The sequence below is a fragment of the Neomonachus schauinslandi genome, chromosome 4 (assembly GCF_002201575.2).
Source record: "Neomonachus schauinslandi chromosome 4, ASM220157v2, whole genome shotgun sequence".
Classification (NCBI taxonomy): Eukaryota; Metazoa; Chordata; class Mammalia; order Carnivora; family Phocidae; genus Neomonachus; species Neomonachus schauinslandi.
The window spans coordinates 155,157,924-155,302,102 of record NC_058406.1 but is presented as its reverse complement, the minus strand read 5'-3'; the positions used below and the strand labels follow the sequence as shown (position 1 = coordinate 155,302,102).

At 37.8% G+C, this 144,179-nt stretch overlaps 1 protein-coding gene across 2 annotated transcripts; it reads left to right on the top strand.

Annotated features, from left to right (window-relative positions):
- The first annotated feature begins 55,651 nt into the window (after nucleotides 1-55,651).
- Nucleotides 55,652-129,340, top strand: LRP12 (LDL receptor related protein 12). 2 transcript variants are annotated; one of them, XM_021688337.2, is made up of 7 exons: nucleotides 55,652-55,730; nucleotides 87,833-87,889; nucleotides 107,440-107,575; nucleotides 116,563-116,765; nucleotides 118,568-119,672; nucleotides 121,437-121,569; nucleotides 126,564-129,340. In XM_021688337.2, exons 1-7 carry the CDS (start codon nucleotides 55,652-55,654, stop codon nucleotides 127,428-127,430), a joined length of 2,580 nt encoding a protein of 859 aa, XP_021544012.1. In that variant the 3' UTR covers nucleotides 127,431-129,340. The 2 variants fall into 2 exon arrangements, with proteins under 2 accessions (XP_021544012.1, XP_044770213.1); XM_044914278.1 differs by lacking the exon at nucleotides 87,833-87,889 and having other exon boundaries at nucleotides 126,564-128,081.
- The last annotated feature ends 14,839 nt before the right edge of the window (nucleotides 129,341-144,179 follow it).

Here is a 144,179-nt window from a genome sequence, read left to right as displayed (position 1 = left end):
ATAAAGTAAAGCATCTTTTGTCCCTTGTCCTATGTCCCAGGCACTGAATTAGCTACTCTCCTTATAGGAATTTGATGAGATAGGTATTAGAACCCATATTAAATCTTCAGAGGATAAAAAATGACTGAAGTTTACACAGGTTTTAAATGACTGTTGGGCTTTGAACCCAAATTGGTCTGTCTCCAAAGTACGTATATAATTCAAAGTTATAATCAGTTAAGATCAGCTCTTTTCAAAAACTGATTTGTGTAAGACTTATAATTTTCAGGACTTGAATATGATGATTCAAAACTTGACTTTTTTCTGAGCTTCTAAACCAAGTTCCGGCAATGTCCCTTAGGTGCATCTCAGGCTGTGAGTATTCTTTCATAGCAGATAAACCTGATTTCCCAACAGGTTATAGGCCACATCAGAATGGGATGTCAGCTCTTTGACAATTAGACAGTGAGTATCAACTTTGGGAAGAGTCAGCCTGGTTTGTATGTCTTCCCCACAAGCTGTGGGACCTAGCCAAGTCACATACTCCAAGCGTCAGTTTCCTCAGCTGAAAAATGAGGATAATAGTAGCATCTGCTTCTAGTTGTATTGGAAGATGAAATTAAATGGTATTAAAATAATTAGCAGGGTGCCTGGTGAATGGTAGATTTTTTTTTCTGGATCAGTATGTACAGTCATTTGCAGGGATCCAGAAGTTAGGTCATTTTCGAAGCAATCTGCAAATATCCTACACTGAAACAGAAATCCCCAGGATTAGCTCAGGTTGATTTAATCCCAGGAGTTATGAGTAACTACTGCCATATATCTTCTATCTATCTGTGACTGGAGCTGCCAGCATCTTGCCCTTGCCAATCCCTCACTATGTAAGGATCAGCATCATGCCATTTACCTTAGTCTGCATCCTGAAGAATATGCAGTAATTCATCTGGGCACTGTTCTAGGGAGTGGGGATGCAGAGATGAATAAGACAAACAAGGACGGTTCTCCTAAGCAATTCCTATTCCAGCCAGGGGTACAAATGAACATAAAATGTGATTAGGGAATATAGTCAATAATACTATATTAACTTTCTAGGGTGACAGATGGTAACTACACTTATCATGGTGAGCATTTTGTAATGTATATAAATGTCGAGTCACTATGTTGTACTCCTGAAATGAATAAAATATTGTATGTCAAGTATACTTCTAAATATTTTTTTAAAATATGATCTTGCTTGTTTTTTTAAATATTTTATTTATTTGAGAGAGAGAGAGAGCACAAGCAGGGGGAGGGGTAGAGAGAGAGGGAGAAGCAGACTCCAGCTGAGCAGAGAGCCCAACCTGGGGCTCAATCCCATGACCCTGGATCATGACCTGAGCCAAAGGCAGACGCTTAACGGACTGAGCCACCCAGGCGCCCCCAAAATGTGATTTTGAATAGCAGTAAGAATTATGAAGGAAATGAAAGAGGACATTGGGATAGAGAGTGATGGGAGGGTCTAGAGTCATCTCAGAAGGCAGATCTGAGGGATAACAACTGAGCTGAGACCCAAATGCTTTAGAAAGTGAGTGGTGAGGGGCGCCTGGGTGGCTCAGTTGGTTAAGCAACTGCCTTCGGCTCAGGTCGTGATCCTGGAGTCCCGGGATCGAGTCCCGCATCAGGCTCCCTGCTCGGCAGGGAGTCTGCTTCTCCCTCTGACCCTCCTCCCTCTCATGCTCTCTGTCTCTCATTCTCTCTCTCTCTCAAATAAATAAATAAAATCTTAAAAAAAAAGAAAGAAAGAAAGTGAGTGGTGGGGGCTCCTGGGTGGCTCAGTCGCTAAGCGTCTGCCTTCGGCTCAAGTCATGATCCCAGGGTCCTGGGATCGAGCCCCACATCGGGCTCCCCGCTCACCGGGGAGCCTGCTTCTCCCTCTCCCACTCCCCTTGCTTGTGTTCCCTCTCTCGCTGTGTCTCTCTCTGCCAAATAAATAAATAAAATCTTTAAAAAAAAAAAAAAAGAAAGTGAGTGGTGACATAGGAAGAAAGGGGAGGTAAGCATTAAAAGATCAAATTACACAGAAACCACTACATAAGACCCTGGAGTAACTCAGAGACAGATAGTTATAGGATTATAAAATAAGTGTATTTAAATATATTCGTAACGAATCATATCACAGATGGAAAGTTAACCATAATGATGCGTCCAGTTGCAAAGTATTTTGTCCAGACATAGCACTCTGTCTGTCTTGTATTTCCTTCCATTTCTGTTAAAGACCAAAACTCTTGTCCTTGAGTGAAAAGGAATTTTACATCTGTAAACCTCTGTATTCTTACCTGCGGAATGGCAGTAACAGTGCCTTGAGGTGTTCTGTGGGCTTGTGGTAAGGTAAGGATTAAAAGAGAAAATGTTTACAAAATACCTAGCCCACAGGAAGTCGGTCAGCAACAGTAGCCATCCCCAGAGCCTATGCTCCCAAGCCACCTGAAAACAATGACAGATTTGTGTGGCTTTGAATAGCCATAAGAGAAACGCAGAGTGATGGTTTTTTAATGTTTCCATGCGGGACTTTTTTCCTAGGAAGCTTAAATGCCTAAGATCTTCATATTAACAAAAATACAAGAAACATAGGACCAAATAAGAAAAAAAGAAATCAGATGAGCATCAGAGGGTCAGGAAAGAAAGGGAGAAAATTAAAAAAACAATAATAATAATAGGGCGCCTGGGTGGCTCAGTTGGTTAAGCGACTGCCTTCGGCTCAGGTCATGATCCTGGAGTCCCGGGATCGAGTCCCGCATTGGGCTCCCTGCTCGGCAGGGAGTCTGCTCCTCCCTCTGACCCTCCTCCCTCTCATGCTGTCTCTCATTCTCTCTGTCTCAAATAAATAAATAAAATCTTTAAAAAATAATAATAATAATAATAATAATAAATAAATAAAACACTACAGTGACATCAAGCCTCCAGAAAAAAGAATGAACCTTCCAGAAGGACCTTGATGCTGTCTCGCATCCAGGAAAAGCACCATGTTCCTGAATCACAGAGTCTCACAGGACTTGTTCCTGAAAGATACATCAGAGGGCCTCACTAGAAAAACTAACAGGCCTGGATTCGTGTTTTCCCATATACAACATTACTTTCCATCTCCTTCGGATTCCATCGATTTGGATGTTTTGTGAGCAGAAACATTATGACAGAGAATTGCGGTGGTTATTTCTCATTCATTCCACAACCATCCATTGAGCCCCTCTTCTGTGTTAAGTATCATGCAGGGCTCTGAAGTCTGGAGGGAAATGCTTCAGGATGCGAATTCCCGGCAGAATGAAATCAGCTTACACAGTTCTTGTGCAGAAGTTCCTGAGTGAATTGCAAATTAGGAGAAGTGGAATGTTACACCATTGCTGCAAAGTTAATAGTGAATTAGCATATTCCCTTTGGAGTGTGAAAAAGGGAGTAAAAAGCCTGGTTAATTCTCAGCCTCCCAGAGGAGCTTGGAGAAAACTAGTCAGTTATTTAACAACTTAACATTTTTCAATGCTGTTTAACATTCAACAGCTGTAAATGAGAGCCAGCCCGGGCTACTACTTAATGAAACTAACAGAGCACTATTGACAAAGATTTACGGTTTTAGCATCATCAAAACATGCGTTTACAACAAAAATAAAAATCATATGAAAAGAAAAAATGCTATTTGGAGCCTAGCAAATATTTTGGTATCATCTATAATTCACATTACAAAAGCTTTAAAAACATTGAGCATATCAAAGAGCAAAACACCCACTCAATAGTTAAATCGATATAGCATATACCATTTCAACCATTATGCATTACAAATGCTTTAGCTTTCTTTCCACCGGTCTTAGTGTCTGCATTTTAAATGGTTGTATTCTCAACCTGAGTCAGAGTTATGCATTTTTTCGCAATTAGTCTTTGGTAAACAGCAATTTCCCACTGTTACCATTTATTTCACTCAGATAAATCTAAACTCTAGTCACTACTAAAATTGTACCTATTTGGGGAGAAAGGGAGTCTTATGCGCAAGAGATGTAACAAAAAGATTCATTCCGGGTTTGAATGAGGGAGTCATTTACACAAAAACATAACAGGTAATTTCTGAATCTTTATTTATAACTAAGTCACTTTCATAGACCTTTAAAACAAAAACTGTAATTTTATGCATCAAGTACATGAGATTTAGTATATGGTATTTCACTTGGTCTTTAATAGTGGAATAAGTATTGCTGTCCCCATTTTACAAATGACAAAACTTAAATGTTGAGTGGTTAAGAAAAATTCTCTAGATCATTTAGCCAGAACTCAAATCCATGTCTGTTTGGCTCCAAAATCTATGTATAGTGTACAATGTCACACTACTCATAATGTCTATGGCTCCCTTTCAATCCTCCCCACGTGATGACACTATGGCCACCATTGTCTACCCCATTGTCTACACAGTTTGTGTAGAATAAAGAACTGGAAGGGACTCTATAAATAATCTGGTTAACCATCTGATCTCAGAGGAATTTACGGCATTTATCTTCAATGCTCAAAGGTACTAGTAATACACTGAAGATTGCAATCTTCTTTTTGCTACACAGTGTATCATTTTAAAAGTTGAAAGGAATATTTTGATGTTTTTAGGTCAGAATTCTTTTCGTCTCAATTGTGGACAGGAACTACGTTCATTCCTCATATTTGTTAATTAGCTTTTTAGCAATTTAGAAGAGTCTACAGTTCAACAGCATTGAGTTTAGTTTTGGACTTCAAAAACTTCAGGAACCCATCAAAATTAGTCAGAAATCTTGTGATTGCAAGTGACAGAAATACAACAGAAATTGGCTTAAGCAAAACAATACATTTAATGGCTCATGTAACTACAATAGTCCAGAGGCAATGTGACTTCAGGCACAGCGTGGCTAAATAGGTTCTCCCCATATCTTGGCAAGATGACCACCAGCACCTCCAGGCTTATGTTCTACCAGTTTAAATAACCATAGCAGAAGGATATTGTCTCTTTCCTCATAGTTCCAGTGAAAGTCTCAGGATTGAATGTCACTGGATCAGTTCACTATTGAACTAAGTGCAGTGACTAACAACTGAAATATGCTAGACTTGGGTCACCTGCTCATCCAGTGGACTTAGGGTGAGAGTAAGAGGGGGGGTGGTCCAAAAGGAAATTGAGATAGTTTTTTAGAGAAGAAAATGGATTTTTAGCAGATAAAAATAACAAGTATGTGCACTGCCTGGTTCTTACTTTTATTGTTGTCATGCCATTGATTTTTGTTTGTTTGTTTGCTGTTAAAAAGCAATAGAAATTCATAAAATACTTCCCTGAGAAGTACCTTCTTGTTCTTAGGGCATTAGGGTCAATTCAGTCTAACCAGTTCCCGAAGTACTTAGTATAACTTTCAGGCAATGAATGCCCAGTTATAAACATTGATAATGCCAAGCTCTGAATGGTTCCCAATGTCTGTGGTCCTCTAAGTGATAGACTCAACCACTTCCTACCTGAGGACCAAACAAAATCATTAGGCAAAAGAGTTTCCAGGGGTATGGGTTTGACACTCTGAGATTCAATATCAGAGTCTGGTTTTGGCTCTGGCCTCCTTCTTGTCCTGGGTCATAACTCAGGTATGCTTGATTGAGGAGCATTTTGAGACTTTATGAAAATAGGTCAATAGACCAGAACTAAGTACTAGTAGGAAAGGGCGGCTTGAAATAGATATCCAAGAAGGGGTAATCCAGGAAGTTAGCCCCACATCAGGGCATTCTAGGCACTGGTGTTACTTGAAGTCAGGCAAATGGCAGCCTCAAGGTTTCCTATAGTTCTGCTAACCAACCACCCAAGAGAACACTTGGCAGGAGGCTCCAGGAAATGGGGACTAAGATTTGATATACTTCCAGTTCCAGTGGGGCAGCTGGACGGCTACTCAGGAAGACAAGGTATTCATGGCATCCTGAAGACTGGATTTACAACTGTCGATTCATTTCACACACCACCTGCTGATGTATCCTTTGTCACAGGAAAAATTTAGCAGTCTTCGAAATGCCAACAAACATTGTATGTGCATATTGCATGCGTTGCACACTAAACCAAGGACTTGACTTGCAGTACAAGTGAAGAAACTGAGACCTTTATAAATGAACCTTTACCAAGTTCCAAGGTGCTCACTGTAATTCTCTGTTGGTTTAATGGATATGTTTGTCAACAGAAAAAAAAAATAGGTCTTGAGGTTTTCTTTACAGTAAAAAGCTTCAACTTTAGGCTTTTGATCTGCAAATGTGAAATGTGAATGCCGGGGTAAAAAGATAAGATTGTGACCTATGTAATTTAAAAGTATATTCCGTTATTGAGAAAACATCCAAGGGGAGAGAATTGCTGCAGCTACTCTGGAGAGTAGCCTAGCAATAGAAAGAAATTTGATAGACACAAGGCCTTTAACCCTTCCGCCCTGCTTCTGGGACTCTATAGAGACAAAAGCTGCAGAGCCTAGGGGTATAAACAAGGATGTTTGTTACAGCACTGAGGAAGTTGGCAAACACTTACAACAGCCAACATAGGGGAAGAGTTGAATAAATCACAGCACAGTCAGGCTAAGAATGCAGCCCTTTAAAAGAAGGAGCTACATTAATAATTATTACGCTGCCGGAACATCTCGTCCCTTAGACCAGCCCGACCCTGCAACCATCACACACACCCACTGACAAGTACACAGAGGCCATGGCCATCTCTAAATGTTCTCCACCTCATCTCACCCTGACTGAACTCTACCCAGCTCTAAATTCCTGGCTCATCCCCTTCTTTGATCCTATCCTTGGCCCTTTGGCCTCTGGTGCTTGGTCGTCCTAACACTTAACTCTCAGTGCTGTCCAAGAGACTCTAAAGTCAGCCCTTCAAAAGAATGAGTTATATCTATAAACACTGAGCTACAGCAAAGTCTAGGGTATTGTAGAGAAGTTATATTATAGGTTCTCATTTTGGAAAAAATAAACAATGGCCACAGATATAGGTATAGTTATAGATATAAATACTCACATTTAGATATTTGTATGAGTTTGTAAAAAGTTGTTGGAAAATAATTTTTTTTTTGCATCAGGTGGTTTTCACTGATAACCTCAGATGGTGGGGATAGGAATGATATGTGACAAAGGTATATCACTATATTTTCTAAATTTAGAAACCTTTATTTCAAAAGTTAAGTAATCACATATGTTTAATATGATGATTTTGGGAGAGGACTTTAATAACAAATTTTTAAAAGAAATATATATTTTTTTCTCTTAAAAGAAATGCTGCTATAAACATCGGGGTGCACGTACCCCTTCGGAGACATTGGGGACGGTATGTGCTATGGTGAGCGCTGTGAATTGTGTAAGACTGTTGAATCACAGACCTGTACCTCTGAAACAAATAATACATTAAATGTTAAAAAAAAAAAACCCTAATGATGTAATGTATGGTGATTAACATAACATAATAAAAAAACACAGCTGTTTTGCTGATAAAAAAAGAAATTATATATATATACCTATGAGGGAAAGGAACCATAATGAAAAACATGTTCTAGTACAACTTCAGGGACACACTTCCGGGAGGACAAGTCAAGAACACAACACAAATGGTGCTTTCTGGAATTAGACAATACAACAGCCCAGGACTCATCATTCTAGGTAAAGGAAGGGCAAGGGAAAGCCTGGAGAGGTGAATCTACAGCGTGTGATCAGTCTGGCACACCCAAAGAGGGGAGAGAAGGTGAGGCTGTACAGGAAAGTATAAATATCAAGCTTGGATTTTGCTAGCAGATTTCAACATGTTTTTCTCCAGGAGAGACATAGCAGATAACATTTTCATTCACAACACACACATATAGACACACCACAGTTTGATGAAGCCCAGCACTAGAATAATTCATAATCATGTTTTGCTAATAACTATCAGCACATTAGGAAATGTAGTAGCTCACAAAGGATTTTAGCATACCCAAGATAGACCTCAGGTTATACGTAATTTTTCAAGACCTACTTGAAACACTGTACCTTTCATTTCCAGCCAAGAAAACACCCTCAAATGCAAGAGAAACTAACAAAATAGAATTGGAGAGTCAATCTGCTCTAATTCATATTGAAAAAAATGCTGCATAAACTCCAGCACTTTACATGAGACACATCTAAATGTGAGTGCACACACCTTGTTGATTGCAACACGCCAAAATGTTGTAACTCCACATTGAAGAGCATTACAGCAAATAGTGGGGTTTAAGCAGAAACCTAAGCATGTTTTAGAAAATCCCCTTTAACAATAGTGAAGAGAACAACATATATCCTGTCCCAGTCCCAGACTGACACTCCAACCACCATACATATACCTATTGACCAAAGACATGGCCCATGGACCATCCTCGTATGTTCCTCACCTGATCTCACCCTGACCTAGCTCTACCCAACTCCAAATTCTTCACTCATCCCCCAGCTTTGAACCTATCTTTGGCCCTTTGGCTTTGGTATATGGATGCTAATATTTATTTATCTCCCCATATTCCCCAGTGGACTCAGATGTCAACATGCCTACTTATTTCCTCCACTTCTAAACCACCTTTGGTAGGCGAGTCTGTTGGTCTTGCCTTCTCATACTCTGTTCCCACCACTGGCCCCTTGATGAAAATCTCAACTGGCCCAGGCCCAGGCCCTCCCTAAGGAAGTAGCTGGAAATGGTAAGTTAGGGGAAGTGGAAACTCTAGGAAACAAAACAAAACAAAACAAAACATTAAAAAACCACAAAAAACAAAGAAAACCGATAAGAGCAAAATCACAAGAATTCCAACCATAGATAATGGGGAATGAACTAAACTTGGAAATGTAACACTATACAAAAAAGAGCTAAGTTGGCAATGACTGATTCTGTGCTAAGAAATGAACTGTGAAAAGTTTAGTAAAGTGCTAACTCAGGCAATATACACCCTCCCCCCCCCACACACACACACACAGGATAACAAAAACTTTTAGTATTAACGCCAATCCTTCCACACTTGGCACCTACTGGGGGGGAAAATCCTTTAGCCACTCATCCTTTTAAAATATAATTCTGATATATTCTTCTTTTATCTTGCCTCCATTAGAAGGAACAATTTCTGGTTTCTGGGCTTTTACAGCCATTGAAGAACATTCTCTCCCTGCATGCAATTGCTCAAGTTGAAACTCAGCACTGTATCTTAGGGGCCACAAATCAACCTCAGTGTGTTTTATAGGGCCATCTTTTTCTTTCAGCCTCAAATTGTATCTTAAAAACATCCTAACTTGATGGGTATTATGCTTGGTGGCAATAAAGACACCAATATCTTAACTTGCAGCTTGCTTCACACTTTTATAGGACCCTCCCAGTCTCTGTTTACATTTATGGTATTTGCTTGGCTCCTGTGTACATTTCAGTTTACTATCTCTTATATTTTCATAGCTCTACCTATATATCTTTCTATCTGCTACTACTTCTTCTAGACAATATGGGATTTAAGGTGGCTTCACTTCACTCCAGTATTCATGCTCCAAAGCTGTCTACTGCTGCTGGGGCATGTTATCTAGAAAGTTTTTCCCCTCGCCTCGTCTTTCCTCCCTCTGTTTGCATTTCTCCCTCCTTCATTCCTTCCCACACCATACCCACAGATTGTGAAGAATTCAGACCAAGTACTACCTGAAAAGTACCCTCACAGTACCAAAGCCATGGCACCACCTCACTTGCTGGCTTAAACTCTTAGGTACCAGCCTGGGTCCTGGGCAGTCAATTCGTGGAGGGACACTGTTTAGTAGTTTCACGGCCTCCCATTTACAAAGCCTGAAGGAAACTCTTTTTCAGAGAGGCCAATTCACTACAGCGTTTGAAAAGTCACCCAGCTCAGTCTGATTGTAAATCACGTGACTGTGCAGGATGAGATACATTTCTAATCAAGCATCTAATCTCATTGTATCACAAACAAGCCATCAGCATCACAAATTGCTTTTATATCCCTTGTCTTCAGACATGACCTGGTTTTTTTTTTTTTAATTCCCAATGTTTTACATCTTTCTACTTAAGCAAAAGAAAATGTATCAGCACTAATATTTTTAGTTTGGGTGAGGGTGGGATGGATACAGTTCACTCTGACAATGACCTGACTCTCCCAGTAACAAATGTAATAGTCGTAAAAATCAAAATTAATAAACTGTGGTTGCAAACCTAATGACTAACAACAAACTAGCCGTGTTATTTGCTGGTGACGCTGAATGAAATGGGCTGCATTAAGATGACCATCTGCTCTGTTTGATTTGATAAATGGAATTAAGACAAGAAGCAGCCAGTTTATAGTCAGTACGACTTAAACTTATGTGACAGAAGGTAAATGATCTTTCATTTGAGGGACTGAACAGAATGTTCTCCAAGGATATAACTTAAATTAACGCTTGTTCCCTTAACAATTTAAAGCGGATTTTTCATTTGGATAGCTTCGTCTCCAGTGGACATAATGAAAGCTGAATATTCACACTTTTGTGAACTGTACATTCAATTGTTGCATTTTATCACCCTTTCATGCTTCATCTATGAGAAGAAGCAACAAACGTTATATAAGACGAATTTCAAGGCCAATTAGATTATTCAGTAATTATTTTTACCTTCTGTTCTGTGTAGACTCTTGATGGTATCTTGTTTATAGCGCTTCCGTTGATTATGGTATTAGAGAATTCTTTGATTCTTTCATGGCAGGAGTGAAGCTATCCCCAATTTTTAACATGGATGGCCATCCTCCTACAAGCTCTTTAAATAGATTGTCGGTAGTCATTCTGGCAGAAGTGGAACTTAAAAGCACTAGGAACTAACTGGAAATAGCCGCTTTGCTGAACCAAACAATATGGAGCTCTCAGAATCAAAACAACATTGGACAAGATGTGCTGTTGTTCATAATGCATTGTTCCAGGAGATCTGACGAATCCTTGATGCTGTAGGTATGCGTACACAGATTTTCACTATTCATATGGTTTTATTTCTTAACTAGTTATAATTTTTCTAAAGCCTTAAAAATTATGTCTTTTTCCACTTTATGGGTAATTCCCTATTATTGCCTGCAAGAGTAATCAAATTATTTTTATCACTTCTTCCAGGTCATTAAAAAGGACATCCAATGTAAGTGGCCTCATAATAATAATCCCACTAGCATTCTCCTAGACCACCCCTTGCTCTCTCAATGCACAACGGGACCATCTTTCATTATGTTTTATGTTCCCTGTCCCCCACACCAATCCATTTTCCACACAGCCATTCAGAGCAGTCTTTTAAAATGTGTCACTCCTCAGCTTAAAACCCTTTATGGGCCTCCCATTATTTTTAGGAGAAAGTTCAAAATCTTTAACTTTCTGAAAGGGCCTCCATGAGCTTGTCCTTCCCTAACTCCCCAGCCTCCCATTGTGCCAGTTTCTGTCTCATGTACTAGTCTAGACACTTCGGCCTCCTTTTAGTTTTTAACACATGCCAAAGTCCACTTCACCTGAGGGTCTTTCCATATCCATGGGGAATGGAGACTATATCCTGAGGCTTAAGTTTTATTAGCAGCACATTTACTTTCTCCTTTGCCCTCTGAATTTCTCCATAACAGGTAATAAAGTTTAGGTAATTTTTTGCTGTCTCCCCAGTTTGACTCTGAGCTCCATGAGGGCTGGTCTGTGTCATATTTACCAGGATAACCTCTTGTACATGTCACAGCATTCGATGAATATTTGCAGAAGGAGTATTTTAATAATAAGCTTACATATGAATCATTTAGCATTTCCCTGTAGATTTTTTTAAAAGATTTTATTTGTTTTGGAGAGAGAGAGTGGAGAAGGGGGAGGGGCACAGGGAGAGGGGGAGGGAGAGAATCTCCAGCAGACTCTGCACTGAGCGCAGAGCCCGATGCAGGGCTCAATCTCAGGACCCTGAGATCATGACCTGAGCCAAAACTAAGAGTTGGATACTTAACCGACTGAACCACCTAGGCACACCTCCCCCGCACAGGCTTTTTTTAAAAGACAAAGAAAACATTGTTTTGGTGACCATAGTGACAAAAGTTCCAGTTCAGAAAAACATAGCTATTTCTCCTTTTCAGTCATCTCAGTAGAAAGTGCCCCCCCCAATTGATAACATAGAGAGAATATGTGTGTGACACAAAACCAGGGTGATATTTCTATTATACTTGAAAGTTTCGAGTTTTGGCCATATCCTAAGGAAACCGTCTTGTTCTTTCAGGCACCTGCCTACATATGTGACAGATTCCATTAGGTCATCTTTCATTTCTAATGAAGTTATGAAGGACATAATAGTTTGTACAGTCTTTGAGCATAAAAATACTACTGAGTAAAACAGAACTGCATCCACTGATGAACTAGTAAATGTTTAACAAGCAGCTGGATGTAGGGGGAGGAGAGGTGTGATCTGTAGCACTTGTGTGATGTAAATACCCCCACCCTGGCCAATTTGAAACTGTGTCTAATAACTGACTTGCAAAACTCCTGAAAAATTAACAGTTGGCTCTTATGAGCCCAGACGAGCATCTCTAGCACACCACTGGCTACATCATTTCACAAAATTACCCCCACACAAGTGTATGGGATACAGACTAAATTAGTTAAATTCACATTCAAAAGATATGCTCTGTGCAACATAACATGGAAGAAGAGAAAAGAAAAATAACTTCTCGCTTTGAGGTATATACATATGTATGGCAAGTAGTTGTCACTGTAGACTATGGGTTAAATAATTCTCAGAATAATTCTTTTGTCACCTCACAAAGGTGATAACTAATGCCTCCGGCTACCATGTGTATAGTTATCTGGGACCCAGAGTGGACAAAACTAAGTAGCTTCCCTAATGGAATTTTCTCTTAACAAGATCTGTTTCTGTCCAGGTGTGATATACATTACACGTCTACCGTATAAGATGAGGACTATTTGAATTCACAGAGGTGTAATTTACATTATCTAAACACCCAACAGTTGTTTGGGTTTGTTTTTTTTTTTTAATTCTCAATAGAAGAGCAAAAAAGTGAACACACTAGTTATAAATGCTAAGAAAAAGCTGAAAGGAGCTGTTACTTCTACTTGGTTTTGACAGGACTATCGGGAGATAAGAAAACACTTCTTAACCTTTTGCAGGTTGCCCAGTTTCTCAGTCTGTTCTTCAAATAAGGTGATCTGGGTTCAAAGAATAGAAACAGAAACTATTCCCTAAATTCAGCAATACTTGGTAACCCTATATTTATTGATCTGGTAGTGATCATTTTGACAAATGGTTCTCAAAATTTAAAGCTCATAAGAATCACCTATGGTGGTTTATTAAAAATTTTCCATTGTATCATCACAGAAATTCTGATTCAGTAGTAAGTTTGAGATGAGAATGGAATTTTACACAAGTACCTGTTGCGTGCCAATTCCAGGTGCCAATTCTGTGTGCTCGTCTAGACACAAGGGATAGAACCATGGATGAATAAAAATCTTTACCCTTACAGAGCTGACATTCTAGACAGGGAGACAGAAAATAAACAAATAAATATATGATATAATGTCAGGCAATGAAGTGATACTAAAGAAAAATAAACTTTCTAAGTAGGTATGGAGTACTGAGTGATATTTATTTTAAATGGAAGTGTCTTTATTGTTTATTATAAATGTAACACATGTAAAGAAAAAACAGTAAAACACCATATGTGTAAAACAGGAAGTGAAAGTCCGTTGAGAGATAAAAATGACTAAATTGTGCCCTTTTTTTTTGTGCTGCTTTTTAAGAAGAAAATGACAGGAAATATTTGAACACAATCATACAGAGATCCTAAGATTCATTTGTTCATTTAACAAATATTTATTGAACATCTATTAAATGCCAGGCACAGTTCTAAGAGCAAGGGACAAAGCAGTGAGGGAGACAAAGAGGCTGCTGTCTCACGGTTTAGTCTTTTTAGTGGTATAGAAATGCAAGTATGAAATAAATAATATAATTTCAGATTGCAATAAATGCTATCAGGAAAGATTAAGCAAGTTTTAGTCTAAGGGGTGGTGAGGTATCAGTGGAACCAAGAGTGAAAAGATTTTCAAAAGGAAGACTTACCTACCTTATAAGATGAGGAATATTTGAAATTCTTGCAGCTTTGCAAGAAGATTGGATAATGGAACTTACAAACCTAAACACCCAACAGTGTCAGCCGCCCTTGGTTTTCTCACTTCAGTAGAAGGTCTTGTCCTTGGGAGTTGATGAAAAACGGTAAAGACACCTGGGGGACCTGGGTTGAAAGGAAAGTTTTGAAGGGCTACAGTGGAAAAGTTGACTGAGAATCAAGATAGGAATAAAGAGATCGCTGAAAAGCACAAAAGTTCTGGAAAACATCTCCAACCCAGACTTTGGTCCAAGCTCCGCCCCCTCCCTCTGAATTATTCCTATCTGATCTCACAGCCACTCCATCCCATCCTCCACCCGACAGCTGGATGATGTGTCTTAGTGTGGGTCTTTTTTCACCCATCTGGCTGATATCTCCCTGGGCTCCTCCAATTTGGAAACCCATGGCCATCAGCTCTAGGGAAATTTTTTAAAATAATTCTCTGACAGTTGCCTCCCTTCGATTTAATAACCTATTTTTACTATGAAATATAATATCAATTAAAAACGATAATTTTATGACATAACATATATTTTATAAGTAACTATCTCTGTGTCCACTACTTAGGTGAAGAACTAGAACACCAGCAACATGTTAGAAGCCTGGGAAGACTAATCAGATAGGTCAGTCAGGGAAGGCTTCTCTGAGAGATGACATTGGATGAGAGATCTGATTTAAACTTGAAGATCTGGGAGGGATGGCATTCCAGACAAAAAGAATAGTATGGGTAAGGTCTCTTAAATAGGAAAAAATCTTGACATGTTCCAAGAACCACAAGAAAGCGCGTAAGACTAGAGCAGAGTGAATGAGAAGTGTGGTTGAAGATAAAGTCAGACATAGGCACAGGTAGATCATGGGGCATCATGAACCATGACAGGGAATTTAGATTTTACTTTAAAAATAATGGAAACTATTAGAAGATTCTGAGTAGGAGATTATCTGATCTGATATACCTTTTAAAATTATCATTCAAGTCATTATGTGGGAAATTGACAGAAGATACAATGGGGGAGCAAGGAGACCAGTCAGGAAGCTATTTCAATAATCTAGACTACTGGTGGCTAGGAGTGAGTGTTATGGATGAAAAGTGATTAGATCCTAGATATCTTATAAGATAAACCAGTAGGATTTGCTGGTGGTTTGGCTATGGGTTTGTGAAAAAAAGAGAAAGGTCAAGATGACTCTAAGATTTTGAACCGGTGTAATTAAATGCTTAGTGGTGCCATTGACTCCAATCGGGGCACCCTGGGGAAGGAGCATATTTAAGAGAAGACATAGATAGAAAAGTTAAGGTTGAAGTGTGTATTAGATATTCAACTGGAGATGTTGAAGAGGCAATCAAATGTTAAAGATTGGCATTCAGGGGAAAGATCAAAGGGACTCAATAGTGAAAACATTCACCTAGGAAGTGAGAATAGATTGAGACAGCAGGGAAACAAGCCCTTTGGTTCTCCACAGTTTATAAATAAGGAAAAGAGAGGGAAATAAAGAAAAATAAACCAGGGCAGTAGGAGAAAAACCAAGTCAGCACATTGTCTCTGAAAACAGTGAGGGAAGATTTGCAAGACTAAGAAAGTGATCAACCAGGGTGAAAGGCTGCTGGGAGGATAAGAATTGACCACTGGCTTTGACGAGACTGAGGTTGTTAGTAACGTTAGTAATCCTAAAAAGATCAGTTTCTTGGAGTAGTGACTGATTAAAGTTGTCTAGGGAAAGAGTGAGAAGAGAAAGCATACAGAGTTTTTCAAGGGGTTCCACTAAAAAGGGGAGCAGAGAGGGATACAGATCAGTAGCTACTTGGGAATAAGGGGTCTAGAGATTATTGTAAGTCTTGAGATAAAACAACATGTTTGTATACTGAAAGGCATGGTCCCATAGATAGAGTTTATTGATGCAGGAGATTCCAGGGATAATTGTGAGGCACAATCCTGTGGGGGGGGGTGGGGATTGGTTAGAAGGGACAAGACCCAGTATACAAGTGGAAGAACTGCCTTACATGGAAACAAGGATAGTTCATCCATTGGTAGCAGGAGGAAAGGCCCAGGGATATAGATTTTTCATGACCCTATGTAATTCTGATGTGCGTGGGCCCCAACCACATTTGGAAAAATACTAATTTAGATAAGCACTTCTCATACAAGGAAGGAAAGAAAATAGATTCATTCATGTATCAACATGAGATGAGGAGGGGGAAGGAAATGTGAAGAGAGCAAAAGGACTCCACAAAGGACTGCTCCACTTTAGGGCAACCTGGACTCTTGGCATCACCCCTAAAATGGAGACGTAACTCAGAAGCAGGAAGGGGTACAATGAAGTTTTACTCTCACCACTCAAATTCAGTAGCACACTCCAGTCCTCTACCCGTCATCACCTGCTCCTAGAACAGTGCCAAATCCCTTCCCATTTGCTCCAGACCAGCAATGCTTAACATTTTTGTGGTCACTGGCTGAACTGAAGATCTAATAAAAGTTTTGAACCTTCTCCCCAGAAAAAAGTTACACAGTCACTAGAGCTTTTTGTTTGCAAGCCACAGACCATTTTGATTAAGCAAAATAATTTATGAAAGCATAGGAGGGAGTTACAGATACAAAGGAGAAGCTGATAAATTGACCTAAAAAATAGGAATCAGGCAATTCTAAAGGGTCCCCGTTATAAGAATTGCTTGGGACACCTCTGCTAGAATAGATAAACTCAAGATGATTTCAGTCTTGTATTACCTGCTTCATGATTTAAATTCCAAAAGTGACTATTTAATTAGCTTAACATGGATCATATGCCTAAACCTGGGCTGGAGATGTATGGGCACCTTTATTAATAGCCTACCAGAGTATATCCAATGAGGAAGAATTTATATTCCAAAAACCAATCAAGGTGATGCTATTATTAAAAATATGTGGAATGCAGCATACTAGAGTACAAAAAAAAATCTAATGTTTCAACCACACACAAATACAAAATTTTACATATAATTTTAAAAGATTCACAGACCATCTCAAATCCATATATGTATCTTCTGGGATTCTTGCATCCACCAAGTAAAGAACCCTTAGTATATTGGGGCACCTGGGTGGCTCAGTCGTTAAGGGTCTGCCTTCAGCTCAGGTCATGGTCCCAGGGTCCTGGGATCGAGCCCTGCATGGGGCTCCCTGCTCAGCAGGGAGTCTGCTTCTCCCTCTCCCTCTCTCCCTGCTTGTGTTTCTGCTCTTGCTAACTCTCTCTCTCTGTAAAATAAATAAATAAAATCTTAAAAAAAAAAAAAGAACCCTTGGTATAAACATAGCTACTGTATATTTTTTGTTATCACCTCACGGAATGCTTAGGTTATTCTGGAAGAAGGAAAGAAAGTAGTGACTTCCCTTTCCCATCTCCTCCCACTCCTCCCAGTTTTAAGAGGTTGCATTGTTTATACCGTCTTGAAGGAGAAAGATCACATTTAACCAGTGGCAAAATGTTATCATAGCCCCATGTGATACAGGAAAAGAGCTCAAGCTCACAAACAAGAGGATCTGGGTTTGAATCTTCTTTGTACGAAGCACAGACCAAGAGAAACTCAACTTGAAACCCTCTTTGAGCTTTAGGTCTTTGTCCTTAAATTTCCCCACTTGCCTCAAAAGGTTTTGTGAGGCTCATTAAATACAGAATACATTTGGTAATCTATAAAGTTATGAACAAGTTTTAGATATAATCTACATATATACATATATATATCAATAGATAGATGATAGATAGATAGATAGGTAGATAGATAGATAGAGTACTTCATTGGTGGTCAAGCCTGATCAATGATAGAAATATCTGGAAATATTTTTTTAATCCAAATTCTCAATTTCCTTCATAGGCCTATAAAATGAACATCTCCAGGGGTGGGGATACATATCCATGCATATATGAAAAGCTTTTCATTTATTCCGAAGTTAGTTAGATTTGGGATCCCACCACATTTCAGATCAGAATTATTCATAGTGCTCTCCTGCATGCTGATGATTCTGAAAAAAGTCAATATTACTTACTATTTGTGAGACCATCTAGACTTTGGATAAAGAAAGATACTATTAACTTCTTTCACACCATAACATATAGCCAATCATACATAGAGAATCCAACAACCTCGCTGAAGAAGTGCCAGGGTAGCAATAACTTACTTAGAACAAATTCTGCTCTCATTTATATGCTAAGCCATTAAAGTACGATTTTACAGCTCATGATCATTTTACGCACCATCAATTTATGAGTATGGCTGTTTCCACAGTTTCAAAACTTTGCAGAGAATCTATAGCTTCCTGCTGTCTTTTAATATTGGAGATGATGTAATGTATTCCTCAGTTGGGGGGAAATGAGAGAAATTAATAAGAATGTAAAATATAAAATAATGGTGCTGGGCTTAGCCATAACAACATTCTTTAACATCAGATGTGGCTTTATAATGAAGGTACGATAATTCATTTTTTTTCTTCAATCTTCTTTAAGGATAAAGAAATTGCAAAGTATTTAAAAACCAAAGCAGAGGAGACCTTCCATAAATACCTTTAGTTTTCTCAATCTTCTCCAGTCTCAACTGTGCACTGTTTAATGCTAAATCTTAATAATGTCCTCACACTATTTTGCATTTTTTAAAATGTTAACTCTTATAACATAAGCCATAGATAAGCATGACCTGTCATCTTTCTTGTAATGAGCACTAAGTTTTCTTCCTGAGGGTGATGTTCAATTTAGTTCTTTTTTCCTGAGAGAATAAAGGCAGCATATCTCCACTAAGTACTTTGTCATAACCTTCCAAACGGTTGCTTCCAGAAAGGAGCACCGATTTCTTCCTTGCTACCATCTACTAAACAGAAGGCCATCTTAGAGATGCCAACATGGAGTCAGGAATACCATAAGTCAAGATGCTGATCCTTGAATTAATCAATAAAAATATTGCAAGTTTTAACATCTTAAAACTGACTGAAAGCATAAATTAAATAAAAATACCTCTTTGCATAACTAGGATACTCCCCCTTATAGATGGAGGTGAAAAAGAAAGCCCACAGTATTGCACCATACAACAATGAAACCTCCTCACCAGAGATTAGAAAGAGTTCATAGATGCCCCTTTCCCTAAATGTTCAAAAATCCCCTGAGACTGCTTTCTGGAATCCAAAGTTGCAACTGATCTACTCTCAAATCACACAGAAGCCAGAACTCCCTTCAGGCTGATAGAAACCCAGCAGTAATGAAGGTTGGGATCCTTCAGAAGTTGGCACAGTGCTGCTTTGCCCACATCATAGAAACAGCACATTGGCCCCGGTCTCACTAATTGCTGATGCTGTCTGTCGATGGTACCAGAATTCATAGTCACCACCCGTAGAGACGTAAAGGGCCACTCCTGGTGGTTCTCCCCCTGTTGTTAGACCCTGGCCAGGGTTACCTGGAGGACTTGTTGAAACACAAAATGCTTTCTCAGAGACTTTGATTCAATAGGTCTAGAGTGGGACCTAACAAGATGCATTTCTAACCAGTTTCCAGGTGACTCTAATGCGGCTCTTTCGTGGAAGTCTGTACTTGGAGAAGCCTCGTCCCAAGATAGTCCGAAGAAATTTTCCATTTGTTTCTGCCGTTGCTTCTCTAAGGACATAAACGCTTGCTGGTCCATCCCAAAGCAAGAGAGCTGGGCTGAGCCACCACCATAGTGGAGACTCCTGGCCGAACTGCACTAGTTCTTCTTGGAGTGAGGGAGGAAAACCCTTCTCTGGCCTGACTTCCCTGCACAGCAGTTCTCAGAATCAACCACTCAGACACCTTCCCAGGACCCAAGTCTGTTACCTGGATGTAGGTATAGAGAGATTCTGTTGTCTACTGTCTCACAGACCCTAGAAAACTCATGGTTCTTTAACCATCAGTCTTGTCACCCAAGCCAATCCCCTGTAGTTAAGTCTTTCTACCTTGTATAGTAATTATTCTCATGTTCTCATTTACATTTTTATGCCTACTCTGCCACTGGCCTTCCTCAGGACCAGCGAGACTGCCTCAATAAGTTTTTGTAACATTGACTTTTGTGGCTTCTCAGTCCCTTCTCTCCTAGAAGATCCCTGGGCTCCTAATGCAGGTTAGCTCACTCTTGTCATAGCAACCTTCAGGCTCCCTGTTTGAGGTGCCAAAAAGAGACACATATGACTAAGGGCTGTTAATAGATTTTATCAATTTGGGTGATAAACTCTATTTAATAATACAGCACATTTTTTGTGTGAAGACACGTGTGCACCTGCACACACACAGGAAAAAAGAAATTATAGATTTTATAGTAGAACAAAGAAAAAACATGCACAGTTTTCCTTTGTAATGAGATTGCTGTACACCTAGATGCATTCCATGCAGAATAGTGGATTAAGCATTAAGTTATTCAGCAATCAATAGTTGTTGGTAACATTATATAATACATCCCAACTCCTAACACTTAGTAGTAAGCATTGTGATGTTGGCACAAATGTGAGCCTCATTACCAAGTAGATAAGTAGACAGGTAAATCTTTTTATGATTGTTGACCTTTATTATTTCAGCATGGTGTTTTATTATATATAGACCCCAAGTAGGCTTGGAAATAAATATTAATAATAACAAAACCCTTCCATTCCGGCCAACATTTCCTTATTTGATATGTATAGAGTTTTAAATGCATAACAGTGGCAAAATTTGCTCAAGGTTATTCACTACCAGTGTTTACTCTGTTAAGTGCCTTAAGGCATTCTCAGCATAAAGGGTATCATACAAAATAATAGTTTCTATTTCTGTTGTTAATCTAATAGCTAGAACACCTTCTGATATGGTTTAAGGTAAGAATAAATCAATCTTCAGTATTTTTCACAGGTAAAAAGCAATGAAGGGGCAAATAAAAAATTAATAAAATATAAGACTTCTCTATTGCGGATAAAAATCACATAAGTATTTAATAGTTTAAACATATAAGTACAACATAAAAATATCATTAATAATTTTTTTAAATTGCACCTTCATAATTCTTTTCATTTTTTATATATTGAATAGTAAGCTTTGGTTTGTTTTCATTCTTTTGTACAAGTAGTACTCATTTATACATGGGTTTTGCTTTTATGAATTTTTTTCTTCTGTGAAATATAACAAATAGTTATATGCATGAAATAACAACGTGGAGTTCAAAGAAGTACTGCAGAGGGAAGATCTATCTAACTATAATTCAAGCCAATGCTGACTATCAGGATAGGGCATTATGCTGCAAGTCAACAGACCGTGTCAGCCCCCAAAAGCTTCCCACCTCTCCATTTCTGAGCACTAACCCCCTCTCCTCCAGAGGTAATTACTATCCTGACCTAGAACGTAATCACCTCCCTGCCACCTAAGCTTGCATCCTCTAAACCCTGGAGTTTAGTTTTGCCTCCTTTTTGAGCTTTACAGAGATGGAACTATACACCACATATTCCTTTGTGTCGGGCTTCTTTCACTTAACATTGTGTTTGCGAGATTCATCCATGATGAGTATGTAGATGTAACTCGTTCTTTTTCATTGGTTTCCATTGCTGTAAAGTATTCCATTGTATAAAGTGACACAATTTATTTATGCATCCTATTGTGGGTGGACATTTGGGTTGTTTAGAGTTTGCAGCCATGAAAGTGTTAAACACTGTAGGTGTTTGGAGCAATATATTTTTCAGGAAATCAACAGCAGAATGTACAACACATCGCAACGCCATGCCCTGAGCGTTGAGAACTGTGAAGCTAGCACAAATGTGCGCATCATTAATAAGGATGTAAATAGATCGTCTTCATACATAATTCTTGGCACAAATGCGATAGAATTTCTATTGAATATATACCTTGGTGAGGAATTTCTGAGTCACAGAGCATGTGTCCTAACTTTGCCTAGATTAGAACAAAGTGTTGTATTAATAGACATTTTCACCAGCATTAAAGAAGTGTTGCTCTTCCTCCAGGTCTCAACTCAAATTTTATCTCTTTGTGCATCTTTTCCTGGCCATTCTAGTTAAAGTAGCTGTCCTATTTAAAGTACTCGACCCCCTTACTCTTTAGACCACTACTCTATTTTCTTCAAGTCTCTTCACACCATCTGAAATCATCTTACTTGTTTCTATTCTCCTCCACTGGGAAGTAAACTCCATGAGAGAAGGACTTTTATCTTGCCCATGTCTGGCACATAATGTCTAGAACATAATAGACTCTTGATAAATATTTGTTGAGTGAATAGTTGGGAACTTTCTGTATATCATAAATATTCACTATAATGCCAGTAGAAAAGACTTTACAGAGTATTAACTCTGAATCTCCTCTTTGCAAGGAGCAATGCTTTTTGAATAAGAGTTTCATGCTCCATGTAATATATTTAACAGTCAGTGTTTGGGAAAATAATTATCCATTTAGATTTTTCTGTAGTATGGCCATCATGATGTGTTAAATAATTTTTCCAGTCTCATGAACACAAGTGGACACCAGCATTTCATATCCACTGTGAGAAAACAGGTATCTATAAATCAAGGCTTCTTATTTTTTTTAAGTACAGTCTATAATAATCAATTGACATGTCTGCTATAAATAATAATGCATGGTTTCTCAAGGAACCTAGCATGTAATTGATTCTCTGATCTGAAGAAGCTATAGGTCTGCGATTTCTTTTTTTTTTTTTTTTAAGATTTTATTTATTTATTTGAGACAGAGAGAATGAGAGAGAGAGAGCACATGAGAGGGGGAGGGTCAGAGGGAGAAGCAGGCACCCTGCCGAGCAGGGAGCCTGATGCAGGACTCGATCCAGGGACTCCAGGATCATGACCTGAGCCGAAGGCAGTCGCTTAACCAACTGAGCCACCCAGGCGCCCAGGTCTGTGATTTCTTGATATCTATGGAATCCCTCAACCAACTTTATTGTTTTGTTTTTAGCTAGCACTTGGATTAAAGTTTCATGAATCTTTATTGTGCATCTGGCCTCTTTTGAATAGAGAAGTAGTGGTGTGTGACTCTTGGAATATGCTCAGCCCTTATCTTTGCATTTCTACTGTAAGGTCACAGTGACAAAAATCCAGTGAGGTAGCCAACAATGAGCTCCTTTTGTATCCCGAGCCATCCCCAAGTGAATCCAAATACTTGAGGAAGGCAAGGATGTATTAGGCTGTATTAATCACAGTAAGCAAAAGAAAAAAAAAAGCACAATAGGCTATCACAAAAGTCTCAAATTACCAAATTCTAATGTTGCCACATAATAGAAAGGTATATTTATGCTCTAAGTTCTTGACTGATTCATAGTTTCTTCTTTTTAAGGAGAGCTGACCATATGACCTTACTACCTGGCCACAGTTAATTGGAAAAAGGCTGGGTGCCTGATTGAAGGAAGGCCAGAGCATGAGAAATAGCATGAGACCTCTGCCTGCCCAGCTATTCTACTTGGGAAAGTAACTAACTAAATAAGTCAGATTATTTCTCTTGGAGACTTTAAAGACAGGGCATATGTAGCATTAGATGAAGATGGGGGAAACATCCTGGAATATGAGATTTTAATTACATAACTTGGAAAATATAAATCACAGTTTTATTTCTTCCATAATCCTTCAAATATTAAAATTATTCATGAAGATCGAAAATAAGAACAAATGAAAACTATGAGCATTATCTTGTGCAGGGATCTACTGACCTCTGTTTCAAGACCTTGTGCACCAACATTTGTCTGGACAATGACACAATTGTCTGTTGAGGGAATAGGTAGAGCAGACAGAAATCCAGAGAAAAGGTAGGGAGCATAAGCCACGAGGCAGTAGAAACTGTAAGGTATTAGAAACCATGATTAAGCAAAAATGAGGAAGTAGCAAGTAGGAGAGTAGAGAATCCTAGTTGTAAGAGCTAAAGAGATTGTGACTGAGAATAAAAAAGCAGTCATAATGCTGAGCTATTAAGATAAGCAACAATACTGCTAAAGAGACAAAAACTATCACCAGAATCACACTGAATCACAAAAGTTCTTAGTTTTCTGTGAAGCCCGATTGCGTGGCTGTGGTGTTTATTGGTCTTCCTTTCATTAAAAATTCAGTGTGCACAACAATCATTTGAGATGTGAAACAAAAATCTACTACCTCCAATTCCAAGAAGTTTCTGATCTAGTAGATCAAGGGCATGACCTTGGATTCTTCATTTTATATATCTGAGCCTGATATTCCAATGACTCACCCCTTAAGAAACATTAAGATAACCTAAGGTTGTAAACATTCCTTGAAATTGGAAAGAAAAATCTACCTAATATAGATCCCATGTGTGACTTTAATTTTGCAAACATAGCCCAGAGTTGGAGCATCTAAAACACATTGCTGTTTTGGTTTTATAATTATCTTCTCATTAAATCTTACTGCTAGAAATGCTACATTTCAAGTATTTCAAGATAAAATGCCCTTCCCATCTTGATCTCAACGGACTATGCCAAGCTTGTCTTCCTCTGTTCCCTCAGAGAACTCTCGCTCCAGCTGAACTCATTGATTCCCAAATACAGAGCACATTTTTTTCACATCTGAACCCACCCATATCCCCACACACTGTATCCCCCTCTTTGGAAAATAGTGAGGAGGGAGCCCTAGGGTTGGCCTATGTGGAATATTGAGTGAGGACAGTGTTGGATCTCACAAGACTGAGTTTGGGGTTGGAATGGAAACTAGAACTTCCTGCTGGAGACAGTCCAACAGGTCAAGAGTCAAGACAATAGTCAAGACAACAGTCAAGTCAAAGTCTACTGGTAAATACATTTTAACACTGGAGAGAGCAAGTCCAAAGACCAATGCAGAAGCTGGAGGCAGCAGGCAGAGTCAGAGATAGAAAGGTAGAATAGGCAGAAATAGAGTCCAAGTAAGAAAGTCCTGGGCAGGGGCGCCTGGGTGGCTCAGATGGTTAAGCATCTGCCTTCGGCTCAGGTCATGATCCCAGGGTCCTGGGATCGAGCCCCACATCGGGCTCCTGACTCAGCGGGGAGTCTGCTTCTTCCTCTCCGACTCTGCCTCTCCCACTGCTCATGCTCTCTCTCTCTCTCTGTATCTCTGTGTCTCAAATGAATAAATAAAATCTTTAAAAAAAAAAAAAGTAAGTCCTGGGCATTCAATAGATGAATGGATAAAGAAGATGTGGTCCATATATACAATGGAATATTACTCAGCCATCAGAAAGGATGAATACCCAACTTTTTCATCAACATGAATGGGACTGGAAGAGATTATGCTAAGTGAAATAAGTCAAGCAGAGAAAGTCAATTATCATATGGTTTCACTTATTTGTGGAACATAAGGAATAGCATGGAGGACATTAGGAGAAGGAAGGGAAAAATGAAGGGGAGGGAATCTGAGGAGGAGATGAACCATGAGAGACTGTGGACTCTGAGAAACAAACTGAGGGTTTTAGAGGGGAGCGGGGTGGGGGGATGGGTTAATCCAGTGATGGGTATTAAGGAGGGCATGTACTGCATGGAGCACTGGGTGTTATACGAAAACAATGAATCATGGAACACTACATCGAAAACTAACGATGTACTGTATGGTGACTAACAACATAATAAAAAAAAAAGTGAAAAGCAGATCTGAACTGTGGAAAAAAAAACAACAAAAAAAGAAAGTCCTGGGCAATTTCATGCCAAATGGCACAAACACCACTGGGTAGTTGTGACTTAAATCCATGGATTCATAGGTACACAGTAAATGGGTGATTCAAGCCAGAATGTTTTTTTTTACCTTTTATTGTTATGTTAATCACCATACATTACATCATTAGTTTTTGATGTAGTGTTCCATGATTCATTGTTTGTGCATAACACCCAGTGCTCCATGCAGAACGTGCCCTCTTTAATACCCATCACCAGGCTAACCCATCCCCCCACCCCCCTCCCCTCTAGAACCCTCAGTTTGTTTTTCAGAGTCCATCGTCTCTCATGGTTCGTCTCCCCCTCCGAATCCCCCCTTCATTCTTCCCCTCCTGCTATCTTCTTTTTTTTTTTTCTTAACGTATATTGCATTATTTGTTTCAGAGGTACAGATCTGTGATTCAACAGTCTTGCACACTTCACAGCGCTCACCATAGCACATACCCTCCCCAATGCCTATCACCCAGCCACCCCATCCCTCCCACCCCCCACCACTCCAGCAACCCTCAGTTTGTCCCCTGAGATTAAGAATTCCTCATATCAGTGAGGTCATATGATGCATGTCTTTCTCTGATTGACTTATTTCGCTCAGCATAACACCCTCCAGTTCCATCCATGGCGTTGCAAATGGCAAGATCTCATTCCTTTTGATGGCTGCATAATATTAAAAGTCCTTGTGGGCTAACCCATCTCCTAACAGCCTATCTTAATTCTCAGATCCTCTGGGGCTGGGAGTCTGCCAAGAAGGGCTTTGGCCAGATACCAGTGCTATTTGTGGACAGAATTTCCTTGTGCCATTTGACTGGTAAGTACCACCTACTTGTGAATCGATGTCTCAATACCCCATCTGCAAAATGAGAATTATAATGTAACTAATCTACTAAGTAGTGAGGATTAAAGAATTAAGAGATAATGGATATGTGCCTGGCACTTAGCAAGCACCCAAAAACTGTTAATTATTGTTGACTCCATTGTTGTTGTTGTCTGTCATTATTGCTGTAATTAACTAGTATCTATGTACAATGGATTATCTTTGCATCTTTCTCCTTTATGCTGGATCTCTTAATACTGACTTTTTGCCAAGACCATGTCATATGTTGTCTGTTTCCCTCTAGATGCTATATCACAAACTGAACCAGCAATTTCCCTATCTGATCTTGGTGTTCGATCCACAGCATGATCTGAATATTTGTGTTCCCCAAAATTTATATGTTGAAATCTTGGTGCCCAATGTGATGGTATTAGAAAGTGGGTCTTTGGGAGGTGAACCCTCATGAATGAAATTAAATCCTTATAAAAGAGAGACGCCCGAGAGCTCCCTCACCCCTATCTACCATTTGAGGATGATACAACCCATGTATCTCACAACTATGTGAGAAGTCCACAACCCAGAAGACCTTCACCCAACTCTTGGCATCCCAGTCTCAGAGTATCCAGCCTCCAGAAATGTGAGAAGTAAATTTCTGTTTTCTATAAGCTACTAGTGTGCTGTATTTTGTTATAGCAGCCCAAATGGACTAAGACAACCCACTACCCCCTACTTCCTGATAGCGTTACCTGTCCCACCAGGTAATAGGTCATTCACACTTATGTCCCCTTCTCCCTTCCCAGACATTTTGAAGGCTTAACTAAAATACTTTCTTTTTCCTAAAACCTTACATTACCCAAAGGGATCTCCCCACTTCCTGGAATGCCTATTGTATGTAATCTGAAAAATTAAAGTCTGCCGATTAATGACTTACCACCCCATGAAATCTTTTTAAAGAGTTTCTTGAATTGTATTTAAATCATGTATTATTATTTAATTAATCACACATCTGCCTTGTGTTCCCAATAAGATAGTGCTCTCCTTGATGACAACAACTATATCTTATTCATCTTTGTACACCCCACAGCTAAGCACCATGCTTTGCATAGAGCTCGATAAATATATGTGATTTGATTTGAAATGCTTAAGTTAGAATACCATAAAAGACTATACCATTCCACACTCTGAAGAAGTCATTAAGATTTAAAGAGGCCATTAAGGACTAATCCTATAACTGAGAGAAGAGTAAATTGCTTACTTTTAGGCAAATGTGCTAACTTTCTAGGCCACTAAGGTTCTATTTAAGCAATTTACTATAAGTAAATTACTAAATGGATCCAGATAGCTCAAAAAGGTTAATACCTGTTGCTTCCTCTTATGAGGTAAGCTATGTCTTTTCCTTGCTCTCAGCAACTCAGCCAAGTTCATCTACTGCTTATAAGATATTGAAAAGTATATCTACACAGAATAACCGATTGGACTGAACTTGCTGGTACCCAGTTGCCCCTGACTTGCGGGGATATTAACTTCACTCTTCCCTTCCTCTTACTTTATATTCTAAAATGCTCATATGTAACATGGGAGAACAGAAAAAAGAATTAATTCAATTGCATTCCCTGTTAGGTGATGCTGGATTTAAAACATTTCTATGGAAACATCATACCTGCTTCATGGAACTGCCATCCTAGTTGAGGGTGAAGGGATGGGGAGGGAAGTGAGATAGAAAACACATGAGCAATTGCATACAGTGTGGTACATCCTATAACAGTGATGCTTGCAAAGAAAAGTGAGGAGTCCTGCCAGCTTCAGGGGAGAAGTGGGAGCAGCAGATATTTGAGCCCTGCCTTAAGGGGTTATTAGGAATTCTCCAGGGGAAACAAGAAGACAAAAGGCATCCCAAAAAGAGAAAGGTGCGTGAACAAAGAAGTGATTTGACGGGGAGATGGCAAGAAACATGGAAATTCAGGGCAGAAAGAGACCTTAGATGTAGTTTTTTTTTTTTTTTAAAGATTCTATTTATTTACTTATTTGAGGGAGAGCACATGCGCAGGTGCCTGTGTGCAAGGGGGGAGGGACAGAAGGGGACTGAGAGGGGAGAAGAAGAGGGAAAGAATCCCAAGCACACTCCCTGCTGAGCTTGGAGCCTGTGCAGGGTGGTGGGGGTAGGGGGGCATCCGCATCCTGAGATCATGACCTGAGCGGAAACCAAGAGTCTGACACTCAACTGACTGAGTCACCCAGGCACCCCCCTTAGATGTACTTTAAGCTAAGCTCTGAATTTCATAGACAAAAAAACAAAAACAAAAATGAGGCCAAGGGCTGCTAGGTGACACGTAGTCACACACAATTAAGAATAAAAGCAGATCTTGAACGTGCATCTACCTGACGTATGTCAAATATAGTGCTTAGCCTACCTTGATAGATGCATACTTAATAGACGTCCAATGAAAGAAGGAGGATTGGTAAGTGAAGCTTGCCCAACTGGAAGTTTTCCACCACTTGTATTTATTCGCTCACTCGTACACTCACTCACTCAGTCACTCACTCAACAGATGTTTATCAGCATCAACTATGTGCCAGGTTCTCTACTAAGAGGTAGGAAGCTAGGACTGCAACAGTGACCAAGACGGACATAACCAGGATCTCTCCGAAGTAGCAAATGAGGGGAGGTTAATGCACAAGTAAATAGGCAGTTGGAATCAGGTGTCAGGGTTGTGGCAGGAGAAACAGAAGGTGCTATGGAAACACAAAGCGCTTGGGAGAAACCTAGAGGTTGAGAAGAGTTAGCAAGGGTTCCATGATGTGATAATAGCACATGTAAAGGCCCAAAGACAGACAAACAGCTAAAAATTAAGACCGCACAGCATGCATAAGGAAATCTAAAATATTTTGTATTTTAAGGTACATAGAAAGTATGGAAGTATGGTTAACTGCCTTCCTCCCACACCACCCCTTTGCCAATTTCCACTCATCTTGCAAGCTGCAAATGGCATCTGTTGCCTCCTTTCCCTGACACCCTCCAAACCAGGTCTCCTTAGTGCCATCAGCTTCTCCTCACGGCAGACGGCCATTGCTGATTTACTATCTGGCTTTCCCACCAAACTGTACACTCCCTGAGAGCAGGTACAATCACCTGGCCCACTGCTGCCTCTCCCGTACCTTGTACAGTGTCTTGCACAAATATTTGTCGGGGCGGATGCATGTACATTGTGGTAAACTAAAAAACGTCCTCCAAAGATAACCGAGTCTTAATCCCTGGAACCTGTCAATATTACCTTAGGGGGAAAAGGGGTGTTCACAAATGCAAATGAATGGAAGATCTTGAGCTGCGGAGATTATCCTGGATGATCCACGTGAGCCCTAAATGCAATCACAGACGCCCTTATAAGAGAGGTGCAGAGGGAGATTTGACTATAGACAGAGGAGAAAAAAACATGTGACCACAGAGGTCGACCTTTGAGTGATGCAGCCACAAGCCAAGGAATACGAACCACCGCCAGAACTGGAAGAGGTGAGGAACGGATCTTCCCCTAGAGACTTCAGAGGGAACACAGCCTTGCTGACACCTTGATTTCGGCCCAGTAATAATGACTTTGAACTTCCAGCCTGCAAAACTATGAGAGAATAATTTCTGTTGTTTTAAGCCACCAAGTTTGTGGTAATCTGTTACAGTAGCCAAATAGATTAATACAAATATTAATATGTATCTTTTCCCATAAGGATTGTTTTAAGTTTGCCTTTAGCAATTGACCTCTTTGCTTTTTTATATATCACAAAACTTGGACTCTTTCTTTTTTTTTAAGATTTTACTTATTTATTTGAGATAAAGCGAGAGTGAGAGAGAGAGAGCATGAGGGAGAGGGAGAACAGGCTCTCCACTGAGCAGGGAGCCCGACACGGGGCTGCATCCCAGGACCTGGGATCATAACCTGAGCGGAAGGCAGACGCTTAACCAACTGAGCCACCCAGGCGCCCTGTACTCTTTTTTTTAATTAGACCATTTTTTAAATTGAAGCGTTGTTGACACATAATGTTACTTTCATTTCAGGTGTACAACATAGTGATTCAACAACTGTATTTGTTATGCTGTGCTCACCGCAAGTGTAGCTACCATCTGTCACCATACAAACGCTCTTAAAATATCATTGACTATATTCCCTATGCTGTGCCTTTTATCCTCATGACTTATTCATTCCATAACAGCAATTAATTCCTTTGGATAGATTCCTAGAAGCAGAATTATGGGTCAAAATATATGACCATCTTTTTAGGCTTGATGAAGATTACTAAATTGATCTCTAAAAACAATTTATATAAACACCAATAATGTAAGGGAATGTCTATTCACCATACCCTCTTCATCATTAAATATTTTCATTAATTCTAATGTATGCTTTTTTGATATGCAAAAAAATAGTATTTCAATCTTGTGTTAATTTACATTTCTTTGGTTGCTGATGAAGACAAATATTTTGCCATATTTATCAGCTTTATTTCTTTGGTATGTGTGTGAAGTTAATTTTTTAAGAGAGTTTTGTAGAGAGTCTTCCTATAGTAAAGGTATTTTGTTTCTTAAGTTTGCTAAAAATACTTTTCTTACTCTATTGTTTGCCAGTTTATTTAGGTTGGATTTACGTTTTTATTTTTTTTAAAGGAATTTGCAAAACTTTTATCTGAAGGAATAAGACGAAGTCTTTTATTTTTTCCTTGGTGCTTTCTTTTGCTTCTAAACTTAGAAAGTTCTCCCTTTCTAGGACCCAGATAAGAAGCTAATTCTACTTTCTTTTAGATTATCTATGGGTTGACTCTAACTCTTCTATCTGCCTGAAGTTCACTTTTGTATATGTTGTGCAGTGAATAATTAAATTGATTGTTTTCACAATTCAACAATGCCAATTGTTGTACCATTTCCTGAATAACTGGCTTGTTCCTCCACTGCTTTGTAATGCCTCTTTCATTGTTTATTACATTCTTACATATAATGGTATCTGTTTCTGATCTCTACATTGTGTTTATCTGATCCTACCATCTATTATAATGTCGGTACCATACAGTTTTAAATTCTGCATTTTGAAATTTTTCAAAATGGTAGGTCTCATCCCCATCCATATTACTTTTTTTTTTTTTGAGGTGTCTCTTTACTTTTTTAATCTTTCAATAACTTTTCAAAAAGTGTTTTAAAATAATTTCATATTCTTTTAACACAAATTTACTCCAGAGCTCTCTCCATGGCAGAAGGTGTAGTCACAGATCCATAAGTGTTTATAAATAGAGCTATTATTAATAATTCTAAAGAATAAAAATAAAGACCACTTTTTGTCTATTTAGTGTCTGTGTTATTGTAAAGTAGTTTTTTATTCTTCCAGTTAAAAAAAAAACTATGTCCAGGAATTGTAGCCAATCTTCTTTTAGTGAACAAAATTATTGCTAGCACCCATCCCCCACTCCCCGCCCCCCCCACCCCCTGCATGTACACACACACACACACACACACACACGTGCTAAGCAGCATATTTTAAAAGACTTTAAAATATATGATCCAAAGAGTGGTTCTTCTCAGAGTAAGCTGAACCGACCCACAGGTTTTTTTTTAACTACGATGATTTTTTTAAAAGATTTTATTCTTTGTCAGAGAGAGAAAGAGAGCACAAGCAGGAGGAGCTGCAGGCAGAGGGAGAGGGAGAAGCAGGCTCCGCCTTGAGCAGGGAGCTCAATGTGGGACTCGATCCCAGGACCCTGGGATCATGACCTGAGCCAAAGGCAGACACTTAACTGACTGAGCCACCCAGGCATCCCCAGACCCACAGTCTTTTACAGGACTCCAAGTTCCCCAAACTACTGAGGTATACTTGACTTGTGAGCCCTGAAACCACAGGCACTTCAATAAAAATTAGGTCAGTAGTGAGCTTTGACTAGTATGAGAAACTACTCACTTCCACGTATTACTAAACATCTCACTATAATTTTCAAAATATTACTATGCAACCTTACTTATTAGAATGAGCTAATCTACTTGGCTCTTCCTTTTCATCTTTTGCCGTACATGAACCAAGCTCATCCTTAGGGATCACCTATTTATGTAGTTAAATGTTATTAATTCTACATCCATTTGTATCTTCTATGAGCAAAGTCCTGGGAATATAAAAATTAGGAAGGCACAGATCCAGCCATTAAGAAGCTCAGGCATAGCAAGAGAAGTAGACAAGTGTCAAGTGTATATTTAGATTAGGTTCTTGAATTGTAATGGTGATCTGCTGCTTTTTTTTTTTAATACAATTTGACTGAAAAAAAAAAAAGGAGAGAGAGAAGTAGAAAAGTAAACAACCACAATGGAAACCCGAAGTAACTCCTCTCTTCCTTCAAATGGAGTCAGCAAAAGTTTTTATCATGAGCATAAGGCAGGGTAGAAACCACAAGAATCCCTTCTCCTAACCCTATTTCACATTCTTTGAAATGACAACTGGCAATTCCTATAACAACATAATAGGATGAAAATTATAACAGTAGACTATGGAAACACAGAGAAGATATTTAAACCGTGCCCTAAAGAATAAGTAGGAGGGCTTTTTTATTTAAAATTTTAAAAATGTTTAAAATAAATAAAAAATAGACACAAAAATTATTTTAAAAAAGAATGAATAGGAGGGGGTTTTTTTTAATGTGGAAAAAAGAAGGGAGGCATTTCAGGAAAATGGGACATGAGGATGAGAGAACATGGAATGTTCTGGGAAAAGAAACTGCTTTCCCATAGCAAGTACAGAATTTCAGTTATAGACCTATGTGGAAAAGATAAGATACAGTGTAGGGGGTCAAGTCCTAAAAAGTAAGTTGGAGACAGATTGTAAAAAAATCTTCAAATGCATTTGGTCTCCATAAAATAAGGGAGTAAGACAACTTAGTAACCCAGTCTTTTTCCAACAGTGAAAAGTGCCACCACTCCACTGAAACTATTATTGTCAAGGCCACACAGTTACCATGTGGCAGACAAGGATTTTTTTTTTTTAAGTGTTAAAAGAAATGGGGCTCCTGGATGGCTCAGTTGGAAGAGCATGTCACTCGTGATCTCTAGGTTGTGAGCTCGAGCCCCACTTTGGGTGTAGAGATCACTTAAAGAAAAATAGCATCTTAAAATAAATAAATAAATAAATAAGTGTTAAAAGAAATAATGTTGGTGGAGCATATGGAAGGTTGATCGAAGAGGATCAAGACTTCTGGCAGCTGTACCAATGGGATTGTTGCCTCAGTCAAAGCAAGAAATGCTGAGGGTCTGAAGGAAGGAATTAGCATTGGTATATTGATTATAGGATTATTTACAACATGTGAAGGAGAGAAATCTCTGACTTGGGAAGGAAGAAAAGGAAAGAGGGAGGTGAGGAGAGAGAGAAAGGGAGAGAGGGAGGAAAGAAAGGAGAGAGGGACTATACGTGACTAGAAACTAAGGGTTTGATTTTCAAGAAAATGTCAGAGCAAATTATATAAGGAGAGTAGCTTCAGTTTTTGTAGTTCTTGAATACTATAGCATAAGAATGTCTGGAAGCAGACATTTGGGAATTGCCTTATGACACCAACACTCACACAACTGAGAGAATTAAAGCTGATAATTAAGGCTGGCAATCAGGGTTTTTCAGCTCTTGTGGATTTAATAACCCTTAATTTGCAAATGCTTGTGCCAGAAAGACTGCATCTTCAAAAAAATAAAAAAACATGAAAACATAACTAATAAACAAACACCATCGTTGGATTAAATATCAGAGGAAGAATAAAAACCTGAAGAAAACACTCTAATGATTCAGCATATGCTAATAAAGCAATAAGGAAAATGTGGACCAGAATGTTTTGCAGGATGCTTTGGAGGATGATGGGAAGGACTGGGGTTGTGCCAAACCTCACTCCTTCCCCAAAATCTCTAAAGAAGATATGTTGTTCTAGACTAACTCTCTACCCGGATTCCTGAACCCATTTCTTCCCATCTCCTCTGGTAACTTGCTATAAAAGTTATTTCTTCTTCTTCTGGGATTTCAACATCTTACTCTCTTGCTCCATTAAGAGGCCTAGACAAGCTCAAGTTCCTCTGTTTAAAAATATACACTCTTTGGCTTTTAATTCCCCACTAGCAACTCCTGTCCCCTCTCAGCAAGCTATTCCAAAGAATAGTCTTCCTTCCCTTATTGACTCTTCAGTGAACTGTAGTCAAAATTCTGCTCTTTCTACTCCCCTTCACACTGTTCTGACAAAGGTCACTGTTGACATCCTAACCCACTGCTCTCTTTTTATTCAACATCTTGAACTCTCTGAATTGCCTGACCATGCTGACATCGCCCTGCTTGGAACAACTCTTCCTTGGTTAACAGAAAATACCTCTCTTGAGTCCCATGCTGCTAATCTTTTCACTCTATCTTGGTGTTTTTTTCCCCCCAGATCCCTTTCCTTCCCAGTCCTCTAATGTTGGTAATTGCCAAGGATGACCTCTCTACAGCTTTCCAATATTAACATTCACCTTTGTGATCTTATTAATTCCTGTAGCTTCAACAGATAGATGCCTAGTAACACATGTTAGTAACACCCAATCCATACCTCTACATCAGACCTGTCTCCTGTGGTTCAGAGTATTTCCTGCATTGCCTAAGTTACTCACAGACATCTCAAATTCCTCTCCAGTCTGTATGTGTTCCTCTTCTGAACTGTTCCCATCTCAGTGAATGGCCAGGCATCTATCCAGTCATCCAACCAGGAACCTGGGAATCATCTTAGACTCCTCTCTGTTCTTTATTCTAATCCAGGTCCTGGTGACTCTACCTTTGCAAAATTATTTCTCCAATCTGTCTCCTTCTTTCCATCCTTGGGGCTACTGCCTTATTCATTTCCACAGAAATAGTATTCTCAGGCTCTCTCTGACTCCCATCTAACACCCCTTTCATCCATCCACCATGTTATTATCAGACTTTTTTTCTCAAGCCAAAGTTTCCGCTCCACACCCCACTTTTGTATACTTTTGTATCCGCTCACCGACATTCTTTGGCCTGGAGCGTCTTAATCCCTCTTTACTGACAGAGCATTTGCTCACTTTACAGGGACATTTTAAGGATAACTTTCTCCATGGAGATTTCTTCACATTCCCAACCCCATAAAATTGATGACTCATCTTTCTACTCCCCTTGCATTCTATGCTGACATATGTCATGCCACCCCAAACACTTCACCTGCATCTAAAACTCATCCTACTATATTTTAAGTTCCTCTAACCCTATTTAGCTTCCTTAATGTCAGAACTGGAACTTATTCACCTTTTACTCTCAGCACAGTCACCATGTGCAGCATATAGTTGACAAGCAAATAAGCTTGCTGAATGAGTGAGTAGCCCTTACACTCTCAGGAGAATAAAAACACTATCATAAAAGGCAGTCAGTCCCTCTTGTCTAAAAATGGTAGTAATATAGCACATTAAAAATTGACTACGTCAACACTCATCCCTACCTCAAAATTTAATTCTGCTTCAAACTACAATCCTAACTATAATAATAATAATGATGAAATATTAAATACCCACTGAATAATATGGTCCAAGGCAGATGGACAGCACGGGTTTTCACGATGGCCTGGAGATTTGCTGTAAAATCCACTAAGACTGTTCCATTAACTGCAATCCCTCTGCTCCTGCTCTCTGCAGACACTGTATGCCCCTGCTAACCTTTGAGAGTCCCCTCAGGCTGCAGTTGCATACCTGTGTCCTGAACCATCTAGATGCTGCTGGTGAGCACAAAGCAAAGCATAGGAGCAGCACTGTTTTACATCCATGCCCTGTGCTTTCAAAGGCAGCCTTGGTCTGGAGCCAAACTCACATTGGGGTTCTACTGAAGACGTTATCCCGTGCTCACATCCTTGCCTTGTTTCTTTTAACGTTCTCTTCCTTCCTGAATCTAGTCTGACTACCTGAATCTGACCCATCTCTTCCTCTGAACTTTAGCTCTTTCTCGGAGTTAATACCAGGAGGATGTGCACCGCATCCTACAAGCAAAGGAAGACAGCAGGCCAAGTAAGGGGGAATTCACTGAAACTTGGCAGGTATAATAAAACAGAGCCAGCAATGGGGTCCCCAGTGGCAGAGGTCAGAGATGAGGATGACAAAGAGCTACTTGCAGATGCAGTTCAGTCTCAGATCTGGTTCCTTGGGATCAAAGATTACCTGACTCAAGGGGGGAGTTCGCTGGGTAGAGCTTCAGAAGTAGAGATGGGGAGAGTAGCCATGTTAGAATTAGAGGCAAGATATTTCAGGAAGTGGCCTAGCTCCCAGGAACAGGCAGGTGTGGAGTCCTACAGGAAGCCTACTCTCAGACTCCCAAGCCTGTGCTTACGGGACACGTACCCTGAACCGTCAAAGGTATTGGTGAAGATCAGCACCTGGAACGTAGAATGTGGTGACTGTTCACACTACTATTAGTATCTCACACTTGACCCCAAAAAGTCATCAGCCACTTTTCCCCCTGATACTTATTTTAATTGGTTCAAAGTTTCACCATCTGAAGAAGCTTTTCATACTCTTCAAACCCTGCAACTTCATTGTGCTCACCTTCCTTATGAAGTTTTAAAAGATGTTGATGGATTACTGTAATTTTTCCTAAGGAATTCCACTGTGAATCTTTCTTTGTGCAGAGAATTTTCTGGTACACTCAGCATTTATCCAGTATATTTAAATAATAACTGTGTGATTTTAAAATGTCCTTATTCAAGGGTGACTCTGTTTTGCTTTGTTTTGATGATAAGCTCTGGCACTCTCTCTGGATACACCTCTCAGTGTCCTCAATGGACCTCTCTTCTTCCACTTGACCTTGAACTCTTAGAATTCCAACGCTGATCCTCCTCACAATCTGAAGAGTTGGGATATGATGTTTTGTCAGAGGCTTAATGAAGTTTTTTTTTTTTTTTTTAAAGATTTTATTTATTTGACAGAGAGAGACACAGTGAGAGAGGGAACACAAGCAGGGGGAGTGGGAGAGGGAGAAGCAGGCTTCTGCCGAGCAGGGAGCCTGATGCGGGGCTCGATCCCAGGACCCTGGGATCATGACCTGAGCCGAAGGCAGACGCTTGACGACTGAGCCACCCAGGCGCCCCAAGGCTTAATGAAGTTCTTAAATACTGTTCCTTAAACTGCTAAATATCCAGAATGGATCAATTCCAACATCTTTCTTATTAACATGCTGATGAAGTAGTAGCTATGCTTTCTTTCCTATAAATATGAATATAAATATACACCAATATAAATATACACCAAAATCACACATAAAATCTATTTTATTAGCATATTTGATAAAACAAAGAGAAACATTTACAGGATGAATAATCTTACTAAAAATAAATGTCCTATCATAAGAACCACATAAGGAAACAAAACAGCATTTAGAATTTTGTCATACTTACACAAAATGCACATACATGCATTCTGAAGGAACTTAGAAGAGATCAACAAGAAGAATTTTGTTCACTTTTGTCATATTTGTATTTAGAATTTCAAATAATTGATTCTACACAGACTGCAGGATCAGAGATTTTAAAATACAGTCCATGTTATATACATCGTCACTCAAGAGTACTCGATATAAATGTAGCAACACAGAATCCTTCAACTGCATTAATATTTTACTAGACTGATCAATTCCTTTTTTAAAAATTGCTTATAATATTTGGAGAGTTTTAAAACTGAAATCTGAACTCCCATAAGAGTATAAATTTGTTATTTTTCCTTTGTCTCATTTTGTTGTGATTGTTCCATATGACATGTGCATGAATGGGTGCAAATGTCTATGGCTGCTGGAAATTGTACATACTGATAATGAGGACTGAGATCAAGTCCTGCCTGAATGATAATTTTTTTTATTGCTGAAGCTTATTGTTGTTAGTAAATAGTACCTATCTCTAAAAAGAAAAACGCTAGGGAGAATTTAGTGTTCAGAAATGGATTCTCTTAGGTTCTTAAATTTGGGGTTACAAACTTCATAGCATTATATTGATGAAGTCATGATTGCTTGCATTTCAAATGTTGAAAATCACTGACCAAAGTGATTTGCGTGTTAAACACAGAGAAAAGAGAAAAGAAAGATGTGGACTTAAAGGGTTATACTTATTTCACAGATTAAAAAATACCTTTGCAATTACTAGTGGCATTTGTTTCCAAAGAATAATCCAATTTCTGATTTCTGCATGCTTGGTTGGATTCTCTTTTATTACCGTTTCTCAATGGTCCACAGTTACCCTTCATGGTGTGAAACGGTTCTTCCATGTTCTTAGTGTTTCCTCTGCACTCCTTACTTGCATTTGCTTTGCTGAGGTTTTACACATGGTAAATGGTTAGAGTTCTCATCACATAGCTCTCACATCTCCCAAGAGCCCTCAAGAACTCTACTTTTTTAAAAGTAATTTTTATATTACTCCTGTTAAAGCCATGAAATTTGGGCAGCATTTGGTAAATTTAAATTTACCACCTCTGTAAACAGAAACATCATCAATATCTCCAAATCTCACTTTCTTCATCTGTAAGGTGGGAATCATACCAACATCTCCTTTACTTATCTGACGTCCACCAGTACCTAGTTGTTTGAATGGGCACATTACTTAACCTCTCCGTGCCTCTACTTCCTCTTTTACAAAATAAGGGTAGTCATACTACCTACCTCTTAAGGCTGGTTTAAAATTAAATGAGATAATGCACGCCAAATGTATAAAAGAGGTACATGGTAATTGTTCAAAAAATAGCAACTCTTGTGATTCCTTGAAAACATCAAATGAATAGTATATAATATGACAGAGTAGAAAGAGGAAGGGCTCCATGGTTCAACAAACTTAAGTTCAAATCATGCCCTTCCATTTATTGGCTGTGATATCTTACATAAGGCACTCCACCTCTCTAAGCATTGGTTACCTATATTGTAAAATCCAAAATTATGAATATTAACAATAGCATGCATAAAGAGTAGCATGAGTATTCAAGATGCAGTGGTTATTATGAGTTTAAATGAAAGTAATTTGCAAAATATATCATTACTCAAAGAGCATTTATAAGATATTAGTAATATCAGAGATATGTGAAATCCCTGTCTCAATCTTTACCAGAAAGAATGAGAAGGAAGCATGTTCTAAAGAAACAGGGGGGTGCCTGGGTGACTCAGTTGGTTAAGTGACTCTTGATTTCAGTTCAGGTGGTGATCTCAGGGTTCTGAAATTGAGCCCCGGGTCAGGCCCTGTGTTGGGTGTGGAGCCCTCTTAAGATTCCCTCTCCCTCCTTCTCCTTCTCTAAATAAATAAATAAATAAATAAAATTTAAAAATAAAGAAACATAAAAAACAACAATAACAACAACAACAACAGTGAAACGGAACAAATCTGTGACCATAACAAAATAATGAATGTGTCAGCAAAATTCACAAAATGAAGAGAAAGGTCATTGAACTCACAGCTATAGTCATCTGCTTAGTAGGTTTGCCAAATAGCAACTCGTAAGTTATACACAGATTTCTTTCTAAGAAAATCAGACTTAGTCAATGGGTGGCCTTCACCATAATTATAACAAACCTATTCACTACCCAGAGCTAAAAAGGAAAATATATGTGTAGCATAACATAATCCAAAAAGTCAGGATGCTAACTTCCGGTTGGCCTAGTCTGACACACTAGGTTAAGATGGAGATTATATAGTGAGATACCCAGTCCTCTTTGCTTATAGAATAGGACCTCACTTTAGAAATGGCGCATCAATCAGTGCATGATAGAATTCATGGTGATGTAGGAAAACTGCTCATAATCATTACCATTGTTGCTATTATTAAAATCAAATGCCCAGTATTCATTATCACATGACACTTTTCTAAAACAAATTTTATATTTTAAAAACAGGAAGTGGGGAAAGTACAAAAATACATATTGAATAAAAATAAGCATAGAGGATTATTTTGTTCTATTCCATGGGATATATATCTCATTTAATGTTTTATAATATGAAAAGAAATGAGATAAAGTGCTCTATTAGGTAAGTATATCTAGCATATTGGCTAGAATGTCAATGACCATAGCAATTGTGCCCTAACTGGCTCTAACAATTGAAGACCATGTGATGCCTACCTGCTGGGTTACCTTGGTTCCTGATTCTAGAACCAGTCCCATTCCTATGGGACAGTAAAACTCTCTAGTTAAGTAGCGAATTGATCCAGTACTGAGTCAAACTGAATGTGGTGTGGGTGTCCTCCTTGCTCCCCATTGCTGCCTCCATACCATTCGCCCTCTCTCCTCCATTCCCTGTCCTTGTCACACTGATTCTCATTTCTTCAGACTATACCAGTGTGATGGCTAATTTGGTAAATATGGTTTACTGAGGATGGTTAATTTGGTTAATTCAGACTATACTACTGTGATGCGTCAACTTGGCTAGGCATGTGTGTCAAACAGATATTTGGTCAAACACCAGTCTAGACATTGCTGTGAAGGTTTTTTTTTTTTTTTTTAGATAAAATTAACATTTGAAACAGCAAACTTTGAATAAAGTAGATTACTCTTCATAATGTAGGTGGGCCTCATCCAATCAGTTGAAGGCCTTAAGAGCAATGATGAAGTTCCTCCAGAATGAAGGAATTCTGCCTCTGAACTGTCTTTGGACTCAAGCAGCATTATCAGCTCTCCTTGGATCTCCAGCCTGCTAGCCTGACCTGTAGATAGACTTTCAGACATGCCAGCTCCCATTATCATATGAGCCATGCTTAAAATCTCTCTCTCTCCCTCTGTGTGAGAGTGATGATATAATTATATATATATATACATATATATATATATATATATAGAGAGAGAGAGAGAGTCTGTTATTCTGGAGAACCATGACTAATATGCCTAGCCAGGGGCCCATGTCTAGGTCACATGTAATTTTGTTTAAAACCAACCAATTCAGATCCCTATCTTCACTTATCTCAATAATGCATTTCCTTCCTCAATAGAAGGCCTCTTCCTCACTCCCTGCCACAAGATAAGTCAAGAACTCCAATAGGCTGGAAAATGTGTCCTCCCTTAGTTGAGGATCTTGCTTCCTATTTCACTGAGAAAATAGAAGCAACCAGAAGAGAAGTTGCTCAAGCTCCTACTCCCACAACCTACCCACCTATCGGCTATTGGCCCATATACCCTGCCTTCCTTCCAGTGTACTCCTGTCTGAGAGCAACCCTTCCACTTACCCATTGACCCCATCTCCTCTCACCTACTCCAGAAATTCTCCCCCTCTCTCGTCTCATCAAGCTCCTCCCATCCCTTTGGGCTCAGTGGCATACAAGTATGCTGTCACTTTTCCCATCTTAAAAAATAAGTTTAAAAAACCTAATTCCACATCCCCTTTCACCTCGCATCTCGACTCTCTGTTCCCCTTCACAACAAAGTCCCTCAAGAGAGTTGTCTGCACCCACTGTCTCCCATTCCTCTCTTTCTACTCTTTTTAGATCCACTCCCTTCTGCTTTTCATCCCTACCATTCCTTTGAATCTAATCCTGTCAAGGTCGCCAAAGACCTCCCTGCTCTAATTCTAATGGTCAATGCTCAGTCCTCATTTTACTTGACTTACTAGCAGCTTTTTGTCAGTTCATTGTTTCTCTAACCTGAAACTCTTGGTTTTCAGGATACTGACATCCTCCTGGTCTTCTTCCATTGGCTGCTCCTACTCAATTTCCTGTGGTTGATTCCTCCTCCTTTCCAAAATGAGAAGGACCCCAAGGCCAAGGAGCCCTCTCTTCCTTATTTTTCCTCACTTCCTTGGTAATTTCATTAAGCCTTGGGACCCAGCCCTCTCCACTCTTCCCTCAGATATCCATGTGACTCATTCTCATCTCTTTTCAGTCTTGGCTCAAATATCACCTTCTCAGTAGGACTTCCACTGTATAAAGTTGAACCTTCCTCTCCCTCACTCCCAGCTCTGAAAATCTGTTGCTTTGCAACCTCAAGAGCTTCCTGGGTGAAATGAGGCCCCTGTACATGGAGGCCAAGGAGAGATCAAAGGGAGAAACAGACTACTCTTGATGGTAGGTGACAAGGGAACTTATATATGAGGTTTATCTTGGGCAGCAGCAAGACAAACAGATCTCCTCATTCACCCATTAGAATCTTAGAAGTTTATATAGAGGCCTTAACTGGGTTCAGGCATATATTCAATCCAGATGGTCTCAATACACCTTACTCTCTCAAGGCTGTGTTCTTGAAAGGGCTGCTAGTGTGGGAATAGTAGATAGAATGTATATTCCAAGGATGGGGAAGGAGAGGGGGTGAGGAGCCTCTGACTGCCCAGATCCAGCTCTCAGGTCAACCATCATGTCCTCTTGATGACCTCCTCCAATGCAATCCTTATATCACCCTTCTTTCCTATTTATTATTCTTCATAACATTTATCATGATGTCAAAGTGCTTGGCAACAGTTAATTCATGATGAACGACGCTGCTCATCAAAGTGCCCCTCAAATTCTCAGATTCTCCTATTTGCCATGACCTCACAGAGATTTTCACATGTCCTCACTAAAACTTGGCTTGGAGAGCCTCTAAAAGGAAAAATGGGAGAGATTCATCAGATGCAAGATTTATGGTGAGTCAAATTTGGACAAAACTAATCAAGTCTTGGTGTGGGAATGTGAAGTACAATGTACTGAGATGTGCTGTTTTCCTGACAATACTTTTTTAAAAAGCAAATGCTGCTTGCCTAACCAGACCAAGCTACCTGAGATATTCAAGATTTTTCTGCATTTGATTGATTCTCAGTGTTTAAGAATGGGCCATGTGTATTAGTCAAGGTTCTCCAGAGAAAGTGAATTAATAGGAAAGCTGGCTAGCTAGCTCGCTATTTATTTTAAGCAATTGTCTCATGTGATTGTGGGGGCTGGCAAAATCCAAAGTCTGTAAAGCAGGCCTATAGGCTACAAATTCAGGCAAGAACTGTTATCCAAATTCCATAGGGCAGCAGGATGAAAACTCAGACAGAGTTTCTAATGTTGCAGTCTTGGGGAAAATTCCTTTCTCAAGGAATCTCAGTCTTTCATCTTAAAGCCTTCAACTGATCGGACAAGTCTCTCCAACATTACAGAGGAGAATCTGCTTTATTCCACGTTTACTGATTTAAATATTAATTACATACCAAAAAACACCCTCATGGCAACATCTAGGCTTGTGTTTGACCAAACATTTTGGCACCATAACCTAGCCAAGTTGACATATAACATTAACTATTACACCATGTTAACCTTCAGTTCAAAGCTCCTTCACATGGTAAGATCTCAGTAATGCTGAACTAAGTAATATTAATTCTTAACCAACACAGATTATCCCACTCACTTGAAATTTTGCATGCTATTCCAATTATACTGCTCTTCACTTTTCTCTTTTTGCTGGAAACAAAAGCAAGAGCCATAATTCAAAGTTCTATTATTAAATTCATACATGAGAACAATCAGTATTATTAATGAGGAAGGAAAGGGCAAATTTTCTTCTGTTTCTCCATCCCTATGTGGCTAATAATATCAGTTACATTTGAGAATTGTGAAGGTAAAATCCCTAGACTGGGTTCATCAATTAAATGTGAAAAGTAACCTAATAATGCACAAAAGTGTTCTAAATGAAGTTGAGTCTGCAATGTTAGAAGTGACTAAATGTATTTTCATGGGACTCGAAGCCCTCTTCTCCTCACAACTGGAACCATGGATTTCCACATACCAGAGTTTCTTAGAAAAAATCTTTTCCTTAAGAGGAACTTAGGGTGTTGGAACACACCATTTGGAACACAACAATTTCATCTTGGAACACACCATTTGTCTACATTGCTTCTATCAGCTCTCACCCTGCACCCTGGTACTAGGAATCTCTGTAAAATACCCCTCTTGAACATCCAGTTTCATTCGATGCTGAGTATATATTTTTAGCCTAACTGGCACCTTAGTTAGGTATCTTTCTGATATTGGAGCCCTGTTTTGCTCTTGTTAGACTTCCCTTCTATTCAGGGCAGGGATGAGACACCTGCCTCTGAACTGAAGATGGATAACTAAGGCCCAGGTTGCCTGCTCAGGATCCACTCCTGGCCTCCTCGTATCAGTTGTGGGCTCTGCACCTGCCGGAATACTGACATCCTCCTGGTCTTCTTCCATTGGCTGCTCCTACTCAATTTCCTGTGGTTGATTCCTCCTCCTTTCCAAAATGAGAAGGACCCCAAGGCCAAGGAGCTCTCTCTTCCTTATTTTTCCAGCTGAGGCTACTTGTCCAGGACAAGCCCTTCTCTCAGTTGCTGCACCCTTCATATATTATGCTTTTTCCATGAGATTGGGCTTCCCTTTTGGAAGCCAGTCCCTCTTTCCTCCCCCACCTCCACCCAAGTGTGAGGTCTAGTTCTAGGTCCCCATTGCTCCCAGAATACCTGTCCTCTAGCAGAATTCACAGAATATTAATACCCTATACAAATGGGTCTGAGTTTTCCCACCTGTAAAATTAGGAGATTGGCCTAGAAACAACCCTTTCAGCTCTGACAGTCTTATGATTCTATAAATGCCTCTCCTATTTAATGGTCCTTGACAGAACCTCAGAGAAAATAAAATCACACCAGGTCCTGAGTAGATTATTTTTATTCTGACATTTCTATGCCTAGCTCTCTTTTCTGATGATAAGTTTCTCATCTTTGAGTAATGCTTCTATTTCTTAGAGAGTACTTTTCCCTAAATACTATGGTTATTATTCGTCCACCCAATTTATTCTGGTCAGACCATGAAGGGATGTGCTAAAGATTTTCCTTCTGTGATTCTTACACAACACAAATTGAATCTAAATGGAAGACATTGCTAATCTACTGCTTCCGGCCCCTGGGAGCTTGCCACTGAGCTTTCTGGCCAGGACCCACACATGCCTCTGGCACTGGGCCTTTGCTGGTGAGAATATGTATGGGCTGGTCTACTTCCGCCTCTCTTTTGCTAAAGGAATATTTTAACACAATGTGTTTATTAGGAACCTTGTTCCCTGAGGCTTAAGTGTAAATAGAGGATTAAGAGCATAACTAATTTACATGAGATACAAACATATCCATGAAAGCATAACACATTTTAAATGATACACTGAGAAAAAGTTAATCTGGTTTTCCACTGCATATCAGAATAGGCAAAACCTCTTGTCATTCACCTTTGCTTTTAGAAACGAAGTTCAGAACAATAAAATTTCTCACTCACTGAGCTACTCCTTATTTCCAATCAAAGAACTTGAGCAGAGGCTGCTGCAGGAAAAGCAGTATCTGTGCCACACACATAAACTGAACCTTAAAGAATGATTAATGAGATTGTTTCCCTTTCCCTAACAACCGAATTAAATTAAAAGCATGATCAAGCTACTTGGCTGTACAAAAGTCAGTCATTAATATTGCTTTTAAAAATTCAACAGGAAACAGCTGATTCAGTGGACATGGATACACGGCCTCTGTAGAGTTGAACTTGTCTGTCCCAAACCACATTTGAAGTTATTCCAATAGCTCTGAGCAACATAGTGACAGGGTAATTGGCATTAAACAAGATAAAGGGTATGTGTTCTTTGGCTATTACGTTAGCAACTAAGTACATTGAAATACTATCAGCCAAAAATATAATTTCCAAAAAGAACATTACTGATATAATAAATGTGTGTGACCTTTAAGTCTTCTAAAGGTTTAGTATGGTTCCAGGAGGAAAAATTAGGCATTCGTGCATGGCCGTATCTTCTACCTCATGCAAGGATTGCCTTGTGGTAAGAGGTCACCCGAGAGGGGCATTGGGAAAACTTCCCTGGCCCCAAATCTCTCCCCCATCCACCTACATTCTACCCTGAAATGTCTGCTACAGATGTTTAGTGTCTTCTCCCTTGTACTCCTGGCAGAGAAACCATATTTGGCTTCAAGAAGGATTCGCTTTTGAAGGTCTTTCCTGAGAATCATTTCTGACGCAGCAAAAGTGAGGGTCAGAAAGCATGAACGTGTCAGGAGTCTGAGGTCAGAGGAAGAAAATGTGAGCAAGGCTGGGAAGGAAGAGGGGAAATAATGAAATAAGGAAATATTGGATGAGGAAGACAAACTATGTCCTTCAACATTGTGTCCGAGGCCCATGCTGAACTTGGAAACTCTTAAGTTTAAACTCAAAATGGATAATACCGTGACATAATGGTCTGAGGCAGGGAAAGGCTAAAATGCTTGATGAAGTAAGAAAAGAATATATGGGTCACCAAGACTTCATCTTTGATCTAAATTCAAGGCCTGTGGAAGCCTTCAGATATGTACATTAGACTTCCTTGCAGCTAATTCTATTCATTCCTCTTTACATCTTGACCTTTTATTACTTGCTGTCTTTGGCATTGACACTCTTTGCCTCTCCTTTATTCTTAACACTCTCTGTGCTTGGTTTCTGTGACATGGGGCTTTTGTGCATCTCCTCCTACCCTCTGGCCATTTGTTTTCCCTCTACTACCTCTATTCCCTGAAATACTGATGCTTTTCATATTCTTTACAGGAAAACTTATCCTTTCCAAAAGCAATCCTATCGATGCTAGTAGTTTTCAATCTTGAGCCCATTTTTCTCCTCTGGGATATACAGTATATCCAATTGTGTATTGGGCTTCTCTACCTGAATGTGCTGGCCCAAAGTTATACTCACTTTTTCTTGGTCCTCTTCTCCCCACCTCACACTCTCTCCTATATTCCCTGTCCTGGGAAAAGATGCTACCATCCAGGTACTCAAACTACAAATCTGAGAATCGTAGCTTCTCACCTTCCAAACAACTATTGATTGTGTTAACTACTCTCCATCCCTACTACCAGTGAGCACTCACCAGTCCATCTTATTCCTCACTGCTGTAATATCCTCCTGGCTTGTCTCCAGATTCCCTCTGCATCCCATTCCAGGCTTCATCCAAAGTGGAACATGACCCCTCTGCTCACAATTCTTTCAAGACTCCCCATCTCCTGCATTTTACAGAATAAAATCTATACATATAGACATGTCATTTAAGACCCTTTATGATACAATTTATGATTATAGGTTTATTTCTTGCCTACCCCCAACACACACACGCACACACACACACACACAGTTTTATGTCAGCAATACCAAACTACTTACATTCCCATATCACACCCTACTGTCCTCTTCCATTTCTACTTGATATTTTTCAGCCTGCAATGTTTTTCTGTCATCCCTGGCCTAGCTCCTTTTTTATCGTCAATCTCCTACTAATGTTCCCTTCCTCAAGTCAAGTATTTTCCCTCTGTGAGGACTTCTCTAACTCTCCCCCGTGGCACATCTTCTGTGTGTGTGTACCTCTCTGTGGCAGGTACCAGGTTTGTGCACTGAGCAACCCCAGCATCTGAAAAAATGACTGGCACATATTAGGCGCTCAGTAAATATTTGCTTAATGAATGAGTGTTCCTTATATTTATTGGTATATCTGTTTCCCTACTAGATTATAAGCTCCTTTGTATCTGCAATGACTAGCCTGACAGAGTAGAACCTCCCCCATTAGGTGATTGAGTTAGGTAGTGTGAACTTCCACATTTCATAATCCTTAGAATATTTCAAGTATTCAAAAATATGGGGAGTGAATTATGATGAAGATCCCAACAATATTCTAGTTAATTCTTAGAGAATTGATTTTATTTTGCTGAACAATCTACTTCAGCAAATTCATATTCAAATTTGCATATTTGCAGAGAATATTGAAAATAGCAAATGATAAATAATAACGATAACTTACCTTGGAATTTGGAAGTTGGAAAGTGCTCTTTATACTTACATTTTAAAGATTTTATTTTATCTTATTTTTCTAAGTAATCGCAACACCCAGTGTGGGGCTTGAACTCACAACCCTGAGACCAAGAGTCGCAGCTCTATCCACTGAGCGAGCCAGGCACCCCTGTACTTACATTTTAATATGGGAGTGACTGAGGACCCAGAAATTCATGATCTCTTGGACAAATCTTGAATTCATACTGTGAAGGTCTGGCCATCTGGGTCCCCTTCTCTGGCCTCTGATCCTAATTTCACATGGGACACAGATTTCATCACTTAGACTGATGAACTCAGCTTAACTTCACAGATAATAGAATTGGAATCTGCACTCCTGAAGCAAGGTGTTAGTTTACAGCTTTCTGAAGAAGAAGGTTTTGAAAAGCCTTCTTTTCTGAGGGTTTCTGCTGAACTGGAGAACAAACGTCCTGTTTAATAATTAATAAAATAAGTAATGCCCAACTTACAGATATTATAAAGTCAGTTGAGGCCATTAACAACCCATTTAACCTGTGGTATACCAGAAATATTAAACACTGGCAATAAGATTGTACAAAACAGGGCTTTGATACCAGAATAATTTTTCAAAACCTCATTGAGTAGTATCTTGGACATGGGCACACAAGGTGATATGGGCTTCATCCTGCAGTGAGGGTTATTGGCTCTTCCTAGGAGAACAAGAATTAATGGTTCACTCCATTTGTGTGTGGGCTCCAACACAAGCAGCTTTCTCTGCAGGCCACCACCTGGGTACTAATGTCACAGAAAGTATTGGTTCTCTCTGTATTACCCTAACAGTTTTGCTGCTCCTTTCCCCCAGAGATCGGTTTCATTCTTCAACTCCCTCATTCATTCACTCAACCCATGTTTATTGAGCATCTCCGGAGATGGGCCTTCTTCTAGGGGCTAAGGATACAGTAGTGAACAAAACAGACAAAAGTCCCTGTCTCACTGGACCTTTCTCTTCCCTCCTTTATCCACCTCCCTCAGTGAAGATGGGAGAATCTGAATACGCTAGTTCTACCCTTCAGATTAGCAAATGCACAGCAGTCCATAGGCCATAGATGGCATTAGTGAATTCAAAATACTTCTCCCATCTTCAGAGATTGGTCCACGTCTCAATTCGTAACGTGCTTTTTCTGAGTTAAGGCAGAGTGCCCATGAGGTGGCTTGCCAGAACAGGTTCAAAGTGTGGATTAGACGGAGTCTCCTGAGGCAAGAGGTTAACCGCTCTGATGAGGGTCAACAACACTGAGAACAGACTTCCTGGAAGACATCATCCACTGAATAGAGAGAGAGAGGAAGAGAGCGGGAAAGAATAAATGTACGTGGTAGGCAGTCTGGCTCTCTCTGCTTTGCCTGTGTGAGGCCACAGGAAAAAAAGGGCAAAATGTCCTAAGGAGCCTGATGCCTACATATCCTAGTCCCTGGAGCACTGCAGGTTAGCACTGCTGGGAATCTAATCCAGAGACAGCAAAGTCAGCACAGCCTACTCTGGGACTGTGTCCTCTTTCTCATTCACAGGCCAGCGGAAGCAGCTTCCATGGAGCTAGTTCTCTAGTTGCTAACTGCCAGGAACTACCCTTAAGTCCCACACTGAAAGGGCGAAAAGTATTTTACGAAATTTTGCACAGATGACAATTTAGAAATTGGGGTCTCCATCTCAGGAGCGTCTGTACTTAAGCAGAGCTAATAATAACCCAGAAAAAAGTTTTGGTGACTGGAGTTAAGTGACCTGGTGACTAGAACCAACTGACGTAATGTTCTGAGGTGCTTAACTTTTTTCATTTCATCGAGTATGAGAATACAATTTTTATATTGAAATGCTTTTTGACGCTATTTCTTGCACGTCCCCTGCTGTGCAAGGGAGGCAGCTGACTACAGGAAACAAAAGGATTAGACTGTTCTTTTCCATCACAGCTGGTATATATTCAAAATGCAAACCCACCTGGGCATTTCCAAGGAGAATATTCTTTTCATGATGAAGTTGGAGTAATCTATTCTTTAGTAGAAATGACCTCTGTTTTCATGGCCTGATAACTGAGCAGTTTCATATGATTTCATGTATTCTTTAGGATCAGAAAAATCTGTCATAGATCTTTACTAAAGATTAAGGCAATAAGCAACCTAAGGTTCTCTGATCTTCCAAGGAAACTATAAATAATGACTACAAGGTCACTGAAAAAAATTAGTACCAGCGTCAAAAAGCCAGACTCATGCTTCATCTCATACTCACTTGATGGTTTCTAAAATTCAAGGAAATAAAACTTTTAAAAATGACTTTTCTTTTTAAAAAGAAATGCAGAAGAGGCTTATGTCTAACTTAAAACAAATTAAAGGTAGTACCAGCTACTTCCGGGAAATAAAAGGAAGGCAGAGACTAACTCAATAGATTTTATTTTAAATTGTATGATATTAGAGAATAAGCATTTTTTTTTTGCCATGTCACTTATATGTTTAATAACAGTAGCTGCCATTTATTGAGCACTGACTAAATGCCTGGCATTGTATTAAGTGCTTTACATACAACATAGTAGAATGATTAAGAGTGTGTGCTCTGGAGTTAGACTACCTGAGTTTACATACTGATCGTTTACTATCTGGTGATCTCTGAGAACATTACTGAACTTCTCTGTGCCTGTTTACTCATTTGAAAAACGGGGATAATAATAATATCAACATCACAGGATTCTTTGAGGACCAAATGTGTAGCCTCACACTCAATATATAAGCACTCAATATATATTAGCAATTATTATTATCCCATTTAAGGCATGTACATAATTTAATGACACCCCATTTCCCCCCCGATTTTGTAGGTGGAAATAAGAGATATAAAAGGCTAGGTTACTTGACCAAAGTTAACTCAGCGCTGTTAAACTCTTAAGACATATACTTTTTGGGGCGCCTGGGTGGCTCAGTTGTTAAGCGTCTGCCTTCGGCTCAGGTCATGATCCCAGGGTTCTGGGATCGAGCCCCGCGTCGGGCTCCCTGCTTGGTGGGAAGCCTGCTTCTCCCTCTCCCACTCCCCCTGCTTGTGTTCCCTCCCTCGCTGTGTTTCTCTCTGTCAAATAAATAAATAAAATCTTTAAAAAAAAAAAAAGATATACTTTTAACAACTATAGTCTACTACAAATACACTGGGGGATCGAAAATCCTTTCTGGACTTGGGCAAAGTATAAACAAATAAGTACATACGTCTGAAATTAGGCAATAAAGAACCATCGGGTTGCCATCACAATTGCCAAATTCACTTCCGGTGGGCTCCTAGGGGATAAGATTCCATTCCATGGGCATTTCCAGTTGGCAACCTAAGTTAATCATAGGAAGAACTTAAAAAACACAGGGAAGTACATTTGGAAACCTAGCAGTTAAACAACAACAAAAATGCTCTGAGTATCTCTAAGTACCAACGTCTGTAGTTAATTTCCCCTTCCTTCCCTTTTTCTTGGTAGGGGCAACTGTTATATATGTCTACAAGAGGTAGATGTTAGCACTAGAAATTCATGCATGCTCTACGGTTGGGTTTTGCAATTAAAAAGTTGGGTTTATGAGGGCATAACTAAATCTGTGCAGAATGGGGCTCTTTAATTTAGAGCCAGGATTATGTCTTTGACTACTTGGTACAATGCTGGGTATGCTGTCAGAGCACAGAACATAATAAATAATAACCACAATAAATGTGCTTGGGAACTGGTAGAGAAGTTGCCTAGATTGATGGATCTCATTTGCTATCCTATATTACACAACTCCAATGGAAATTACAATTTGCTTGTAAAGATATCTCATTTATTTAACTTCAAGTTGAAAAATTTTTTCTTTCCCTTTTAGTTATATGTGTTTATCAAGTTTGTTTTTCTTTTTTAAACATAATAGTCCTTTGAGGAGGAGTTAAAAGATTTAGCTTTGCTGGCAGCATGCCAAGCAGAAAAACCACTATCATCAATTTCTTTTCCAATAAAAGATGATGCTCAGAGTGGTAGACTTAAATTCCCAGTCTAACCTCACAGTGTTGATGAGATTTTCAAATGCTACTAAATGGAGCAGGGTCTACACCAGGAAGGAAGGAATTTTTATTGGTGACAAGAGTGAAAACTAAACCATTATATATAGTGATAACCGAACAAGGAGGAAAAGGAAGTTTAAAATCAAAACAAAAGGATTATTTAAGGGCATGTCTCCATAAAATGAAGGATTGTGGCCCTTTTCAGAATATGTCAAGAGAAAAAGAAACGGTCCATGTACTTCTCCACTCCTGAATGCATGTCTTTGAGGAGTTTGAGAACCATTGGGAAAGCAATTAAGAGGCAACTCAAATAGTTGTTTCATTCAATTTGTCTTAAACTTTTTTTAATGGTTGATACAGCCCTTTAAGAATCTCCTGAATCTAAGGAAAGTCCTGCCTATAAAAAAACATGAGCACAAAATTTTAGTACAGTTTCAGGAAGGTTAAGAGACTCCTTGAAGCCTGTCTGTGGATCCAGGGACCCAGATTAAGAACCATATGAGTCTCAGGAGCACGCTTTATGCTCTGTGGGGTGCAGGTCAGAACCCTGGCCAAGCCAAGCCAGCAGTCCAACTGCACTAGAACTGTTACCAATACTTACTACTTTATACAATTTTTATAGATTTCTAAGTGCTTTTTTGTATATGAGTTATTTGACATATTAGCCCAGTAGACATTTAGATGCCCAGTTAGATAGATTAGGTAAGAAAAGGGGTAATATTGAATAACTATTCTGCCCCGTGTTGCTTACCAAATGTCTGATATTCTATCAGAATTAGATTCTGTACAAATAAAAATGTTCCTTCATGAAACATAAATACCTCTGGCTGGTGAACATTGAAGCACTGAGCCTCTAATACCTCAGAATGGGTATTTATTAATTCTTTGCAATGAGAAAGAAAATACATAGGTTTTGAAGGTATTAAGATAGACACCTAGATCAACATTCTCAAAGTTTTATCTGAGAACCCTGGGGAGGTACATGAGATCCTCCCATTGCCAATTATGTATCTGTGTGAGTCTGAATTTTCCTCATATACTTCAACCAAAACAACATATTGCAACAGATTGGATGCAGAAGCAGATATGAAAATCCAGCTGTCCTCTATTAAGCCAGACATCAAGGAGATTTACAAAGATGGAAACAATGCCACACTTTTCACCAATTTTTTGTTTTGGAAAACAGAGTTAACTTGTAATGAATATTTTATTTTAAATCAATTTACAAATATTTTAAACTTTTGTTTTAATTTGTAAATGGTAAATATCCCTAGATACGATCTACATAAACCAAAGCTCTTTGGAGTTCTCGCCAAGTAGTGTTTTCAAATGGACCCTAAGACCAGTTTGAGAACTTGGTAAGTCCCAGAAGACAGGTCTGGGTGCATGACCAAGTACAGGGGTGGGAGGGGTGTGAATGCATCTGTCAAGGGACTGATGACACTGTGTGTCATGTCTTGGGGATAGTGTTCCTTGAATGGTACTAAAGTGGAGAGGGGAAGATGCAGTCTAGGCTCTCTTCATATTGTTTGCGGCCTGTCCTAAACAGTCATTATGGCAGCATGATTTCTAGAAAGAGATCTGAAGAAACAAGAAAATAGAGTCTAGAACTGTAAAACTAAGTAAGACAACTGCAGGTTGTTTAATGAAAAACAATAAAGCTGCTCCTTTTTCTCCAGCGAGAACGGAAAACATTTTTTGGAATTTGGTTGTTTTTTGTTTTTTCTTTATGTCAGCTGGTACAAAATTTATTAACTATTGGATTTTCTATTGTTAATAAACTTTTTATCTTTTGAAATATCATTTCCTGGAAAAAAAAAAATCTGAAAGGGGACAAATCGGTAGGGGATAGAGGCAAAGCCTAAATGTACCTCCCAAAAGGTATATCTTAAAATTTAACATTTACCCATTATACACTAAGCACTGTACTACAGAGTTAAATGTGATATAGGGGAAACAGTCTTGAATTTGGAATGAGAAAAATGGTTTCAAACCATTTATTTGCTATATCGTTACGGGTAATTTGACCAGAGTCTCATTTTCTTATTTATAAAATGTGGATAATAATGTTTAATCTCACAACGTTGTTAGGGATTAAAAAGAGACACCCTATGTCAATGGGACAGCATAGCGCATTGTAGGTCTTCAATGAATAGCCAGGAGAGCGCATGGAAAGGCCAATGATAGATCAGGAAGGGAGATAAGACGTGCAGACAAACACTTTAAAAAATACACGGCGGAAGGTCAGGCGTGCCAGTGTCACTACAAAAGTATTTAGAAAGTGCTACTGAGAGCTAAAGGAAGGAGGAGTCGCACTTGCCGAGATCGGGGGAAGGTGCTTAGGGAAATTAGGAAGTGCAGAAAGACGTCCCCCCTCTTCCAGCCGCGCACGCAGGCCGATTTCCCACAGCCCCTCCGCTCCCCGCCCGCCCCCGGGATGTCCAATTCTCCCGCGGCTTCCACGCCAGAATGGAAGAGCACCGCACTCTAGTCTTTCTGGACTCACGCCTGCCAGGCACCTTGAGCGTGGGTGCCCAGCACCAGAATCTCGGCACGCGTGCACACTGGCCCGGCCGACTACGGCAGCACTAACCGGCACCCACCCACCCCCAGCTCCGTGCCGATTTTAGGCGGAGGCACTCCGGGGTAAGGGAGAGGATCTCCCAAGTTCCTAGCCTCCGTTCACCCACTCTCCCCGCAAGCACAGCCACCCTCAGCCTCCCAACTTGTCCTCACACCACCCGCAGGGGTAACAAGAAGGCCTCGGACTGCAGCGGACCTCCGCTGCGGGCCCCCGCGCCCCAGCTCTCGGGAACCTCGCGGCCGGCGTTCGCGTGCTCGCTCATCGATTGGCACTGCCTTACTCCTAGGGCTCCAGTCGCGGGGAAACCGGCCCCAAGACTGGGAAAGTCCGGCGGAGCGCGGGGCGGGAACCAAGGCAGGCGGGCCAGGTGATTGCCGAGCGCACGGATGAGCGCGGGTCCCGGCTCGCGCTCCGTCTGGCGGGTGGCGGCGCCGGCTAGCCTGTGCGGTGCGAGGCCGGAGTCGCGCTTCCGCCGCCCCCTCGCCTCGCGCCCGCGTGCGCTCAACCTGCCCCTGCCCCCGGGAAAGGCGCCCCGCGTAGGGCTCTCGCGCCGCCCGGGGTGGGAGCTGGCACGCTGCTGAGGGTGGGCCAGAGGGAGGGAGCGCGGGCGGGCGGGCGGCGGCCCCTCCCCTCCCGCCGCCGCGGAGCGCGCAGGGAGCAGCCGGGGGCTCGGTGGTGGCGGCGTCTGGCCCCAGCTCCTCCTCCTCCTCCTCCATCTCCTCCTCGCTCACTCCATCTGCAGTGGTTATGGCCAGTCGTTGGAGCACAAAAGAGTCTCCGCGGTGGAGGTCTGCGTTGGTCTTGCTTTTCCTCGCCGGAGTGTACGGTAAGTGTCCGCGTCCCTGCGCCCCGGTGACCGAACAAAGCTGGGGCGACCCTGGGCCCCGAGGCCTCCAGGACAGGGGTTCCCCGCGAGAACCGGGGAGAGACCCCCGCCGCCGGCGGGACAAAGACCCGGCGAGGGGTGGATGCCGCGAGAGGTGTCCACACACGAAGATGCTTTCGTCCACTCACCACCTCCAGACCCTCGGGGTTGTCTGAGAGGGGTTTGGGCGTCCCGGCCGGAGGGAGTCCCGGTGGAGCGAGCGGGTGGCGGGCGGACTTACCGACCTGGGCTGGAGGGCCCCTTGCACAATCCACACACACAAAGATGTATGACTGTGTGAGAAGGAAGAGGAGGTCGCCCTCGCCGCTGTCGGGACGGTCCTGCCACCCCCGACCCTTCCGGGGTCAGGAAGTTCTCTCCCCAGTGAAATTCCCACCGTTCCAATCCCCCATCTTCCCCATCCCTGAAAAAGCAGCCCGCTGCTCTCTTCCCACTCCTGCACCTCGGAGGCCGAGGCTCTGTCGATCCCGGGCGTGCTGGATCCTGTACCTTCCCCAGAAGCAGCACGCGGGAGAAGGCCAGAAAATAGTTTCCAGCCCCACCTCAGTCTCTCCCTTAGGGCGTAGATGTCTGCCCTGACTCCTAGTTCATTTGTCATTTCATCCATCACTGGCCGCTAGTGTTGTCACTGTTGCTTCATTCCAGTCTGTGGATTGCGTTGCATATACTCCTTTGAGGTTAAGAGACGGCTGAAGCCTGTGTGTGAGGACTGAGCTTCATATTACTACATCAGGGTCTGAACTAGAGCTAAATGGAGTTAATTAGAGCCTTCATTGCTTGAGACTTGAGTTCCACTTCTGACTTACCCGTTCTTAGTTTATCAGTGAAACGCATTGAAAAGGTGTTTCAATGAACACAGTTAAGCTTTACTTTTTAGAATCGTGTTTTGATATCTTCGGAAGGAAATAATTAGAAGTTTACCGTTCTTTGGAGATTTCACTTAGAAAACGTCTAAGTCATTTGCCACAAACACTCATTCCACTAATGGTGTGGTGATGGAGTTAAGTCAACACGTCATTCACCAGCAAGTATTATCTCTTTTGAAAGCATTTATCTGTGGAGTTGAATGATGATAACTTTAAAAACCTGAGAAATTACAGTAAATGAATTTAATGAGCATATTATTTACTGACAACCAAAAAATAGTTTTTCAGTATGATTCAAAATGTATTACTTGCTGCCTGACCTGATGAACATATTATTTTTGTTTGTTTGGGCCGGAGAAAGGTTTGGTCCACATTCGATGTGATCATTGCCAATGGTATGCTTGTGTGTGATCAGGAAACCTTGTTCATGACTTTTGAGTGTTAGTTGCATCAAGTCCCTGTGATCCCTACTTGCCTGATGACTTGTGGGCTTGGGTCTACACCAGAGATCAATAAGCTATTATGTTGTTTATTCTAGCCTGAAGGTGGGTATAGTTCTGCTCTAGGTTTGGTGTAGCGGCCCAGAAGAGAGAAGAAAGCAAGAAGGCATCTTTAATCTAGGGTGATTAGAAGTGTCCTGCTTTGTCCTCTGCTCTAGTCAAAATTGAATCTTAGTGATGTCTGATCAGAATGGATAAATAAATGAGCTCTTTAAGCTCTTTCATTAAAACCCGTGTCATTATGGTTTGAACTAAAAGTCTTTTTGCCTCCAGGGATAAGAGGCTGTGAACCCCGTAATTTGTCTTTGTACATTTTTTTGTACTTGCACAAAACGACTTTCTGGTAGGTGCTTATCAAAGATTTATCTTTTTGGAATTTCTGTTCAGTGAGGAATTGTTAGTAGGCAGAGAATGAAACTTCTTTTCCAACAATGGGGGACCATGTTATAAAACTAGCAAGTAATTGTGCCAGGGTTGATGTCTCAAGCCCCAGCAAGTTTCAAAGTATAAGAAAAAAGGAGGTAGTGAGCCAGGCAGAACATTAAACTATGTGAGCAGAGATTAAAGGTACCCTTCACCCTGCAACTGGAGAAATTCTCTTTATAGCTGCACTTTTGTCCTCTTCTGTCTCTGCAGCCAAATGTGGGTTTATATGAGAGAGAAAAGAAAAAGCTATAACAATAATATGGGGGATGTGCTTCTATAACAGCAGTGGGGTTTGTTTTACTTGAATATGCCCTAGTTGTGAGGAGTAATGGATGCATCCTGAGAAATATCCACCACCTTGGACCTTTAGGACAGATATTAACTAATTTATGAAACTGTCCCTTATGCACCAAAAAGTGTTTTGGTTTTTTTAAGTGGCTTCCCAAAAATAATTAGAAATCATTGTTAAAACAACTGAGTACTCAGGGGCACCTGGGTGGGTCAGTCATTAAGCTTCAGACTCTTGATTTCAGCTCAGGTTATGATCTCAGGGTCAGGGGATCAAGCCCCACATTGGGCTCTGTGCTTAGGGCAGTCTGCTTGTCCCTCTTCCTCTGCTCCCCGCCCCCCACATTTGGGCATGTGTGTGCATGCGCGCGCGCTCTCTCTCAAATAAATAAAATTAAGAAACAATAACTGAGTGTTCATAGTAACACTTAACATAGAGACAGTGAAAAAACGCAGGTTGGCCAATATTTAGGCAGTTCCGATACTAACTCTTCACAGAATGACTCTTAATCCATTAATTGCAATATTAAATGACTCCAAGTGTGTCTTGAATCTTTGAAACATTTCAAAGATTCTGTTTATTTTAGTGTTTATTCTCTTCACATGGCGATTTTAGAGGTCTTTGTACATGACTGTTAAATGTGACCATTTTAGTGGAATAGTGTGACTGTTACACTTCCACATTACTTTTCTGAATGTCAGAGCTTTATTTGAAACACTAAATTGTGATATGAAATATCATTAATATTTTCCAGAAGGGGTTGTTCGAGGACCAATAATTATTTTTCAAGAGCTGCTGTATTTTAGCTGCTGTAACTTAACTATTGAATGTGCCTAAGAGTTAGTAGAAAGTAAAAGTTGACCTCTGCCTTTGGAAGTTTGAAGAGAGAAAAACATTAGTGGGAGCAACTGTGAGCTTTGCTGGGCATTGTTGTAGGCCTACTGTAAGAGAAGGTGCTTCTTCAGTTCTCACATAGGGATGTCTGGCTTTTGCAAGGGCATGGAGATTTCCAAAACTGTCCTAGTCAACGAAGGTGTTGGTTGGCTCATCTCCCAACCCATAATTTGGTAATCGTAACAGTTGCATTGCTTTATCCTTTTCCACTTCTGTTTGTCTCCCAGATCGTTGCTTTCTAACTTTTTTTTTTTTTTACTGAAACCCACCCTTAAAATACATTTTATGTTACTCCCAGTATACAGAACAAAACAAAGATTATGAAATAATACTCTTACTACCTGTGATGCACTCCAACATTTTATATTCTATTTATCCCTCCTTCTCTCACCCTTCCTTTCTTCATTTGCTGGTTGGACTCATTAATTTTGGACCCACTAATAGATTGCAATTCTTAGTTTGAAAAACACAGCCCCAGATGAGACCTTAAAATGTAATTTGAAATGTTTGTGGTATTTGTATATCATTTTACAATAGCCTTGGAGAATTGCAGATGGTTCGTTTCTGGCCACTTGCTGCCAGAGCATTTGATAGCAGTAAGAACTCTTCCTGGCATAACTGACTGGCCTGTGATAAAATTCTTCTTTAAGCTGGTATTCAGCTAATTATAGTCAAAAGTCTGTGCTATACACAGTACTGTTCCAGAGGTTGTGGTAACATAAAATACTCCTTTTATTCTTGCATTTTATATCTAATGGGTAAGTCTTTTCCCATGAATTTTTATGGAACATTCAGCAGCATTTTATAAATTTCCAGTTTAAGGAGAGACTAGAAGTTCCAATTTTAGAAAGGTTGTAGAAGTAACTGGAACATGAGAAAAAAATCTAAACCAGATTCCAATTACTTCTAAAAAAGTCAAGCTTGATTACATAAAATATGTTGAATAAAACTGAATTAATTGCTTAACATAAACCCTTCCTTGGGTTTAGAATCTAAATTATATCCATATCCTGGGGACAATATGAAGGTACATAGCAAATTCTATAAAATTCTAAGCAGTTATCAGGCAGAAAGTATTAAATGACCACTTTCAGAGGGCTAGCTATGTTCTAGGAAGAATATGGAGGAGATTTGAATGATGTATGGTAAATGATTTAGAAGGTTCCTAGAAAGTAAAATCTCTGACAAAAACATAAAAGTGATGTCAGGCTGAAAAGTGAGCAGCAGCAGTTAAAGAGAATGGAAAGAAAAGACTGACTTTTGTGGTTAGACAATTTAAAGCTTATCAAGAAATTAAGTGAACAGTGAAACCTTTTTGTGTTTCTGATCTGAGGTGTTTTTGTAGTTGAGGTTTTTTCTTGGTTTTTTTTCCCCTTACCTTTTATAAATGTTGTTACAGTTTAAAGAATGAAAGGTAAAAGGGGGGTAAATAAATATAGATGAGATTTATATAGATGTAAGCAAACAGAAAATGTTTTTATTTTAGAATGAGTTTTAGTCTTGTTCTTGCTGCAAGTCTTTATAGGGAAATGAAGGTTGTTCTAAATTTGGGAATTGAAGTTCAGTTAATGGCCTCTAATTTCTAAGGTTACCTTTCCTTCCAGTTTCTTCTCTTTTTCTCCTCCCCCACCCCCGCCGTTTTTTGGGGAGGAGTGAGTGATAGATGTACACTACTTATTCTCATTTTCTAAAGCATATTATTAGATCCTATAAATACAAGTTACCAATCTATCCGTTCAGATGCACATCATCAGTCTTTTTAACTATATGCAACAGTAGGTGTATATATAGACCTATCTCTATATATTTTAGTTTCAATACTGAATTACCCTAAGGAATTCTCACTGTCTAAGCTATAGAAGGAAGGGAAAGAAACTAACATTTATTAAATTAAGTTTGTACCATTTATTAAATAAAGTTCAGATACTGTGCTTGGTCTTTATTCATTGCCAGTTAATCTTTAGTAGTCTCATTTGGCAATCCTATAAGGTATTTGTCCCTTTTCTATAGAAGAAAAAAATTGAAGCTCAGAAGGGTTGTGACTTATCTAAGATCAAACCACTAGGAAATAGTAGAGCCAGGATTGCAACATAATCCTGTCTCTTCGCTCATTCATTCAGTTAGCAAATGTTCATTGAGCACTTGCTTTTATCTGGCACTGTGTGAGTTTCTGCCCTCATAAGGTTGACAGTCTAGTGAGTAAGTTATAATATGAAACTGATAAGGGGCAGAGATCATGAATAACAGACGCAGGGTAATGAGAAGACTTCTTTGTAGAGTCATTTGTAAGACCTAAAGGATGGCTAACCATATTATGATTGGGAAAAGAGAGCCTTGCCCTTGGGCACCACATGTGAAAGACCCAGAATCAAGCAAGTGTTGGTGTGGAAGACTGGTGTGTCACAGGTAAATTAATAAAACCAGTGTAGCTGGAGCACAACGGTCATGCGGGAGAGTGGTGAGGTGAGCTTAGAACCTTAGGCAGGAACTCAGGGCTTTGGAAACCATGGTAAAGAGTTTGAATTTATTTGAGTGTAATTATAAAAGAAGTCTAAATGCACATAATGTGATTTATGGTTTGAAAACAGTAACTTTTGTCTACTGTGTGGAGAATTGTTGTGAAGTAGACAAGAGTAGACATGGGATGATCAGGTTTTGGCTGTGATCCAGGTGAGAGACACGGGACCTTGGACCAAGGTAGTAATAGTGCAGATAGAAGAGTATGGATTGCCTTTTTGATCGGAAAGAAAGGGATGCTTCCTCTCTTGTCACAACAGGGAAGGAAGAAAATATTGGTGCCAGTGTACTTGGGTCTGTTAAAAATTTCAGGGTGGGAAGATGGAGATTACCTGAAGTAATATGACATGGGATCAGGTGAGAGTGACGAGGAGGGAGGAGAGGTTTAGGGTGATTTGCTTCTATAATTCAGTAGGGGAGTTTAGACCCTAGGAATTTAAGTTTCTGTTATTTAAGCTAGAAAAGGGAAGGCTGAGAACACTCAATGCAAGAAGGGATACTGTGGTGAACAGCTGTACAACACAGGACAAGGGAGAATGAGGATTTCAGTTATAAGGGGAGAGGCTTAACAAGTGTCCTGTGGAGAACAAGTGTCCAGTTCTAAGGTCTGTCATTTTTGTCAATGAAATAAGTATAGAACATAACTTTCTACAGTGTTTTAAGAGTATTTCAGGCAAGAAGCAAAGGGTAGAAGAGAAGATTTAAGGACCTTTTTGCCGAAGTTAGATGCTTTATATTAAGTGGGCAATTAAAGTGCTTTATATCTTAGAAGAGGCAAGGATATATTGGTAGATTAGAAAGTTTCAGAAAATTTTGGAAAAAGTAAGTGACCTTTTTACCTTTATTCCCCTGGATTGCATAGTTTATTTACAGAAGATACAACTTTAGAAGATCCTGAAACCTCAAAATAAATGAAGCTGACAGAATAGTTTTCTAGTTGACTCTTAAATATTTGATAACTCACTGCCCTACTAGGATCAGTTTAGTGAAGAAGCGAAATTGTTTTACACTCACATGCATACCACTGAATGAGAGTAACTTGATATCTACCTTTAATTCACTTCTTTTCCATTTTTAGAGAAATGGGGAAGGGTACTGATCTTTTAATATTGAATTGACTAAATGGAGCACGGTACCATGTTTAGTAGTTGGGATTTACTTCTTAAACATGAGTGAGAAAGTGAGCCTTTTCTTATCTGACTTAATTTCATTGATTATTAAAGCGTTATTTAGGTTTCAGGTTAGTAAGTTGAAGAGATGAATCTTTGTATCCGGTATATTCTGAAATAGAATTCAGTTTCTTGAATTAATGCCTGTTCTAGTGACACTAGAACCTTTTACCAAGACTTAGAATACAGAACACCTTTACAAAGACGTGCCTTGCTTAAATCCTCAGAGTTTCAGGGAGGTAAGTAGAGCAGAAGCTGAATCTGAAAGCAGTGATTTTGCCCAAGGCTCACATCCCTCTACTGCTGTTCTCTTTGTATAGAGACCCGTCGTTGTTTTTGTCTACATTATTGTAACAGCTCCCAACTAATTTTCACTCTAGTCTTGTCCAGATTCAGTTATATACATAGCAGCAGCCAGAGTGGCTTTTCTAAAGTACAAATATAATTATGTAATTTCCTTGCTTAAAACCCAACACTAGTTCCCTGTTCCTAAAATATAGGCATAACTCACCAGGCCCCTTATGATCTGGCTGGTTTTTCCTTTCTTGTCTCTTGTTATTTCCCTTCACCACCCCCCTACCCTCCACCATCTCTGCTATGCTAAACGCATTTCTCTTGTCTCCTGGCCTTTGCACGCTCTGCCTGGCTTTACCTTCCTTTTGTATTACTTTCTTCACTAGGCTAACTCCTGCCTGTCCTTTGGCCTTCCTTTGGATGTTATCTCCTTTGGGCAGTCTTCCTTAAAAGGTGCCCTTCTCAGGAGCATCTCAGACTTCTTATATACAATATTGATATTGGCCTGTTTTACTTCTATTTCCCCATGTAGCAGCACTGTCTAAGATACATAATGTGAGCCTCAAATGTAAGTCATGTACATAGTTTTAAATTTTCTAGTAGCCATATTAAAAAAAGAGAGAGGCAGGTGTCATTAATGTAAATAATTATTTAACTCAATATTGTATATCTAAAATACTACCATTTTGACATGTAATCAATAGAAAATAATTACTGAGATACTCTGCAATGTTTTTCATATTAAGTCTCCAAAATCCAGTGTAAATTTTATACCTATAGCCCATCTTAATTAGACTAACCACATTTCAAATGTTTAATAGCCACTGTGGAAAACAGTATCTATTAAAGTTGAATGTGAACATACCCTGTGATCTGGCAGTTCTACTCCAAGGTGTAAACTCAACGGAAGTGGGGACATAATGTGTGCCAAAAGATATGTACAAGATTATTCGTAGCATCCTTATTCTTTATAGTCCCAGGTGAAAAACAGCCTCTCTGTCCATCCCCAGTAGAATGAATGGATGAATTGATTATGGTGTATTAGCATAAGGGAGAACCACAGCAGCATTCTTCAAACTTTTAGGTCTCAGGACGCCACAATTAAATTTAAAATGACAGTAAGAAAGCCATTATGTGTGACCATAAATCGCATACATTAAATAAAAATATGTAAAATCACAACCGTATTTTCCCAAAGAGTGAGAAGAGTGGCACTGCTATACATTTTTGCAAATTAATGTCTGGCTTAATAGAAGACAACTGATTTCTCATGTCTGTATTTGCAGTCAGTCTGTTGTGACATGTTTTGGTTGAAATATAGGAAGAAATCTTGCCTCACACAGATGTGTTATTGCAAAGGGAGAAGTATTTTTTTTTTAAGATTTTATTTATTTATTTGAGAGAGAGAGAATGAGAGACAGAGAGCATGAGAGGGAGGAAGGTCAGAGGGAGAAGCAGACCCCCCCGCTGAGCAGGGAGCCCGATGCGGGACTCGATCCCGGGACTCCAGGATCATGACCTGAGCCGAAGGCAGTCGCTTAACCAACTGAGCCACCCAGGCGCCCGCAAAGGGAGAAGTATTTTAATAGCCTTTTCAGATAAATGTGAATATTCTTTGATGCTTCACCAGAACTTGACACGTAGTCGTTTTTTTAAGTTTAGTTGCAACATGGAATCTGAAACCATATCCCAATGAACTTTATTCTGTTAAACTCTGAAAGGGTCTCGGTGATTCCCAGGAATCCACTGACCACATTTTGAGAATAACTTGCATATAAAGTAATGAAAAAGAACCAATTACTGGTACCTGTAGCATAGGAGGATTTCACATGTTGAACAAAAGAAGTCAGACACAAAATTACAAGATACTATATGGTTACACTCTAAGAAGTTAGAAGGCAAGGTGAGTTGTTCCCTACTGGCGGGAAGCAGGAGCGGTTGTGATTGAGAGGATTGTTTACCACGGTAGTTTTTGGGCTGCTGCTCCTATGCTGTTTCTTGACCTAAGTGGTAGTTTACACAGATAACGGAGTTTTCTGGTGATTGCTCATTGAACTGTAAACTTTCAATTAGTGGAATTATGTATATATCTCAAAAGTTAAGTAATAAAAATTTTTAAAAATAGAACAGTGTTTGGTAATAGTATCTATAGAAGGTTTTCTGATAACTTATATTCTCTCTAGTGTTTGGCTTTTTGTTTTGTTCTTTGATTTTTTTTTTCCTTTGGGTTTGATAATTAAAAACAGTTTTAAAACTTTGTACTTCGGAAAATTCCAAACATACTCAAAAGTAGAAAAACTAATGTAACTAACCTGATATGCCCAATATCCAGATTCAACAAATTATCATTAAATGGCCAGCCTTATTTTATCTAGACTTGTACTCTCTCCCTAAACACAAATGATTTTGAAGCAAATCCCAGACATCTAATTTATTCATATTTTACTATGTATCTTTAAGATGTGGGGACTTAAAAAAAACAAACTCAATACCATTATCACACTTAAAACATTAACAATCCCAAGTTACCATCCAATATCCAGCTGTGTGCATATGGCCCTAGTTGTCATATAAACGTGAATTTTTAGACACTTGTTTGGATCAGGATCCAGATAAGGTCTGTACTCTGCAATTGTTGATATCTATTAAGTCTTTAATTTAATGGTTCCTGACCCCATCTTTCTTTTTATTTTTTTTAAGTGTGATATTTGCTATAGGTTTCTGTTATTTTTAATCAAATTAGAGATTTTCAATTCCTATATTAATAAGTTTTTGAAAATAGGTATTTAATTTTGTCACATAAGTTTTTTCATTTCCAAGATGATCATAAGGCGTTTATGAGGGCCAGAGGTATGCAAGTGAAACATACCTAGCATAATGCCACATAATACCTGAATTCCTTTCTCCATGAATGGAGTAAGTTATATTCATGCGATTCCTAATGTTGAACTATCTTTACATTTATGTAATAGGCCATAACAAGTTGGTAATGATGTATTTTCTTTTAATCTGCTGGAATACGTTTAGTAATTTTTTTTTAGACTTTGTGTTCATAGTTATGAGATCAATACATAGTCCGTCCTAAATTTCTTCCTCCCTCCACTCCTTTTCTTTCTCCTGTAAACTAGCCTCGCCTCTCTTCCTGCCTGATTATCAGATCTAATCCCTAATTTGTTAATATTTTTAGATGTATTTGTAAACTTTTTTGTTTTTGTTGATTTCATTGGTTAGTGTAAAAGATTTTATTATGTTCTGATTATTTCACTTTTTAAGATTAGGAAAGGAGAGACGAACCATGAGAGACTATGGACTCTGAGAAACCAACTGAGGGTTCTAGAGGGGAGGGGGTGGGGGATGGGTTAGCCTGGTGATGGGTATTAAAGAGGGCACGTACTGCATGGAGCACTGGGTGTTATACGCAAACAATGAATCATGGAACACTACATCAAAAACTAATGATGTATGGTGATTAACATAACATAATAAAAAAAAGATTAGGAAAGGAGAGTGTTTATTAACTGTATAATAGGAAGGCAACAGTTAATAGCTTTGTCCTGCTGACAGGAGAAATGTTTCATTCCTAATGTGGTTAAACTTTGTTTCACTTAGCAAGATAATAGAGATGAGCCTATAAGAAGTAGATCCCTTTTTATGAATGGGCCTTAAATAAGCCAATTAGATACCATAGTAGAGATGGATTCACATCTGAAGGATGGAGGGCAAAGCAAGAGTTTTTTAATTGGTGAAATTCAATTTATCAGTTTTTTATTTATGAATTGTGTTTTTGACGTCATTTCCAGAACTCTTCATCTAACCCCAGATCATGAAGATTTTCTCTTATTTTTTTCCTAAAAGTTTTATTTTTATGTTATACATTTAGATGTAAGATCCATTTTGAGTTTGTTTTTTATAAGATATAAATTTTAAGAAGAGGCTCCATTTTTGCATATGAAAACCAGTTCCAACACCATTTTAAAAGACTGTCCTTTTTCCATTGAACTACCTTTGCACCTTTGTCAAAGATTAAATGGTCATATTTGCGTGGGTCTATTTTTTTGTTTTAAATACCAATTTTATATAATGAAGTTCAGCCTTTTTAAGTGTATAATTCAGTTGTTTTTTGTATGTTCACAGAGTTATCCCAACTATTATCACTATCTAATTCTAGAATATTTTCACCAGAAGGAAACCCTGTACATATTAACAATCACCACCGCTTCCCCTCACCACACTCCCAGCCCCCCATCCTTGGCAACCACTGATAAGCTTTATGTCACTAAAGATTTGCCTATTCTGGACATTTCATATATGTGGAATCATACAATTTGTGATCTTACATGCCTGGCTTCTTTCATCTAGTTGGTTTTCATGATTCATCCATGTTCTACCATGAATCAATACTTCATTCCTTTTTATAGTCAAATAGTATTTCATTGTACGGATAAACCACATTTTGTTTATCTACTCATCAGCTGACAAACATTTGGGTTGTTTCCACTTTTTATGAATAATGCAGCTATGACTATTTGTGTACATGTTTTTGCATGGACATTTTTCAGTTCTCTTGAGTATATGCATAGAGTGGAATTGCTGGGTCTTTTGGTAATTCTACATTTACCTTTCTGAGGAAATGCTATACTATTTTCCAAATGGCTGTACAATTTTACAGTCCTACCAACAATATGTAAGAGTTCCAGTTTCTCTGCATCTTCACCAATGCTTGTTATTGGCCATCTTTTTATTAGAGGCATCCCTGTAGGTATGAAGTGGTATCTTACTGTGGTTTCTTTGCATTTTTCTAATGAGTAGTGATGTTGAGATTTTTTTTCTCATTATTGACCATTTGTGAGTGTCTGTTCAAATCCTTTGCCATGTCTTAATTGGTTGAATTATCTTTTTGTTGTTGAGTTGTAAGAGTTCTTTATATTTGTGGATATTAACCCCTTATCAGACATATGGGAGGATGATACATGAGAACGCACTATTCTGTTCTCTTTTGTGCATGTTTGAAATTTTACAGAATAAAGTAAAAAAAAAGGAGGTGTTAAAATACTTCCCCAAATTAATTACATTAAAATTTGCATAGCCATTCTTAACAATTATTTTGATTTCTTAAGTTTTCTTCTCCCTTTCCCTTATCATTTTCTTTGTCCCATGTTATTTTTCTTGAAGTCTTCAATTAGTTTGATTTTTTTAATTTTGCTAAAATGCATTCTTGAATTGTATTCTCTCTCTCCCTAAGAAATATGAACTGGTTGTAAATATATATTTAGGTATACACAGCTGAAAATGTTTCTTTATTTTGTCTTCACACTTAAATAATGGTTTGGCGGGGGTGAGGGGAGGGCATTCCAGGTTTCAGTATTTTCTGTGCAGAATTCTATCCAGAATTACTTTATTATCTTGTAACTTTAAGTTGCCATTTTGATTCTCATTCCTTTGTTCCTTTGGAAGCTTGTAATAATTTCCTTTTGGAGTTTACAGTTGTCACCAATGTGTTTATATATGTATTTTCAGCCATTATTACTGTTTGGTATTTGGTAGTGATTTTATCTGAACATATCTAGATGTGTGTTGGGAAGGTAGTTCTATGCGTATGTTGTATATGTTATGTATATGTATACATATGTATGTACGTGTATTTTAACTCCATTATCCTGTAAGTTCTCTACTTTTAGAACTCCTCTTAAGTGAATATTACATATCTTGGCCTTTTTTATTTCTTAGAGTTTTATATCCCTGTGTTTTTATTCTCGAATTTAAAGATTCTTCGGCTTAATCTTCTAATTGTCTACAATGTAATTGTCTATAATTTAAAATGGTTTGTGATTCTTCATATAGTCTTCTAAGTGATAATTGTCTGTTGTACAAAATATAAAATATTTGTCTTTACAGATAATTTTCCTTTTTTGTAATGACCATTTTGGGGTTTTTTTCAGTTAGCTCTGGAACTGACATGTGTCTTTCTCACCTCTCCTGCGAATTCTCTTACTCTCTACCTGCCCTTTCCCCTACTCACACCCCCACCTCTGAGATTATAATAAGAATTGTGGGTCCTTTCCTCAGAAAATAATCCACAAGCACATTCACAGAGAATTTCGTATATGATATTGTTATTCCAGATCTCCTTAAAGCTCATTCATGACCCCTGATAGTGCCATTCTTGAACCAGCTGCATTGGTACTACCTGGGAACTTGTTAGAAATGCAGAATCTCAGGCCCTGCCCCCAGATACTGAATTAGAATCTCCATTTTAACAAGATTTCACAGATGATTTCTTTCATATTCAAGTTTGAGAAGCACTGCTGTAAAAGATAAGAAACCTCTGTGAAGTTGTGGTATATGTGATCTATATTGACTGTTTCCCTTTTTAAAAAAATACTATATCTGACACAGCATCAGGGTCATTAAGAAGTCATATCTTGATCACCCAGATTGTGCATGGGTTATTAAAGTAGAAATATTTTTAAATATTTAAATATATACAATATAGTATCTGAATAGTAAGCTATGCCATATGGAGTAGCAAGAGACAAAGTGAGACTGATTTATAGACTCATTTCTCTATCAGTAGCAAACATGTAGCAATTGCTATGTGCTGGGAAGTGTTCTAATCACTGTGTATCTGTGTATATATATGTGTATTCATGTATGCATATACACACACAGTCACTTTCTTCTCATAACAACCTTATCAGCCTGGATACTATTATACTATCATTTGATAAATAAGGAACCTGAGACACAGAGAAGCTGTGTATTTTAGCCAAGTTCACATATCAGTAAGTGGAAGAGCTAGGATATGAACCCAGATAGTTTGGCTCTATAATCCATGCTCTTAACCATTATGCTCTACTGCTTCTTTGTAGTTTTATTTAACAGACCTCCCAAACTTAATGTTGCTTATATGCAAACTGATTAACTTATGATACATTTGCTCTTTTAAATTCATTGCTGGAACTCATCTGCTTGTGGTGCTGATAGATGAGCCACAGATACCAGATCATTAGTGTTTTCTGAATTAATTTTGGTTTGCTATTAATTGAGATTTCTAAATGGCAAGATGCTGGATTATTAGATTTTATGCCACCTACCCTCAAAGTTTGTTATGAGCCTATTAAATAACTTAAGCAAATACTTTCTACATAAAATGTTCATTTTCTTCCTTCCTCAGTAGATGGACAAAAGAGAGCTTATAGAAATGGTAATTGGATGGCTAATAAAATTAGAAACAAAAATTAATTTTACAAAGAAATCTCAAGTAAATATCACATACTAATTTAGTAAATATGTAAAAATCAACTTTTGTTAAGTGTTCAAAATGTTCAGTAGAGACAGAAAAATCAACATGTAGTTAGGGTGCAATGAAACGAGCATTCGTACCTGACTAGTAGAAATGGTAGTCCTTGGCTGATGGATTTATTGGTATTACTTGACATAGATTTTGGGCATTTTTCCATATCACTTTTCCTCATAAACTGTTTCCATAATGTTGAACATTAGATCATCTGCAGTTTTGTTCACATTTATAAATACTGTAATAGACATGCTTTTATAATATTTATCTTAATTTTTTATTATTTTCCTTGTGGTTAAGTCATAAAAGTAGAATACTGGGTCAAAGGTTGGAGTATTTTCAAATCTGTCAAAAATAAAAATAATACCCAGTTTTATTGAGTACTTACCAATATGCCAGTTATTGCTTTAAATGCTACATATATATTATATGCTATATATATATTATTGAATATATATGTATCTTATTTGTCTGTGTGAATTATGTTTCAAAGTAAGCAAATAACATTTGTTGAGAAACATTGTTGCAGAATTTCAGGTAATGAATGTATAAAGAATATTCAGGCTATAATCATTAGTAAATGAAACTATTAGACAAACGGTTATATGGGAACTTTACAATGGAGGAATCAGGTTGCCCTATCTATACCTATTGATTAATCTCAGTCTCATGAAAACTAGGGCAAGCAGTTAGTGTGTGCGTCCTAATGTGATACGTATAAAGCATATAGCACAAGCTCTGAAGTATTCCAGCCAAAAATGTTGAACCTGTGTCAAATCAGCCTTCTACAGCAGGAGTTGGGAACCATGGCCTTCGAGCTAAAACCAGCCTGCCTGTTTTTTGTTTTGTCTTGTTTTGTATTTTCATAATGTTCAAATACAACCAGTCTGGTGCATTTAGTTATTGTGTATGGCTGCTTTCATGCCACAGTGTCAGAGTTGAGTAGTTGCAACAGAGACTTTGTGACCCACAAAGCCTAAAATATTTACTATCTGGCCCTTTTATAGAAAAAGTTTGCCAATCCTTGAGCTAGATGAGCAAAGTTAAGTGACACCAAAAGGAAGTGACACCACAGAACAGCAGCCTCTTAAAGGACAACTGATCTAGTTTCTGAAACCAGTCTGCTACGGAAAATAAGAGAGTATCACTCTAGATTAAGAGAGACTTAAACACACCAAATGAAACAGTGAGGCTTTAGGTCCCCCTTCAACTGTAAAATGACATTTGTGAAACAATCAGGAAAATCTGATTACAGCCTGGCTAGATGAAATGATACCAAGAATTATTAATTTTGTTAAAGTAATAGCATTGAAGTTGCGTGAGCGAATATCTGTCTATATTTTTAGAGATGCATACTGAAGATGCATATAGAGGTGAAATGATATGTGGCATGTATTTTAACATACTCCACACAAACATACAAAAGAAAATAAGTAGCAAAGGTAGAAAAGTCAAACTCAGGATTCTGATATCAAAGCTGATATACTTAGCATCGTATGCTAGCTATACTAGAATTTAGTATTGCCTCCTCTGTTGCTTTTAACTATTACTGACTTATCTTTTTAGAATTCCCTAATCTCTTAGAGTCCTTGTCAATGTATGCACGTCCTTGGTCTTCTCCTGTTCCACTGTATTTAAACATCATTAACAGAGGAACATCTATCAAGGATGAATCTACATCTTCTGGTCTTAGTGGGAGAAGAGACTGGTCTTCCATACATCATTCTGCTCCTCAGTAGCTATGAGATTTTAGTCCTGTCACTTAAATGCTGAGGCTCAACTTCCTGGGCCACAAAATGGGAATATCAATTGCTCCTGGGATTGTTTTAAAATTAAAACAAATTATTATCCAAAATATGACCCATTTATATTTTGGAAAATATAGTGGGGGAGTTAAATGCATAATCTTTATAATAAGACAGGCCTTGGTTTGGATACAACTTCATAACTGTATCACCTTAAGCGAGTTATTTATTCTTTCTAAAATTTATTATCTTCATGTGTAAACTAGAGGTAATACCTCAAATATTTGTTCTGATGAATAAGTAAGTTAAAATTTGTGAAAGTCCATAGTATGGCCACTAATACATACTAGGTAGATAAATATTTTTTCTCTTTGTTCACTTGGAGAAACATCCCAATATATCAGAGATAGGTATGTGTATGCTGCATAATTTTTTATAGTTACATGAAAAGGATAATCCTCAACTTCATGTATGATACTTCTGTAGGGAAGTGCCACGTTGACAGAATAAACAGCAAGGCACTATATTAAGATTCTGTGAAAGAATAAGTTATGAGATGAGCTTTTGTAGAGTTAAGTAAAGAGCTAGCCATTTGCTCAGAGTAAAAAGAATTCTTTAAACATATGCATTAGACTTTTGAGCTATAAGCTTTTAAGAACCCGGCAGTCACTGATGATCAAAAACATAAAAGCATCAAGCCTTTGGTTTGGTGTCTCCCCCAACCGCCCCCCTCCGCCCACCAACAAGTTACTAAAGCTAATGCAGAGTAGAGTCCCTTTCAATCTGAAGACTGAAGCTGCTCATGAGCTTTGAACAGTCATTTACCAAATATTTTACATATTGAAGGGCAGTGATAAGGAATAACTGTCTAAAGAGTGAAAATGAGAAAAAGAAGGAGAGAAGAAAGAGAGATGGGAAGATTTTCTTTGCTCTTAAGACATTCAAAATTTGATGTGGAAGATGCACAGTTAATAACCCAAAACAAGATGATAAGGACACTGGTGGTAATGTGCTCATAACTCAGTACTGACATGACGTACTGTGGGAACATCAGGAAGGATTTTTAACTCATCCTGCGATTGATAGAGATCTGTTTCCTGAGTTGAAGGAGTTAGGCGAGTAACTGGTGTTGGTGCACTGGCCTGTTTCAGGGAGAGAGAACATCATGTTGAAAAATATCACAGTTTCAGAAACTGTACTTTGGCAGTATGTCAAAACCAGAATGTATATGTATGAGGTAAAAGCAGACAAGGGGTAGTAAAAGTTAAGGGTCAAGAGATAGAGAAGAGCCAGCTTACAGTGGGCCCTAGAGGCTCTTACTACATATAAGGAGGTGAACCAGGTAGTTTTATAAGTTGAAGATTAATATCAGATATTCCTTTAAAAAAGGTCTCTAGTAGCATTGTGAAGAATGGATCAGAGAGCTGTGAGCCCAAAAGTAGGAAGCTGCAAGCTAAGTCATTTATTTATACATTCAGCAAATACAGTTGACCCTTGAATAATAAAGAGGTTAGGGATGCCGCCCCCCCATGCACAGCCAAAAATTCATATATAACCTTTGACTCCCCAAAATATTAACCACTAATAGCCTATTGTTGACTGGAAGCCTTATTGATAACATAATTGATTAACATATTTTGCATGTTATATGTATCATGTCCTATATTCTTACAATCCAGTAAGCTGGAGAAAAGAAAATGTTATTAAGAAGATCATAAGGAAGAGAAAATACAGATAAAGTACTGTACTGTACTTATCACTACCCCCCCCGCCCCAATCCATGTATAGGTGCACCTGGTGCAGTTTAGGAACCTTGAACTGCAACCTGTGTTGTTCAAGAGTCCATCGTATTTATCAAATATCTGCTGTGGATTAAGCACTCTTCTATGTTTCTGTCCTTGTGGAGCTTATTATTGAATGCAGTAAAACAGGAAAGAAATATCAGTAACATGAAGGAAGGAAATAGCAAGATTGGGAAGAATCAAGAAACTTAATATATAGTGCATGAGCAGAAGAAGGGGATGGTAAAGAAGAAAATGGAATGACTTCCAGGTTTTTATGTGGACAACTGGAAGATGCTGGTGTCATTCACCAAGGTAAAGAGTATAGGAAGAGGAGCAGACTGAGGGTCGATAAAAGGAATTTAGTTTCGGACATGAGTCTGAAATACCTAGGTAATATTAAGGTAATACTGAATTCCTATTCAATAGGAAGTTAAAAGACAATTTTTAGCATGGAAATAATAATAGCAGCTCCTTTATAGGGTGATTATGAAGATTAAATGTACTGAAGCATGAAAATGGCTTAGACCATCATCTGACAAATAGTACTTCTCATATTAGTTGTTGCTGCTGTCATTATTTCAGGAGTATGGGCTTTGAGCTAGACAAATCTGCCTACATCCTGGCAATGCCATTTACTAGTTGTGTGGCCTTGTGCAATTCTCTTAGCTCCTTTAATTCTCAGTTTCTCTGCATGTGAAATGGGGATAGTATCTATTTTACGAGGATACTGCAAGGATTAGTAATAGTGTATGAAAAACACCAACCACAGTGACTGGCATAAAGTGAGTGCTCATTGAACGTTGGGGAGGTGATGAGTATCACGTAGAAATTTGAGATTTATCAACATGAAGGACTTAAACCTTTAAACACATATGCTGAAAACAAGGAGTCTCTAGAAAGAGAGAGGATAATATGCCAAAAGACCTGAATGGTTGGCAAGGGAGGTGATTTACTGAGAGTACTGTTTGAGGAAGTTGTGTGGAGGCTTAAAAAGGAATAATGACAGACTCGTGTAGTTTTTGAGGGAATTGAAGGTAGAGATAAGGCATTATTAAAAGATTATGCTCCCAACTTTGAGTATCCAGATGAGTTGAAACCATGAGTTTATAGTGACACAGTTCCTCATAGGTATGTGACTTTCTCCAACTATCAGAAAACTGGATTCAGAGTTCACATTTCTGAGGATAAAGTGTGTGATAGGTGGGTCATTGGTAATCCTTGCTTGAGTTTCAGAAGTGTGCTGGGGTAAAAACTAGATTGAGGAAGGGCTTGAGCAAACGATAGGTAAGGAAGCTCCATTAGTGAGTGTAAGTTCTTCTTTCAAAAGTTTTGGCTGAGAAAGGGAAGACTAAGATAAGAAATGGGGATGTGCACTAACAAGAAAAAGGTTTTCTTTTATGAATGAGGAAGACCTGAATACATATGTCATCAAGAGGAGACAAAGGAACCAGAAGAGAGGAAAGATCTGAAGGGAAGGGAAAGAGGGGGGCTAATGAATGACTCCAGGATCCAGAGTGATTTTAGACACTGTGTCCTCAACTCCTATGATGGAGCCTCTGATAAACTTGAGAATTATCTTCCCGCTCAATGAAGAACCATTCATAATGTCATGTTCTCTGGTCTTCGATATTACCAGAAGTAGAAGTGAAGTACTTACTGTCTCATCTTGCATAAATAATAAAGGTAAGAAAAAGACAAAAATGATGCAAAAAAAAAAAGAAAAAGAAAACATGGAGTTAATATCAAGAAAAACTTAAATTTGTGAAAGATACTATGATTTTAACAATTTAGTAATTTCTTTTAAGCGTTGCCAAAAATACACTTTAAAAGTCTTAAGTGGTTGCTGATTTTTAAATTCTCCTTTTTTATATTTCTACCTCTAAAGGGCTATTTTCCTGCAGTCTGACACATTAAAAATCATTTATCTTTGTTGTTGTTATCATTGCCAACACTGTTTCTATTTGTTTGCTTTGGTCTGTGGGTAAATAACATAGTGTTATCTGTGAGTCAGCAAGAATAGGAAAGCTGCGGCCATACATTACTCTTCTCACTATTGAATCTCATGTATAAGAACGTTTTTGAAAGTGACCTGTTGCTATAGGAGAGGGTAATATATATGCTTTAGTATTTATATTAAATGATAGTTCTTATACCATTTTGTCAATAATATTAAGAAAAAAGGTATCACTTTATCATTTCTTAATTATAACGTTATAAAGAACAACTTGAAACTGAGTAGCTATGTAGTTTTATGTTGTGTTAATTTTTGTTAGAAGGTAGTATTCCAGTACTTAATACTCAATCCACATGAATTAACTTGCAAAAGTAATATATACTGTAATAAGTCAAACAAAGTAATGTATCAGGAACAAAAGCTCATCATCATTTCTGTCCTCCTTTCTGTCTTGGAGATGGGGGTAAGGGGGCAGGGTAACAGTGGTAACAGTTAATTTTGTATCCTTCCATACATTTTTCTACCTGTAACTTGGACTCACAAAATACACCAGAGGTCACAAATTCAAATTCTAACAAAGACCAAGAAAGTAACACAAATGAACTAAGAGGGTGGGGTATCAGTGTCAGAATGACAATAGAAAGTCATGGGGCACTTGGTCACCTAAGAAAAAAATGTGTCTTTCTCCTAAAAGAGATGAGCTCAGGGGGGTTGCATGCATGAATACATGTTTTCAAGGGAAGCCAAGATACTTATTGTTCTTAAGTGAAAACTCAATTTTCATTGTTGTACTTAGGTAGATCTTGATTTGAGTGTATCCTTCCCACTTAACTAGCTAAAGAATCTTGCACATTTTACTTAATCTGAGTCAGTTTCCTCATCCATAATGTGGGGATAACAGTATCTATTCTTAGAAAGAAGATTAAAATAATACCTCACAAAAAAAAATAATAATACCTCACAAGTTTAGTACAGTGCATGAGGCTTTATAAATGTTGACTGTCTATGATCAGTAGTTGTCTGACTTTAGGAGTGTGGAAAGGGAGTTGACTGCAAAGGGGCCCAGAGAGCTTGTTTGGGTGATGGAAATGTGTGTCTTGATTGTAGTGGTGGTTGCAGAACTGTGCATTTGTTAGAACTCATCAAACCGTATACTTGGAATTAATGAACTTTTTGCATGTAAATTAAACCTCAATAAAGCCAATTTTTTAAAAAAAATAACTGCCTTTCCTTTCTCTCTGTACTTCAATTCCATCAACTATTAAAAATAGAGTTGACATCAGAGGTTTCCAGTATGTTTATCTCTTAGTATCCCTTTGCAACCCCAGTCACAGGTTCCTGCACTGCAGATGATTTCGCCTATTGAGAAACAAGAAAGAACTACCTTTATTTGTCTGTTTCACTTTTCTGTTGTACTAAGCTTACCATGTGGATTTATCTGTTTGGGTACTGTGCCTGGTACACTGAGTAAAGCAGGCCACTAGTCACTTTTCAGAAATGTTATAATGTAATCAACAAGCTAATTACCGACTGTTGAGTAATAAGCTATGAAATTTAATAAACCAAGAAAAAATTAGAGGCAAAAACAATATATTGGTGTTTCCTTAAATGAGAATGAAATACATAGTAGCACCCAGTGTATGTGCACATGTGTATAGACTCATCCCAACTCATTCTATGAGGCCAGTATTACCCAAATATGAGAGAAAGAAAACTACTAATTTCCCTTATTTATATAGATGCAGAAGTCCTCTACCAAATACTAGCAAACCAAATCCAGCAATATGTAAGTAGGATTATAAACTATGACCAGATGGAATCCTTCCCAGGAATGTGAGGTTCAACACAGGAAAATCAATCGGTGTAATACACCATATTGATGGAATAAGGGACAAAAACCACAGGGAAATCTCAATAGACAAAGGAAGACATTTGACAATAGCCAATACCATTTCATAATAAAAGCACTCAATAAGCTAGGAATAGAAGGAAACTTCCTCAGCTTAATAAAGGGCATCTATGAAAAATATACAGCTAACATACTTAATGGTGAAAGACTGAGAGCTTTCTCTCTATGACCAAGAGCAAGACAAGGGTGTCCACTCTCACTTCTTTAATCAGCATTGTATTAGAGGTTCTAGGCAGAGCAGTTAGGCAAGGAAAAAAGGCATCTTAATTGGAAGAAGAGAATTAAAACTATCTTAGTTTATAGATTTGACATACTTATACATAAAAAAGTTCTAAGGATTTCACAAAAAGCCTATTAGAGCTAATAAACAAGTTCAGCAAAGTTGCAGGATACAAGGAAAAAAATGCATTACTATATACTAACAATGAACAACTGAAAATCAAGTTAAGAAAATAATTCCAGGGGCGCCTGGGTGGCTCAGTCATTAAGCGTCTGCCTTCGGCTCAGGTCATGGTCCCAGGCTCCTGGGATCGAGCCCTGCATCGGGCTCCCTGCTCCGCGGGAAGCCTGCTTCTCCCTCTCCCACTCCCCCTGCTTGTGTTCCCTCTCTCACTGTGTCTCTCTCTGTCAAATAAATAAAAGCTTTAAAAAATAATAATAATTCCAGGGCGCCTGGGTGGCTCAGTTGGTTAAGCGACTGCCTTCAGCTCAGGTCATGATCCTGGAGTCCCGGGATCGAGTCCCGCATCGGGCTCCCTGCTCAGCGGGGGGTCTGCTTCTCCCTCTGATCCCCTTCCCTCTCGTGCTCTCTGTCTCTCATTCTCTCTCTCTCAAATAAATAAATAAAATCTTTAAAAAAAATAATAATAATAATAATAATTCCATTAACAATAGAATGAGAGGCGCCTGGCTATCTCAGTTGGTAGGGCATGCAACTTTTGATCTCAGGATTTGAGTTCGAGCCCCACGTTAGGTGTAGAGATTACTTAAAAATAAAATCTTTAAAAAATAGCATGAAAAATAATAAAATATTTAATAAATTTAACAGTGCAAATCTTAAACTCTGAAACTACAAAATATTGTGGCTAGAAATTAAAGATTAAAATGGAAAGACATCCCATATTTATGTATTTGACATAATATTTGTTAAGAATTAGCATTAATACTCCCCAAGTTCATCTATAGATTTAACACAATCCCTATCAAAATCTCAATTCTCTTTGAAGGAATTGACGCTGATCCTAAAATTCATATAGAAATTCAAGGAATCCAGAATAACAAAAACAATCTTAATGAAGAACAAATTTGGAGGAATCATGTTTCCTGATTTCAAAACTTACTGCAAAGTTTCCTGATGAAGACAGCATGATACTTGGTATAGGAATAGACAGATTAGTGAAATAGAATTGAGAGTCCAGATATAAAAGCTTACATTTATAGTCAGTTGATTTTCAGCAAGATGCCAGGGTAATTCTGTAGGGGAAAAGAGTAGTCCTTTCATCAAATTGTGATGAGACAACTGGTTAACCATATGCAAAAGAGTGGAATTTGACCCCTTCCTCAACTGCATACAACACTTAACTCCAAATGGACCAAAGATCAAATATAAGTGCTTAAACTATAAAACTCTTAGAACAAAACATAGGAGTAAATCTTTGTGACCTTGGATTAGAAAATGGATGCTTAGCTATGACAGCAAGGCATAAGCAACAAAATTAAAAATAGGTGAATTGGACTGGTTCAAATAAAAAAAACAAAACACTGTACTTCAAAGAACACTGTCAAGAAAGGGAAAAGTCTATAGAATGGGAGAAAATATTTGCAAATCATATATCTGATAGGAAGTTAATATCCACAATATATAAAGAATTCTTACAACTCAACAAAAACAAAAGACAAATCCAGTCAATTATGAAATAGACATTTCTCCAAAGAATATACAAAAACAGTAAACACACAAAAAGAACTTCAGCATCATTACTCTAAGGAAATGCAAATTAAAACCATAGTGATACCATGTCATTCCCATAAGGATACCTAAGATAAAAAGACTATAACAAGTGCTGGTGAATATATAAAGATATTGGAACTCTTACACATTGCTGGTGGGAGTGTACAGCCATTTGGAAAACAATTTGGCATTTCCTCATAAAGGTAAATGTAGGGTTACCAAAAGACCAAGCAATTCCATTCTGTGTATATACTTGAGAACTGAAAACGTATGTCCACACAAAAACTTGTACACAAATATTTATAGCTGCATTATTCACAGAAAGTGGAAACAACCCAAATGTTTGTCAGCTGATGAGTAGATAAGCAAAATATGGTTTATCCCTACAGTGGAATACTACTTGACCATAAAATGGAGTGCAGTATTGATACATGGTACAATATGGATGAACCATGAAAACATTAAGTGAAAGAAGCCAGACACATAAGATCACATATTGTATGACCCCATTTATATTAAGTGTCCATAATAAGCAAACCCATAGAGATAGAGCCAGAAACTAGTTGTTGTTAGGGGCTAGAGGAGGACAGAAAGAGGAGTAACTGCTAATAGGTTTAATAAGCTTCTTTTTTGGGGTAAGGAGAACAGTCAGGCGTGTGATAATGGTAATGGTTGCACAACTTTTAAACATACTAAAAACCACTTTAAAACGGTGAATTTTATAGTATATGAAGTATAGGTGTATAATCTTTTTTCCTGGAGTTCTGAATCCCTTCAAATTTTCATATTGACTCTTATGAACCACAGGAGTCACAGGTAGGAATCTTTGAACTCAATATAGTCTTTAGGGTTCCTTTCTAGTATATTTTGTGAGGTCCTACATCAGTGGTTCAAGCTATTTTAGAATAAAGAAAATTATTTCCATTTGTTATGAACAGTGTCACTGAGATTCTCCACAGTAGGATTCATAACTATCTTGCATGTTCTTTAAGGGATTGATTCATTCTCTGAATACTGAGAACTTGTGTTTGTTTGGTATTTGTACTTTGTCTAATAGTTCATTGTTATTATACCCTTATTTGAAGATGTTTCAAACATAAAACCTTACTAACATACTACAGGAAGTCTAAACATATAGAAACATCAAAGTCCCAAATGTCTGTTAAGAATGTGGTTTGAAAATTAGAAAGTACATTTTTCTAAAAAGTAATGCTATAAATGATTATTACTCTTATTTTAAGGGGCAGGTAGGTTCGGGCCAGTTCGTAAAAGACTATTAAATCCATAAAGAATGGCTGCAATTAAAAAGATTGAAATAATACTTTCAAAATACAAGTAATTAAAGAAAGCAGGAAAATATCCCAGTCTCCCAGGAGTTTCTTAACCTTTTTTTCCACGGAACATCTCATTATAGGTATTTGTTAGACACTACAGAGCCTCTCTGGAGAAGAATATACTAAATTTTTCAGACACTTTGAAGGTATCTTGGTCTAGCAAACATTTGGGAAAAGTATGTGTATTAGTCTGCTTGGGCTACCATAACAAAACACCCCAGACCGGGGGGCTTAAACAACACGAATTTATTTTCTCACAGTTCTGGAGGCTAGAAGTCTAAGATCAAGGTGCCATCAGTGTTGGTTTCCGATGAGATTTCTCTTCCTGGCTTTCAGTGTCTTTTTCATCATGTCCTCACATGACCTCTTATCTGCACAGATGGAGAGAGAGATTCCTTATATCTCTTAAGGAAATTAGTCTTACTAGATTAGGTCCCCACTTTATGACTTCTTTTAACTATAATTATTCCCCTTGTCACATTGAGGTTGGGGTTAACATACGAATTCACACAGTTCAGTTTAAAATAGTGTACTATTTTACTTTGACCAGACCAAAAGAAGTAACTATGTTGTAATGGCCTTTTTTTTTTTTTAATTAAAAAAAAAAAGAGGGGTGCCTGGCTGGCTCAGTTGGTAGAACATGTGACTCTTGATCTTGGAGTCATGAATTTGAGTCCCACATTAGCAGTAGAGTTTACTTTAAAAAAAAAAAAAAAAGATTGGGAACAATCAGAGCTTTAACACCTAAAGATTCAAAAGTAATTTAGAAAAATATTAATATGACTTCACAACATGAAAATCTGGAAAGAAAGATAGTCTAGGGAGGGTATTAAGATCTCAAAAATAATTTCTGGTTATTAAAATTCCAAACAATCCCAAAAGGAATGAATGGTGAAGAAATCTAAAGAAATTAAGTGGTTGCTCAATGACTTCAGACTAATGAAGAACATATTCCCAAGACAGAAAGGATATTTAACCAACAATAGATTATAAATATTACTAATATAGAGAAAACTCAGGATTGAGCAAAAATACCAAGAAAAATAAAATGGTCTTTGAAACATTTATTTGTAGGATAAAGAATTAACAGAAAGGTATATAGAGCTATTGCTTGGGCAGATATTAATACTGGTAATGTTTACGTCTTCTCTCTCAACATAAGAAGCCCTTCAAACCAAAAGGATGAGAGTAGCCATTTTTGAAAATCTTCTTGAAGGACACAGGTGCAAAGATTATGGCAGTTCACTGAGGCATTCTAAACAACTTGAAGAGTTCTGATTTAGATACTAAAATAATTCCAAGGAATGAGAGAAGGAAAGAAAGGTCAGAAGAGTGGAAACAGGAAATGCAATTTTGATTTTCCAAACCAGGGAGCGAGAAGGATGAGAATTTCATAAACCAGCAACTACTGATAGTGCCCTAGGGAAGATTATAAATAGAGAATACAATATAGGAGAATATAGAAGAACATATAGGAGAAGAAATAAATCTGTAAATTATATGGATTTGGTAAGAACAAGGTTAGAGAAACTATTTCCTTTTCTGATTGATAATCAAGCTAGTAGAAATGTTGGAGACAAATGCTTATTAACTTCTATAAGGGTCCAACAAGTTGTCTTATACCTTTTGCACAATTTAGAAAAATTTGGTCTGGATACTAGAACAATGAACTTAGATTCTCCTGAAATGTACCAGCGTTCAGAAAATCTCCAGGAGAAAGCTAGTGCAATAGAAGGGCTCATCTTAATTTGTTTCCCTTTTCTCAGAAACCATAGTCTTATACTGCCTGTTGTCCAGTGTCTGAATTTTTTTCACATGTTTTTTTCCAACTTTTTAAGTTGTTCATAGCAGAATTACTGATCCATTACCAATTACTCTGTCAGGAACAACAGCAGGAGTTCTGTGTCAGAGTTTTTAAACATCACTTTTTGCTACGAAAATGAGTCTCTATCTTCTGACTGACTCTTGTTTGTATTTACAAAGGCTTTTGACTTCTGTATGCCATATTTTATATCCTGCGACTTTACTAATTTTTCGTATTGCTTAAAGTATTCTGTTGACTGTTTTCGGTTTTCCAAATAGATATACAATTGTATCATCTGCAGATAGATGTGGTTTTACCTCCTTTTTTCCAATTCTTATGTTTATAATTGGTCTAATTGCATTAGCTAATAGTAATAACTATAGTGGGTACCCCTGTCTTCTGTTCCTATTTTTAGTAGAAAAGTCTCTAGGGCTCCCCACCTGAATAAGAAGCTTGCTAATTTTACTTTGTTTTTGTATGTTTGTTTCTATTTCATGTATTTTTCATTATTTTCTCAATAGATTGTAAACTCTTTGGTTGGACTATGCCTATTACTTATGTACCGAACTACCATTCACTTATTTGAGCAGATATGGACTAAGTATCTCCTATTATGTGTTATGTTCTGTGCTAGTCACTTGTCAGCAAAACAAACCCAAGCTATGTCCCATGACCACATCACACCACCCCGCCAAACCCTGCTGCCAACATTAAGATCTGGTGGGAAATACAGACATTACACAGATAACACAAGTGTGATAAATTTTCAAAAAGCTACAGTATTGGATACTATAGGAGCCTATAACAGAACAATCTAACCTAGTATGGGGAAATCAGGAGATACCTCTCTAAAGAAATAATATTAAAGGAAAGTCTAAAGACAAGAAAGACAGCTGACACACTTGTAAGAGAAATCCACTGTTTCTGGAAAGAAGAAATAGAGTAGAAAGGTGGATCACGAGAGATGAAGCTTTTGAAGTAGTTAGGAAGAACTGGTGTATGGAGAGTCTGGTAAGCCCTATTAGGATTTTGGCCTTTTCCTTTAGTATAATAGCAAAATAAGAATGATGTTTGCTTTTGTGTGTAGATATGTATTTATGTTTGATAACTGTTCTCACAGCACATAGAAAATGAGATTGTAGGATGCGGAGTACGTCAGTTACTTGTAAATGCTGCTCATTAACTTTTAAACCAATGACTTTTCCACTTACAAACTAATCGCTGTGGCAGGTGGGCTTTAATTCTGAAAACTAAGCACTATTTCTTTTGTAAACAAGAAATATATTAATTCTGAATTCTTTTTAAAAAACAAGGAGCACAGACTTCTTAGTGTCTGTGGATTTGAATTTTCAGTTCATCCAATTACTAACTTTTTGAAAAAAATTATTAAATTGCTAGAAGTTTTGGTTTTCTTGTCTCTAAAATGAACTGTTGTTATAAGGATGAGCTGAGGAGGGAAGGCTTGTAAAGCACTTAGGTTTTGGCTGGCACATATTTATCAAATATTAGTTGTATTTATTAACTATTTAAGAACTTCAGTTCTTAAAGGAAAAGAATAAACACAGAATGTTACAAAGTAATAGGGATGCAGACCATAAATTTAGGCATTCTGTTAATGATGACATCCTGATTATTCAGGTGAGTAAACCGTATCTTAGGAGAAATAGTTTAATTAAGGTTCATGACTAAATAAATAGAGCAAGAGATGTTTCCAGGGAGTATGGTCCCAGTGCTCAAACTCACCATCCTATGTGGCTCTTTTCTAAAAACAGTATCTCTTTTAGAAGATTCTTTCTCTCTCATTTGATTGCAGTCAAAAACCGAAAACCATCTTGCATTTTGGAAAGAAAAATATTAAATGGGGGAGATTGATCACCTTTGTATTTGGTTAGTGGGACTAAGAAAATTTAAGTCATAATACATTATTTCCTGATTTAGGTGATAAAACTTTTTCTTACTTGAAAACTGTTTTTTTAGAAGTTCTAATTAATTTGCTGATCCATTAATTAATTAGCTACTAATGTATAGTTATAGAAGTAATGTTTTATCAGACTGTGTTTTTCCAGTACATGTTACTCCAAAGGGGACTCCTGCGAGAATATCTAGCATGGCTGCATTTGAACACTATTGTTGTAGTAAAGAGATGGTATGTGTACATCCTCATATGTGTGGGGTTTTCTTCTCTTGGGGGCTGGAAAAGGGGCGTTAGGGAGAATGTAATTTGATCTGGGGGAGCATTCTTCTTATAATATCGAATAATTGTGTTATATAACTGTCATCTTTGTAAAAATACTTTTTAGAATGGTAGTATACATAAAGTAATTCACTTAACTTCATGTGGTGCTTATTATAGGAAAGGGGATAGTTGTTTGATGTTAACAGAAATTACTATTGATTTTTTAACTTCTAAATGGGATTTTTTTAAGGTGGAGTAAATGTATGGGAAACTAGCAGTATCATGTTTTATGTTTTTAGGTATTGTTTATCAGTTTTTAAAATACTAACATTACATTTATGAAATTACAATATTTTATACTGTTTCACACTATATCAGACTACTGTTTATTTAGAATGATGGAGGGAAAAAAATGGTGGGAAATGAACTATCTTCGCAACTTTTTTTTTTTTTTTTTAGTAATGTTAATAAAATTTTTGAAGAAGTCCACAGCTGTTGTAACAAATTCAGTCAATGCTGAAGTGTAGAAACCAGGTCTTCTTCTCTAATTCCAGTTCCAGAGGTTTTCTTCCACAATTTGCATATACCCTTAGGCTCTTATATATATATATGTAAGTTATATATATATATGTCATGTGCTTATATAAAAATATGCATTTAACTATGCATACAGCATTTTAAAATTAAAATTAGATCTTATTCCTAATCAGATCATATTTTAATGTTACTCTGAAACATGTAACTTAATGTGCAAATCTTTCCAAGTTAGTACATATAGAATTAATTCAGTTTATTGAATATTTTATTATAAGACTATATTAGTTTATTCATTTGCATGCTGATGGAGATTTAGATTAAATTCTATTTTTTTTTATTTTAGAGAATTTTACTAAGCACTATAAGATAGATAGTCTCCATTTTAGAGATGAAATTAAGCCACAAAGAGGTTAGGGAACTTGACCTAAATTGCATAACAAGTAAGTGGGGGAGCTGGTATTAGAATCCTGGCAATCCAGTCCAGAGTTTAGTCTTAAATACTACATTATGTTACGCTTTTCCTTCTGCCTATCCTTAGTCTATCTACTGAATTAAAAAAAAATCAATATATGAAATGTATTTAATATTAAAACATTCATGAAGATAATTTAATATGCTACCTTAAGGATGTTGGAAATCTTAGGGTCACAGATTATACAGCTGTAATTTGTGGTTGTATCTAATATACAAGTAGGTGTAAGCCAATGTGACTCAAATGTTAATGTGCATACAAATCTCTGGGAGTAGGGGAAGCATCTCATTAAAATGTACGTTCTGATTCAATAATCTGGCATGGCGTCCTGATGATACCAATACTGCTGATCTGCTTGTTGAGTGGCAAAACTTGTGGCAGTTTATACTGCCCTGTGGCAAATCTTGTTAGTCGTTTTATGAATCAGTTTTTACATCATTTTATTTATGCTACCAATTTTTATAAGTTGTATGTGTTAAGCAAATAGGTGGGGGTTTCTAGTTTCAATTCTTTGTAGCATTTAACATTGTTGGGAAAAATAAATCGTGGCTTCTGTAGTATTAATGCACAATACTTAAATAACAATAATCAGGTTTATTTATGGACTAAATACAGCTTACACACCTATGTCACCATTTCCACTGTATCATTTTTAATGGAGGAAAACATTTATTTTCATTTTGAAGGCTATCGCTGTGGTTGAACTAAAAGGTTGTTTTATGGCTATTATTTTCTTCTTTGGTAATAACATATTTTACACAGTTAAAAAAGTAAATACCTGTTCAGTGCTATGTGCCACGCACTGTGTCAAGTGCTTAATTGGCATGATTTGACGTCATCATCGTGACCTCCCTCATTTATTCATTCATTAGCTCTTCGAGCACCTGCTCTGTTCTAGGAATTGTGCATGCAAGGTTGAGCCAAATAAACACAGATTCTGCTTTCCTAGAGCCTGGTGCATTGGGGAGAAGGGTGCTGTACAGTAATCAAGCAATCATGGAAGTGTGATGGCTGTAGAAGACGAGCTGTTACTTACTATGCTTGCTATTGTCTCTACTCTTTGACCCATCAAAAAGAATCCTGCCATAGCCCTCTAAGCTTCTCCCACCTAGCTCCGCCCCCACCCCCCCACCCCACTGCAAGAATTCTTTCTCTGCCAGCTGGATTCCTGAGCTGTTGTAATGCCAAACCTACCTAATGATTGGAGGGAGACAACTTTACAAGTAAAGATGAGCAGTTTGTAGAAAAAAAGAAAGAATACCTGAAGGGACATTGTTCACATTAATTGAAGGAGTAAATATCCTCAGCACTTCAAATGGAAGTTTGAGGTGACCCTTAGTAACTTATTTCAGTTATTTTCATGCTTCCATGTGCCCAACTTTGTGGTAAGAGGTATAGGAAATTGGAGGATACAAAAATAGAGTATAATTCTGTCCCTACTCTTAAGACTATTAGAGTTGTTGATGAGAAGAGGTTGAAAGACTTAGAAGACATGCAAGACATTATTATTTGTTTTAAGTACCAACATGTACAACCCTTAAGCAGTAGCCACATTGTGGAATGATTGAGCACGCTCTTAGTGGAATGCTGTTTTTAAGAAGTATGTGATTCTCAGGGCGCCTTCGTGGCTCACAGTTGGTTAAGCATCTGACTCTTGGTTTCTGCTCAGGTCATGATCTCAGGGTTGTGAGATCAAACCCCGCCCCGGGCTCTGTGCTAAGTGAGGAGCCTACTTGACATTCTCCCTCCCTCTCCCACTGCCCCACCCCCTGCTCACACACGCACTCTTTCTCGCTCTAAAAAAAAAAGTATGAGATTCTCTCTTTTCTAATAATCGTTCTGAGTTCTCATTTGAAACAAATTTTTTTCTGATATTAATCAGATCTATGTAATTGATCTTCATATATATTTCGCTGCATTGTTGTGATTTTCAAAATGTTTTGTTATCCCTGCTACTACTATAATTTAGGGCTTCATTTTATTGTTTTGAAGGTTATTACAAGACTTTAGTTTCTGAATATTATAAAGTAGCTCTATGTAGTTGTTTTTCTTTTAAAGGTGGAATCTGAAAAACTTTTATAAATTTTATCTTAGAAATTAGTTTATTATTATGTTTAATTTTAGGAAATGGTGCTCTTGCAGAACATTCTGAAAATGTGCATATTTCAGGAGTGTCAACTGGTAAGTCATTTTTTTGTAATGTTTAAATTTCATGCATGACTTATATGGTAAATATTGAAAGCCACCTGGTATCTTACAAAGTGATATTTGGCTATAAAAACTATTACTGCTTTTTGCAGCATATAATAAGGAATGAGGTAACTGGAACATGGAGAAATTCTCATAAGATAAAATTGATACTTGCATGCCCATGGATTGATTATACTCTTCCAAACAGATGGCATAATTATTTTTTCAAACATTGAACCAAAAAAAAAGTTAACTCAAGTTGAATTAGTATTTTATTTCCTTACAAAGTTATATGAAATGAAATTTATTAAAATGTAATTTCGAATGCTACTTGTAGTATTAGAGCCTTAGAAATTAAGCATTTTGCTTGATTTTTTTATTTGAGTACTACTATATATAAAATTGTTGTTCTTGAGTGCACAATTTACATGTTATTAAAAAAACAACCCAACAACATATTTGTATCCATGAAATTCAGAAACTTGTTGAGGTAAATGTATTTTTTCCACTCATCTAAGCCTTTATAACTTAATAATTATGTAAAGGCCTGTTAACTATTATAATTTTCATTCTTAACATGCCTTCCACTGCTTTGTTTCCATTTTTGCTCTATCAACTATAACTACTTAGGGGAGCAAAATCTTTTATTTTTGCATATACTGAAATAGAGTTTCTTACCATTATGTTATTTCCCTTTAGTCTTGGTAAGTTTTATGTGGTTAAAAAATTACACTTTGTGTATTTATCAATCTACTGATTGATTGATTTCTTCATGCCATCTTGTACTTTGGTTTTTTCCTCACATGAAGCAAAACTGAGAGGTTCCTCTATTGTTTTATGCCTGATTTTATATTCAGGAAGTTAATAGACTTAACAAAACTTTTAAGAGTTAGTTTGCACAGCCAAACACATTGACAAGTGTGGTTTTCTGAAAATGGAAGCAAGTGCCTTTGTAGCCCACCTAGACCCTTTCACAGTTTGTCTCACTGTTCTCTTGTCTTCTAGTTGTGTGATGTGTAGACATCAAGCTAAAATAAGCTTATTTGAAAGAAAACCTTAATTTTCTCCCTTTTTCTATTTTGAATAGCAAATGAGAATTACGATTATTTTTCCACGTTGTCACTATGAAGTAAGATTGTGTACAAACATTTTAACTTACACAATCAAATGATATTTTCTAATTCAGTGATTTCCAAAAATTTCAGTCTAAGGACCGCTTTCAAGCTTTTAAAATACTGAGGACCATGTTAATCTATTTGGGCTTCCATAACAAAATACCGTAGGTTGAGTGGCATATATAACAAATATATTTGTTTTCTCATAGTTCAGGAGGCCAGAAGTTCAAGACCAGAGTGCTAGCGGGGTTGGTTTCTGGTGAGATCTTTCTTCCTACCTTGCAAATGGCCACCTTATTGCTGTGTCCTTACGTGGCTTTCATCTGTGTGCAGAGAGGTTCCTGGTGTCTCTTACTCTTCTTGTAAAGTCCCTATGTCCGGGGCGCCTGGGTGGCTCAGTCGTTAAGCGTCTGCCTTCGGCTCAGGTCGTGATTCCGGGGTATTGGGTTCGAGCCCCGCATCGGGCTCCCTGCTCCGCGGAAGCCTGCTTCTCCCTCTCCCACTTCCCCTGATTGTGTTCCCTCTCTTGCTGTGTCTCTCTCTGTCAAATAAATAAATAAATACATGCATACATACATACATACGTACATACATACAGACCCTATGTCCTATAGGATTCGATCTTACCCTTATGACCTCATTTTAACTTCATTTACATCCTTAAAGGCTCTATTTCCAAATACAATAACATTGGGCTTCAACCAATTAGTTTGAAGGAAGACCCAATTCAGTCCATAACATGGACTTCAAAGAATTTTTTTTATGTAGGTTATAGCTACTGATATTTACTGTATTTGGAATTAAAACTGAGACATTGTTTTAAAATGTGTTATTTGCAAATTATAGTAATAAATCTATAGCCTGTTTACATCAATAAAATAATTTTATAAAAATGAATTTTCTAAAACCAAAACATCAATTAGAAGAATGGCATTGTTTTATAATTTTGCAGTCTTTAAAGAATGGCTTAAAAGAATATAGCTGGATTCTCACATCTGTTTCTGCATTCAGTCTTTTGTAATATGTTACTTTGTTTGACATATATGAAGACAATTCAGTCTCACACTGATGTGTGATTGAAAAAAGGAGGAGAATTTTAATAGCCTTTTCAGATAATTGTGAGTATTCTTCTTTGCTACTATACCAAAATTCAATAATTTATAGTTCAAACTTAGTTTTGAGTAGAATCTGAAACCATTTTAGTAAACTTTTTGTTCTCTGTTACGTAAAAACCCAGTTGGCCTTTCTTGCCCTTGGGATGGATTTTTTTTTTTTACCATGCATCATTTTTTATTTATGCCTCAATAATTTACAAAATAATGGTGCTCTAAGTTATGCAGATTTATATGGAGTATTAGAGTTATGGCAATTTGGGCAGATCTAGTATTAAGTTCGGAATTTTGCTTCAGCTCATCAAGATTAGATTCTGCTTCTTAATTTTATGTTTGCTTGAAAAAAAAAGAAATTAGACTACAAAACTGCTAAGCGTTGATGTTTGTTGAACATCAAAATTATCATTAAATAGATTCCTATTTGAAAAAAAATTCCGTTTAAAAATTTAGCCTTTACACAAACAATGAATCATGGAACACTACATCAAAAACTAATGATGTAATGTATGGTGATTAACATAACAATAAAAAATTTAAAAATTTAGCATTTAGAATATGTAGAACCCGTTTTTCATATACTAATTCTGTTTATTTTCTTTAATCTTGACTTTCTACTTCTGCACTTCAGACATATATTTAGAAATGTGTATTCACTTGAAGGGTTGCCATAACAAAGCACCATAAACGAGGTGACTTAACAGAGGTTTATTTTCTCACAAGTCTGGAGGCTAAAATCTGAGATCAGTGTGTTGATAGAGCTAGTTTCTTCCGAGGTCTGTCTCTGGCTCACAGGTAGCAGTCTTCTCCCTCTATCTTCACATGGTCTTCCTTGTGTGTCTCTGTGTGCTAATCTCTTCTTATAAGGACACCAGTCATATTGGACCAGTCAGTACTGCCCACCCATATGACCTCATCTTAATTTAATTACCTCTTTCAAGACTTCAGCCCCAAATCCAGTTACATCCTGAGTTACAAGAGGTTAGGACTTTAACATAGGAGTTTTGGGAGTGACACAGTTCAGCCTATAACAAAATGTATATTTTAATTGAATGTTTATGCATCAATAAAATGCTTAATTTCAGAGGTCAGTGATGCCTTATTATGGCTTATTGTTTTTCCTGAAGGTTATTTTTATAAAATCTTTCTTCTTTGGAAGGAGAAAAATAATATGAAATCTATTCCAGTTACACCATTAAAAAAGTAAACAGTCTCAAAAGGTGCTTTCAGATATACAGACTCATTGTGGTTTTGCTGTGGTATGCAGCTATAGAACATGGAATGCTTGATACAGTATAAGCCCTCTGAATTCTGTGCATCCCCAGTTGAAATGAGACCCCCCTGGGGGCTGGTCTGAATGGAGAACTAGCCTTTGGAAGAATCTCTAAATGTAGGACTCTCTTTCTCTTGAGACTAGCAAGCAACAGAAGTGGCTTCTGCTCCTTACCTGCTCTCTTTTTACCTCTGCTACTCTCTCTGACGATGCTGTGCTCTTGTCCATTCATTCTGTGCATTTTGGAAATTGTACTGACAATTTTAGAAATAATTCTGACTTGTCTCCAGTTAGTGTTTCCAGGTAGTTTCCTGTCCAGATCAGGACACTTTCAGAGTGAAAGGGTACACTATTTGTCATTACTCTGGCACTACAGACAAAACCAGGACTGTCCTGGACAGGGCAGGATATATAGTCACCCTCTCTAATGAATTAAATTCACTTAGCATGTGTTAAGCACCTGATGTGGGCTTTATGCCAAGAAGGGTGGAAGTAAGCAATGAGTAAAATACTCTTGTCTCAAGAAACTTATTTAATGGAGAAAAGAGACATCTGCAAACTGTACCTCTAATGTTGTCTTAATGTGGTAAATCCTATGATGAATAAGATGCATATTAAGTAAGATGATGAATTTATAAAAGGCCTATTTAAAATAGTGAGTAGTGAATGACAGTATTAATTTTTCTTATTTTATTATGAATAGCACCAGTTGAGAATTCATGTAAATTATGGGAATTATTTTTTTCTTTTTTTTTTTTTGGACAAATAAATACTATTTTCTTAGCTTGATGTAATATGGGAACTATTTCTGATTGATAATATATTTTTGGTTCTTATGCTTGGGATAATTTATTTCTATTTCTAATCTATTCATTTTTGTCTTCCTCCTCCTCAATCTCTACCAGAAGAGTTAGTCTTAATCCTTTTGCTGGTTCTTACACTACAGGTTTTGGCATAAGAAAACATAAATTATCAAAAAGTATATATTGGGTGATTTTAAAACAGGGAAAAATTATTGGATAAAATTTTATTTTCTATATGTTTTTTATTTAGAACTTTCCATTGTCCAGAATTTTAAATTTTAAATCTGCTTTCATATCTATGATAAAGGAGAAAAGACAGATGGTATTTTTGTAATTTTGTAAATCTGTGTGTTCTATATGTTTTTTATTTAGAACTTGCCATTGTCCAGAATTTTAAATCTGCTTTCATATATACAATAAAGGAGAAAAGACAAATGGTATTTTTGTAATTTTGTAAATCTGTGTGAATTTTCATGTGAAAATCATGAAATTATATCCTAGAAACTGCCAAGTAATTTAATTGTATATGTTGAGAGAGTAGGAAGGCTATTTTAACATTCTTTTTAAAAAATGTCTAAATCAAATGTCTCATGTTCTTTAAATGTCTAAACTTTTAAAATACCTAAGTTACTGCTCATCTGCTGCATAGAATGAGACATTTTTTAGGTTAGATTGATTTATAACAAGACGTTTGCATAAATTAAACTAATCTATTTGACTTTTTAAATTTATCTACTTTAAACTGAATTTTACTCTATGATCTGTGATATTTATTTGAATCGACAATTCTAGAAATAATTTGATTATGCCCTCTCTATTACTTCCAAATCAAGATTTTTATTTCTTTCACAAATTTTACTTATTTATTATACAAGGTTCACTAAACATTTAGAAAACTTGGAAAAAGAGCAAAAAGATTAAGAAAGTTACCCATTGGGACGCCTGGGTGGCTCAGAGGGTTAAGCATCTGCCTTCAGCTCAGGTCATGATCCCAGGGTCCTGGGATCGAGCCCCACATCCGGCTCTGTGCTCAGCAGGGAGCCTGCTTCTCCCTCTCCCTCTGCCTGCCTGTCTGCCTACTTGTGATCTCTCTCTCTCTCTCTGTCAAATAAATAAAATCTTTAAAAAAAAAAAAAGTTACCCATTAACCCTGCATTATTAGTATAATTCATAATAATATTTTAATTTATTTGTCCTTAAAAATAACGGTATATGCATTTAAATTATAACTAATTTTGTCTTCTGCCCTATTTAACATTTTATAGACTACATTTTTTTCATAACCATTATTTTAATGCCTGTATAAAGTTTCCATTCAGTGTCTATGTTCTAGTATTTTTAAACATATCAATGGGTTGTTTCCAATGGGTTCTGTCTAGTCTCGGTCATGTTACAAGGGACATATTAATATATATCTATCCTTTTTTTATTTCTAAGACTGTTTTTTCACATAGATTTCTAGAAGTGGGAATTACTCTATCAAAGGTCATAAATAATTTAGGAACCTTTTGACAGATTGCTTTCAAAATGGATTGTACCCATTTACACAGCTATCTGCAGTGAGTGAGAACACTTACCTTGGGTATAATCATGTTTTTCTCATTTAACTTTATCTTACTATGTTTCTATTAAAGTCCCAACCTTTTATTTTCCCCAGATTGTTCAGAAATGTAATTGTTTACTTCTACTTTTGATTCATGGCCTAGAGTTGTGACATTGCAAACAATAAGAGAATGAGATTGGCTTTCTTTTATAGTTAGGCAAAACTACCCTGAAATTTAAAGATTTTCTGGTTGCTAATAGGAACAGATGTTGGAGCTTGCTGCTTTCTCAAATAGAAAGTTTTTACATACGAGGATTAACACGTTATTCCCAATTCATCAGTGATGCAGCTTCTAGATATTCCTACCTTATAACATCTGTAGCCGAGGTTAGCTTGATCTTGAGTCTACTTTATATTTAACATGGAATTTTTTGTAAGGCAAAGCCACATTTCTGGGAGCAGAGAAAGAGAATATCAAGTTAGGAAGTTTCTTTCTTGATCCTTGTTTATATTAACTGAATTAGCAGAGTATATAAAATAGATTTCAAGTAGTTTTTAAGTATTGTTCTCCTTTTGTTTTGTCAGAATTTTTATTCTATTAAAGTCATCATCCGGGCACCTGGGTGGCTCAGTGAGTTAAAGCTTCTGACTCTTGGTTTCAGCTCAGGTTGTGATCTCAGGGTCATGATCTCATGGGTCCTGGGATCATGTCCCAGGTCGGGCTCCCTGCTCAGCTGGAAGTCTGCATGAGATTCTCTCCCTCTGCCCATCCCTCCACTTGCCCATGCACGCACTCTATCTCTCTCTAAAATAAATAATTAAAAAAAAAAAAAGAAGTCATCAGAGCACCTGGATGGCTCAGTCAGTTAAGCATCTGCCTTCCGCTCAGGCCATGATCCCAGGGTCTTGGGATCGAATTCTGCATCGGGCTTCCTGCTCAGCAGAGAGCCTGCTTCTCCCTCTCCCTCTGCTGCTCCCCCTGGTTGTGTGTGTGCTCCCTCTTTCTCTCTCTGTCAAATAAATTAGTTAATTAATTAATTAATCTTTTTAAAAAGTCATCACCTTTATGTTTGTGTATTTGCATTTTACAGTTTATATTTTAGTACTCAAAGGCCTAGCACACTGCTGATCCTATAAGCCTTTAAAACAAATAATTATTAGTTGTGCCTTTTTAATTAGGATATATTATTTTCTAAATTGCAATTATTTTGCTTACAAATTAGTAATATTTTGCATTAGTGTAGAGCACTGTAGTAAAGTGGCTTTTGTTTTTAGCCACTGTTTTAGGCTTAAATACTGTAATGTGGTATTTTGAAGTTTCTCTGGAAGATCATCCAGTCTGATAACACTTGTATTATCCTAGAATTTTCAGATCTTATGAAAGGAAATAAAGCCTAAACTATAATTATTTGATAGCAATTTACAATTATTTTTTAAATATAGAGAAGTTGCATGAGTAAAGCAGCAGGTATAAGTGGTCCTTTGTACCTTTCCTGTGTGACTTTAATATTATTTTCAATTATTCAGTCAAATACTGGACCTCCTACTAAGCTTACTAAAAGAATTTCACCAGTTCTTTTGACCAGTATTATATGGTGTGTCTTTTACCCAGGTTTTAAATGAAGAAAGGGAGGAAAGTTTATTATATTTTAGGTGATACTGAACCCATTAGGGTTTTTAGGATTTCAGAATATAAAAAAATAGAACAATGTGAAGCCAAGAAACTGTCCTTCAAATGAATAAAGTGAGTATAGAATACAAGACAGAGTACATTTTTTAAAAAATAATACACACACATAGTTTAGGATACTATTAATTTTTAAAGGCATTGCCTGGGGGCGCCTGGGTGGCTCAGTCGTTAAGCGTCTGCCTTCGGCTCAGGTCGTAATCCCAGGGTCCTGAGATGGAGCCCTACATCAGGCTCCCTGCTTGGCAGGAGGCCTGTTTCTCCCTCTCCCACTCCCTCTGCTTGTGTTCCCTCTCTCGCTGTGTCTGTCTTTGTCAGATAAATAAAATATTTTTAAAAAATAAATAAAGGCATTGCCTGTGTTCAGAGAGTTTATTTATGAGACACTTAAGTTTCTGGAGTAGAGCACTCCCTGAAACTTTCAGAAAAGTAAGTAATGGTAGTATTATACTTTTATGTATTACACTTTTATATGTAGCATTACATAGTATATAATTAAATATTACTTACAATGTTTTATTATACAATAATATATTTTATATGAAGCATAGTTTATATTATATAATCATAATATTTCGTTTATTATCAAGTCTTTAGTGAAACAGTTGCATATTTATAGCAAGATTATTATATAATTTTATATTACATTATTATAAGAAGCAGTAAATAAATTCAGCATCAGAACAGTAAGTGTGAGCACCCAAGACCTTCGACAGAACAGGTTGTAACCTGACAGCAGTGTGTGATGCTTAGATGGTGGAAGTAAAACTCACCCACTCGAGTGAGTGGGCCAGATCCAGTGAAGGTATAATATGTTGCATTCAAACATTTGACATTTTCTTTTCTATTCTGTAACTTTGAAAATAATTCTTTTTCTACTTTGAGAATAATTCTTCAAAGTGTGATAGCGTGTTAATTATTTGTGATTTTGCTAAGGCCTGAATTTGAATTGGATGTACTGTGCAGCTTTTGTGCAAAAGCCAGTCACTTGGCGGATGAGCAGGGTAGACTTTGGATTTCAGTTGACTAATAGCTCCATGTCAGTTAGAGCTGATTTGATCTTAAACTACAGTACTGGAAATACAGTATCCAGAACAAAGTAGATAGAAGTTGTTGTTGTTGTTCTTCTTCTTCTCCTTCTTCTTTTTAAGATTTTACTTACTTGAGAGAGAGAGAAAGACAGAGAGAGCACAAGTGGGGGGACGTGCAAAGGGAGAGAGAGGAGCAGGGAGCCTGACAGGGCCTGCATCCCAGGACCCTGGGATCATGACTTGCGCCAAAGGCAGACACTTAACTGACTGAGCCACCCAGGCGCCCCTGAAGTTCTTCTTCACTCCTCTTTTAAACACACTCTGGATAGTATGTTTATTTCTGGGTATCACTCTTGACAAGACACTAAGACTAGAACAGTCCTGGAGAAGGATGTGCTTATACTAAAAAAAACTATGTCAAAGCTGATAAAAATGGCTTAGAAAAATCATGAATGTCAAGGCCAATTTGTGTTTGCTCAGGTGCTGATTTCTGCTTTGCCTCTTCTATTTTTCTAGCAAGAATCACAGTAAACTTCAAAATTAATATTTTTTCCCACTCAGGAAATAAAAGTAGTAGCTTGCTTAGCATTTTAATCTCCTGTAGTACTTAAAATTGGGAAATATAGGTACCATATCAATAGTTTTTATGCACTTAACAGGAAAAAAATTGCCCTTTTATGCCCTTAGAAAAAGGTATAAAAGGTTGAATCTTCCACCATTTATCTTATCTTATGCTTTGCTGGCAAAACTCAGAATTACTCTTACTACTTAGAAATTTTAGGATAAAGCTGCTTGGATAGTTTTATTAAGGGTACTCTCCTTATCTTATTCATATTGTGCCATGACCCTATTGAAACTGGAAAAACTGTATGGGGTTTTTTTTTTTTCTGTTTTTCCTCCTTTTTCTATATTTTGTGCCTCTTTTGACTTTTTAAAAAATGTATTTTATTTTACTGCCATGTAGCCCTTGATCATTATTTGTTTGTTTGTTCTGGACTTTAGTGACCCTCAAGAAACTAAGAAGTTACCTGCCTTGATTAGAGCTAAAGACCACATGAAATATTTTGGTCCTCAAAAAAAACAGTATTTAAAATAATAGGAATAAATACATTGCTGTGTTCATTCTTAAGTATCTGTGCTAATGCAAAGGAATATTCATTTAATTATAAGCAGCTAGATGTAGGATTTCCTGCTCAAAGTAGAAATGTGTGATTTTTAGTAATAGGTTTGAAAATACTGAGAGTCCTGAGTGTGAGTGATAGATTTAATATAAATTTTTCTGCTTGTACTGATCTTACCTTTTAAATAACAATTAAAAATCTTCCCATCTTAGACTAGTAAATATCGCTGTTAGAGTGTTAGTAAATATTTCCATAAAAGCGGAAGTTCAGTTTTCTGAGTTTCTGAAAAAATTGGAATAAAATGTAGAGTAAATCTAAGGGAATACTACCCATGTCCAATCTTTGTCTCCTTCCAGTTCTGTCCACCCTCAGTGTGCTGACTGTTCTGACATTTATACTGTGTGAGAGCTCAGCTCAGATACCAGGTATTCACAGAGTCTGGCAACAAAAGGTCAAAGAAATCAAGACATTGGGATGGGCAACAAACCCAGTCAAGTTGCAAGAAGAGAACTTTCAAACTGAAGTTGTTGCTTCCTAACGATGGGCTTCTTTTGTTTCCTATGGAGGTTGCCAGGGCTTAGCTGTGTCATAGAGGACAGCCTGACAGAGGACCACTCTTACACCTCATTCATCTTTGGATTCTGATGCTCACTTGAGACTCGCCCGGTGTTCTCAGTGACCCATAGACTTCATACTCAACATGCTTGCTTTCTAAACTGACTGTCTAACATTAAGAATACTACCATCTTCTGTTAGTCCTCCAGCCTTCCCTGCCTTTCCCCTTCTCTGTTCCTCTTTCCTTTAAAATACCTCCTTCAGCCTTCACTACATCCCCTTATTGCTGCTATTCTACCCCATGCCCTCAACATCTTACCTATAATTAACTCCTGTGTGTACATTTTCCTTATTTTTTTTTTTAAGATTTTATTTATTTGCGAGAGAGACAATGAGAGACAGAAAGCAGGAGAGGGAGGAGGGTCAGAGGGAGAAGCAGACTCCGTGCTGAGCAGGGAGCCCGATGCGGGACTCGATCCCGGGACTCCAGGATCACGACCTGAGCCGAAGGCAGTCGCCTAACCGACTGAGCCACCCAGGCGCCCTACATTTTCCTTATTAAAGGTAGGTCCTAAAATACTCTTCCAAAGAAACCAAGAAGCAGATTAGTCCTGCCTTCAGTCACTACATAGATTTGTAGCAAATAAGAACCAGTGTTTAGAAGTTTTAAAACCTTTTCTCTCGGTGTTAATACAGGACCGAGAGAACTTTTTTCCAAAATAAACTACTTTTATCTTTACTGAAATTCTGTTGAGGCAGCTCCCTCTGTCTTCCTGATAATTATTCCAGGTGTCATAGGGAGTTCTCTAGGGCAGTAGTGTGTCTTAGTGACTAGGACTGCAGCCTCTGAAGCCTACTGCCTGGGTTCAAATCCCAGTTGTGACACTTACTGGCTTTTTTGTGATCTTACGAAAATCGATTTCTCTGTGCCTCCGTTTCATTCTTGTCTGTTAAATAGGAATAAGAAGAGAATTAAATAGTACTAAGAATTAAAAGGAAGTACTTGAGAGGCGCCAGGGTGGCTCAGTCGGGTAAGCATCCAACTCTTGATTTCAGCTCAGATCATGACCTCAGGGTCATGAGATGGAGCCCCACATTGGGCTCTGTGCTCAGTGAGGAGTCTGCTTGAGATTCTCTCCCCCTCTGCCCCTCCCCCACCTAAATAAATAAATCTTTAAAAAAGAAAGAAAGAAAGTACCTATTAGGCAGCAACATTATCATTAGTCATGGAATCCACAGGCCTGACCACACACTCCTCCCTTTGATTGTATGCACTGTCCTTCAACTCATGAACCATAAACCTCGGACTTGCAACAAGAATCTCATCTTTAGCCTTATGCACCACACTTAACCTTTAAGTTTCAAAGTGCTGCCCTTCTCCTAAATTAACTGGACCAGTAGGTGTCTGGTTTTCATGCTAATCATCTGTCTGCATATCCAAATTTTCCATGTCTCAATGCCTGGTATTGCTTGTGCAGGCACAGTCTTTTCCCTATATCATGTGATTTCGTCAGCCTTCAGAATCTTCTTTCTCACACCCTATGTGGCCATTCAGTAGTCACCCTTTGCTGCTGCTTTATCTAAGAGATGGCGTTTTTTTTTTTTTTTTAAGTACATCTGTTTCCATTGGAATTAATTTCTTCTTGCTAGTGTTTTCAACATTTGGAATTGCTTTTGTATTATCAGCTGTAATGGAGTTAATATTTATAAAACACCATACTCTGAAAAATGAGACAGCCAAATCATAGTGACCGCCACTGACTATAAATGCCGTCCTGTGCTTATAAACAGACTGAACATGCTCTTGCTCGTGTTAGATAGTGACACTTCCATGAAGTAAAAGTTTACAGGTTAGAGGAACTTCTTAGCTGACCTCTATGCCTCACCAATTTCTTTCTTTGCATCACATCACTTCTCTTCATAGTAGCTTACATTGGCTTGACTGGTATCTACAGAATTGGGTCATTAAATTTTTCTGATTTGGAATGTGCTCTTTCTTTACTTTGGCTCTGCCTACTTCTGTTTTGTGAAAGAAAAATGCTGTGTTAATAGTCTGGTAAGCCCTCTCTGTTCTATACCAATATAATGCAGGCTTTTTGTATGTGTGGCTCTTTGTGTCTGTTTAATAATACCATATGCCCATATGATGCATTATTTATAATTACTTTAAAGTGTATTATATCATTCAGAACTATATTGTTTTGTATGTTCTCATAACTGTTTATATGTTTCTCGGACTAAATGAATAAGCATATCTCATTATTACAAAACTGCAATTTCCATGAGAGCATTAATTCTCTACATGCTTTTTTCATGTGCTTTACATACGTATTTTAGGTACTTCAGTGGTCAGTAAAGCATAGTTGATTTTTCTTTGCATCTCAGTTTTGTGGTTTATTAAAACCAAAGGCCCAAAGATTCCATGTCACTTTTAGTCTAAACAACTTGTAGTCATGAAGTGTCAACTCTTGTCAGTTTTGAAAAGAAACCCAGTTCTTCATCTGTAGAACAGGAAATTGTCATTTTTGTTTCCTTTTACAGGTAGTTCAATTTTGTTTTTGTTTTGTTTTTTTTAAGATTTTATTTATTTTTGACAGAGAGTGTACAAGCAGGGGAAGCAGCAGGTACAGGGAGAGGGAGAAACAGGCTTCCCGCTGAGCAGGGAGCCCGATGCAGGGCTCGATCCCAGGACCCTGGGATCATGACCTGAGCTGAAGGCAGACGCTTAACTGTCTGAGCCACCCAGGCGCCCCACAGGTAGTTCAGTTCTAATCATAAATTTCCTTGCCTGCCTCTTTTTTTCCCCGGGCTTTAAAACCATGAAATCTCAAATTGAAGGGCAAAGGGCAGTTTCTTTGACATTATTTTGAAGTCATTCTCTCCTCTCCTCTACCATGTGTCCTGTGAAATAGAGGTTGTTTGAACACTTCCTATTTTTTAAATGATTTCTTTAAATTTGATAGTTATGTTGCATTAATTTAGCTTAAAACCATAGTTCTTTGCTTTTCTTTGACATTATTGAAATGGTATCAGGTTAAATATGAAGTCTTAAGTATTTCTCAGTTTTGTCATTTTCTAAACTATGCAGTGAGATCTTTGTATTCTAAACCTGAAGACTAATATCAAAATCTTATTGAGAACACCATCAGAGAATCTCTACCTATTCATTCCTCAGTTAATTCTCCCTTTCTTAATTGTTAACAAACAGGTTAAGTTAAAAACTGTAGATATTTAGTTTAGCCTTTGAGTATAGCTTAACCACTAGCATTATAATAATGCCATTTTCTTTCATTTTTTTCATTCCAGTTGTCCTCTTAGAACCACTATGAATTAAATAGGCTTTTTAGAGCTAATCAGATAACCTAATCACTACATAATTGTATGGAGAAGATGCTGTCCAAGTGGAAAGTTGCTGTCTTTTGAATGAACATTTGGAACTTCCTTAACTTGGGAGTTTCTGTTTCTGGAGTTATGGGAAATTTATCAAAAGTAGAGATAATGAATTATCATCATCTAAAATACTTGAATGCTTGTTTATATCTAAAGATACTGACCAGAGTAAATTAGGTAGATATGTTTTTTGTAGATGTTTGTATTCCAAGAACCAGAAGTGATACCGGTTGTTAAGAGGTCTATTAAGGAATCAAAATGAACAAAGACTAAAATATAATCATTTCTGGAAAATCTCACAATCTGCTAAATTAAACACTAAACTAACAGGGCTTATGAGAAAAGTAGTGTTGGTACACATCACTTACAACTATGTAGCTTTGTAAGGATAGCCCTGACAAAATAGCAATCCAAATGCTAACAACAGTCAAGTATCCCTGACATGTATACCTAGAATCAGTCCAGACTTTGCATCTGTATCTTCTGGGCTTCCTACATACCCCTTGAAGACATTTGCTTCTAATGGAGAACAATTTAATCAAAAATAAAAATATAATTCAGGACACCTGACTGACCCAGTTGGTAGAGCATGCCACTCTCGATCTCGGGATTGTAAATTCAAGCCCCACATTAGATGTAGAGATTACTTAAAAATAAAAAAATTTTTTAAATATTTTATTTTTAAAGATTTATTTATGTATTTTAGAGAGAGAGCATGTGCATGTGAACTGGGGGGCAGGGGGAGGTAAAGGGAGAGAATCTTAAACCAACTCCCCGCTGAGCATGGAGCCCAGTGCGTGGGCTTGATCCCACAACCCTGAGATCATGATCTGAGCTGAAACTAAGAGTTGGACACTTAACCAACTGAGCCAACCCAGACGCCCCTAAAAAGAAAATCTTAAAAAAAAAATTATATATGTATATAATATAAATTATATATAATTATATATATATAATTCAGAGATAACCTTTATTAAAATGTTTTGTTTTGTTTTTATAGCAGAGAAATGTCTTCACATCCCCATCTGTACTTGCAACCTCCCAAGATAAACTAATATAGAGGAAAGTCAAGCAGTTCTTTAAGCTAGTAAAGTAACCACTTGGCAATAAAGGAAGGCCATTCTATAGGGTTTTTATATTTTTTCTTAAACTGTGAAAGCACCCTCTTCTGGATACTTCAAATCTTTACATGCTAAAAATAAAATTGATCACAACTTTGCATTATACTGACAAGATTTCTCTATTTGCCTGTTATGTATTAACTAATTCTCATTGCAGAATTAATCAGACTATAGCTAAACTAATTACGTATAAGCAGTAGAGAAGGAATGGGTAGAATAAATGTAGATAAAAGAATGTCAGGTTTGGTATATCCCAAATTGGGAGTATAGTCAAAGCCTGGATGGATGACATTCAAACTAGCAGAATTATATAAATAGTTTAGTTCAAAACAAAAAGAGATTCATTTCCTAAAGCATTGTTTTGTGGGTATGTATCCCAACCTTATCCTTACCCTGGCTTCTGCCCATGTCAGATAACCAGTTAATTGGTGGCATAATTTCTCATTCTTTCCAGAGCATAATGGTGCCCAGTACATATTAAACGAATAGTCACTGGCTCTTTCCCACTTAGTCTGAACACATCTCACTACAGCCATTCCAGGCATTACTACCAACCAGTCTGACTTGGTATATCATGTGCTGTTATTTCTTGACAGTTCATTGTAATCCAAGCAGTGTGCTGAGTCCTTTACCATAACAGTTGTATTTAACCTTTGTAACACTAGGTGGTGGGCAGTGTTTTAATCCCTATTTACAAGTGAGGGGATGGAGGCTTAAGTATTATCAAATTGATTGTAACAATAACACCACAAATCTTTCATATAAAAAGATATAAAATGAATAACATTAATAAAATAAACTAAGAAAAATTGAAATTACAATTGATGATAGGTACTTGAGCTGAAGGGTTACAATGAGTTAGGAATGGGAAATCATTAGAAGACACTGAAATAAGGAAAAAAATAGAGGACTCAGAAAAAGTCAATTGGAAGACTGGGGTAGATGTTGGGAGATAAAGCAGGCCTAAGAGGTGATAAAGGCGGTCTCAATGTTTGATTTGGAAATTTCTAGTTTTAGTCGCTGTTAAGGCCTGATTTATTTCCTATGCTTGGAAGTCCTTGAAATCGCCTGTAATATTAAAGTAAATTTCCTTTTTATTTGAATTAGGTAAAGTGACTGTTCCTTTAACCAGCTGATGCCTAAGACAATAAAGATTCAGAATAAAGGATAAAAAGAAAGATTTGGGAAATACACACCGTTCTGATCGTGTTGAATTTGAGGTTGGGATGTCCAGTGGGCGTTTGACTATGCAAAATCTCTGGGTTAGAGATCTTAAACCCATGAACTGTAGAGCATAGTTGAAATAGTAGGAGGGAATGAGACCTTCCACAGAGAGTGAGGAGAGCAGAAGGCTTAGGAATGAACTGCAAACACCAGCCTAGGCAGAAGCCGGCTGAAGAGGATGATCTAGGACTAGAGAACTGACACAGACCAGTCTGAGGTAGGAGGTGAACCAGGAGAAGTGATGTCAGCAAAGTCAAAGTACTAGAGTATCAGGAAAAAACAAATCCCTCTTAGATACTCCAGAGAGATCAAGTAGGATGGGGATTGAGCATCCCTTCGATTCAGCAGTGAGGTCAATGATGGTTTTGCCTGCTAGCAAGGTTTTTATGGCATTAAGAATTGGAAGTCTGGTTTCAGTAGGCCAAAGAGAAAAAGAAAAGTGAAAAAATAAGGAAAAATTTATGAGTACATCCTGATGAGCCATCAGAAATGTAGTAGAGGGCACCTGGGTGGCTCAGTCGTTAAGCGTCTGCCTTCGGCTCAGGTCATGATCCCAGGGTCCTGGGATCGAGCCCCGCATCGGGCTCCCTGCTCAGCGGGAAGCCTGCTTCTCCTTCTCCCACTCCCCCGCTTGTGTTCCCTCTCTCGCTGTGTCTCTCTCTGTCAAATAAATAAATAAAAATCTTTAAAAAAAAAAAAAAAAAGAAATGTAGTAGGAATCTATCTTGATGATGGGAGATGGGGTGGGCATGATTTAGGGCTAAAATAGACCTTAAAGGTATTCAAAAAGCAACCTCTTATTTTAACACATAAGGAAGCCAAGACCCAAAGAGGTTTAGTAGTTCACAATATGACAAAGCCAGTAAATGGCAGGTAGAACAGATAGCATCTAGATCTTATGATTCCAAATCTACCCAGATATATATTTCTTAACCAAAAAGGGACAGAAAACTTTCTTAATGGTTTCTAATGTTAATCTTACTCTTGGCATTTGAATTTATTCTTTCTTAAATAGAGAAAGGAAGAAGTTATGGTTGTTCTAGAGTATATTTATCTACATGCCCAATGTATTGCACATGCAAAAAATGTGTTGATAAAAAGTCACCGGCTGGTTTTGAAACTAAATGCCAAACTCAGTCATGTTGCAAATGTGCAAAATTAAATCAAAATATGTGTTCATAACCAATTAAGGGAGAAACATGATACTATCGTTTTGTTTTTAAAGTACTTATTGAATTAGAAATGTACTAAATCTTAAAATATCCATTCTTATTTATGAGTGGTGTATCTTCTCCTGGGGCAGTTGTATGAAAAAAAATAATCACAATAGTATTTTTGAGCATCCGTATCAGAACATAACTTAGTTTTTGGTATAAGAGCACCACCTATGGGTTTCTCAGGTATTCAGGGGGGAGAAATTTAAAACAAAGCCTAATAAAACCTAATGAAATTCTTCCTAGCTTTTCCCCTATAAGTACTCTATCCATTTATTTAAAGGCTAACAAATTGTCTGCTTTGCCATAAGTTATTCCTACCTGGTTTTTACTTTAGTATACTACTCCCAAATGCTTTGGCAAGTGATAACGAAGAAAGAAAAAGTTCTGATAAATTACTTAGGGTATCTTTTCTTTAATTATGATGATGATAATTCATTAGAGCAAAGTTAAAAGCAAACCTCTGGCACTTCATTGTCAGTAAGCTCACATTTAGGTAAATTTAGTCTTTTTCTAAAGTATCATTCATCAAAATGTAAAAAAAATTATAAGGGAAATTTTACTCTTAATGAAATTTAACCAAAAAAAATTGGAAGCTTCAACTCTGAGTGGGCAATAAGATGTGTAGTAGGCTCTTGATATATTATATATCCTTGTATTCTGTGTTGTGAGTCTGTTTTCTAACAGTGATTGAAAACAAGATCCCTTTGGTGCAATGTACCTAATTCCAGGGTAGACCCATTTTAGGCATGAACATTTTTTCTTCAGTAAAGTATACTTTTAAAACCTAGATTCCATTTTTTCTTTAGGGAATGGGTTATTCTATAGAAATAAGGATCGACTCTTTCAGCAATATAGCTTGCTTTATTTTGATCATTATAGATAAAAACTTTTTTAAATTGTATAGTATACTTCTTAGCATTTTAACCTTAATTGAATGGACTGTAACCTCTGTTATTAAAAAGAAAAAAGGCCATTTTTAAAAATTATAATTGTAATAGGGATACTTGCCTATCTATAAATTGGGTTAACTAACTTTTAAACTAACAGCAGAACTCAAAAAGCATGGAAGTTTAGGCCACATATTACCCCAGGCACTTTGCTTGCAAGGATTCATGTATTCATTCAATAACTCTTTTAGCTAGGCATGACTACTAAGTATTATGAAAGGAGAGTCTTCTCTTACCTTTTGGAAGATAGGCAGTATTATACATGTTCTGAGTTGTCATGGTTTTTGAGTTCAGCACATACTTTTTTTTATTCTGAAAATTGCCCCCATTACTTCTGATAACTGTCTCTGGACCCCTGGCAACTATTTTCCTCACTTTTAATTTGCTGCTTCTAATATGCTGCTATTTTAAGAATCAAATAATCTAATATGTTGAAATTACATCAAATAAGAGGTTCTAAGGTTTTAAATTTTACTGAAAACTTAAAACATTCATCATGTATTTTTTTGTAGCCCAATAACTATTTTTTAAATTGAGGGAGAATAAATTGTCACATTATCTGCTGACCTCTGGATAGGTAAGATGTGAACTGTATCACTCTGAAAGTTCAAGATAATGCAAGGAGAATAAACCAGGAAAGTGTTGGCAGTAGTTTAAGCTTGTTTATATTTCTTCATAATATTCAAATATCTAATCACATAATGATATTTTAGTCACCTTTTCAAGCCTTTATTTTAAAATAATTTAGGATTCATTTATCTCCCTGTAATAAAGTTTAGAAATATTAACAGAATAAATTAAAGAACTACTTTGCAGTAATTTTGAAGTATAGTGCTTTGCTGTCTTTATCCAATCATCCACTAACTTCGTAACAATCCAGCATCTTACTATTGTGTTTATATGTGCTTTCCTTTCATAATTTTGTTCAGAAGACAATTTATATAATAGTCTTTTAATTTAAAGTCGAAAAACCAAAATTGTACTCTTAAGGATCTAAACACAGTAATTCAGTAAACATTGAACTTTATAGTTAGTTTATAATAAAGAAAATGAATTTAAAAGGTGAGTTTTGAAAAAAGATAAATGGAACAAGTTGATTAGCCAATAGCCATGGCTAAAGCTAGTTATCCTGACTCTTAAACTGTTATTCAAAGGTCCAATATGAAAACTTCCGTGCCTCCCCAAAATATGTACTTAATTAGAATGAAATACTTTGACTAAAAGGGAAGAAAGTAAAATATCTTCCTGGAATAATAAAAGATCTTTAAGGTTGATGTTAGCATATTTTATTGTGTATGATTTGATGCCTGAAGTATGGGGTTTTTTTTTTTAAATAAACACTGATTTACTTCCTGCTTTGTTTTAAAGTATAATAATTAGCTAAGATTGTTTTGGCTTCTTCCAGCTTGTGGAGAGACTCCAGAACAAATTCGAGCACCAAGTGGTATAATCACAAGCCCAGGCTGGCCTTCTGAATATCCTGCCAAAATCAACTGCAGCTGGTTCATACGGGCAAACCCAGGGGAAATCATTACTATAAGGTAATTCTGATACCTTTCTGAATTACTATATAATATTACAAAATATAAATTCAGTTTCCAAGTATCATCACTCAGCATGCAGTTATATGAAAAGACAATTTTCTAAAAATGTAATAAAATATAGTTACCAATACCATATTAAGGTCCTTCCCCTACTATAAGGGTATGTGTTTTGAGTATTTTTCTGATGGTGGTAATGGATTTCCACTGAGCCACCCATGTTCTTCTAAATCCCCTTTTAACAAAAGGTGCACATTTGCAAAATAGCTTATTAGGAACAAGAGTGTAATCTTTGGCTGTGGGACAAATAAACAAAACTCACTAATCCACCTGGAGATCCAGCCCAAAACCTTAGTCTCATTAGTAGAGTCCTCTCTCTTAACAAGCTAAAACATGATGGTAGTGTTTTCCTGTGTGTGTGTGTGTGTATATAAGACTTGAAATAAGCTGACAAGGTGTCTAGAAAAATCTCTTTTTTTATAACTTTGAAACACAAGAACTTTTGTTAAGAATACAAAATGAAAGAGGCTCCTAGGAGAAATAAACAAAAGTTTAAGATTATAATAAATATAAATAAAAAAGCTTAAGATTCATTTTAAAAATATTTAAAATTGCAGAAAAGCACTATGGGGATAAGATACTAAGGAGAAAAGATTCAGTGGAACTAGATAACGCTTGCTTAAGGAAATTATATGAAGGCTATTAGAAAAAAACTTTGCCCGAAGGGGAGAAAAAGAAAACAATACTGTGCCTTAACGAAGAACTGAGGCCGGAACGGAAACAGCAGTCCGAAATCATGGCCTGTGGCAGAGGCAGTGCCTGCAGCAGCACAAAGGCGTCCTCGGCGTTCTCTCATTAGCAGCGTTTTTGTGGGAAGAAGTATGGGATTTCAGATTTCGAAGAGACCTGGCATATCACAGACTCAAATCCCTTCTTACATTTTTAAAAAATAAGATTGTGAGTTTAGCCTACTTTTGCGGGGGTTTTTGAAATATAATTAGCGTAGCATTCTGTTAGTTCAGGCGTACAACATAGTGATCAGCAGTTCTCTACGTTATTCGGTGATAAGGTAATCAGCGTCTGTCACCAATGTTACCGTAATATATTGACCACATTCCCTGTGTTGGACTTTTCATCTCTGGGACGTACTTATTTTACAACTGGAAGTTTGTACCTCTTAATCCCCTTTGTCTGTTTCATCTGTCTTCCTTATTTATGTCCCTTAACTAATGAGACAACCAGTGTCTCTTGAGAAACACAACTGTGTTCAGTCCCCCTTTTTCTGAGGAAGCCATAAAACAGGCGCCATCTGGTTCGTTTTGCTCTGGCCCGTTCTGCCCCAGGCCACACCTTCTGGAACACTGAAGCTGAGCTCGTGTAGAAACTGTTCTCTGTGAGAAGTGTGATTCTCTCGCCTGATGGATTGCTAGCGTGTGCTGTTGAGGTGATCCTTCTGCAGTGCCAGTTTTGGGACCCGGACAATATGCCTATTTTCTGTTACTTATAATATGACTAAGTATAAACATGTTTACAAAATAGCATTTTTACCATAGGGATTCCTCGTATTGGATTTCTTTCAACATAAAACTAGAGTTTTTAGAGATTTTTATCTTTCAACCTAAAAATCCAACCCCAAAATTATATTTCCCACCTACCAGCTCAGTTCCATAAAACTTGGAAATTCTCGCCAGCACGGAGGAGGCTGCCTGGAATACTGCCATTTGGTTCTGATCATGTGTTGGGCCCTTGAGATTTTACAAAGAAACACTAAAACCAAGCACAATACTAAAATGCAGAACAAAATTAGAGATAAGCCATACATCTAAAAGAAAATTTCCTAAATTCCAGAAAAAGTTGATGAATTTGGATTTACACAGCCTAATGAGATCAGAAAGTGATTTTAGTAATTGTCTTAGTTCCTACTGAAATCATTATCATTTAATACCAAACTTTAAAAAGATCTACACACACACACATACACACAAAGACAGTCAAGTTTCACTTGTGAATATTGGTGTAATCTTAAATTGTTCAAAAGAAATTTAATTTATACCATGATCAGATGCAGCTCATTTAGACATAAAAGTGAGTCAATATTAGAAAATTCTAAATTAATTTACCATATGAACAAGTCAAAGAAAAAGTATATGATTATCTAGAATAGAGAGATGTTTTAAAACATTTTGATAGGGGCAACTGGGTGGCTGAGTCAGTTAAGCATCTGCCTTCAGCTCAGGTCAGGATTCTAGGGTTCTGGGATCGAGCCCTGTATCAGGCTCTCTGCTCAGTGGGGAGCCTGCTTCTCTCTCTCCCTCTGCCTGCCTCTGCCTACATGTGCTCTCTCGCTCGCTCTCTCTCTCTGTTAAATAAAAATCTTATAAAAAAAATAAAACATTTTCATAAAAAGAAAGCATTCATTCCTGAGTTTAAAATAAAATTAAAATCTAGATAAAAGAGGGAAACTAAAATTTTATGATGTATAAGCAATAACTTAGAGCTCTCCTTATAAAACTGGTTAAAGATTGTAACATGAAGGCATTTTTACCTTACTCCTCTCCCTTGAAACTTACCAAAATCAACAAAGGCCATCTTAACAAGAGGAGACAGAGAATTGGATTTTAATTCCATGCTTGAAGCCAAGGACTGGAGTCAGGGTGTTTTGCTCAAGAAAGAAGGCATAAGCGGGGCGGGGCGGGGGGGGGGGCGGGATGGGGTAACTGGGTGATAGAAATTAAGGAGGGCACATGATGTAATGAGCACTGGGTATTTTATAAGACTGATGAATCACTGAGCTGTCTCTAAAACTAATAATATACTATATGTTAATTAGTTAAATTTAAATAAAAATTTAAAAAGTTTTTTTAATTAAAAAAAAATAGAAGGCTGAAAAAAACTTGCATTAACCACTAACCACTGCCTGAACTTATATGGGGCTGAAAACTTAAAGAGGTGGGAGGACATACCATTACAAATAGGAATTTAACCAGGCTACCTACTGACTCCACGACAGGATCTGTAATGCTCTGAACCACCATGTAAAGACTGTTCTGGAATGGAGACCCAGGTGGATGTAGCTACAGAACACAGACAGGGGAACACAGAAAGAGGGTAGATTAAAAGGAGAGAGAGAGAACCAGAAAAGTTTCTACAGAATGAGCATTATTTCCAGAATGTATGGAAAATATTAATACTAACAAAAACAGCCAACAGAGTCCAAACACAAATTTACTCCAGACATGATAAACTTTATTATTTTGTTTTTGTTATTTTAATTCCAGTATAGCTAACATACAGTGTTATATTAGTTTCAGGTGTACAATATAGTGATTCAACAATTCTTCACATCACCCAGTACTCATCACAAGTACATCAGGACTTTTTCCTTAACATTTTTTATCCTGTGAACACTTTGGTAGTTAGTGAAACCTATAGATCCTTTCCTAGAATGTTTTTAAACTCAGAAATCATAATACATATTATTACAAAGGGAACCAATTATATTGAAGTATAGCTATCAGATATTTTTACCAGTTTGTAATATAGTAATATATGCTTATTAACATTATTAGTAAGTGATCGTCCTAACAGCTACTGTAATTTCAAGGTGATTTTCAGTGTAAATAGTTATTCTAGATATCTATTAAAACTGGAATGTAGGGCGCCTGGGTGGCTCAGTTGGTTGAGCGACTGCCTTCGGCTCAGGTCATGATCCTGGAGTTCCGGGATCGAGTCCCGCATCGGGCTCCCTGCTCAGCAGGGAGTCTGCTTCTCCCATTGACCCTCCTCCCTCTCATGCTCTCTGTCTCTCATTCTCTCTCTCTGAAATAAATAAATAAAATCTTAAAAAAAAAAAAACTGGAATGTAATGTGTAATTATCTGCGATTTCTGCTGGTGACAGAGTGACAGGTATTGTAAATACTATCATGATTTGTTGTTTATATTCATAAGTGAAATGCCAAATTTCAGTTAGAGATTAGTGAAAATAAGGTTGTAAATATTTCCACCAAATCTGAGAATTTGAGAGGAGAATAGAAACACCGAATACTCTTACTTGGACTTTATTAGGACAAATGTATGTTTTAGTATTTAAATTACAACATCTAAAGGTAACTACTGAAAAAACAGATAGCAATCTTGAGTATATGGTAAAGTAAAAGAAACGTAAAAAAAAAAAACAAACCTATGAATACAAAAGAACACAGGAAAGGAGGAAAATGAAAAATCTCCCCTAATAGAAAGGGTGTTCAGTAAAAAACTCATTTAAATTTAAAAGACCATCTGATCAGGTTTATTGGTTTGTTGATTGGTATGATTCTCCTATAAAGGGCTTCTAAGAACATACCCAAAACAAAACAAACACAGTTTAGTAAGGGGTGATAGAAAAAGATAAGTTTTGGAAATACTGATACAAAAAGAAAGCTAGTGTAGGAAGATTAACATTAGATGTAATTGAGCTTATAATATTAGTAACAAATGAAATAATGCACTAGGAAGATGGAATCATGGTAAACTTTGTATACCTCATAATATAGCCTAAAATACATGCAAAGCAACAAAATATGGAGAATTACCAAGTTTGACTGATCCAGTTAGTGGAAGTTAATAAACATACCTTTAATTAGAATTCAATAGATTAAACAAAAATAGTAAAGATAGAAGATTTGATAAACAAAAATTAACAAGCTTGATCCAGTAGGAACATGTATTATATATGTGTATGTTTATATTATTTCAATGAATAGAGAAAATACATTGTTTTCAAAAACATATGGAACATTTACCAAAAAATTGATTATAAAACCACAAAGGAATTCTGAATTCCATTTCTAAGACTTTGCATTATTCAGATTGTGTTCTCTGACCACAATGCAGTTAAATAAGAAACCACAATAAAAAACTGGGAGGAAATAACAACGAAACCCATGTGTTGGAAAGCATATTCCTAAATAACTCCTGCACTAATGCTGAAAATCACAGTGGAACTCATAAAATATTTTTAAAATAACCATAATGAAAATATTACATATTAAATCTGTTGGAACACATTGATAGAGTACTTAGCGAAAAATTCACAGCTTGAATGCATTGACTTAAAAATAAGCAGAATGGGAAATAAATGAACTCCGCATTTACTTAAGAGTATAGAAGGAAAACTACAGGGTAAATCTTTCTTTCTTTCCCCAAGATTTTATTTATTTATTTATTTGAGAGAGAGAGAATGAGCAATCAGGAGGGGCAGAGGGGGAGGGAGAGAGAGAGAGAGAGAGAGAAGCAGATTCCCTACTGAACAGGAAGCCTGACACGGGGCTTGATCCCAGGACCCAGAGATTATGACCTGAGCCGAAGGCAGATACTTAACTGACTGAGCCACCCAGGCGCCCCACTACATGGTAAATCTTAAGTAGAAAAAGTAGTAAGGTAAGACCAGAAAATATGAAATAGAAAGAATAAACAATAAGATTCAATAAAACAAAAACTGGCTCTCCGGAAACCTTGGGAAAATAAACAAACCTCAAGGCAAGACTGAAGAAAAAAGAGAAAAGGTACTAGTAAGAATGAGCAAAAATGTCTATAATTATAAATACAATAATAGAGACTTTCAAAGTCATAAGGGAATATTAGGAATAGTTTATGGTAACACTGTTATATAGTTAGATGAATTGGACCATTTTCTAGAAAATGTATATTACCAAAATTGATTCAAGAATTGATTCTTCACTAAAGAAATTGAATCAACATTCAGAAAAAGATTCTAAACCCAAGTAGTTTTACAGGCAGGTGTTAGTAAATGAATAGATAAGGAATTCCTTAACCTGATAAAAGGTATCTGTTAAAAAAATTTTTAAACTTAATATTGAAGTTAATTTTAGTACCAAGGGCCAGGATGAGAATGCATGCTTTCACTGCTTATACTAGAACCCTGAGTCAATGCAACAAGACCATAAATAGAAATGAGTAATATGACAAATGGGAAGGAAGAGATGAAACTCTCCTTGTTTGCCAATACTGTGCTTATCTCCACAGAAGATCCAAGCAAATATAAAGCCCACAGATATGAAAAAAAAATTTTAATGTAAGAAAGTACTATTTGCAACTTTGTAACAAATTTTACTATCAAGATAAAATGATAATTTCTACAAAAATTTAAATTACCAAATGTGACTCAAAAGTTTAGGGAGAGCTGATTACTAAAAAAACATGAAGAAATTGAAAATTTCTACCCTAGAGCTATACTTTAAACAGGCACAGGGCACAGGTTTGTGATCATTGTCTTTGTTATATAAACTACTGTGAAACATAAAAAAAGAAAACCTGAAAACTAATTTTACTTTTAAATGTATTTTAACAATCCTAAATGAAATACTAGCAAACCAAATCCAAGAGTGTATACATGAATAGATATTGATTGATCATTTCTTTTGTTCTGGGAAGGATCCTGCTTTCCTCAATCTTAAACATTTTAGTGGATAAAAGTGTATTAAGGGAGTCCTTAGCTTGAATCTGACTAGCCCACCCATAAACAATTATCAACTTTGGATAAAAGTTTTTTAAAAACTACTCAAAGGTCCTGGAAAGTAATCAGAAGCTGGCAGAAACTGGAAGGAATTAAACCCTTGAAAGAAGGGATCCACCCTGGTGAGATACGTTTGCTTCCTGTTAGCTCCCCATGCAGAGTGGAGTAACTAGAACTCAAACAGACCACCAAAAGTCTCGTGGGCTTGAGGTGGTATCACAGGGTGGAGTTGAGGCTGTCAGAGTAGATGGAAATTGAAAAGGCAAATCATGGAAAGGAGAGAGCCCCAATGTAGGAAGCCCTTATATCTGCATATAAATTCTTCTCAAATTCTTTGCTCTTTTCTGAACTATGCATGCTTAAGAGATGCTAAGGAAGCTGGTAAAAAGAGCTGCTCCAGGATTTCAGTGGCTATGCACTGCAGCTGAGGCAGAGTTTGAAGTCTGAAACCTGCTGAGTTTGAGGAGCTTGGTAAATACCTTGGGATTTTATTGAAACCACAGAAATGTCATATATTATAAGTAAAGACAGTGTCCCAAAATTAAGAATTCACCGAAGACTAAGGGCAAAGCTGAACAAAACCTCCACAGGTACAGGATGACCAGACCAGGATGTTCCATGCATGATAAAACCAAGTAAGTGTAAAAATCTTGACCTATCCCTGAGAACACAAAAAAAATGAATTCAAGATAAGTCCTAGATATGAACGTAAAAGCTAAAACTCTAAAATACTGGAAGAAAACATTGTTGAATATCTTGGCGTAAGCAAAGGAATTTTAGAGAGGACACTAAAAACACTAAACATAAAGGGAAAAATAAATTAGGCTCATCAAAACTAAAATTAAAAACCTCTGCTCATTAGGAGATACCATTAAGAAAATGAAAAGGCGATCCATATAAACTAGAAGAAAACATTAGCAATACATATATCTAACAAAGGACTTGAGTCCAGAATATAAAATTAATTTTTATAACTTGAGAAAACAACCCAGTTTTTTTAAATGGACAAAAGGCTTGAACAGACACTTCACAGAAAATGTAAGAATGGCCAATAAGCACATGAAAAGATGTTCAACATCATTAGTCCTCAGGGAAGTGCATAGAACCACAGTGAGAGATGTCAGTTCACGCCAACTAATGACAGGTTAAAAGGACTGACATCACCAGCTATTGGAGAGAATGTGGGTGCGGATATCTGTACATTTATCTTGCATTATAGACATGCCCCCAAATAGGTACATGTTTATACTACATAGAGAATCTTTAAGTAAATAAGAAAAATTTCTGATGGATGAAGGATGATATAACAAAGCAATTCATAGGAAAAGAAATAGTAAACAGATGGGAAAAAATGTTTCAATCTCAGTAAATAAGGAAATGGAAAATAATTGGCAACAGTTTTTTAAAAAACAGAACATCCCAATTTTCCAGAGTCATGGAGTATAAGGTTCCTTCATAAGACTTAATGGAAATTAATTGGTATAAATATTTTTGTCAGTGTCTGTCAAATTTAAAGTGGAATTTTGTCTTTTGACCTAGCAATTCTACTTAGAAAAATATGTCCTAGAGAATTATTTACTCATGTAGAGATACCTGCATAAGGATTCTTTGAAGCATAATAGTGGAAAACTGGAAATAGTTACTCACACTATTTAAAGAGGAAATATCCTGATGTAAAAATCTTTGAATAATTAATTTCATTATCACAGTTTAAGGCAAAGGCAAGGAGATAAAGTCAGAGATTCCCTTCTTGGTGGAGACCTGTTATTGGAAAATAGTATCTTAGTTTCTCTTTTTTCATAGCAGTAGTTAATTTTGTATGTGCTCTTGACTTTTTTTGCATGCCCATATTTTGTGAACTATAAGATAATCTTTGACTGTAACATAACTTCTGTAAAAAAAAAAAAAAATTCCCAAACTTAGAGATTTTTCTCTATTGATACAGATTTTTTGTTTGTTCATTTTTACTTTTTTTACTTTCCTCGGGTTTGTGCTATTTGCTCCCTGAAAATGTAACCTGCAAACTTTTCACTAAGCAAGCAAATGAACCGGTCTAATCTAAGAGGAGGCTGACTTTCTGTGTGTACTTCAGTTTATCAGATTATGGAGTAGTGTCTCCAGTTCAAATACAGGACAGTTAGGATATTCTGAATTAAAAGTGGTCCTTCCTAAACACACACAGAAGAAAAAGAAACAAGGTGCCAACTAGTACCCATTTTTTTTAAGCATTATTTTGGAGTCTGGTATTACATATGAAGAAGTATTGTTTGAGAATCTGGGAAAAAGATATAAACATTAGGAACATAGAAACAGTGTTATTGTTTGCTGATGATAATGGTTGTATGCCTGGAAAACCCAGGACAATCAATGAATATGGAGGCTCATAATAAAGTCCTCAGTTATATTGTATTATTATGAAATTTTTTCCGAAATTGCTCTTATTAATAGCCTTTTCTGACTTTTTATTTCTAGTTTTCAGGATTTTGATATTCAGGGGTCCAGAAGATGCAGTTTGGACTGGTTGACGATAGAAACGTACAAGAATACTGAAAGTTACAGAGCTTGTGGTTCGACAGTTCCACCACCATATATTTCTTCCCAAGACCACGTCTGGATCAGGTTCCATTCCGATGACAGTATCTCTAGAAAGGGTTTCAGACTGGCATATTTTTCAGGTGTGTTTTTAAAAAAGAAAAAAGATAATGAACAGAATTCTGTGGTGTTAAGTACCAAGTCACTTTGGGGCTAGTCTTCTAAAACAATTTCCATTTAGCCTCAAGGCTATTGAGATGGAAGAAGGTTCAGGTGCTTTAGAGCACAGTCTCAAAAAGGTGTTTTGTATATTCTCATAAAATGATCAATTTTATAAGCTAAGGTCAACTTTCTTTTTTAAATATTTAAATACATTTATTTTAAAAGTAACTTTTTTCCCCTCGAGTGTTTACTGATATCCTGAAAATTACTTCAGAAAGTATTTTTGTGTGTCTGAATTAACCATTGTCTTTACAGCTTCACAGAAAAGACATTGCATTTCACCTCCATGGTTTGTAGTATCAGAAGTCTTCTTATACTACTCTGAATCTTTTTTTTTCAAAAAGTGTGACCAGATCATACATATGTGAATGACTCAGAGTATTAGAATTACATATACTTTTTGCTGAAAATCATTTTACTTCTTATAAAATTTGTAATTGTCTTTCAGCAAATATGCAGCTTTTTCTCTTTTTTCTTATAAACACAGTCTTTGTAATACTTACTTAGCTTCTGAAGCACATTTTCTGTCTCCTCTTTACGAATAAGTAAGTTATTAATGAAGAAGTAAGTATTGGGGCGCCTGGGTGGCTCGGTCGTTGAGCGTCTGCCTTCGGCTCAGGTCATGATCCCAGGGTCCTGGGATCGAGCCCCACATCGGGCTCCCTGCTCCGTAGGAAGCCTGCTTCTCCCTCTCCCACTCTCCCTGCTTGTGTTCCCTCTCTAGCTGTGTCTCTCTCTGTCAAATAAATAAATAAAATCTTAAAAAATAAATAAATAAATAAATAATTTTTTAAAAAGTAAGTATTGTCATAAACATTGTTAGTTTTGGGGACCATAAGGCTCTAATGTTTGATTTTCTTCCCCTCCCCCCTTATTGGTGTATATTTAGGATGGTACACTACAATAATTGGAATTTTATAGGTATTTCAAGTTTTTTTTCTCTCTCTCTCCCCTTACTATTTTGCTAAATAAATTTATACCTTTAGCTGAGATTCATGCAGTGTTTTGCTTTTGTGCAAAATATATGTATATAAACAAGAACTAGAAAAGAATATGAAAAATATGAAAAAATTGATTTGGAAAGGTGATTATTATGGATGAATTTTTCTTTATTTCAATGTCTGTCATTCTAATGATGTTTATACAATAAATTATTTAAAAATTTTAGGCAGTATAGTCTATTGGCTCATGTATCTTAGATTACTAAATGTTCTGCAGTAAAATAGCTCTCTACAAAAGCAGAATTGTTCTCCTCCCTTTTTTTTTTTTTCCAAGTTTTTATTTTAATTCCGGTTAACACACAGCATAATGTTGGTTTCAGGAGTGGTGAGAATTTAGTGATTCATCGCTTACATACAACACCCGGTGCTCCTCACAGCAAGTACCCATCACCCATTTTAAAGCCATCCCTTTACCCACCTCCCCTCCAGCAACCCCCGGTTTGTGTTCTCTTCACTTTGGGTCAAAATACAAACGTCTTCGTGGAACAAACAATAGGTGTTTAAAATAAATTGAATTGTTGAGCCAATATTAATTTGTTGAGTCAATATTAATTTGCTGTTAGAACCTAATCTATTTTTTAAAATAAGATTTTTTAAACCCCTGTCGCTTAGCCTTAGTTAATGTTTATTATAAAAATACCACTTGCTGTTCTGTATCTTTTAAAAGAGCATGGTTTTTCCCTCCTTTCCTCTCCATCTCCGTCCTCCCCACACCCTCCCAGGGAAATCTGAAGAACCCAGCTGTGCTTGCGATCAGTTCCGCTGTGGGAACAGCAAGTGTATACCCGAAGCCTGGAAGTGCAATGGCATGGACGAGTGCGGGGACGGGTCTGACGAGGAGGTCTGTGCCCGAGGAGCCCATCCCCCGACGGCCGCTTCCTTCCAGCCCTGTGCCTACAACCAGTTCCAGTGTCTGTCTCGGTTCACCAAGGTTTACACTTGCCTCCCCGAATCTTTAAAATGCGACGGCAACATTGACTGCCTGGACCTCGGAGACGAGATCGACTGTGACATGCCGACCTGCGGGCAGTGGCTAAAATATTTCTACGGTACTTTCAATTCTCCCAATTATCCAGATTTCTATCCTCCCGGAAGCAACTGCACCTGGTTAATAGACACTGGAGATCATCGTAAAGTCATTTTACGCTTCACCGACTTTAAACTCGATGGTACTGGTTATGGCGACTACGTTAAAATATACGATGGATTAGAGGAGAATCCACACAAGCTTTTGCGGGTCTTAACGGCTTTTGATTCTCATGCACCTCTTACAGTTGTTTCTTCTTCCGGACAGATCAGGGTCCATTTTTGTGCCGACAAAGTGAACGCTGCAAGGGGGTTTAATGCCACTTACCAAGTAGATGGCTTCTGTTTGCCTTGGGAAATACCCTGTGGGGGTAACTGGGGGTGTTACACAGAACAGCAGCGCTGTGATGGGTACTGGCATTGCCCCAACGGAAGGGATGAAATAAACTGCACCATGTGCCAAAAGGAAGAATTCCCGTGTTCCCGAAACGGAGTCTGTTATCCTCGTTCTGATCGCTGCAACTACCAGAATCATTGCCCAAATGGCTCAGATGAAAAAAACTGCTTTTTTTGCCAGCCAGGAAATTTTCACTGTAAAAACAATCGTTGTGTGTTTGAAAGCTGGGTGTGTGATTCTCAGGATGACTGCGGCGATGGCAGTGATGAGGAGAATTGCCCGGTAATTGTGCCTACCAGAGTCATAACTGCAGCCGTCATAGGGAGCCTTATCTGTGGCCTGTTACTGGTCATTGCTTTGGGATGTACCTGTAAGCTCTATTCTCTGAGAATGTTTGAACGAAGGTCAGTATCAAGACAAAACTATAGAGGCTGTGCCTTCTACAATAAACATGGTCCCGGTATTTGCAATAGAACTGTAGCGTGATCAGCAATAGACTTTGGTTTTATACTATTTTTGGAAATAAATATCTTTCATGATGTATGAAATGAGTGTGAAAAGATTAAGACCCAAGAGGCTAAACACGTTTTAAAAACTAATAGAGTTATGAGGTGAGAAAAGCCAATCTGTATCTACCAGTTTCTGTTTTCAGATTAATCTGTTTTATAGGAACTTTGCAAGCTGCAGTTCTCAGTTGTAATGTTTAAGCCTGTGTTTTTATAAATATGCATTCAACAGTTGCAAATATTTGAGACCCTACTGTGTTCACAGCACTATACAGATGAGTAGAAAAATGAGTAAGGCATAATCTGGCAGGCACTTTACAGTTAGGAGGAAGCCATTGGTGGGTGGAATAAAATGACAAAAATATAAATGCTGTAAGTGCTACAAAACGAAGTGGTATAAAAGTCAAAAGATACCTGATTTGATGAGGGGATATGGAAAGGCTTTTATTGAAGATGTGCCATTTTCCCAGGCTACTTTTTTCAACTACAATACCTTTTCCCTAGCTACATTCTACTTACAGATTTCAAATGGCACAGAAGTAGGAATCCCCAGCATTGCTTGGAAAAGTAGCACCTCGTTCAGTGTGTCTGGAGCCTAAGATACATATGAAGGGCTAAAAGGTAAAACTTAGAACACAGGACCAGTGTCATGTTGTGGAGGACCCTGAGGGCCATGTGTCAGAGTTCTCAGTAAGAAATGGTTAGGTATTGGGCGCCTGGGTGGCTCAGTTGGTTAAGCGACCGCCTTCGGCTCAGGTCATGATCCTGGAGTCCCGGGATCGAGTCCCGCATCGGGCTCCCTGCTCAGCGGGGAGTCTGTTTCTCCCTCTGACCCTCCCCCCTCTCATGCTCTCTCTCTATCTTTCTCTCTCACTCAAATAAATAAATACAATCTTTAAAAAAAAAAAAAAAAAGAAAAAAGAAATGGTTAGGTATTAAAGGGTGACCTTCAGGGAAGGTTTTCTTCCATGTGGTGCAGGATAGACTGGACCTGGGAGAAGCTGTTGGCAGAGAGAGAGAGGTCCCTTAGGAGGCTATTGTGGAGACAATGACCCTGCATTCCGGGAGAGTTACAGATAATAGATTCAGTGAAGACCTTCATGTCCCAGACAGCTAAGCTAATAGATGCACAGAATCAAAGTAATCATGCTGCATCTTTTCTTTGAGCAAGTATAAATGGCCAGAAGACTTTTCACTACACTGCAGCATAAGAGCTCAATGAAGAAGAGTCCGAGGTCTTGAGTTTAAGAACAGGCTATGCCAGAAAGTGTATTGGCGACTGATTTCACTCTTTTTCCTCATCTATAAACTAAATGTGTTCAACTTGATGATTACTTTCACCTAAAATCCAAAGCCCCTTATGTTCTTAGGGGTTTAAAGATCTAATACCTTTACCTTTTATGGGGATTTCTAATTCATTAAAACTTAGTGATCCAAGCTCTTAGTATAAAGCCCCATGAGGATAGACTGTCTTCTTCTTCTTTGTATTCTCAGTGTAGGAATGGTATAGATATTCAATAAATGTAGGTTGACTAAGCTTTAAATATGGTCAGATATATTAAGGTTCAGATTGTTTTCATTGCTGATTAAAAAATTACTAGTTTGGCTTGCCCTTTTTTTTTTTTTTTTTAACTCTTTTTATCCCCCTGTTTTCTCTCAAAGGTCATTTGAAACACAATTGTCAAGAGTGGAAGCAGAACTGCTAAGAAGAGAAGCTCCTCCCTCTTATGGACAATTGATTGCTCAGGGTTTAATTCCACCAGTTGAAGATTTTCCTGTTTGTTCACCTAATCAGGTATGTTGCATTTTATGATTTCTGTTTCATTAAATGAATTATATATTTGTATATATGATAAAGGAACTTTGTCATAATTTTTGCAGTCAAGTCAAGGATTAAATATATGGAGGATTTGAAATTTTAATTGTTTTATTGTATTTTAACAAATGCTACAAAATCAGTTTTTCATTCTTCTGATTTAGTTATGTGATTCTTAAGCATTTTACTGTTTAGGATGATTTGGTGCATTAAAATTCAGAAGTAAAGTTTGGTAAGTTATTTTCTATTTGAACTAAACATCTGGAAGATTGTTAAAATTAGTATGCTGTATTAGTATCATGCTAGATTAACTAGTTAATAAGTAAAAGTAATTGTAATTAAATAACATTTCCACCTGACTTGAGGGAAAACTTCTTCATAGCTAGATTTTACAGTGTTTAAGAATTCATACTATTTTCGGGCGCCTGGGTGGCTCAGTTGGTTGGGCGACTGCCTTCGGCTCAGGTCATGATCCTGGAGTCCCGGGATCGAGTCCCACATCGGGCTCCCTGCTCGGCGGGGGGCCTGCTTCTGCCTCTGACCCTCCCCCCTCTCATGTGCTCTCTCTCTCTCTCATTCTCTGTCTCAAATAAATAAATAAAATCTTTAAAAAAAAAAAAAAAAGAATTCATACTATTTTCTTTAAATAGTGACTAGTAACATATTAGTAACATGCCGGTTAACTAGTTAATAATAAAAGTAATTGCAATGAACTTAACATTTCCACCTGACTCAAGGGAAAACTTCTTCACAACTAGATTTTATAGTGTTTAAGAATTCATATCATTTTCTTTAAATAGTAACTCAGTCTTGATTAATGTTTCTGAATTCTTTAAATTTCTATCAGCATTTAAAAAATTTCTTTTTCAGGAACGACTGGGTAGGTGGCTCAGTCAGTCAAGTGTTGGACTCTTGATCTCAGCTCAGGTCTTGATCTCAGGGTCGTGAGTTTAACCCCCATAATGTTCTCCACCCTGAGGCTGCCTTCAAGAGTTTAGCCAATTGTGGAGTTAGAGGAAGTTAGATGTAATTTGCTAAGTAATGTAATTTGTAATTTGCTAAGTAAACAATTCAGAAGTTCCACTGGTTGGAATTTTGTGTGCAAAATAGGAAAAGGGCTGCCTTCAAGAGTTTAGCCAATTGTGGAGTTAGAGGAAGCACAGTCTACACAAGGCAGCTCTCAGGCCTCGATCTCAGGGTCGTGAGTTTAAGCCCCATAATATTCTCCATTCTGGGCTTGGAGCCTACTAAAAATAAATAAATAATATATTATATTATATAATACATATTATATAATATATACATATATTATATATAATTTCTTTTTCAAAGCTTAAATTATACCAGGGTTCATAAAGGTATAAGGACCTTACCCTTATGACTCCTGGGTGGCTCAGTTGGTCAAGTGTCTGACTCTTAATTTCGGCTCAGGTCATGATCTCAGAGTCATGGGATCAATCCCCACATCCGGCTCCTTGCTCAGTGGAGAGTCTGCTGGAGATTCTCTCTCTCCCTCTCCCTCTGTGCCCCCCCACCCCCATGCACATGCACTCTCTCTCTCTCTCTCTCAAATAAATAAATAAATCTTTAAAAAATTAAGGCATAAGGATGTATACATTTAAAAATGTAAATTCATCCAGAAATATTCATAAAAATTGATAAACATTGTTTTCCCAGTGATCTAATTCTGTGCAAAAATCCCAGTGATCTAATTTCTGGTAAATAAGATTTCTGATTACAGTCTGTCACCTTTATTTGGGTCTTTTAGGAAATATTTGGTGAATATTTATAGTTTTAAAAACATTTCCCCGGATGTAATTTGCTAAGTAAACAATTCAGAAGTTCCACTGGTTGGAATTTTGTGTGCAAAATAGGAAAAAGCTATATTCTTTTGACCATGTGGAAGGTTTCTTTTTAGGTAGGAACTCAAACAGTGGTTAATTCCACCCACCCACCCACTCCACCATCTGCCACCCACCACCCCTCCACCCTGAGGCTGCCTTTAAGAGTTTAGCTAATTGTGGAGTTAGAGGAAGCACAGTCTACACAAGGCAGCTCTCATCTTTATAGAAATTACAAGTTCAGGGGTTCCCAAAATGATTTTTAGTTTTGACAGTTCACTACATGGACTCAGAACCCACTGAAAGCTGTTATACTCATGGTTATGGTTAATTACAGGGAAGGACCTAGATTAAATCAGCCAAAGGAAAAGACACATAGAACAGGGTTCAGGAGGGTACCAAACACAGATCTTCCAGTTCTCCTCTCCCCATAAAGTCAAGACAGTGTTACTCTCTCAACACACATGTATGACAGTGTGCACAGAATATTGCCAAGTAGGGAAGCTCACCCAAGACTCGGCCTCCAGAGTTTTTACTGGGGCTCCAACCCAGAGATGTGATTAACTGCACATGTGGCTGATCTGTCTCCAGCCCCTGCAGAGTTTGACTGATACTGCTGACCCAGAGCACCCACCCTGCATCACACTGCTGGTGTGGCTTCAAGCCTCCCCCTCAGACACAGTGGTCTCTGTATCTGTCTGGCCCAAGGTCCCAGGCAAGGACACCCTTGTCAGAGATGACATTGTAAGGGCTTAGAGATCACATCCCAGAAGTAGAGGGCAAAAGTCAGACCTCACCTGGGTAAGGTTTAATTCTTTACTACATACTACACCATTCTTTAGATTTATAATTTACCCTTATGAGGAAATTCTACTTCAACAAAGTTTTAAAATAAAGTATATTTATGAATAGTAAACTAGATTTTATTCAGTTTATGAGATAAACCTTCAAGTTTAAAACTTTTGGTAATTCTTAAATTTTCATAAGAGTTTTTAAAGAGAAAAATAATATTCTAAATTACTGTCTCATTCAAAAATAGAAATGCTGGGCGCCTGGGTGGCTCAGATGGTTAAGCGCCTGCCTTCGGCTCAGGTCATGATCTCAGGGTCCTGGGATCGAGTCCCGCATCGGGCTCCCTGCTCCTTGGGAGCCTGCTTCTCCCTCTGCCTCTCTCTCTCTCTCTCTGTCTGTCTCTCATGAATAAATAAATAAAATTTAAAAAAAAATAGAAATGCTTTCTAAAGAATGCTTTCTTCTGCATCATAAACTGAAGAAGTATATAAAATTATTTCTAAAACATTCATGAGATCCCCTTATAGAATCTAATGTTAAATTAATTTTAATTAAACAGACTTTTAACTAAGTAGAGGGGTTCACCTCACTGTGACAGACTGTAATGTGGAAGTCAGCATTGTTGATCTTGATGAGAGCTGCATAAAAGAGAAGCTTATCTGCAGAGCCTTCTGTTCGTTGCTGGGTGTAACATAGTGCTCACACAAAAGCCTTAGAACTTGAGTGCTAATGGTGAGGACCACATTTATAGAGAAGTTCCTTAAGGATGTGAACCTTTTTTTTTTTTTCTTTTTTAAATTTATAATTACGTACTTTTTTAAACATTTTTTTTATTTTATTATGCTATGTTAATCACCATACATTACATCATTAGTTTTTGATGTAGTGTTCCATGATTTATTGTTTGCATATGACACCCAGTGCTCCATTAGGTACTTCTTAATTGGTGAAAAATCTCAACTCATTTGTATAGCAAATCCATGTATGCTGATACTCAGATTTCTTATTGACAATCTGTGCTTTACTAAGGCTAGATTATTAAATATTCCTGTGAAAGTAGTTTCTTTGCTTTCTCTGAATTATATTCCTGAGTTTATGTGTTACAAGTAAATTTAATACCCATCTTGAAGAGAGATGAAGAGCCATGCTATCACATCTTTCCTTTCCCTCTTTTCTTCTATGAGGGTAAAGGCAGGAGCTATTCATTTTGGCAGAGGGAAATTATATCATCATTGAAAAGGGAGTACATCGATTCACCATCCTTTCCTGGAAATACTGTGTTTTAAATACCAGATGCCACAAATGAAAACTCATGTCTGTTCCAAGTTTGAATACTCCTTTTTATAACCACTAGATGGAGCTTGAAGACTGTTTTAAATAAATGTTGTATGTCTTAAAAATAATCCATAAATGTATTCATCTAGGAAAAAGTAAATTTTCAAAGGATATGATAATTTATGCTTAACGCTAAGCTGTAGAAAATAAAACTTAATCTTTGAAGACCGAGAAGAGTCCAGATGTCTCAAATACCATTGTGTAGTGCTATAAGCAAATTTTTTTTAGCTTGTCTCCTGTGCTGTATTACAAATTAATTCTCTTATTTATGACAATAAAAATCAATCTTCAGTGTCCAACAAATCCTTGAGAACCAACTGTGCAATATAACTTTCACATGTTTTAGAAAGCTTCAATCTTGTAAATCAAATCTGACTTGTTCTGTGTTTAAAAAAAAAAAAAAATGTAAAACAGATAAAGGACCTAGTTTACCTTCCTAGCTAGAGAAGTATCAAATAATTTTGTACTTCAGCTTTGGTGCACTTTTAGAATTGGATTACAGGGGGCGCCTGGGTGGCTCAGTCATTAAGCGTCTGCCTTCGGCTCAGGTCATGGTCCCAGGGTCCTGGGATCGAGCCCCACATGGGGCTCCCTGTTCCGCGGGAAGCCTGCTTCTCCCTCTCCCACTCCCCCTGCTTGTGTTCCCTCTCTCGCTGTCTCTCTCTATCAAATAAATAAATAAAATCTTTAAAAAAAAAAAAAGAATTGGATTACAATGTGCAGTTTTAAAATAAAATAGTTGTAACTGATATTAAACATCACTTTAAAGTCACATATATAAATAGTGAAGTGTCAAGAAAATCTAAAGCAAGTGAACAATGGTATAAGTTATAGATTAGATTCTGTAGTAGGGTGAACCTATATAGATGAGAGAATTTAATTCATCCTTCATAGACCCTAACAATCAATAATAGCATCTTTAACCACAGCACATTCTTATTCAAAGGGTGCTTTCTATTTTCACACTTCATTGTTAGCTATCTTAACATCTTTTTTTTTTTGTAGGCTTCTGTTTTGGAAAACCTGAGGCTAGCGGTACGATCTCAGCTTGGATTTACTTCAATCAGGCTTCCGATGGCAGGCAGATCCAGCAACATTTGGAATCGTATTTTTAATTTTGCAAGATCACGTCATTCAGGGTCATTGGCTTTGGTCTCAGCAGATGGAGATGAGGTCGTCCCTAGTCAGAGTACCAGCAGAGAACCTGAAAGAAATCATACTCACAGAAGTCTGTTTTCCGTGGAGTCCGACGACACAGACACAGAAAATGAGAGAAGAGATATGGTAGGAGCATCTGGTGGGGTTGCAGCTCCTTTGCCCCAAAAAGTCCCTCCCACAACAGCCGTCGAAGCAACAGTGGGAGCAAGTGGAAGTTCCTCAACTCAGAGTACCCGAGGTGGTCACACAGAGAATGGAAGGGATGCAACAAGTGTGGAGCCCCCGGGTGTGAGTCCAGCCCGTCACCAGCTCACAAGTGCACTCAGTCGTATGACTCAGGGGCTGCGCTGGGTACGTTTTACATTAGGGCGATCCAGCTCTATAAATCAGAACCAGAGTCCTTTGAGACAGCTTGATAATGGGGCACATGGAAGAGAAGAAGATGATGATGTCGAAATGCTGATTCCAGTTTCTGATGGAGCTTCAGACTTTGATGTGAACGACTGCTCCAGACCTCTTCTCGATCTTGCCTCAGATCAAGGACAAGGGTTTAGACAGCCATACAGCGCAACAAACCCTGGAGTAAGGCCAAGTAATCGAGACGGCCCCTGTGAGCGCTGTGGGATTGTCCACACTGCCCAGATACCGGACACTTGCTTGGAAGTAACACTGAAACAGGAGACGAGTGATGATGAGGCTTTGTTACTTTGTTAGGTACGGATCGCAGCAAGGGGGATTGTGTACAAGTTGGAGCAATACCCATTCGTTGTTTTGTAACTTTACAATTAAACTAGTTTTAATTTAAAAACAAAAAAGATGCAGGGTGATTTCTTATTATCATATGTTAGCCTGCATGGTTAAATTAAACAACTTGTAACTCTATGAACTTTAGAGTTTACTATTTTAGCAGCTAAAATTGCATTATGTATTCATATTGTTCAATAATGTTCTTCCATTTGTTTCTAATTGTTTTTATCCTGGTACTGTAGTTCACAGTAGACGTATGGCTGCTGAAACTCATTTGACTGTCAGTTTCTCTCTCCTATGTTAAAACATTTGTTTGTACAAAACAGTACCTTCATTTCATTGAACCCTTTATGCTGTTTGTCAGTACATCTTGCAACTTAATATACCAGATGTTAAGGCTGTTAATGTATAAAAAAAGGCCCCTTATATTCACCTGTGTTTTTATTTGTATAACATTTGTCTAAATATTATTGGATTTCATCATAATATGAGCTTGTCAAAGGGAAAAACCTTGTCTAAAAATTTTTCTCTTACGTTTAACATTCAGTGATGTGAAATTTAGATAGAGTTAGATAAATTAATGGCAAAAACAAAACTTTTATAGATTTTCTAATGTTGACTTTAATACTCTAATATGGTACAAACCAAATGGTAAAATCCCAAGTCATTTCTTTTTTCATCTCTATTTAGGGACAGAATTAAACAGATGAAGATACTCTACTATGCATTAAATCTTGAACTTTATAAAATATGTACAAAAATTGTACAAGATAAGTTCCAACTGGTAATGTCCTTCCCTGGTACAGGGTTATGCTTGTATTGGACCCTAGGGATTTGCACTAAAATCATATCAAGGTCACAGATGAGTTTAGTGCACAAGCACTATCACTTTAAATACTGTCATTTGCTATCACAATGACTATATATTTCCATAGCTTTGGGGGGGGGCATTTTTATTACAACTTGAAATTGCTTTGCTGGTTTCATATTTATTTGTTGTATTTAAAGACTGCATTATTGTAAGAGTGATTTTCAATATATTTTATTCATGGGGGGGGATCGTGCTACATGTCAAAAAGCAAATTAAGAAATCATTCAGATCCACCCCCCCTTTTTAAGTAGAATGAATTGCAAACCCCGCATATTTTTTTATTGTCAATTCTTGTTTATTTATTCTTTAGCTGTCTGTTTTAGTAGCTTAATGATTGAGTATGAAAAAACGTATTTGTGTGTGATTATTGCTATTTATTAAATTTTCAGTACTTTGCTGAATGTCATTTTAAAGCATGTTTGAGGTCTTGTGTATTTGTCGTGTTATGCTGTCAGGAAGAACTGACTGAAATGTTTTAATATGTATCAAAAATTAAAATCACTTTTTTTTGTATTGCCTTGAGGTACTTTTTAAATCAGAGTTGCTGTTTATTTTTGTTGCATTTTTGTGCATACACAGATTCAGGCCATAAGATATGCCATGTGTCTAGAAGAAAAAAATGAAGGGTGGATAGTCTTCCTTAACCACTTTATAGTAAAGTAGTAGGTTACACCAGCACTCGAGGGTCGAAATTCCTAAGGAACTGAATAAATTTGCCTTTGAGAACACTGCTTCTTAATTAATGTTTCTTAGAAGATGCAATAACTCAATCAGTTCTCTTTTTATATGATTTTCAGATGCATTTCAGACCCCTATAGAATATTTTCCTGGCAGAATTTGCATTACCTAATTAATCTTATTTAGGTCCTACTTATAATATACTATATTATATAGGTTTCTTGGTTTTGTTTTTGGCATGTCTTAATATCTTTTTTTAATTAACACACACATCTTCCTGGTTCAAACAGTACAAAGTAAGTCTCTCCCCTATCCCTGACACCCATCCAAAAACCCTCATTGGTTTTGATACCAATATTAAGGAAGTCCTTTCTGTTTATTAATTTTCTACCCACCTACCAGCCTGCCATTTTCTTATAGTTAGTAATATTACTTATTTTGTGTTTTCCAGTTACACAATTATATCTTCCAGTTTGCATACCTCTTTACATTTTAATTGCATTGTCTAGTACTTCTAGAACATGTTAAATGTATAGTTAACCATGTTAAGGAGTATCCATTGATCCCTATGTTATAAAAAACCAAGAATGCATGTTGAATTTTATCACATGCCTTATCACTATGGAGATGATCATATGATTTTTTCTCCTTTCATCTTTTAATATGAATTTTATTAATATATTTTGTAATTTTGAACCATTCTTGCATTACTGAAATAAACTACTTGGCCATGTGTATTATTTTAATATATTGCTAGAATTATATTTTATTTCGGGTATTTGCAACTGTATTCATCAATGAGATTAGTCTATAGTTTGTGTGTGCTGTCTTTAGGAGGTCTGGTTATTAATTTTATGCTGGAGAATTTACAGACTTCCTCTGCTCTGGAACAGTTTAAATTGCATTGGAATGAATGTTCCTTAAAATTTCAGTGAAATTATCTGGGCCTGATGGATGTTTGGCAAATAGCTCTTTGACAATTTTGTTGGTATCTTCTGTGGTAATTGGTCTGTGTAGTTTTTGTATCTTAACTGAGATTATAAGTCATCCATTTCACCCAGGTTTTCAAATTTAGTTGCCTAGAGTTGAGCAGAGTTACCTCTTTCTCATTTGTGCATGTGGCTCTCCCTTGTTTATTATGTTTGCTCCTTTATTTTCTTAATTAAGATAGCTAAAAGTTGACCTTTTAAAACATTTTTTGTTTGGAGCGCCTGGGTGGCTCAGGCATTAAGCGTCTGCCTTCAGCTTGGGTCATGATCCCAGGGTCCTGGGATCGAGCCCTGCATCAGGCTCCCTGGTCGGCGGGAAGCCTGCTTCTCCCTCTCCCACTCCCCCTGCTTGTGTTTCCTCTCTCGCTGTCTCTCCCTCTCTGTCAAATAAATAAAATCTTTAGAAAAACAAAACAAAAACATTTTTGTTTGTTTCTCCCAGAGTCTTATGTTTTGAATGTCTCTATTCTATGATTTTTCTGTTTTCCAATTAACTGACTTTCACTTTAGTAAATTTCCCACTTTTTGCTTTTCTTAGTTCATTTGCTGTTTTTCCCCTAACTCCTTGAGTTAGAACTTCATTTTTATTTCCTAATTATTAATATGAGATTTAAGGTGTAGACTTAATTCTGAGCACTGCTTAAGCTGAAGCACTTAGATGTATTGGTGTTGCCATTACTTTTATATTCTATGTGTTTCGAAGTTTCAGTATTCATTTCCTCTTTAATCCAAAAGTTGTTTTACAGAAGAAAGTTTTTTCCTTTTTTCTTTGCTCTTTTTTTCTCAGATAATGGGATTTTTGGTGTAATAGTTTGTTTTCTGATTCTTGTATTTTCATTTTTATGGCATCAAGATCAGAAAATGTTATGTGTATTATTTGCAGAGATTTGAGGAGTTTATTGTTCTTTCTCAATTTTTAAAATTTTCCAGGAACACTTTTAAAAAATGTATTCTCTGTTTAAAGGATACAGATCTTAGTAGATATTACTCAGATTTATCATGTTGTTTAGATCTTCTCCACAGTACTTTGTCTTGTCTCAATCTATCACAGTTCCAGGATTAATTTGGAAGAGACTAGAAACCAAAGAGACTGTGTTAGGGTTCTCTGGGCCCCAGCCCTGCCTTAGGCCCCAGCCCTTACGTTAATCAGCCAGGACTGAGAACATAAGCATAGGATGAAGGGGGCTCTTTCTACAAGCTGTTGAGGTTTTAGTCTCTACTGCTGTTTACCACCATCATCCACTGTTAAGCTGGAAGTAAATGGGCAAGACAGGTTAAAAAGAGTACTGTACATTCAATATGCTAGGTATTCGTTGAGTGCTGTTTACAAGAGTTTACCTTACTGCTGTTCCTTTCTAGCTGCTTGCTCGTTCCTTCACACCCTTGCTCCTGAACTTCAAGAGAGAAGATGACGGCAACTTCATAGGACCTGTTTTACTCACCCTGTTTAAAAATTAATAGAAGCAGGCAGTAGAGAGAAAGGCTGGTTCTCAGAATAACTGCACCCTTGTTCAGAAATAGCTTCCTTATGTGAAAAAAATAAATAGCATACAAATTACAAATTGCTTGTGAATATTGGCATGGGTTGGATGTTGGTTGATTACACTTTTTTCTAAGGTCCTCAACATTCAAGGTAGAATGAGGCAAAGTAAAATTCACAGAATTTTAGAACTGGAAGGAATCTTTAAAAAGGAAGGAACTCAAATAAAATAAATAATAAAAATAAAAGGGAAGTAACAGACATAGCTGACTAATCAAGAATGTTTTCAACTTCAATGAAATACATATTTATATCTTATAAACCATCTATGCATACATGGTTTAACTATTATGTGATGTTAAGGATTTACAGGTCATTCTTTTGACATATTTTGACACATACCTGACCTAAATGAGTGTATCCTATGTTCACACTATCAAAGGCCATTTTTTTAACATTTTAAAATTTAAATTCAATTAATTAACATATAGTGTATTACTAGTTTCAGAGGTAGGAGTCAGTGATTCATCAGTCTTATATAATATCCAGTGTTCATTACATCATGTGCCCTCCTTAATGTCCATCGCCCAGTTACCCCATCCCCCACCACTCCCCTCCAGCAACCCTGTTTGTTTCCTATGATTAAGTCTCTTACAGTTTGTCTCTGTCTCTGATTTCGTCTTGTTTTATTTTTATGTTTTATTTTTTCCTCTCTTCCCCTATGATCCTCTGTTTTGTTTTTGAAGGCGATTTCTAAGTCCTCTACCACCAGCTGCTTTTTCATCATAGGAAAGAATCCTCAAAGCACTAATTTACCCATTGTTGAGTGCCTACCGTTTGCCAAGTCTTTTGTATGTATCTTTGGATCTTCACAGTCCTCTGTAATATAAACTACATATTACTTTCATCTACCCAAGGACACAATAATAAGCACAAAACGAAGAATTGACCTTACTTAGTCTTGTCTGACTCAACAGTCATCTTGTGAATGAGATGAATCATAAAATGAAGTAATATCAGTAAAGAAAAATACCCATCTTCAAATTGGAGCTAACAGACCTGGATTACTTACAAACTCACTGAGCCTCAGCTTCCTTGTTTTAAAATAAGGACAATAATAGCTACCTCATAAGATTGTGAGGAATAAATTAAGATAACATTTGTAAAGGCCTTTGCACATGTTTTGGTCATCTATTGCTGTGTAACAAACTTTATGCTTAAAGCAACCACAAGTTATTCAGTTTGCTCACAAATGAATAACTTGGGCAGCGCTCAGTGGAATTGGTTCATCCTGCTCTTGGCATCCACGGAGGCTGCAGGACATACTCCCAAAAGAGCTCACTGATGATTGACAAGTCTGTGCTGGCTGTTGGCTGGGAGCTCAGCCAGGGCCACCAGCCAGGAGGCTTGGAGCCTCTCCATGTGGGCCTCTCCAAGGGCTGCTTGTGTTTCCTTACAATATGGAAATTGGGATCAAAGAATGAGTGTTCCAAGCACCTGCCGAAGCTGCAAGTCTTCTTATGACCTAGTCTCAGAAGGTTCAGGATGTCACCTCCTGTATGTAGTCAAACAAGTCACTGAGGCCAGCCCAACAGAAAGTGATAGACTTCACTCTCAATAGTGGACATAGCGGAGAATTTGTGGCATCTGTAATTACCACAGCACAGTATCTGATACATAAGAAACACTAACTTGCCAGTGAATAGTTTCAGAAAAACAGTGTTACAGTCCCAGTAAGAAGCTCATTTGCCAAAAGGATATCAAATCAACTCGGCTCTTCATGCCAAGTACGTCGATTGTGCTTATATTGATTCAAATACAAAGGTAAAACAATCAGTGCATATTTAAATAAGTATTTAGGCAGTGATAAATGGTAACAATGAGTTCTTTTTCAGCTATATTTAAAATAACTTCTATTCCAACATATGTTATCATAACCTACAAAATCTTTATTGTTAAATTTAGTAGAGGCAACATAGTAGGTAACAGAGCGTCTGGATTTTAATCCTGCCCTGCCTATTACGTGTGATCTCTAGCAAGCCCCTTGATCACTCCGCACTTCAGTTCTTCATCTGTAAATGGAGATAATAGGGCTGTTGGTGGATTCAATAAATTAAAATATGTAAAGCTCTTGTAGCACTACCTGGCTCGTGTTTGCTGCTATTGTCTATTCAACAGAGAACATCTCTGAAGCTTGAATTAAATGAGAAATGGTGTGTGAAACATCCTGAAAGAGTTGTGGTTTCTAAAGATCATGAAAGTGTACTTACCCCAAATGCTTCTGAGCACAGCCACTTCCTCTGGAATCATGGACGTGAACTGCAACCCAGGATAAAAGTCAAAATGAGAGCAAGAAAAGAGAGAAGAAACTATAGCACCTCTCTTGGGATGAGTTGAAGGGAATTCCCGGATGGAGGAGGCAGAGGATCCTGCTGAGGAAATTACCTTAGTGACTGAATCAGGAGTTATGGGTTTGTTTTTTTTTTTTTAAGATTTCATTTATTTGAGAGAGAGACAGCACGAGACTGTCAGAGGGAGAAGCAGACTCCCCACTGAGCAGGGAGCCTGATGCGGGACTCGATCCTGGGACTCCAGGATCATGACCTGAGCTGAAGGTAGTCGCTTAACTGACTGAGCCACTCAGGCGCCTCTGGAGTTACGGGTTATGAGACTCATAGAACCTAGTGATTTTCAGATCACTTCATTCCTTCATTGTAGCAAACACTGCTGGCTGTGTACCCAACATGCAGCAGCAAAGGAGCCTCATTCTAAAGGTGTGGGGAAAGGACGAGAAATAGCCTCAGGTCTCTGAGCAACCGTACAAGCCTTCGCTTGGCTCCCTTGATCGCCAGTTCCATGAAAATCACCTGTAGTAAGCTTCTCAGTTACCCACAGAGTAATCCACTCCTAACTTGTCAACCAGTTCTTAAATTGGGAATAATAGCTGTGGGCTGGAGGATTAAATGAGATAATATATACAAACAAGTTAGAACAGGGACGGTTACATGCAGTGTAGTGCCCAAGAAGCACTGATTGCTATGGTTGGTGGTCGAGTTATTAATAAACTGCTGGCCCTGTTCTCTGCCAAAGTAATGTAACAGTTATAATATAAAATATAAAACTGTTTATAGCAGTTATATTTGAACAAAAGGCTTTCAGGATCAATAAATTTGGAAACCAGCGCTGGAATATCATAGAACCAAGTCACCCTATGCTAACCAACAGTACACATGGTTTATTGATATTGAAATAAATATATTTTGAAAAGAATTTACTAAGAGTGATTTCAAGTAAAGATACTGAGATGTCGGGCGCCTGGGTGGCTCAGTTGGTTAAGCGACTGCCTTCGGCTCAGGTCATGATCCTGGAGTCCCTGGATCGAGTCCCGCATCGGGCTCCCTGCTCGGTGGGGAGTCTGCTTCTCCCTCTGACCCTCCCCCTCTCATGCTCTCTCTCTCTCTCTCTCATTCTCGCTCTCAAATAAATAAATAAAATCTTTAAAAAAAAAAAAGATAATGAGATGTCAACGGGGGTGAATCTTCCCACGTATAGGAGGGAGGCTCAAGCCCAAAGAAGCTTAATATTTTCCTAAAAGTGACATGGAAGCTTCACTAAGGACGAATACAGTGAGCTGGAAAAGCCTGGGCTTTGGAGTCAGACCCATCACAGTCTGAATCCCAGCTCTGCTGCTAAAGAGTTTTATAACTGAATAAATCACTTGATCTCTCCAAGCCTTGTTGTCTCATCTGGAACATGGCATAATACCTACCCTTAAGGGTTATTACTGTAAGGATTAAACAAAAGAAAAAGAAAAAAAGAGACTATGCAAAAGCCTTTCCCAGAGCATAAGAGGTTGAGAATGAATTTTAATTGCCAGTATTACAGATTCATTTTCCAAATTAAAACAACTTTTTTTTTGTTCTTCCCTCCATTGTGTATAATACATTTTGGGTGTTAGTAGAGCCCTTTGAAAGAGCAGATTTCCTACACCAGCCATTGTTCTGTTTTCTTGATTACAGGACCACTTAGGTCTGTATCTCAGTGAAAAGTGGTATCTTGGCACAGACATCTATTTTATTTTACAAAGGCCAAAATGAAGAATTTCCATAGAGCTCCAAACAGGAAAGATGTGACTACATGTTATGGACTTAGTAACACGTGTTGAGCTAGTATAAACACCAGACTTTCAGGGAAGTTATTTCTATCCAGAAACTATGGTAATAAGCAACTTATAAATAATATTCAAAAACATTTTGCAACTTCACTACAATAGGATCATGTATATTTCTATCTTATCTGCCGAGCTCTGATTTCAAAGAACATAGAAATTTCTTTTTTTTTTTTTTAAAGATTTTATTTATTTATTTGAGAGCGAGAATGAGAGAGAGAGCATGAGAGGCAGAGGGTCAGAGGGAGAAGCAGACTTCCTGCGAAGCAGGGAGCCCGATGCGGGACTCCATCCCAGGACTCCAGGATCATGACCTGAGCCAAAGGCAGTCGCTTAACCAACTGAGCCACCCAGGCGCCCCGAACATAGAAATTTCTTACCTAGTTTGACTTTTAGATTTAGTTTTTCAAAGTCTGACTTAAATATAGATGTTGTATTGGTTATTGTGCATTGTATGAGTTTTAACTCCATTGTGTTCCTATTAGTTTCCTTTGGCTGGAATTGCATTATTGCTGTTTTTTATTGAGATGTCACCATACAATATAATTTCCATCTCTCTGGCTCATGAATTGCCGCTAGAATTGTTAGCCAAGTGTGCAAAGTGATTCTATGTAACCATTTTCTTGATTTGGAGTGGAAATAAGCATCCATGTATTGAGTACTTCCTGAGTACCAACCATAGTACTAGATGCCTTATGTCTGTCATTTCTAATCCTCAGAACATACCTGTATGACAGATATTGTCCTCTGAATCATCATCAACAGCATCAATAAGTGCCTTTGTTATTGATATTGGAAAGAGTATAACTCTTGAAACACGAACTAATTCTTTACTATATTTTCACAAAGAGAATAATGGAGAAATTTTACTTTATAGTTAAGATTTTATTACAGTCATAGAGTAAGGATTTCTGTTTTATTTGGAACCACGTTTGCTTTATTAAAAACACAAAAAGGTTTAAAAACAACCACTTCACAATCTAGGATGGCTATAATCACACAGAGCAGGAATAACACGTGTTGGCAAGAATATGGAGAAACTGGAACCCTCATGCCTCACTTGTGGGAATATAAAAATGGTGCAGCCATTCTGGAAAGCAGTTTGGCAATACCTCAAAAGTTAAATATAGAGCTACCATATGACCCTGAAATCCCTTTCCGAGGTATATACCCAAAGAAATGAAAACATATGTCCACATAAAAACTTGTATGTTTTTATAGTAGCATTATTCATAATATGTTTATAGTAGCATTATTCATAATAACCAAAAAGTAGAAATAACCCAAATGTACATCATTTGATAAATGGATAAAAGTGTGTTATATCCAGAAAATGAAATATGACTTGGCAATAAAAAGGAATGAAGTAGAAAAACATTCTACAACATGAATAAACTTGAAACCATTATGCTAAGTGAAAGACGTCAGTGACAAAGGACCACAAATTATATGACCTTATTTATATGAAATGTCTTGAAATCTATAGAGACAAAAAGTAGATTATTGGTTGCCTAGGGCTAGGAAATGGGGAGTTGGGGGAGTTAGGGTTGGTGACTTCTAATGGGTACAAGTTTCTTTCAGGGTTGATAAAAATATTCTGAAGATAGATTAGGTGAATGTTGCAAAACATTGTAAGTATATTAAAAACCATTGAATGGAACACTTCAAATGGGTGAACTTTGTGATATGTAATTTATCTCAATAAAGCTGTTAATGATTAGAGAACAAAAACACAAACAATATTCCTTTTCTCCTTTTGCTTTTAGAATTAGGTCTAAGCTATTCCTGTATAAATAATCTTGCTTATTCTGCAGGATAAAAGTAATTTTTTATCAAATTAAAGACAGAAAATACTGTCTTCATCTATTTAGCAGTATAATATAGTGGTTGTCAGTTCCATTGGCCTTGAAATCTGATCAACTAACTGTATTACTCTGGCAATTAACCTCTCTTAACCATAGTTTTCACATCTGTAAAATGGAAGTAAGATTTCCTACCTCATGGAGTTCCTGTCGACATGAGAGAACATATGAGGGCCTGATCCCAGGGCCTAGTGGATTCAAATTCAACAATTAATTATTCCATAAATATTTACGGAATAAATATTCCATAAATATTTGCTCAAGCTATATGCTCTTGAAGTCATAATGTGAAAACTTTGTTTAATGTGAGAAATATATTTTGTAAATCTAGAAAGTTCTAATATAAAGTTATAATATGAAACTACACTTGTATATTAACATGTCCCCAAAATGATGCATTAGTCATATTCAAGGAAACAAAGAAACTATTTCTTTTCCTTTCCAACTTTAAAGGAAGGATAATAACTATATATAAATAGAGATATAAGGTCACCAGGAGTGGCTTATCTGTTACTTACACAAGTTGCTGAACAAACCAAAGGAATAGTTGGCCTTTTCAAGAAGCCATCTAGTGGTTTATTCTAGCATTTACAGTTATTTATTTTGCAAAGCAATTAGTTGATTACTTGTTTATCATATCACTCAAATGAACTTCTTTGAAGGCAAATGTATGAATCGAAAAGAAAATAAGGCTGGCACTCAGTTTGGAGCTCCAAAGAAGTCTAAAAGAAACTTTTTAACTGTGACCTGATTAATGTGGACCAAATGCTACAAAATCCCTCCGAAGAGTCCTGTACTGTGATATTGACAAGGTGAACATGAAGTACGTGAGCTCTTCTTAAAGAAGGTGCCACCGAGAGGTCTGTGATCACACAGATAAATATGGTGCCGTTTATGTTTTCCAGGAGGTCACAGATTAGCGCCCTTAAGTACACAGTTACATAACAGATGGGTAGTTAGGTATTATCCTTGACCTCCAGCAACATCTTCCCTGCGTCTGTCCCGTCTAGTACTAAGCACTTCTTACAGGAAAAGAGTAATCTTCTCCCAAGAAGTATTTAAATGAACAACGTTTTTAATGAAGAAGGACGATATACAACTCCATCACCTTATGTGAGAGAAATAAAAGTATAAAATGAGATGGCAGAGACCGTGCAGAGGTCGGAAGGCTCTGCGCCAGAGGGCGTGGGCAGAGGTGGGGCCAGGGCCCGTAAGAGGCGCCGCCCCCTGCCTGCTGTGTGTGTATCTCATGCTCCCGCCTGTCCGCGGATTGCTCCACATCCGTCAGGCGCAACACGGTCATGTCTGCATCACTTTATACCGTGTTGGGAAGGCTCCAACACAGCGCCTGTTAGCCCTGCTTCAGCCCCAGGTGTGGCCTGGAGTAAATCCCAGTAAGGTCTGCCTTGAATCCCTTTTGCTTTAGATCTTGACAGCATCGGGGACGGGGAGGGGGGCTTGCTTTAGATATAGGGCACAGGAAGAGTGCCACTAAGTTGAAGATGACATTTATTTTTTTATTACTATTTTTAATTTAAATTTTAGTTAACATACAGTACAACATTGTTTTCTGGAGTAGAATTCAGTGATTCGTCACTTATATACAGCACCCAGTGCTCATCACAAGTGCCTTCCTTAATACCCATCACCCATTTAGCCCATGCCCGCCCACCTCCCCTCCAGCCACCCTCAGTGTGTTCTCTATCATCAAGAGTCTCTTATGGCTTGTTTCCCTCTCTCCTTTTTTTCTTTTCTTCCTTCCCCTATGTTGATCTGTTTTATTACTTAAATTCCACATATGAGTGAAATCTCATGGTATTTGTCTTTCTCTGACTTGTTTCACTTAGCATAATACACTTTAGCTCCATTCACATCATTGCAAATGGCAGGATTTCTTTTTTTTTTTTTTTTGATGGCTGAGTAATGATATTCCATTGTATATGTATACCACGTGAAGATGACTTTTAGAATGGAAATAGGTAAACTCTTCTGCAGATACTCTGCAGCTCACTTTGTATTCAAATCAAAAGTCAACAAAATTCAAAAGACAGAAAAGAGATAGTGGTTGCCATGGGCCAGGGCTAGGGGCAGAGAAGACTGGCTGTAAAGGGGCACAAGGAAACTTTTGGGGATGATGGAAATACTCTCTATCTTGATTGTGGTGGTACCTACATGAAAAAAGATTGCATGAAAATTCATAGTACTATATGCCCAAATGAGATGAATTTTATTCTCTGTATTTTACAATGTTTTTATTAAAATTTTTTTAAAATATAAAATACAATATTCAAACCCTATTTTGGTCTATGCAACAAAAGTCCAAATAGTATTTTTAAAATGATTTGCTCTTGCTTAAAATGGTTAAGAAACTTAGCCAAGAATCCACAGATGATAGGTGATAAGCCAGAACTCAAATCCAGATCAGCGGGGCTTCAAAGTACAAGCTGATTTATTCATTCATTTGTTCGTTCGTTCGTTCATTTTTTTTTCTTATACTCTTTGTAATCCATGGAGCGCTTTCACTATTTCCCTAAGTATTATTATATTGCTGGAATAAGTTTTGCTAAAAACAACCAAAATAACTTGGAAACTGTGGCACATTCTGAGTGAGTTACAGGAGCAGGAGAGTTTTTGGAAGTACAAGTTAGTGCTGCCGGCAGATGGGCAGACAAAACCTCCGAGCATAGCCCAGTGTGCCTGGGCCACCACTTGAGAAGGCAAGTGTCTTTTTGTTTAAGGGAAACAATGACAGGCACTATCATAGGCTGAATGAGGGGCCCCAAAGATACCCGGATATCTTTCTAGACCCTGGAAACTGTGGATGTTGCCTTATAGGGCAAAAGGGGCTTTGCAGATATGAAGTTGAGGATTTTGAAATGGGGAGATTATCCTGGGTTACATAGGTGGGCCCCGACTATAATCACAGTGTCTTTACAAGAGGGAGGTTAAGGAAGATCTGACGCGGAAGAGAAGGCAACTGTAATCACGGAGGCAAAGATGGGAGTGATGGGGCCACAGCCAGGGAATACGGCCCCCCTCCCAAAGCTGGAGGAGGCTAGGAAGCAGATTCTCCCCTCGGAGGCCCCAGAAGGAACAGCACTGCCCATAGTTTGACTACAGTCCGGTAGAAACTGACCTGGCTCCATGACCAAAAAACACTAAATCTGTGTTCTTTCAAGCTGCCGTGTTTGTGGTGCTTTGTTAAAGCAGCTGCAGAAAACGAAGACGCACTGCTAGAGCCCGCTTTTCTAGGGCGTGCCTACACCTGGCAGCTTCGCCTCAGAATATTTTAACAAACAAAAAACAAGCAAACAAATAAAAACCATGTAGGACCAAACTGTATAGGAGACAAGAACGTTTAGAAAGTATTTTCCTTGAAGGACACCTGGGTGGCTCAGTCGGTGAAGCGTCTGACTCTTGATTTCGGCTCAGGTTGTGAACTCAGGTCTTGATCTCAGGGTTGTGAGGTCAAGCCCTGCATTGGGCTCTCCATTTTAAAAATAAAAAAAGGTATTTTCCTTGAGTTTCTTGGACTCACACGATAACATGTCCGTAAGTTTTCCCCCAAGGCAGGTCAGCGTGGGTGTGTTGGATCTGGTCCCATGAGATTTGTTAATTTGTTACCAAAAAGTCCACTTTATAATTTTATTTACTTATTTACTTATTTTACCACTCATGACCTTGGTTACCTGAGCAAGAACACAGAATGGCTCTACCATAGAAGCATCACAGTTTAGGTGACTATGAGCAGCTTTTCCACAGCCCAATATGGGCGCTAGAGGTCTGAAGTCAGTGTCAGGGACGTAGGATTTCACTCCTGGATCCTCATTTATCCATTCACGTCACCTGAGGCCCCAGCGCAGCCAGGAGCTGAAGCTGGCTTTGGAATCTGGAGTCACATAATGGGTAGATTTCAGGTTCCAGAATGGCTTACCTCCAGTATTTATTGCTATGTGACCTTGGGCAAACCATTTGACCTCAAAAGAGTCATCTATTAAAGGGAAAAACAGCATTCGGTTCAAAGAGTTCTTGTGGGAGTGAAGTAAAATAAGGTACGTCAAGTATTTGGCGTAGTCCCAACTTGACCTGAGTGCCTGATAACGTTTAGCTACGGATGCTGGTATTGTTATTCAGGACAGCTATCTCCCTCTACCCAGGACTGGTGCTTCAGGGAAGAGTGCCCTCTGGAGCTGTACGATGACCAGCTCTCTCTCTCTCTCTCTGGCCCTCCAGAGTCAGGGGACCATTCCCACCTGCCATGCATGTCCTTGCTGAACAGTGAAAAAATGTCATCCCTGCTCATCAGCACACAGACTCCAAGATCAGTCCCACCAAGCATCGTCCCCTGATGACTGCGGGTTATACACTCTGTATGTGGCACCCTTCCCAAGCAGAGCCCCTCTGCTTCAGTGGAGGGACCAGAATGAATCCTATGAATCTCAAAGGCAAGTCCTACTCGGTCTCCAAGTCACCCACCTTGACCCGAGAAGAGTTGAACTCTAGGGCTATGCAGCGCACTCTCTGGATGAGCTTCTGTCCCTGTTCATAGAATCATAAAACTCTAAAAGCACGGAGGGTAGGTCCTATTAACTTAACTCCATGTTTTTCAGTTGAAGAGACAGAGGCCCTGAGAGTAAATGACTCGACCAAGCTCACACCAGAAGTTGGCATCAGAGCCAGGATTAGACTCCTAATTCCAATTCCTCATTTGATTTTTTTTCTATTTTGACCTGTCCATGCTGCCTACTCCCCTCTTCGATCACTGATTCAAATATAACCTCATTACCCTGCCAGGGACTTGGATCCCAGGGTGGGACAGGGAACTGGGGCTTCCTGCAGACCCCAGCTGGGGCATGCTGTCTGGAGACACCCGGTTCTGTCCTGTTCTCTCTTTCTGAGGTGTTGCCTGCACACCCTCACCATCCTTTCCTTCTGCCCATGAACAATGGCTTGAAACCCTCTGAGGACCCCTGGGTCCTAGAACAGGAGCAGGACAGGTGAGGAGAATACGGAAAGCAAACTCCTGGACACCAGGCTTGCTGAGGACTTAAATACCACTGGGCCTGGTGGATTTGTTTCCCGCTAAACGCAAGGCACTCAGTGAGGGAGGTCACGATTTTCTCCTCTACCTTGCTGCCCCTTTAAACCATCCATCAGGGCTGTTCTGTGATTAAGCATCAATCTTTATAAATCTTTGAGTGTCAGTTCGTTCTCTGAGGAGTGCTCTCAGACACACTTTGTTCTGTGAGTCAATCAACTAGACTCTTCCCCAGCAGGAGGAATGCAAAATGGCAGTCTTGCTTCCCACCAACATCGAGTCTCTGTCTCCCAAATCCTTGTTCACTGTAGACATGTGGGTAAGGAGGCAGGTGAACAGGCCGAAGCCAAGAGGGGCGGGGCTATTCTGAGGACATGCTTCCTCCAAGGAGCATGTTTGCCCAGGCTCCTCCTGACCAGTGAGCTGGTGTGGGACACCGATGTCCCACCAGAAGGGGGGATAACTCTTCCTGCGAGCTAATGCTTCTCCTTAAACTTGCCCACTCTCTCTTGTGTTGCTCTCAGTGAATCTCAATGAACCACATCCTCCTGTTCTAGTGATATTCTACAAACCCCTTTTCTGATAAAAGTTTGAGTTCATGAAACGTGGGAAGTCTGTTTTGTGTTGTGTTGCAGGGCATTTCATGATATAAAGCATCTAAAATAAAGAAACCTTTGAAATCATTCACCTGGACAGTTTCAGAAAGGATGTCGCAACCGCCCTGACATCCCATCTTATTTACCTGAGGTGGTATGCTATTTGAATAGTTTGTAGGAGTTTCATTACATTTAAAGTTATTCCTTTCACCTTTACACCACACCCTTTCCATAACAATCGTAAAACCTTCTTGGATTTCTTGTTCCTGGCTTGACGGCCAAATCCGGAACTTGAAATAATTGAGGCTTTCTAATTTTTAATCATTTTGACGCATGTGCAATCTGAGAGCTGAGGAAATTTGGCCATACCCTGCATTCCATTATTGAAAATGCCATCCCTGAGGCTGCATGTGACCGCCTCATCTCCAAACTCAAAGGTATCTTCCCAGCCTCTGTCAGTTTACTGTTGAAAGTGACAGAAGACCCAAAGTAAACCAGCTTCCACAAACAGAGGAAAGTCTAGAGGAGGGGACTTGAGGCATGGGTAGTTTCAGAAGCTCCAACAATGTGAGAACCCAACCTCCCTCCATCTCTCCTTCATGTCCTCTGTGTTGGCTCTGTTCACTTAACAGCCATGTTGTCTACACGGCTCCCAGAAGCCTCTTGTTTATACCCTTCCAGGTTCAAGTCCAGCAGGAAGGAACAAACTCCCCATCTACTCCACCTAACAAAAGTCTTAGAATCTGCTCTCACTGGGACACGTGCCCATCCCTGAACCCATCACTGTGAGGGCTTCCTGGTGGGTGGAGGATTTCCCGCCAAAGAAACTCTAGTGACTGTTATCAGAATAAGGACAAGAATAGGGGCTGGAACAGCAGATGTCTACCACACTCTCCAATCCTTCTATAGCATTCGATCCTGGTGCCCTTCTTGAAATTCTGTATTGTTGTCTTCCCCCACACACAATGCTTTCTTATCCCCCTTCTCTCTGACTGCCCCTCTTCTGTTTTCTCTTCCTCCTTCTCCCCTGTAGG

Coding starts and splice junctions, on each gene's coding strand:
- LRP12 (XM_021688337.2), top strand. CDS start 55,652: ATGGCCAGTCGTTGGAGCACAAAAGAGTCTCCGCGGTGGAGGTCTGCG. Junction 87,890..107,439: donor TATTTCAGGAGTGTCAACTG/GTAAGTCATTTT, acceptor GGCTTCTTCCAG/CTTGTGGAGAGACTCCAGAA. Junction 107,576..116,562: donor GGGGAAATCATTACTATAAG/GTAATTCTGATA, acceptor TTTTATTTCTAG/TTTTCAGGATTTTGATATTC.